Source organism: Oryctolagus cuniculus, chromosome 5 (genome assembly GCF_964237555.1).
Source record: "Oryctolagus cuniculus chromosome 5, mOryCun1.1, whole genome shotgun sequence".
Lineage (NCBI taxonomy): Eukaryota > Metazoa > Chordata > Mammalia > Lagomorpha > Leporidae > Oryctolagus > Oryctolagus cuniculus.
In genome coordinates, this window is record NC_091436.1 from 142,742,038 (window position 1) to 142,886,216 (window position 144,179).

Genomic DNA, 144,179 nt, shown 5'->3' on the forward strand with positions numbered 1-144,179 from the left:
CTGAAGCTAGGAGCCAGGAGCTTCTTCTGGGTCTCCTACATGGGTGCAGGGGCCCAAGGACTTGGGCCATCTTCCACTGCTTTCCCAGGCCACAGCAGAGAGCTGGATTGGAAGTGGAGCAGCCAGAACTTGAACCGACCCATATGGGATGCCGGCGCTGCAGGCAACGGTTTTAACCTGCTGCACCACAGCACCAGCCCTGGAAGGTTCATTTTCATCACCTGTCTAATCCAAGTCTGTGATTCAGAATCACAGAAAATTAGTCACGTGAATTCTGGCAGTGAGGAGAGTTGGAGAGCTGAAGTTTCACTGGTTCTGCTGCTTCCTAATTTCATTCCCCCTCCTCTGCAGAACTCTCTTCTTTAGCACTTTGACCCACCTGAGCTCAGGCTGCTCCTCTTTATTAGGAACACCAGCAAAACTGGCCTCTATTCATACAAGGCACCTATTAGGTAAGAAAATAAAAACAATCGTTTGTCTGGGATATGGTTTGAAATAAATAAAGGATATTTTTGTAATCTTGCTAAGCCATAGCTTTGCTGCTGAGGTACATAATTCTAAATATAAATAAACTGTTGTGTTCTAATGCATTGGATAAAAACAGAAAACTGCCTGCAGCACTGTATTACCAAATTATTAACCAGAATATTGTATTACTAAAGTGATACATTTGACCAAGTTATTATTTTATGTCCAGCTCTGCACAGAAACATAATGGGGCACTTCATAGAATTCTGAGATCCGAGGCAAGCTCCTGCGCTCTCTGTACTCATGGGCTTTTAAATTTGTGACTTTATTACTTAGATCTCCTTGGGTAAACTAAATAATTTCCTTCCATTGTGGCTTTATAAACTACAAAAAGAAAAACTACATTAGACAACCTCTTGTCTCCCCTCTAGATATGACAGTGAACCCAGACAATGGAACAAAATAGTGAGGGTTTGTCTCCCTCCCATGAAGTGGGAATGAGACAAGTTAAACTCCTCTAAGCAGGTGTGAGCAAGTTATACCCCACTTGCATTGCTTTCCCATCTCATGATTTTTCCCCCTACACTAGTAGAGTGTGATTAATAGATCCTTGTTGACAGAGCAATATTCCTTCTGTATGGTCTTGTGACTGCAGAGCTTTTCACAAATATTCTTCAGAATTAGATTCCAGAGCATTACAGGAAGATATCTCATCTTTCTTTTTTAAGATTTTATTTGTTTGAGAAGTAAAGTTACAGAGAGAAGGAGAGACAGAGAGAAAGGTCTTCCATCCACTGGTTCACTCCCCAAATGGCCACAACAGCTGGAGCTTGGCCACTCCAAAGCCAGGAGCCAGGAGCTCCTTCCAGGTCTCCCACATGGATGCAGGGGCCCCAGCACTTGGGCCATCTTCCAGTGCCTTTTCACACCATTAGCAGAGAGCTGGATAGGAAGAGGAGCAGCTGGGATACAAACCGAAACCCATATGGGATCTTGTGAATGACATCCTTTTTGTGAAACAACCAAAAGCATGGATTTAGCCTTTGAGTTATGTAAGTTAAGTTGTTACAGACATTTTCCTGGAATAAATTTTAACTGCTGTAATTAACATTTTCCATAATAACTATGTTCTAGAGGCTGAGGCATGAGCTCATTGGTAACAAATGGAAAAGAAAAGTGATTTTGCTGTTTCTGGTATACTGTTTCTAAATTTTAAGCACAAGCTGTCACATGGCAGGGACTATACTTCTGAACTGTTTCCCTCCCATGAGGTATAGCAAATATTTATACAGAGCATATGGATTTTATAGACTCATTGCTGCTGGGGTTCTTAAACTCATACTCTGTATCTATGAAAACAATTCAGGGAGTCTGAACTTTGGAGAAGAAAAGGTTCCTTTATTTTACTGTTCTTTGGCAAAATTTTCATTTCCTTCAGTGTTGAGTGAATCAATCACAGAACTTTATAATATATGAGTAAATATTGTCACATAGCCTTACAGTTAATGCCACAACTCAAAATATCATTTTAAAAATTTTATTTAAGGTATACAAACTTCATGCATTTCATATACACAAATTTAGGAACAGAGTGGTTCTCCCTACCCTACCCTCCCTCCCACCTGCATTCCCAACCTTCTTCCCCCTCCCTCTCCTATTCCCATCCTTATTTTTACAAATATCTATTTCCAGTACACTCACAGAATTAACCCTACGTTATGTAAAAAGCTCAACAAATATCATAAAGAAAAAAAAGTGCCTCAACAGTCAAGACAAGGGCTGTTCAAAATCATTGCATGTCGAAGTATTAATTTCATTTCTATAGATTAATTTTTAGGCACTCTATTAGTTACAACAGATCAGAGAGAACATATGGTATTTATCTTTTGGAGACTGCCTTATTTCACTTGCATCCACTTTGTTGCAAGCGATAAGACTTAATTATTTTTTATCACTGTGTACTATTCCATAGTGCATACATAACATAAACTCTTTAACAAGGCTTCTCCACTTCCAGGATGCTATGCGTGGTCCAAAGAAGAGGAGGAGGAGGCATAGCCAGTAAGGGACCGCCCTATGGTGGCCTTGAAGGATGCACTAAGGCTCCCACGGTGGGCCAAACACCTTTGGAGGTAGGGAACACTTGTTCCTTGCTCTACGGATAGTCTTAGCTCCAGGCCCATGCTGGCTGAGGAAACTCTGAGAGACAGGCAGCCGACTGGCCTGCCCTGTGGTGTGGGATGCTGGCAAAAATGTGGAGAGGGCATCTAGCCAGTCATCCCCCAAGGCTCAGGCCCTCAGGCCTGCTTGCCCATGACAACTATGCTGACCACCGCGTGGACATTGCCACTGCCACCACCAGCTAGCACCACCCCTGAGTCCAATGACAGCCATGTCCATCCCATGGCAGGTGTGCTCCTTCCACCACCTTACCCCACCAGCCTGCTTGAGCCTGGGGCCAGCACATCCCAGGTACAGCTTCAAGCACTTCCTGCTATGCTTCAGCTGCAGCTTCTCCAGGGCCATGCACCAGCCTGTGGTACCTGGACATGCATGCCCTGCTGCACTTCCGGCTACAACTGTGGGCCCTGCTGTTGGGCCTCCTGCAAGCCAACTTCTGCCTCAGGAAGGAGCTGCTCCTCTACTGCATCCACATGATTGTGCCACTAGTCAGGGCGCTGGGCTGGCACTTCACAGTCTTCGCGGGTGCTTCGCTGACAGGACCCATCTTCTCTGGATGGGGTGGGGCAGCTCAGGGCCGTCTTCTTTATGCTCCCTTCCACTGGCCAGGGCCAAAGCCCACAGCAGCAGTGCTGCCCCAGCTCCTGCAAAGGAGAGAAAAGGCCTGAGATTATCCTGGAACAAAGACACTGTTCCCCACGGGCTGTCTGTGGTCACCCTGCCTGTGTGCCTGTTCTGGTGTGGTGGCCCCTGCCTGTGGTTGCTACTCACCCTGTTTCAGGGGCCCTGTGCTGTGCATGCCTGTCCAGTCAGAACTTCCAGAACCTCTGTGAGACCTCCCCCTGCACATTAACACCTGAAGACACTTGGCGGTGGAAGCGTGTGTGGCCCAGGAGCCTCAGGGTCACACCACGCTGCCACACAGCTCACCCCACCCTGCCTGCCTGAGCCTTTCTTTAGCTTCCAGACCTCCTCTATCACCTTGAGAGGCCACTTGGGTCCCAAGTCCCAGCCAGGCTCCAGGGTCACCTCGGTTTGCTTAGATATGGTCCAGTTTGCAGCCACAGATGCCTGCAGCAGAGGCCAGCCTGCTGGAGCGTGGAAGCCCAGCGCACCTGCTGCAGGGCAGTCTGGAGAGGACTGAATAGGTGTTCAAAGTCCTCAGTGTGGGTTTTGGGGAGGCAACTCAATTCCTTTGTGGTTTGGGGGGGATGTGAGTGGCTTTAGTCTTTGGTGTACAACCAGAGTTGACTCTTTCATGTTTTGAGCATTTTAAACATACAGCAAAGTGCCCCTGGAGGATGTGAAGAGACCATTTAGAATGTCAGTGCATGCCTAGGTTGAGTCTCTGCAAGCCACAGGCTCCCTGCTCCTCTGTCCCTGTCCCAGTCACTATTAAACCATTTAGGGAGTAAGAAGCAAAATTACAGGGCAGATATGTGGGCACGGATGATACTCACAGAGAAGGGAACCCCAGACTCTTAGGTCTTGCCTCTCTGCCATGCAGATATGGTGGTCACTGTGGTGTTGTGACAGCCGGTTAAGGACAGCGTGGCCATGTGGGCCATGGTGGGAAGTGAGATGACTACTGTGCCCAAGCATCCTGCAGAGATACAGGGCCCCAATTCTGAGGGTGGCAAGTAGGCCAACACTGCTTCACCTCACACTGTCACTCTCATGCCAGGGTGGGGAGGAACACTTGGCCTCTGTGAAACTGCCCTGCCAGGTAAATCAGTGGCCTGTGGAGTTGTGAGTATGCCACAGGTAGACACAACAGAGCCAAACTGGACAGAGAAAGTAGCACCTGCCATGCTGTGTGCTGAGCTCTTTGATTCATTGGTGGCTTCTGCTCCTGATCCCCCATGGGACTGGGTGCCAGGGTTGGTATAGGAAGTCTGTCTGAGAACCCCGTGGCCAGGCAAGGGCTTCCTTGACTGACCCTACTTGCTGCACAAAATTTTTGCACTAAATTATGCTGTTTTCTTAAAGCTTTATTTTACATTTATTGGTTTACTGGAGAAGCAGGATGGCAGGAAGGGTCTGGCTGTGCAGTCTGGAATGTGACCATGGAATTGTGAGGAGTGACAATAACTGGTGGTTCCCTGTTACATGGTGACACAGCTGCTCAGTCTCAAGTGCCTGTTAAATTATGAGTTGTCACAGAGTCAAAAGCACTTTGGATGAATAAAGTATGTATCTGTCTAGAGCTGATACTGGTATAATATTTTCATTTTTTGATGTAGTCTAATTTATATTTTTTTTATTTTATTTTATATTATTATTATTATTATTTTTTAAAATATTTATTTATTTATTTGAAAGCCAGAGTTACGCAGAGGGAGGAGAGGCAGAGGCAGAGAGAGAGAGGGCTTCCACCCTCTGGTTCACTCCCCAACTGGCTGAAACAGCCGGAGCTGTGCTGATCCAAAGCCAGGAGCCAGAAGCTTCCTGCAGGTCTTCCCACATGGATACAGGGACTCAAACACTTGGGCCATCTTCTACTGATTTCCCAGGCCATAGCAGAGAGCTGGATCAGAAGCAGACAATCCTGATTAGAACCCGCACTGAAGGTGGCAGCTTTACTCGCTACACCACAGGGCTGGCTCCTAGTCAAATTTATATTAATCTTTCCTTCTGTCCAGTACATCCATATAGCTTCACTTAATTTTGACTTAATTTAAATAGCTAAACATAATTTTTATCTTTTTCTTTGAGGCAGCCTTGGAAAGATGACCCTCACATTAATATAATCAGGACTCTAGTTTTAGTGATTTTGATATTTTGATACTCCTGGATTCTACATTGCTTCTCTTTCCTACTGAATCTTCATCAATAAAGACCCAGGAGGACCCAGCACTGTGGTTCAGTCTGTTAGGCCGTGGCCTGAGGTCCTGGCATTCCTTATGGGCGCTGGTTCATGTCCCAGCTGCTCCACTTCTGATCCTGCTCCTTGCCAATGCGCCTGTGAAAGGTGCTGAGGATGGCCCAAGTTCTTTGATCCCTGCACCCATGTGCAAGACTGGAAAGAAACTCCTGGCTCCTGGCTCTGGCCAGTCTGGGCCTCGGGCATTCTGGAAGCTCTTGGAGTGAACTAGCAGATGGAAGACATCTCTCTCTCTCTCTCTCTCTCTCTCTCTCTGTAACTCTGCCTTTCAAATAAGTCTTAATAAAATTAATAAAGACCCAGGATTTGCTGAGGTCTGAATTTCTAGTCACTTCTTTATGCTCCCCATTCCCCTCTTTTTTAACTAGAATTTCTATAAGTTTGCCAAGCATTTGCTGCCATTTTGTGTGGGTGTGGTGGGAGCAGTAAATATGATGTTGGTTTCACAGATATAAAGATGGAGAAGGATGAAGGCAAGGAACTATACTCCTATCAGTTCATCAAAGAAACCTCATTCAACCTATACCCCACCCCGCCCCAGGGGCTCATGTCTCTGCCATTTTCAAAATTAACCGCGTCTCTCAAAAGGTCCCCATGCAATTACAGCATCCATCCAAGGGCTCAGTCTTTCCAGTCCCTGTGGATACCATCAAAGGATTTAGATTGTAAAATTAAATGTTAATTCCTCATAATGTTTTTTTAAAAATCTTTAAGTCTTCAGAGAGGCATATGTTTTACAATGAATAGAAGGGTTTGGTTTACTATTTACCCCAACCTGTCTAGATTAGAGGATAAAGTTGTCCTCTGCCTTTTAATTCAAAAGATGTATATTGAAATGAATTGTTTTGTATTAGTGTCTTACTATACATGTTATATATATATATATATATATATATATATGCTTTTGATATCACATATATACATACATTACACACATATATATCTGAGGATACTTCAAAAAATTGTGAGAAAATAGAATTGAATTCTGGCACAGGCCTTGTGGCACAGCAAGCTGGACACTACTAGAGACACCTGTATCCAATACTGGAGTGCTGGCTGAAGTCCTGGCTACTCTTTTTCTTTCTTTTTTTAAAAGATTTATTTATTATTTGAAAGGCAGAGCTACAGAGAGGCAGAGGCAGAGAGAGAGAGAGAGGTCTTCCATCCAATGGTTCACTCCCCCAATGGCCACAATGGATGGAGCTGCACCAATCCGAAGCCAGGAGCCAGAAGCTTCCTCCAGGTCTTCCCACACCAGTGCAGGAGCCCAAGGACTTGGGCTATCTTACACTGCTTTGCCAGGCTACAGCAGAGAACTGGATCAGAACTAAAGCAGCCAGGTCTCAAACTGGCACCCATATGGGATGACAGCAGTGCAGGTGGTGGCTTTACCTGCTACACCACAGCACCAGCCCCCTGGCTACTCTATTTCTGATTCAGTTCCTTGTTAATGAATCCTGGGAGACAGCAGATGATGCCAAATACTTGTGCATCTTTTGCCCATATGGGAGACCAAGATCATCTTCCTGGCTCCTAGCCTTGACTGGGACCAGCCCTGAGTGTAGCAAACATTTAGGAAGTGAACCATAGAATAGAAGATCTGTTTCATCCTCTCTTCTCTTTCTCTCTCTCCTTTTCAAGTAGCTGAAAATAAACACAACTTCTTAAAAAGATAAGTTTATGCAAAATAAATTTGAAATTCATTCATAGTTTGTTCATTATATGCATTTCCATGAACTTTGAAGTTGACTATAGATATAGATATAGATATAGATATAGATATAGATATAGATATAGATAGATGATATAGATGGATGATATAGATAGACAATATGGATTGTCACATTATTGGCAGGAGTGATAGATCCAAACAAGGCCAACCAAAATCTTTCCCTAGAACAGTGACACAGAGGCTGAGAAATTAAGACTCCTTCCCACACTGTCATGCAGGAAAGGCTTTCCATAAACTTGTAGATCTTAAAAATACAAATTAAAATAGAATTGTGTGGGGCCAGCACTGTGGCTTAATAGGCTAAGCCTCTGCCTGCGGTGCCAGCATCCAATATGGGTGCTGGTTCTTGCCCCAGTTGCTTCACTTCTGATCCAGCTCCTTGCTAATGCACTTGGGAAAGCAGCGGAGGATGGCCAAGTGCTTCAGCCCCTGCATCTACAAAGGAGACCTGAAAGAATCTCCTGGCTCCTGGCTTTGGATCAGCACAGTTCCAGCCACTGCACCATTTGGGGGGTGAACCAGTAGATAGAAGAAATCCTATATTTTTTCTTTGTCTCTCCCTCTCTATAATTCTACCTCTCAAATAAATAAAACTTTTTTATCTTTTATTGAATGAATATAAATTTCCAAAGTACGGCTTATGGATTACAATGGCTTCCCCCACATACCGTCCCTCCCACCCACAACCCTCCCCTTTCCCACTCCCTCTCCCCTTCCATTCACATCAAGATTCATTTTCGATTCTCTTAATATACAGAAGATCAGCTTAGTATACATTAAGTAAGGATTTCAACAGTTTGTTCCCACACAGAAACATAAAGTGAAAAATAATAGATGATTTTTTTAAATGATGATGAAATCAGATCTGACCTATTGTCATGTTTAATCCCAGTGAGAGTCAAGTTGGGAATTGATAATTTCTTTTTTTCTTTTTTTTTTTTTTTTTTTTTTTACAGAAGATCAGTTTAGTATACATTAAGTAAAGATTTCAACAGTTTGCACCCCCATAGAAACACAAAGTGAAATATACTGTTTGAGGACTCGTTATAGCATTAAGCCTCAATGTAGAGCACATTAAGGACAGAGATCCTACATGAGGAGTAAGTGCACCGTGACTCCTGTTGTTGACTTTACAAAGTGACACTCCTGTTTATGGCATCAGTAATCTCCCTATGCACCAGTCATGAGTTTCCAAGGCTATGGAAACCCCTTGAGTTCTCCGACTCTTATCTTGTTTAGACAAGGTCATAGTCAAAGTGGAGGTTCTCTCCTCCCTTCCGAGAAAGGTACCTCCTTCTTTGAAGACCTGTTCTTTCCACTGGGATCTCACTCACAGAGATCTTTCATTTAGGTTTTTTTTTTTTCTTTTTCTTTTTCTTTTTTTTTTTTTTGCCAGAGTGTCTTGGCTTTCCATGCCTGAAATACTCTCATGGGCTTTTCAGCCAGATCGGAATGCCTTTAGGGCTGATTCTGAGGCCAGAGTGCTGTTTAGGACATCCGCCATTCTATGAGTCTGCTGAGTATCTCGCTTCCCATGTTGGATCACTCTCCCCTTTATTTATTCTATCAGTTAGTATTAGCAGGTACTAGACTTGTTTATGTGCTCCCTTTGACTCTTAGTCCTTTCATTATGATCCATTGTGAACTGAAATTGATCCCATTAAACATAAGTGTGGGAATAAGAGAGGGAAGAGATGTGCAATTTGGGACATGCTCAAGCTGACTTGCCCCAAATGGTAGAGTTAGAAACATACCAGGGGACTCCAATTTAATCCCATCAAGGTGGCATGTACCAATGCCATCTAACTAGTCCAAGTGATCAATTTCAGTTCACAATGGATCATAATGAAAGGTTCTATTTTATATAAATTTGGAGCTTTTTTCTATCTCTGTGAAAAATGCCACTTGAATTAGAAAGAAATTGAGTAATGCAGGAATTTTGAAAATTTAATTCTTCTAATCCATGAACACTATCTGTCTTCCTATTTGCTAATATCTATTTCATTAATGCTTATAATTTTCAGAACATAGGTCTTTAATCTCTTTTTTGTTTATTCCTATATATTTATTCATTTGAGCACTGCTATGAGTGAAATGTTTTCTTAATTTCATATTATAGTATTTTGCTGCATATACTGATTTTTGCATGTTAATTGTACAATAAGATCATCTCTTGTGCAAAGAGATGTAATTTTATTTCTTAAGAATTTTGTGTCTTTGATTTCTTTATTGTGAAATTCTTGTAGCAGTTCTTTCAATACTATTTTTTATTTAAGTTCTGAGATTAAGCACCCTTACCTTGAGCCAGAACTTACAGGAAAAAGTTTCGGTTTCTCTTTATTGATATCCACCCTAGCTTTTGCTCATCATATGTTACCTTTTTGCATTGAGGTATGTTCCTTCCGTAAGTAATTTGTTGAAATTTTTTTGAATCATAAAATGATGTTGAATTTTGTCAAACCCTTCTTCTACATCTTTTGATAAGATTACATTGTTTTTGCCTTTATTATGTTAATGTAGTACATCACAATCCATAGTTTTCTGTATGTTCACAGATCTTTTGGATAAATCCAACTTGATCATGATGAATAATTCTGGTAATTTGCTATTGAAATTGTGAATATTTTGGTGAGAATGTGTGCATCTATATTCATTAGGAATATTGGCCTATTTTCTTGACATGCCTTTATGTGGCTTGCATTTCAAACTGATACTAGCCAAATTCAGGCTTTCATAACAATAATCTCATGGGAACTAATTTGAAAGGGCACACCCCCAGGACCCAAGTACCTCCCATTAAAATCCGTCATGTAAATGTTTAACCACCACTGAATAGCATCCTGCTGCAGACCAAATATTTAACACCAGGACCTTTGAGGGATATTCAGCCTCCAAAACATAGAACAAAGTCACATATCTCCTGGAGACTGGGGTGCTAACATGTCTGTATCAGTAGTGACTATGTCTGAAGCATGGTCATAGATGGTATAGTTCAGTAATCTGGGTCCAGAGTATGGGTACATGTGGAACATTAGTGACTTTAGGGTCTGGTTTCAATGTGGTTCACTGTGGAGGTGGTTTACATACCTAAGGCACAGGTGCTCATGTGGTAGCAGAATTGAGGTCCATGACACAGACGCCTGCAGAGTGACCATGACTCTGAGACCCAGAGTAGGAAAGAAGCTGTAACAATGCTTGCGGCACTTTTACCCATGTTTATAGCTTCAGGGACATAGAGTAGAATACATGTGAGATTGGGAGAATGGCTACCCCAATCAAGGGTGGCACAAAAGGGGCTCCTTCTTGGTGTTGGGCATAGCAGCAGCTCCATCTCCTGAAAGATTTTGGCAGCAATGGCTATTCATTTTCAGTGAGCTCAGTGATAAAGTTTCCAGTGTCCTTTGCAAAGCTTAACACCAGAGGTGATGGTGGAAGTCACCATATGGCTGATATTAGCATCTTTGCCCTTCTTTGTTTCTTGAAATCTCCAGATGTCTCAGATATGTTGAACTATCCATTGATCTTTTCTTTGTTACTTATACTCATTGTTTCTCCACCTTGATGCTACAGATTCTTAAATAAATACCTGGGCACACTCAAGGCTGTTTTAATAATGAAAGGCTTTCTTGACTGATTGCTGCCTTCTTTTTTTTCTTTTTGGATGAGTGAAAAAGCTTGGGCATCTACTTTGTCATCCGTTTGATGTCACTGTTAATTGTAACTTATTTATGGACATTACTTGTCCCAGCTAGTTTGGGTGGCTATAACAAAATATCATAAACTAGGTGGCTTAGATACTAAATATTTCTTTCTTACTTTTCTGGAAAGTGGGAACTATAAGACAAGGTGCCAGCAGATCTAGTATTTGGTAGGTCTTTGTTTTGGTTTGAAGATAGTATTCTCTCTGTATCCATGCAGGGACATTTTCCCTGTATTCTGATAAGGATACAAGTCCTATTTAGTGCTCTATCCTCATGATATAATCAGTAAAGGCCTCATATCCTAATAAAATTATATTGGATGATAATATTTTTCAATATACAAATTTTGGGGGCAGAACAATATTCGGTTCATAACATTACTAATTTTGAAAAGAAACAAGGAAATAAGGAATGGAGAAAGTGTGGAACGTGTGAAGAAGGAAAGAGGAAGGAAAGGGAAAGGATTCAAAAATTTCATTCAAATAATTACAATTCAAGATCATAATATTCATTTAAAAATGAATGACTTCCACCAGGCAGGCTCCTGCCCCGTGCCCGAATTAGTGAGGGGGCACAACGCTTGGGGTGAGGGAAGGGGGGAACCCTGTGTGGAAGAAGGGAACCGGGGCCTGCTCCCGACCCGCCTGCCCGCCTATGCAGTGGAGAAGGGGGCTGGGACAGGGGAGGGGGGCCCAGGAGCATGCAGCGCCCCCCGCGGGGACTGGGGAGTGACAGAGAGTAGCTCCTGACCAAGGTGTCTGTGACAGGACATGGGGGTGGGGGGAGTGTGACGGCCCCCCTGGTTAGGGTTTGGGGCACGGTTACTGCAGGGCCTCCGCCTAGGGGCCTCTCGCCCTCGTGCCTGGCCGGCTGGAAGCCCTGCTCCACGCCCTTCACCTCCGGCTCTGTCTTACCCCAGTCGCTGATGCAGGTGGTGTAGGGTCGCCCTCGGGTGAGCAGCTTCAGCTTGGGCATCCAGCGCTGGCGCACAACCGGGCGCACGTTGGGGCACATGCCAGCCGTGATGGTGTTCCTCTCGCTCTCCTTGAAGTTCCGGCAGTGGTTCTTAAGGGCGCGGAGGGCGCGGCTATCCAGTGGTTTGCCGGTACCACAGCTGGGGGCCAGTGCGTTCCGGTCAAAGGAGGAGGCGAGGAGCGGCCACCGCAAGACTTGGTGCCTGGTTCCTGAGCTGCGCCCTCGTGATGCACACCTTGGCACCTGCCACCAGCTCCGGCTTCTCAGAGGGGCCGCCTTCGTCGTGGAGCTTGGGTTGACAACGGGTGCTGATCTGGTCCATGAGCTGGGCCGGGAGCGACGCCAATCTCGCCACACCCGGATCCGACTGCTGGTTCCTGGAGGGCATCAACCTTCTTGGCTGTCAGGCCCACATTCATCGCTCTGTGCACGGTGCACCTGTTGCAGATCTGCCGGCACTGCTCATCCAAGCCTTCCTCCCCTGCGTCCTCCTCCTCGTGGTAGGAGACGGGTTGTCGTTGGTGTAGGGGCTCCAGGTTCCTGGGCTCCTGCACTCTGACGGGCTGGGCACGCTTCCCACATCCGCAGCTGCCGCCACTGCCCTGCTGGCCGGCTGCCTGCGCCACCCCCACGGCCAAGGCCACCCTGGCAGGGGCCTGCTGCCAGGGCTGCGGGTTGGCCGCCAGGTTCAACATGGAGAACTTGGCCATCTTGCGGCTACTGCCACTGCCGCTGCCAACCCCGGCCTCCTTGGGGCCACCATCTCACAGCTGCTTGACCCCGGGCGTGCACTGCACCAAGTCCGACTCCTGCTGCTCCGTCCTGACCCGTGGCACGAGGGGCAGTGGCGAGCTGCAGGCCGGCAGCCGGAAGTCTGGGCCACGGGGCTCTGTGGCTCCAGAGGATGGCGCCGCTAGGTGTGCAGGCCCTGCAAGTTGCCGCTCCTGGAGCTCACCTTCAGGAAGAACTCTGCGCCATTCTCCAGGATCTCCTGGATCTGCAGGAAGCCCGCCGTGTCCGTGAGCAGGAACTGGTCCCCCACGTTCATGCTCAGCGGCCCGTGTAGCAGAAGCTCAGGGTCTGCTGGAATGACTGTGGCTGCACGGCCAGGGGCAGCTCCACCACGGCACTGTGGCTGCTGTTGAACAGGTCCCGGAAGTGGGAGCTGCTGGCGGCCAGCACGGCCCTTGACCCCCACCGACACCTCACAGGGCAGCCCTGCAAGTGCTGTTCGCTGAGGCACTCCAAGATGCCATTGCTGAAGTTGGGGTTCTCCATCTGCAGGCTCTGCACCAATGGCTGGGCTGCACGGTGCCACGCTACAGGGGCTCCAGGAAAGGATCCGCAGCAGCAGTTAGGCGCCGGCAAGGGGCCTCGGCCTCCGCCTCTGCAGCCTCCATGGCCTCCACGGCCTCCGCCTCAGCAGCTGTGGCAGCCATGGCAGCCACTCATTGTTAAATTTAATTGTTCTCGAATAGCTAAAGCAATCTTGTACAACAAAAACAAAGCTGGAGGCATCACAATACCAGATTTCAGAACATACTACAGGGCAGTTGTAATCAAAACAGCATGGTACTGGTACAGAAACAGATGGATAGACCAATGGAACAGAATTGAAACACCAGAAATCAATCCAAACAGCTACAGCCAACTCATATTTGATCAAGGGTCCAAAACAATCCCTGGAGTAAGGACACTCCATTTAATAAATGGTGCTGGGAAAATCGGATTTCCACGTGCAGAATCATGAAGCAAGACCCCTACCTTTCACCTTACACAAAAATTCACTCAACATGGATTAAAGACTTAAATCTACGACCTGACACCATCAAATTATTAGAGAGCATGGGAAAAACCCTGCAAGATATAGGTACCGGCAATGACTTCTTGGAAAATACCCCAGAAGCACAGGCAGTCAAAGCCAAAATTAACATTTGGGATTGTATCAAATTGAGAAGTTTCTGTACTGCAAAAGAAACAGTCAGGAAAGTGAAGAGGCAACCAACAGAATGGGAAAATATATTTGCAAACTACACAACAGATAAAGGGTTGATAACCAGAATCTACAAAGAGATCAAGAAGCTCCACAAAAACAAAGCAAACAACCCACTTAAGAGATGGGCCAAGGACCTCAATAGACATTTTTCAAAAGAGGAAATCAAAAGGCCAACAGGCACATGAAAAAATGTTCAAGATCACTAGCAATCAGGGAAATGCAAATCAAAACCACAATGAGGTTTCACCTCACCCCGGTGAGAATGGCTCACATTCAGAAATCTACCAACAATAGATGCTGGAGAGGATGTGGGAAAAAAGGGACACTAACCCACTGTTGGTGGGAATGCAAAGTGGTTAAGCCACTATGGAAGTCAGTCTGGAGATTCCTCAGAAACCTGAAAATAACCCTACCGTTCGACCCAGCCATCCCACTCCTTGGAATTTACCCTAAGGAAATGAAATTGGCAAACAAACAAGCTGTCTGCACCTTAATGTTTACTGCAGCTCAATTCACAATAGCTATGACCTGGAACCAACCCAAATACCCATCAACAGTAGACTGGATAAAGAAATTATGGGACATGTACTCTATTGAATACTATACAGCAGTCAAAAAAAAACGAAATCCAGTCATTTGCAACAAGATGGAGGAATTTGATAAACATCATGCTGAGTGAATTAAGCCAGTCCCAAAGGGATAAATAGCATATGTTCTCCCTGATCAGCGGCAACTAACTGAGCACCAAAGGGGAAACTTGTTGAAGTGAAATGGACACTATGAGAAACAATGACTTGATCAGCTCTTGTCCTGACAGTTGATGTACAATGTAATACTTTATCCATTTTAGTATTTTTTTTGTTCTAGTACCATTGGTTGAACTCTGTAATTAACACACAATTATTCTTAGGTGTTTAAATTTTAACTGAAAAGTGATCCCTGTTAGGAATTTGGAAAACATTATGCTGAGTGAAATAAGCCAATCCCAAAGGGACAAATACCACTTGTTCTCCTTGATAGGTGACAACTAACTGAGCACCAAAAAGGAAACCTGTTAAAGTGAAATGAACACTATGAGAAACGGTGACTTGATCAGCCCTCACCCTGACTGTTGATGAGCAACTTGATATGTTATCCCTCTTAGTATTTTTTTTGTTTGTTCTACTTAATACTTTTGGTTGAATACTGTAATCAATACACAATTCTTATTAAGTGCTGAAACTTAACTGAAAAGTGATCACTGTTAAATATAAGAGTGGGACTAAGAGAGGGAAGAGATATGCAATTTGGGACATGCTCAAGCTGACTTACCTCAAACGGTAGAGTTAGAAACATACCAGGGGATTCCAATTCAATCCCATCAAGGTGGCATGTACCAATGCCATCTCACTAGTCCCAGTGATCAATTTCTGTTCACAATTGATCATAATGATAGGACTAAGAACCAAAGGGATCACATAAGCAAGAACAGTGTCTGCAAATACTAGCTGATAGAATAAAAAAGGGAGAAAACAATCCATCATGGGAAGTGAGATACACAGCAGACCCATAGAATGCCAGATGTCCTAAACAGCACTCTGGCCTCAGAATCAGCCCTTAAGGCATGCGGATCCAGCTGAAAAGCCCATGAGAGTATTTCAGGCATGGAAAGCCAAGACACTCTGGCAAAAAAAAAAAAAAAAAACCTAAATGAAAGATCTCTGCGAGGGAGATCCCAGTGGAAAGAACGGGTCATCAAAGAAGGAGGTACCTTTCTCTGAAGGGAGGAGAGAACTTCCACTTTGACCATGGCCTTGTCTAAATATGATCAGAGTCAGTGAACTCAGGGGGCTTCCATAGCCTTGGCAGCTCATGACAAGAGCCTAGGGTGATTGCTGATGCCATAAACAGGAGTGTCAATTTGTTAAGTCAACAACAGGAGTCACTGTGCACTTACTCCTCATGTAGGATCTCTGTCCTTAGTGTGCTGTACATTGTGATTTAATGCTATAACTAGTACTCAAACAGTATTTTTCACTTTTTGTTTCTGTGTGGGAGGAAACTATCGACATCTTTACTTAATGTATGCTAAACTGATCTTCTGTATATAAAGAGAATCAAAAATGAATCTTGATGTGAATGAAGGGGAGAGGGAGTGGGAAAGGGCAGGTTTGCCGGTGGGAGGGACATTATGGAGGGGAAGCCATTGTAATCCATAAGTTGTATTTTGGAAATTCATATTCATTAAATAAAAGTTTAAAAAAATTTAATTGTTTTCAAAAATGATGTATAAATTACTAAATTATGTGCTAATACAGGACTAGAAAATATTTGAATTATTGGTCCAAATATGACACCAATATGATATGGTTCCAAATATGTATCTATAATACATTATAGAAAATTATACTGTATCTTATATGATAGTTTCCACCCTAATTCTGGGTATCTTTTGGACAGAAATCAATGTCTTGATGGATCTAACTTAAGAAAGCCAAAAATCTACAATCCTGGCCAAGAGTTTAAGACTACATCACACAGTCTGGCACTGAAGATCTCCAACACTTGCTTAACGAGAGATACTGGGCTTCTACTGATGATGCAATTAGTGGTTAAGAAGAGATCATCATCACAGGAAGCTCAGCAAGTTAGAGATGCTGGGGATGGATCCCAACTGTGTGAACCCAGTGCTAAGAGGACAGTGTGGCAGATGGAGCTCTCAAAGCCAATCACACAGTTCAAAAGTCAGCCAGCCAACCAATCATGCTCATCTCACGGAGATTTCAGTAGGGAGAAAACAGAAAAGGTCAGGGCAGGATGAAAGGACTTTAAGCAGGACTCAGTCACAGGCAGATGGTGGAATATCTGAAGCTGAGGAAGCCAAAGGTCAGACAGCTGAACTGGATACTAAAGGGTTCATTTACACTCTTCTATAGTCCCGAAGTACAGCCTGATACTTTTTAAACCAGTGTATTAATTATGTCACTTTCATCTTATCAAATACAAAGGAAAAATGGGACAGTAAATTTCTGAATCTGATTCAAATATGTACAACACATATTAGTGAAAGACTTCTAGCAAAGAATTATTCAAATATTCCATTATTCCAATATTCAATATAGAACAGTATATACTTTTATATAATTTTAAAAGTACGATTTTGGCCAGTGCCATGGCTAACTTGCTAGTCCTCTGCCTGCAGCACCGGCACACCCCGGGTTCTAGTCTGGTTAGGGCGCCAGGTACTAGTCCCGGTTGTTCCTCTTCTAGTACAGCTCTCTGCTGTGGCCAGGGAGTGCAGTGGGGGATGGCCCAAGTGCTTGGGCCCTGCACCTGCAAGGGAGACCAGGAGGAAGCACCTGGCTCCTGGCTTTGGATTGGCACAGCACGCTGGCTGTAGCAGCCATTTGGGGGGTGAACCAACAAAAGGAAGATCTTCCTCTCTGTCTCTCTCTCTCTCTCACTAACTCTGCCTGGCAAAAAATAAAAATAAAAAAAGTACGATTTTAAAAATACTATCCAAATAGAAGAAGGAATATCTAATTATAATTAATGGAAATATGAGAAGTGTAAATTAAGTATATCTGCATCAGACTGTAAAATGTGGCATCAGATATGGGTAAGCTACAATGTTAGGAGTGCAGGTGCCATGATTAACAGGATAAACATTGATGTTATCTATAATTACCTCATTTTTACTTAAAACACAGGTAATGAGGGAACTCAGAGTCTCTGAAAGTAAAGCGAGTTAGGACCTATCCTCAAAGCTGCTTACCTTCAAGCAGACAGCAAAGACTTTAACCACAAAGGAGTAGGGCAGGAAAGTGAGATCAGTGACAGTCCCACTACAGTGGCACCAGATAGACAGCAAGGCTCCTATAACCAGACCTGCATGTGCAGACAGAGACAAACCTGCCCTAACACCAGGTGAAGAGCTGCACCCAGGTAGGAACAGACAACTCTTTCAGCCTGCATCACCTTCAGCCTCTTTTGGGCTTGGCACACAACTACAAGGTAATGCCAACTTACTCTCAAAATGCACAGCCAAGAGATCTCCCCCATCCCTTGTTCCCCGACCACAGGCAAGCAAGGAACACGGTCCAGCCACTAGGGAGTAGGGCAATAAAGTGAGCACAGAACTGCATCACAGATCTGGTAAAACCATTGCTTGGCAGGTACTAACAGTCCCAAGGTCAGTGCTTGTAGACAGAGGACCAGCCCTTGTCCCAAGTAGAGACCACAGCCCCAGTGAATTAGACTTATATCCAGGCCAGCATCACACGTGGTTGGTTGTAGTGGTCTCAGACAGCGAGTCCTTGTCAACTGTTGGCAGATCATGACAAATTGGCACTTGACCACACCGAATTCTGCAGGCTTTTTTTGCAGGCTGAAGGGCTTAGGTTTGATCTAGTATTGTAGCATAGGTGGCCACAAAACTGCTCATTCCAATCCTCCCTTAACCCCCAACTCCAGGCAATACAACACAGAGAGAGTAACTGGGGTTAAAATAAAAGGCATATGAGTATGCAGGCATTGTATGGAAGCATGGGGCTAGCACCCCAGGAACTCCTGAATCCTTGATGGACTTAGTGCTTCTGTGACAGAAAACACATCCCTGCCTATGTGAGCACCTGAGCAACCATGTCAGACCTCAGGGCAGCATTCCTGCACCTCAGGCACAGTGGACTGAGGATGGCACCCTTGTGGCCCTGGGCCGCCATATGAGCTGCTGCCAAGAACCATGCATTCCTCCTAGGACTGAGCAGAGAACCCCATGTCCCAAATGCCACTGTCATCCATTGCTATGAAAGAAGACACTGGGAGACTTCGCAGCGTCTAAATGAAAATAAAGCCAAAATTCTTACCAGATACCCAAATACACATTTTAGGAAAAAGTCTTTTACACAAAATCAACTGTTTAAAAGTGAAAGAAGGGGCCAGTAGTCTAAGCCTCCACCTGCAGTGCTGACACCCCAGATGGCTGCTGGTTTGTGTCCCAGCTGCTCCTCTTCCGATCCAGCTTTCTGCTATGGCCTGGAAAAGCAGGAGAAGATGGCCCAAGTACTTGGGCCCCTGCTCCTGAATGGGGAGACCTGGAAGAAGCCCCTGGTTCCTAGCTCTGGATCAGCCCACCTCTGGTCACTGTGGCCATTTGGGGGAGTGACCACTGGATGGAATATCTTTCTGTCTCTTCCTCTTTCTCTGTAACTTCGCCTCAAATAAACAAATCAATCTTGTGAAAGAAACAGCTATTCTGCCAGATGACAAATATCCATGTAGGAACACTGAAGTATGAAAAATCAAGGCAGTATGACACCTCCAAAGGAACAAAGTAATGTTTGAGTAACAAATTCCAAGGAAAGGACACTTAAAATGCCAAATATTCAAAGTAATGATTACTAGGATGCTCAAAGAGTTACAAGAGAAAACACACTTTGAGATGAAAACAGCTTGAAAACAATTCAGGGCTTTAATGAGAAATTCAGCAAAGATACAGAGATCTTGAAAAAGAGTCAAACAGAAATCTTGAAAATGGAGAATTCAGTGTTGAATAAAAAGAACAGCTGAAAGTCTCAACAATAGACCAGACCAAGCAGAAGAAAAAATATTAGCTGAAATTCAAGACATCCCTTGGAATAAACCAGACCCACCCCTCCAAAAAAATGATATAAAATAGAGATAGCCTCTGAACTATGCAGGCCAATATTAAGAGAAATATGCAAATTCTGGGGATTCCTAAGGATGAATATAAAATAGTAAGTCCCTACATTAAAAAAAAATGATCAGTGCCTGGTGTTGTGCCACATGGGGTTAAGTTGCCACTCATGACATGGATGTTCCATATCTGGGCATCTGTTTGAGTCCTGCCTGTTCTGCATATGATCTGGCTCCCTGCTAATGTGCCTATGAAAGCAGCAGGAGACAGCCCAAGTATTTGGGTCCCTGCAACTCACATGGGAGACTCACATGCAGTCCCAGACTCCAGGCTTCAGCCTGACCAAGCCCAGGCAGTTGCATTCATTTGGGGAATGAACCAGCAGATGGAACATCTCTTTTTCTCTCTGTCCCTCTTTTTCTGTCATTCTGCCTTTCAATCAAAAAAAAAAAATAAGGAAGAGCAAGAAAAAAAAGTTATAAAACATACAACCTAACAATGTATATCAAGGACCTAGAAAAACAAAAATAAACCAAACCAAATGTTAGTACAATGGAAGAACTGATAAAGATCTGGGTTTGGTATTGTGATCCAGTTGGCTAAGCTATAGCTTTGGAAGCCTGCACCACATATTGGACTGCAAGTTCCAGTCTTAGCTAATCCATTCTTTTAAAGATTCATTTATTTATTTGAGAGGTAGAGTTACAGAGAGGGGGGAGATGGAGAGAAAGATCTTTCATCAGCTGGTTCACTCCCCAAATGGCCACAATGGCCAGTGCTAGGCTGTTCTGAAGTCACGAGCCAGGAGTTTCTTCTGGGTCTCCCACACACATACATGGGCCCAAGCACTTAGGCCATCTTCCACTGCTTTCTCAGGCCATAGCAGAAAGCTGGATTGGAAGAAGAGCAGCCTGGATACAAATGAGCAACCATATGAGATGCCAGTGCCACAGGCAGAGGATTAGCCTACTATGCTACAGCACTAGCCCCAGTTATTCCACATTTAATCTAGCTCCACGCTAATGCACCTTGGAAGAAGCAGATGATGACTCAAGTACTTGAGCCTCTGCCACCCATGTGTAAAACCAGGATGGAGTTCTTGGCTCCTAGCTTCGGCCTGACCCAGACCTGGATGTTTGTGGCCATTTGTGAAGCCAGCAGGTGAAAGCTCTCTCTCCCTCCCTCCCCCCTTCTGTCACTCTGCCTTTCAAATAAATCAATCACTTTTTAATTGTTTTTTTTTTTATTTGTTTTATTTATTTGAATAGCAGAGTTATACAGAGAGGAGGAAGAGACAGAAAGAGATATCTTTCAACTGCTGGTTCACTTCCGAACCGAACATAAAGGACTAGGGTTGGGCCAGACTGAAGTCAGGAGTCAGGATCTTCTTCTGGGTCTTCCACATGGATTCTGGGGTCCAAGCACTTTGGACTTCTTCCATTGCTCTCCCAGGTGCATTAGCAGGGAGTTAAATTGGAAGTGGGGCAGCCAGGGCTTGAACTGGTGCCTATACAGGATGCTGGCATTGCAGGTAGTCATTTTACCAGCTATGCCACAACACCAGCCTCTCAAATAAACCAATCTTAAAAAAAGATCAGAGACAAAACAAATGAAAAGAAATTTTTCTTTCTTTTCTTTTCTTTTCTTTTGACAGCAGAGTTAGACAGTGAGAGAGAGAGAGAGAGAGAGAGAGAGAGAGAGAGAGAAAGGTCTTCCTTCTGTTGGTTCACTCCCCAAATGGCCACCACAGCTGATGCACTGTGCCAATCCGAAGCCAGGAGCTAGGTGCTTCCTCCTGGTCTCCCATGAGGGTGCAGGGCCCAAGCACTTGGGCCGTCCTCCACTGCCTTCCAGGGCCACAGCAGAAAGCTGGACTGGAAGAGGAGCAACCGGGACAGAACCAGTGCCCCAACCGGGACTAGAACCTGGTGTGCCAGTGCCGTAAGAAGATTAACCTGGAGAGCCGTGGTGCTGACCAAAAAGAAATTTCAAAAAATATATACAAAATTCAATGAAATGTAACTTGGATTGTGAAGACAAGTTCCATGCAGGAGACTGGGAAGAAGCTCCTGGCTTTGGGCTGGCCTAGGGCCAACTGGGGAGTGAACCAGTGGATAGATCTCATTCGCTCTCCCTCCCCCTGTAACTCTTTCACAAAATAACTAATTAAAAATGTTTTAGAAATAAAGTTATACATGACAACAGCATTTGATCTAAGATCTGGAATCAGACAAGGATGTTCACTCTTGACCATTCATATTCAATATAGTATAAAAAGTTTTAGCCAGTACCATTATCCAATAGAACAAAATAAAAGACACAAAAGTAAGAAAGGAAGAAGTCGGCCAGTGCCACAGCTCAATAGGCTAATCCTCCACCTGCAGCGCTGGCACCCCGGGTTCTAGACCCCATCAGGGTGCTGGCTTCTGTCCCTGTTGCTCCTCTTCCAGTCCAGCTTTCTGCTGTGGCCCGGGAAGGCAGTGGAGGACATCCCAGGTGCTTGGGCCCTGCACCCATATGGGATACCAGGAGGAAGCACCTGGCTCCTGGCTTCGGATTGGCACAGTGCACCAGCTGTGGTGGCCATTTGGGGAGTAAACCAACGGAAGGAAGACCTTTCTCTCTGTCTCTCTCTCTCACTGTCTAACTCTGCCTGTCAAAAAAAAGAAAGGAAGGAAGAAGTTGAAGTATCCCCATTTGCAGATGATGTAAATCTTTATACAGAGTAATGTAGACTCCACCAAGAAACTATCAGTATCAGAACTGAAAATGAATTCAGTAAAGCTGCAGGAAACAAAATTGAGAACTAAAAATCAACAGTATTTTTATCATCAATAATGAGCTCATTAAGAAAGAAATTAAGAGCAATCCTATTTGCAATAGTTATAGAAAAATGAAATATCTTTGTTGGGAGGGCCTTTATTACTGTTTCAATTTCTGTCTCAGTTTTGGGTCTTAGGTTTTCTATGTCTTCCTGGTTCAATTTAGGTAGGTTGCATGTGACATGTACTCTATCGAATACTATTACAGCAGTCAAAAACAACGAAACCAGGTCATTTGCAACAGATGGAGGAATTTGGAAAACATCATGCTGAGTGAATTAAGCCAGTCCCAAAGGGATAAATAGCATATGTTCTCCCTGATCAGCGGCAACTAACTGAGCACCAAAGGGGAAACTTGTTGAAGTGAAATGGACACTATGAGAAACAATGACTTGATCAGCTCTTGTCCTGACAGTTGATGTACAATGTAATACTTTATCCATTTTAGTATTTTTTTTGTTCTAGTACCATTGGTTGAACTCTGTAATTAACACACAATTATTCTTAGGTGTTTAAATTTTAACTGAAAAGTGATCCCTGTTAGGAATTTGGAAAACATTATGCTGAGTGAAATAAGCCAATCCCAAAGGGACAAATACCACTTGTTCTCCTTGATAGGTGACAACTAACTGAGCACCAAAAAGGAAACCTGTTAAAGTGAAATGAACACTATGAGAAACGGTGACTTGATCAGCCCTCACCCTGACTGTTGATGAGCAACTTGATATGTTATCCCTCTTAGTATTTTTTTTGTTTGTTCTACTTAACACTTTTGGTTGAATACTGTAATCAATACACAATTCTTCTTAAGTGCTGAAACTTAACTGAAAAGTGATCACTGTTAAATATAAGAGTGGGACTAAGAGAGGGAAGAGATATGCAATTTGGGACATGCTCAAGCTGACTTACCTCAAACGGTAGAGTTAGAAACATACCAGGGGATTCCAATTCAATCCCATCAAGGTGGCATGTACCAATGCCATCTCACTAGTCCCAGTGATCAATTTCTGTTCACAATTGATCATAATGATAGGACTAAGAACCAAAGGGATCACATAAGCAAGAACAGTGTCTGCAAATACTAGCTGATAGAATAAAAAAGGGAGAAAACAATCCATCATGGGAAGTGAGATACACAGCAGACCCATAGAATGCCAGATGTCCTAAACAGCACTCTGGCCTCAGAATCAGCCCTTAAGGCATGCGGATCCAGCTGAAAAGCCCATGAGACTATTTCAGGCATGGAAAGCCAAGACACCCTGGGGGAAAAAAAACCTAAATGAAAGATCTCCACGAGTGAGATCCCAGTGGAAAGAATGGGTCATCAAAGAAGGAGGTACCTTTCTCTGAAGGGAGGAGAGAACTTCCACTTTGACCATGGCCTTGTCTAAATATGATCAGAGTCAGTGAACTCAGGGGGCTCCCATAGCCTTGGCAGCTCATGACAAGAGCCTAGGGTGATTGCTGATGCCATAAACAAGAGTGTCAATTTGTTAAGTGAACAACAGGAGTCACTGTGCACTTACTCCTCATGTAGGATCTTTGTCCTTAGTGTGCTGTACATTGAGATTTAATGCTATAACTAGTACTCAAACAGTATTTTTCACTTTATGTTTCTGTGTGGAAGCAAACTGTTGAAATCTTTACTTAATGTATGCTAAACTGATCTTCTGTATATAAAGAGAAATGAAAATGAATCTTGATGTGAATGGAAGGGGAGAGGGAGTGGGAAAGGGGAGGTTTGCCAGTGGGAGGGACGTTATGGGGGGGAAGCCATTGTAATCCATAAGCTGTACTTTGGAAGTTTATATTCATTAAAGAAACGTTAAAAAAAGAAAAATGAAATATCTTGAAATAAGCTTTAATTTTTAAAAATTTATTTGAGAGAGAGACACAGACAGAGACAGGCAGCTCCCATTTGCTGGTTCAATCTCTAAATGTCCACAACAGAAAGTGTTAGGTCAGGCCTAAAAACCAAGAACTCAACCCGGGTCCCAGAAATGGAAGGCAAATTACTTGAGTCATTACCATTGCTTCTGAGGGCCTGGATTAGCAGGAAGCTGGATTAAGTAGTGAAATCGGGTATTGAACCCAGGCACTCTGAATGGGACACGAGAGTCTTAACAGTTTAACTGTGAGGGCAAGATCTGCCCTCCCATCACCCAGAATAAATTTAACCAAAGACGTCAAAGACATCTACAACAAAAATTGCAAAGCACTGATGTAAGAATGTGAAGAAGACAAAAGAAAATACAAAGTTCTTCTCTGTACGCAGATTAGAAAAATTAATACTAGTAGAAGTCCATGATACCTGAAGCAATTCACAGCTTCAATGTAATTACCTCCAAAATAATAAAGACAGTATTCACAGAACTAGAAAAACCAATCCTAAAACTTATATAGAAGCACTTTAATGAACAACAAAGTTGGAGGCATTTTTGGAAACATAGCATAATAAAAGGAAAGTTTAAAAATGTGCACCTTCAGTTTATTTCATAGGTCACTGTTATACCATCTAATAAGATAACTAAAAACATGCAAGCAGCTGGTCCTGCAGCTAGACAGATTAATGTAATAGTCTGCAGTGATATGTGCTGGCAAGGGCTCGTCTCTTTTGGCAAGGAGAAGGTCAGTTGCCCTTGGGAAGAAGGGGGGAGGATGGAGAAACAACATTCCTTCCACCATGTGGCCATGTGGGCTCCAGTCCCTAAATTAAACATCCACTGTAGCACACACAGGAAACTCTCTCTTCCTTCACATCTAGCAGTTTTCTCTCACATGTAACTTGACAAAAACATGTAACATTGGTCTGTAAAACCTGTAAGATGTATTTCATAAAACTAATAATATATTCACAACACATCATTGCAAATGAGTTGGAAGCCAAATAATTAAATTTAAACCAACACTTCCAAAGCAAGATGTGGCCTAAAACCATTCAGGCATTATATAACTCCATACAAGTGTCTCAGGAGTTAAACCCAGTTGTTTTCTACCTCTCTGAATCAATGAAGAAAACCACAAAGAAATACAAATCATAGTAAAACCTCATAGGCCACAAAAATAAATCTGTGAGTATTTGACATATGAAGCTATAGTTAGGGTCCATGGATTTTAAATTTCATGATTTATTTGTTATAGTTCTTGATATCACCTCTAACCTTACACTAATAGTACCATGTTCCTTTTTTACCAAGTACATAAATTTGCTATATAAAGAAAATTTGAAATAATACATCAGAGATTTAGAGTTTTAATAAAAGCCCCAGGTTAAGCTAATTCTTAGCTGTCTTTCAGGTGATAAATCTAGTTCCCTATCAGTCATACTGCTTGTCTTTTCTTGCTGGCATCTCTAGCCTAGTCCACTATAAAAATTTCCTACAATATCAAATTGTTAATGATGATGACAACGATGATGATGATGGAACAAACTGTAACATAAAAGCAATTAATCATAATTTAGCATTTACCAAGTGCACATTATCCCATAAACCCCCTGTCAACTCTATTTTATTATCCCCACTTCAAAAATGAGGAAATAGAGGCAAAGACTGTCCAAAGTCTTCAAAGTATTTTAAGCAACACATTATGTTTAGATATTATTTTCAAACAATGACAAGCTATTCATCCTTAAAACCAGCAATATAATGCTACATTATAAAAATAATGAAAAAAAAAACAGTGATTCCCATAAAACAAAACAAGACAGAATTCAAAAATTAGTAAAACTTCAACATATGCTTCAAAAGGGTGCATGTGTTGGAGGGTGAACACCAAGGCATAAAGCTTTCTGCTTGCATGGGGTTAGCACAAAAAAATACAAAATATGATGGCTTTGCATTTAGATTTTCAAGAGCCTTTATTTTACTTATTTTACCCCAGTATTTAAAAAAGTTGTGGGAGGGAAGCAGATCACACAATATAATGCTCTTTTTACAGATGAGAAACTAAAGCAAATCTTTACCCTGGACATAAGCTCTAGTGTGTCAGTGGTAGGCCTAAGGCCTGAACTGTCTGATTATGAAGAAAGGTTAGGATTTCTGAGTCAGTTTAAATAGTTGTTACACAAAAGGACTTCCAAACATTGGAAAATTTATGTTTTTTTCTAATATCTTGTTACTAGTTAGTTTGAAAAAGCTATAACAGCAACCGAAAAATAATTTTCATTTTCTAAAGCAAATTTTACTAATAATTCTGTTGCTATCTTAATGTGACACTTCTACATTTTTCTAGGTTTTGACTGTTAACAATATTAAGAGAATATAAACCAGCACTGTGCTTATAGGAATTCTACATTTAACCCAATGTCAAATTCACAATTAAGCTCATTACATTATAAGAGCTACTGCCTACTTGATAGAAAAATATTAATTTCACACCTTAAACACTATAATACTATTTAATAGCAGTGTTGGCCTGCCAACTGTTGAAAGCCTGCTTTTACATAGTATACTGTATTATCTGAACTTTTTATCTTGCCTTTTTATTACAACAAATTAATATGCTAACATTATAACAATGACAAGCATTGATTAAAAATATTTAGTGAACAATAACAGTATTTATTGTGTAAAGTTGCCTTAGGAATTTTTCAAAACATAATTCAGTAATACTAATTTATTTTAATATTCAAATATTCAAGGAAAAAATAAGCTAAAAATAACATTATATCTTCACAATACACCATTTCTCTTTATATTATGTCTGTTATTTATTATAATTCAACTACAAATGAAACTGCAAGATGGAATTCACCAGCAAAATTTATACACCTATGAAGACATTTTTCTGCCTCTGCAATCCATGCTCTTCCTCCATTTTGACTTGGTGATTTTTATTATAATATTTACCCTTCCTGAACAAGGTCGCCCACCACGCGGAAGCCGAGCCATGGGACCGAGCTGCGCAAGCCGAGCCGCGGGACCGAGCCACTGGAACGCGAGAGGAAACCCTTCTGGATTGAGTGGTCGTGAATCGGAGGACCTACTGGGAGAACAAGGTCGCCCACCCTGCGGAAGCCGAGCCGCGGGACCAAGCCGCTGGAACGCGAGGTGAGCTGAACCTCAATAGCCCGAGACACTGGCAGGCAAGCGGAGAGAGGAGACTAGAGGGAACGACCCCTGGCGGGGGGGGGACTTCACCAAGCTAACTGGAAGAGAGAGAGAGGTGACTGGTACGGACACGGGTTTCTCTCTCTCCGCTCACCTCTCAAGGGCGAACAAGACAAAGAGCAGGCGCCATCTTGGACATATGTCATAAGCAGAGCAACCTCAGGTCTGCACCGGCCCTGAGCCTAGCAGAAAAACCTGACTCTGGGCGGGGCAAATTAACAGGAGATTAGGACCTAGTAAATTCGTGGTGCTACTGAACTGAGACTGTGAAAAAAGAGACGGTGGGGGAGAGAACTCACGGAATTCATGTGAGCACTCTCCAGAGACGCTACAATTCCGTAACTTTGGCAACCCAGTGGGAGACTGAAGGAGAATTTGAGCCCACTCTGAGGGCCGAACAGATTCCCTGTGTGGTCCTTGGGAAAGAGCTTCTGATCTCTGGTTCCTGTGGGTATATCATTTGCCTGCTAACTACCTCCAACTTCGTTCAGCTGTGCAGAATAACTTCCCTTTTGAATCAAAAAAAAAAAAAGAAAGAGAGAGAGAGAGAGAGAGAGATTTACCACGCCTAACCTGGGAGTGTCACCTTTGGCACACCAAACAGAACTCTCAGGCCACACCCATCTCAAGCCCTAAGGCTCCATCAAAAACAGATAGTCCACTTAATCTAGAGTCATAGTATAACAAGAAAAAGCACCACAGTGAAGAAACCAAATATCTCCAATATGCCAAATAACAAACGCAAAAACCAAGGTAATAAAAACAAGGAAGTCACCATGAAGCCCCCAAATGAAAAAGACACCCCAATTCAAGATTATGAAGATGATGACATAGAAGAAATGCAAGAAGCAGATCTCAAAAAATTGATAAGAACATTAAGAAGTTCTCAAAAACAAATTCTTGAACTACAGAAATCCTTAATGGACAAGATAGAAAATCTCTCTCGTGAAAATGAAATATTAAGGAGGAATCAAAATGAAACGAAACAACTAGTACAACAGGAAACTGAGATAGTGACTGAAGTGAAGAATTCAATAGATCAAATGAAAAACACAACAGAGAGCCTTACAAACAGAATGGGTGAAGCAGAAGAGAGAATATCAGACTTAGAAGACAGAGAACAGGAAAGGATACAGTCAGACCAAAGAAAAGAAGAGGAAATTAGGAATCTAAAACATATTGTCGGGAATCTGAAGGATACTATTAAAAAACCCAACATTCGGGTTCTAGGAGTTCCTGAAGCCATGGAGAGGGAGAAAGGATTAGAAGGCCTTTTTAGTGAGATATTAGCAGAAAATTTCCCAGGTTTGGAGGACAGAGAAATCCTAGCACAGGAAGCTCACAGAACCCCTAATAAACACGACCAAAAGAGATCCTCACCACGACACGTTGTAATTAAACTCTCCACAGTGAAACATAAAGAAAAGATCCTAAAATGTGCAAGAGAGAAACGTCAGATTACTCTCAGAGGATCTCCAATCAGACTCACAGCTGACTCCTCATCAGAAACCCTACAAGCTAGGAGGGAATGGCGAGATATAGCCCAGGTACTAAGAGAGAACAACTGCCAGCCCAGAATATTATATCCTGCAAAGCTCTCATTTGTGAATGAAGGTGAAATAAAGACCTTTCATAGAAAACAGAAATTGAAAGAATTTGTTGCCACTCGTCCAGCCCTGCAAAAGATGCTTAAAGATGTGTTACACACAGAAACAAAGAAACACGGTCATCAATATGAAAGAAGGTAAAGGAAGAAAACCAAGGAAGGAAAGCTCACAGCAAAAGATCACAGGGAATTCAAAGCATATATTAGAACTTATCTTTGGCAAATGGCAGGGCAAAGTTACCACTTATCATTAGTCACATTGAACGTGAATGGCCTGAACTGTCCAGTTAAAAGACACCGATTGGCTGATTGGGTTAAGGAACAAAACCCATCTATTTGCTGCTTACAAGAAACTCATCTTTCCAACAAAGATCCATACAGACTGAAAGTGAAAGGCTGGAAAAAGATATACCATGCCAACAGAAATGAAAAAAGAGCAGGCGTAGCCATCTTAATTTCAGACACCATAAACTTTACCACAAAAACCGTTAAGAGAGACAAAGAGGGACACTATATAATGATTAAGGGATCAATTCAACAGGAAGCTATAACAATTATCAATGTATATGCACCTAACTACAGGGCACCGGTTTATCTAAAAGATTTGTTAACGGACTTAAAGGGAGACTTAGACCCCAATACAATAGTACTGGGGGACTTCAATACTCCACTCTCAGAAATAGACAGATCAACAGGACAGAAGATCAACAAGGATACAGTAGATTTAAACGACACTATAGCCCAAATGGATCTAACAGATATATACAGAACTTTCAATCCTACAGCTAAAGACTTTACATTCTCCTCAGCAGTACATGGAACCTTCTCTAGGATTGACCACATACTAGGCCATAAAGCGAGTCTCAGCAAATTCAAAAGAATTAGAATCATACCATGCAGCTTCTCAGACCATAAAGGAATGAAGTTGGAAATTAGCAACTCAGGAATCCCTAGAGCATATGCAAACACATGGAGGTTGAACAACATGCTCCTGAATGAACAATGGGTCATAGAAGAAATCAAAAGAGAAATCAAAAACTTTCTGGAAGTAAATGAGGATAACAGCACAACATACCAAAACTTATGGGACGCAGCAAAAGCAGTGTTAAGAGGAAAGTTTATATCAATTGCTGCCTACATCAAGAAATTGGAAAGGCACCAAATAGATGAGCTTTCAATTCACCTCAAGGATCTAGAAAACCTACAGCAAACCAGACCCAAATCTAGTAGGAGAAGAGAAATAATGAAAATCAGAGAAGAAATCAACAGGATTGAATCAAGAAAAACATTACAAAAAATCAGCCAAACGAGGAGCTGGTTTTTTGAAAAAATAAACAAAATTGACACTCCATTGGCCCAACTAACTAAAAAAAGAAGAGAAAAGACCCAAATCAATAAAATCAGAGATGAAAAAGGAAACGTAACAACAGACACCACAGAAATAAAAAGAATCATCAGAAATTACTACAAGGACTTGTATGCCAACAAACAGGGAAACCTATCAGAAATGGATAGATTCCTGGACACATGCAACCTACCTAAATTGAACCAGGAAGACATCGAAAACCTAAACAGACCCATAACTGAGACAGAAATTGAAACAGTAATAAAGGCCCTCCCAACAAAGAAAAGTCCAGGACCAGATGGATTCACTGCAGAATTCTACCAGACATTTAAAGAAGAACTAACGCCAATTCAAATCAAACTATTCAGAACAATCGAAGAAGAGGGAATCCTCCCAAATTCTTTCTATGAAGCTAGCATCACCTTAATTCCTAAGCCGGAAAAAGATGCAGCACTGAAAGAGAATTACAGACCAATATCCCTGATGAACATAGATGCAAAAATCCTCAATAAAATTCTCGCCAATAGAATGCTACAACACTCCAGAAAGATCATCCACCCAGACCAAGTGGGATTTATCCCTGGTATGCAGGAATGGTTTAATGTGCGCAAAACAATCAATGTGATACACCACATTAACAGACTGCAGAAGAAAAACCATATGATTATCTCAATAGATGCCGAGAAAGCATTTGATAAAATACAACACCCGTTCATGATGAAAACTCTAAGCAAAGTGGGTTTGGAAGGAACATTCCTCAATACAATCAAAGCAATCTATGAAAAACCCACAGCCAACATCCTATTGAATGGGGAAAAGTTGGAAGCATTTCCACTGAGATCTGGTACCAGACAGGGATGTCCACTCTCACCACTGCTATTCAATATAGTTCTGGAGGTTCTAGCCAGAGCTATTAGGCAAGAAAAAGAAATTAAAGGGATACAAATTGGGAAGGAAGAAGTCAAACTATCCCTCTTTGCAGATGACATGATTCTTTAGGGGACCCAAAGAACTCTACTAAGAGACTATTGGAACTCATAGAAGAGTTTGGCAAAGTAGCAGGGTATAAAATCAATGCACAAAAATCAACAGCCTTTGTATACACAGACAATGCCATGGCTGAGGAAGAACTTCTAAGATCAATCCCATTCACAATAGCTACCAAAACAATCAAATACCTTGGAATAAACTTAACCAAGGACGTTAAAGATCTCTACGATGAAAATTACAAAACCTTAAAGAAAGAAATAGAAGAGGATACCAAGAAATGGAAAAATCTTCCATGCTCATGATTGGAAGAATCAATATCATCAAAATGTCCATTCTCCCAAAAGCAATTTATAAATTCAATGCAATACCAATCAAGATACCAAAGAATTCTTATCAGATCTGGAAAAATTGGTGCTGAAATTTATATGGAGGCACAAGAGACCTCGAATAGCTAAAGCAATCTTGTACAACAAAAACAAAGCTGGAGGCATCACAATACCAGATTTCAGGACATACTACAGGGCAGTTGTAATCAAAACAGCATGGTACTGGTACAGAAACAGATGGATAGACCAATGGAACAGAATTGAAACACCAGAAATCAACCCAAACATCTACAGCCAACTTATATTTGATCAAGGATCTAAAACCAATTCCTGGAGGAAGGACAGTCTATTCAATAAATGATGCTGGGAAAACTGGATTTCCACGTGCAGAAGCATGAAGCAAGACCCCTACCTTACGCCTTACACAAAAATCCACTCAACATGGATTAAAGACCTAAATCTACGACCTGACACCATCAAGTTACTAGAGAACATTGGAGAAACCCTTCAAGATATTGGCACAGGCAAAGAGTTTCTGGAAAAGACCCGGGAGGCACAGGCAGTCAAAGCCAAAATTAACTATTGGGATTGCATCAAATTGAGAAGTTTCTGTACTGCAAAAGAAACAGTCAGGAGAGTGAAGAGACAACCGACAGAATGGGAAAAAATATTTGCAAACTATGCAACAGATAAAGGGTTAATAACCAGAATCTATAAAGAGATCAAGAAACTCCACAAAAACAAAACAAACAACCCACTTAAGAGATGGGCCAAGGACCTCAATAGACATTTTTCAAAAGAGGAAATCCAAATGGCCAACAGGCACATGAAAAAATGTTCAAGGTCATTAGTAATCAGGGAAATGCAAATCAAAACCACAATGAGGTTTCACCTCACCCCGGTTAGAATGGCTCACATTCAGAAATCTACCAACAACAGATGCTGGCGAGGATGTGGGGAAAAAGGGACACTAACCCACTGTTGGTGGGAATGCAAACTGGTCAAGCCACTATGGAAGTCAGTCTGGAGATTCCTCAGAAACCTGAAGATAACCCTACCGTTCGACCCAGCCATCCCACTCCTTGGAATTTACCCAAAGGAATTTAAATTGGCAAACAAAAAAGCGGTCTGCAGCCTAATGTTTATTGCAGCTCAATTCACAATAGCTAAGGCCTGGAACCGACCTAAATGCCCATCAACGGTAGACTGGATAAAGAAATTATGGGATATGTACTCTTTAGAATACTATACCGCAGTAAGAAACAATGAAATCCAGTCATTTGCAACAAAATGGAGGAATCTGGAACACATCATGCTGAGTGAAATAAGCCAATCCCAAAGGGACAAATACCATATGTTCTCCCTGATCGGTGACAACTAACTGAACACCAAAAAGGAAACCTCCTGAAGTGAAACGGACTCTATAGGAAACGGTGACTTGATCAGCATAGCCCTGACTGTTAATGAACAACTTAATACATTATCCCTCTTAGTAGTTTTTTTGTCTGTTCTACTTAATATGACTGGTTTAATTCTGTAATTAATACACAGTTATTCTTAAGTGTTAAAAATTAACTGAAATGTGATCCCTGTTAAACATAAGAGTGGGAATAAGAGAGGGAAGACATGTATAATTTGGGACATGCTCAAGCTGACTTGCCCCAAATGGTAGAGTTAAAAACATACCAGGGGATTCCAATCCAATCCCATCAAGGTGGCATGTACCAATGCCATCTCACTAGTCCAAGTGATCAATTTCAGTTCACAATTGATCATAATGAAAGGACTAAGAGTCAAAGGGAGCACATAAACAAGTCTAGTACCTGCTACTACTAACTGATAGAATAAATAAAGGGGAGAGTGATCCAACATGGGAAGCGAGATACTCAGCAGACTCATTGAATGGCAGATGTCCTAAATAGCACTCTTGCCTCAGAATCAGCCCTAAAGGCATTCGGATCTGGCTGAAAAGCCCATGAGAGTATTTCAGGCTTGGAAAGCCAAGACACTCTGGCAAAAGATCTCTGTGAGTGAGATCCCAGTGGAAAGAACAGGTCTTCAAAGAAGGAGGTACCTTTCTCTGAAGGGAGGAGAGAACCTCCACTTTGACTATGACCTTGTCTAAACAAGATAAGAATCGGAGAACTCAAGGGGCTTCCATAGCCTTGGAAACTCATGACCGGAGCATAGGGAGACTACTGATGCCATAGACAGGAGTGTCAATTTGTTAAGTCAACAACAGGAGTCACTGTGCACTTACTCCTCATGTAGGATCTCTGTCCTTAATGTGCTGTGTATTGAGATTTAATGCTATAACGAGTACTCAAACAATATATTTCACTTTGTGTTTTTATGGGGGTGCAAACTGTTGAAATCTTTACTTAATGCATACTAAACTGATCCTCTGTAAAAAAAAAAAAAAAGAAAGAAAGAAATTATCAACTCCCAACTTGACTCTCACTGGGATTAAACATGACAATAGGTCTGATCTGATTTCATCATCATTTAAAAAAAAATCATCTATTATTTCTCTCTTTATATTTCTGTGTGAGAGCAAACTGTTGAAATCCTTACTTAATGTATACTAAGCTGATCTTCTATATATTAAGATAATCGAAAATGAATCTTGATGTGAATGGAAGGGGAGAGGGAGTGGGAAAGGGGAGGGTAGTGGGTGGGAGGGACGGTATGTGGGGGAAGCCATTGTAATCCATAAATCGTACTTTGGAAATTTATATTCATTAAATAAAAGTTAAAAAAAAATAATATTTACCCTTCCTAATAGTACTGCCATCATATAGTTCACATATATCATATTAACATTCCTCAGTCACATGTTAAATCATTAATTAATTAATTAATTTAACTATCTTTTACATTCATATTTTTGCTTGCTGTGATCGGCTATAATAGGTTCAGATAGGGAATCTCTCTATTATTTAACATGGCAAATTCTAGCTTTATATTACCCTTTAGGACTAAAAGTAGGATTTGGACAACTACAGCTTTTATTTAAGTAAGACGGGCAGGGCACAGCGAAAAACCACAACAGTATAGGTGCTTCACCGCTGTGAGGCTGCCCTTCCAGAATTCCACAGGCACATAAAGCTTTTTAGAGTCTGTGACACTTGAAAGACTGATTAGTTACACTGTCTGAGTGCTAGAAAATAAAGATGTCAAGTGTTTCACTTACCATCTCATTTCTGGAATTCATAAACAAATTGTAAAAATGTTGTCACTTGCCACATTCTGAAGTGCTTCCTGTATACAAGGCATCATTCTACACATAAAGCCCACCTGGGATCTGAGGAAACAAATGACACAGTCCTGGGAAGGGAGATGGAATATGGATACAAATAAGAACACAAACTACCCAAATTCTCCATATTTACTATAGAAAAGTCAACAGTATAATATTCAAATGAGTTTCAAGGTACACAATGCTTCTCACATATATTTTATAGAACTGTGAGACAAGCAGCAGAACTAATGTACCCTAAGCACAATGAACTCAAAGTATTTCTTCAAAAATATATATGGTCCTCTACAATGCTAAAATGTACTAATATTGAATCTACACTTTCTTTTCCTAAAAAAAGTCAAGATCTTATGCAACTTAGTTCAGTATAGAAATTCTCAAAGAATACTGAAAATACTTTATACTTTGTTGTTCCTGGGTTTTCTTGTTATAATAAACATCTACTGTTTATTATATTATGTTATCATAAATGCATCATGTTTTCATAAACATTTACTAAAGAAAAATTCAAATTGTGAAGTGAATGGTAACAAAAATAAATAAAATACACATTTCTTTACTACTGAATCCTTTCAAATAATTACTGTTTGAGCCGTAACTGCCCTGTTTGCTGAAGAGCCCTAAAAGGCCATTAACAAACAGCACTTAATTAATCACATTTGCATTTTAACTTTATTAGGTACCCCGAAAGAAGTCTTTAGTACTGTAAAAGATATATGGGAAAAACAAAAGACAAATTATAATAAAGGTTAATACTACATGTACATTTGTTCTAACCAGTGTACTGTAGGATAGGAGAGCAACAGATATCTGATGTAAGCTCATTTACAAGAATTTGGGATATCACAGTTTCTGTTACTCATTATTTCTGCAGATAATCACATATCACAGTAATATTTAAATATTATCACATTTTAAAAGCACAAGTCATAATTTCTCACTATTCTAAGATTAGAATCCTCTAAGATATTGGATCTTATACATTATTTTGTAATATTCTATATCTCTGTATATACTACCTACCTACAAGAATTCTTTTTTTTTTTTGACTGGCAGAGTGGACAGAGAGAGAGAGAGAGACAGAGAGAAAGGTCTTCCTTTTGCCATTGGTTCACCCTCCAATGGCCACCGTGGTCGGTGCTCTGCGGCCAGTGCACCACACTGATTCAATGGCAGGAGCCAGGTGCTTATCCTGGTCCCCCATGGGGTGCAGGGCCCAAGCACTTGGGCCATCCTCCACTGCACTCCCTGGCCACAGCAGAGAGCTGGCCTGGAAGAGGGGCAACCGGGACAGAATCCAGTGCCCTGACCAGGACTAGAACCCTGTGTGCCGGCGCTGCAAGGCGGAGGATTAGCCTAGTGAGCCGCGGCGCCGCCCTACCTACAAGAATTAAAAGTCTCTTCAGAGTCCAAAGCAGAACTTGGTTTTTCTTCCATTTTTATTACAATCTCCTGGAAAAAATTAAAAAACACACTAAAATAATGGAGATTACAAAGCAACATTTCAGTTAAGAAACAGCTGTGTAACAGTTCTATGCAGTATATTAGCCAAAAATAAAATGTCCCCTTGCCCCTTCCCTAAATTATCTTCTGTACTTCTTTTAGGAAAAATACTCATCTTGAAGCCACAATATAAACCAACAGTACTCCTAATTTGCATAATAATGCTATCAATGTAATTACTAAGAAGAATAAATGAGTATAGTACAGGTTTTTTTCTTACAAATTTATACATTTCAACTTCGTCTGTAGAATAAAAATACTTTTACTAAAGAAACTGAAAATGCTAATCAATGCCAATATAATATATATAACATATATATTAAGTATAAATATAAGTTCTCAGAATATATATTGTAAAGTTTAGTTATGAAACAATAGTTCCTCATGATTAAACAGATCATTCGTTCTCCAAAAAAATTATAAAACTGACAGAAAATCCTAAAATGCATAAACCATTTAGTTACATGCTAGCATTTTCATAAAATGGAGTTTTCTGTTGGTGAGCAAGTCTCCATGCTAACAACTGGGACAGCCAAAGAAAAAACTCAGGAGAGAACAGACCCGGAAGGTTTTCCAGCTCCCATTTCTCCACCTGCTAGAAATTGAGGAGGTAGAGATGAACAGAAAGCAGATTTGGTAGGCGGTGGCCAGAAACAGATTTTAGGGTGGCAGGGGCGGCGCCGGGAGCTGCGTCCACAAGCCAAGGGCAGCTGAGGGGCCGGGCAGGCCCGAGTGCAGAGCCCGCCTGCGCCAGCTCCCTCGCCTCCTGTTCTCTGGTAGCTTCCTGAGCCCGCCGGCATCCTGCGCTGGCGTGGCGCCATTCAGGTACAGGATCCCGTAGTCCTCGGCCACCAGGACTCCAGGCTGCGGAAGATGTAGCTGCGCGGGCCAAGGCGTCGGGGTCAGGGCGGCCGCGCCTGGCCAGGCCCAGGCCTCCCCCGCGGTCCTTGGGGATCCGGGGGTCCCCGCTCGGGCAAGGCGCGGAGCTCGGGGGGCCGCGGGCGCTGGGGAGGGGGGGAGCTCTGGGGAGGGGGCCAGGGGGCTCTGGGGAGGGGCGGGGGGCACTGGGGAGGGGGCCGGGGACTCTGGAGGAGGGGGCCTTGGGGCTCTGGGGAGGGGGCCATGTTGCAGCCCCTCGGGCCCCCGCAGGACCGGTCTGGCTATGGCTCTGGTGACGGTGAGGGTGTTCACGGTATTCGTGGTGATGATAATGTGATGTTGATGGTGTTAGTGATGGATGTGTGTGGTGCTGGTGGCTGCGGAGCCCCGGGGCCCAAGAAAGGCCCAGGCCTTGAGAGTGGGCCAGCAGGGGGAGCCCGGGCAAGCGGTACCTGCCCGGCCCTGCTGGCCCCACCCCGCCTGCCCTGCCCATCCTGGCCCCTCCCCGACCGCTCACTGGAAGTGGTTCTCCAGGACGTAGTGGTAGTCCTGGCAGCTGCTGTCTGGGAGGAAGCTGGCAGCATAGACCATGATGGCGTTGAGGCCCTCGCCTTAGTAGCCTGTGAGGGCGGCCGTCGCTGGGCTCTGAGCCAAGCAGGGGCACGGAAGGTCTTCCGGGCCCAGCAGGGGGTCTGGCGCCCGGGTGACCATGGGTACCTGGGGGGGCTCACCTCCATGTGTGACCACGGATACCCGGGGGGGTGGTCTGACCTCCGTGGGTGACCACAGGTACCTGGGAGGGTCCGACCTCTGTGGGTACCCAGGAGTCTCACCTCTGTGGGTGAGCACTAGTACCCAGGGTGGCTTCACCTCCATGGGTGAGCACGTGGTAACTGGGGGGCCTCACCTCCATGGGTGACCACGGGTACCCGGGGGGTGTCTGACCTCCGTGGGTGACCACATGGTAACTGAGGAGGCCTCACCTCCGTTTGTGAGCACGTGGTAATGGGGTGGCCTCAACTCCGTGGGTGAGCATGGGTACCTGGGAGGGGCCTCACCTCCACGGGTGACCACGGGTACCCGGGGAGCCTCCCCTTCATGGGTGACCAGAAAGCCTTCCGTGATTGCACCTCCGGTATACTTGACTCCTGACACTTCCTGGGTCTCTTCCCCTTCAACTGAAGTGAACAGCCAGAGGCCCAGGGGGTCAAGGTGGGCTGCTCTGTGTCCCCCACCCCTCAGCAGAGCCACATTGCTGACAGCAGCGCAGGAACTGGGGTCCACAGCTGTGCCATGGAAGACACAGTGCTGGGGGCGGAAGTCAGACCCAACTTCCTTCCGGGTCACTCCCCAGGCCCGCAGTTCTGGGGCGGGAGCGCCATTGGGGTCTCCCCGTGCTGGCCGGGAGTACCCAAGCCACCCCTGCAGCCAGAGTCCAGAGCAGAGCTTGGGCTGCAACCCGGGATCTGATGGGGGAGCGGGAGTCCTCCTGGCCTGCCCTGGGGTCCCGCACATAGTGCTCCCCTCTCGGGTTCGACCGCTGAGCTCCGACCTGAGCGCTGGGCGCCGCATCCAGTGGGGACCTCAGGGCCCGTGTTTTGTGCGGGGATTGAGACCAGGGCATCCCGGGTCAGGCTGTGTTCCGGGGCCAGCTCCCTGCGCATGTGCACCTTGGGAGCAGCTGGTGAGGGCTCAAGTGCGGGGGGTAGGGGGGCTGCAGTTCCAGCATCCCATATGGGCACTGATTTGAGTCCTGGCTGCTCCACTTTTGATCTAGCTCCCTGCTAACATGCCTAGGAAAGCAGCACAAGATGGCCCAAGTACCTGAGCTCCTGAAACCACGTGGGAGACTGGGAAGAAGATCCTGGCTCCTGGCTTTGGATCAGCCCAGCTCAGACCATGTGGCCCCTTGGGGAGTGAACCAGAAGGTGGAAACGCTCTCTGTCTCTCCCTCTCTCTCTCTGTCTCTTCCTCTTTCTGTAACTCTGCCTTACAAATAAATAAATACATCTTAAAAAAAAAGAAACAAACTGGGATGGAGGAGCTGGTAGGCTCTAAACACAAAGAAAAGGAAAGAGAAGGCCTAGTTCTATTGCTTGCTCAGTTTATGATGTGTTTGTATTCAAATATTCCACTATACCCAATAATAATATACAAGTGGCATATGGAAGACCTTTCTCTTTCTCTCCCTCTCACGGCCTGTGACTCTACCTCTCAACCAAATAAATAAAAATCTTTAAAAAAAAAAATAGATCAGGCACTCATGTTGAGGTTGTCACTGAAGGCACAAGCCTCCTGCACAGCTGGGTAGCAAATGTCTTTTCAAAGATGTTGTCCTGGATGGCAGAAAACTGGATCCAGGGTTTGTGGGTGTCCAGGTCAAAGCCTGTGGAGAGCCCCTGCAGAGATCCAGGCTAGCAGCATGGGACCAGCTCCCCACTGGGTCCTTGCATGCCAGCCCCCACTCCCAGAAGCCTCCCAGGCTTCTACACAGGGTCCCCCTTCATGTTTCAGATGAGTTAGCAGATGTTGGCAGTGCGGGGTGCAAATGAGACTCTTTGGCTAGAGCCCAGCAGTTCTCCCATCTGGGTTGCTCTGGCGCTCAGAAAGGCATGTGGTCACCACATGGATCTCATTCTCATCTGGGAATAAGAGGGCCCTCCCACAGCCTGTGCTCCTCTCTGGACCCCTCCCTTGCACAGCCCCGTTTTCTGAGGAATAGCGGACATGTCTTTCACTCATGGTCACGGCCCTGATAGCATTCCGGTCTGATTAGTACAATGACTTGCTTGCTTTCTTGAAGTCCTTCCTCTTTCCATACAAAAAACTCTTCAAGAAAGAGAGCACATCTTGTTCCTTTGGGATCCCTGACCCCTAAAAAAAGGTTCAATATACATCAGAAGCTTAGCAAGTATCCACCAAGGAGCAGAGCTGAGGATGGGGTGCAGTGATGTGGACACCTGTGGAGCTCCCCAGTGTAGGCAGCCAACACCGAGCTCTTCCTGCAGCCCACCTGCTCAAAATGCTCACCAGGACACCCTGCAAGGAAGCCACACAGGAGTCTGCCTCTTGCAAAGCAAGGGAAAGGGGGGGCAGCAGCCCTCACTCTGGAGGCTCAAGACTGCCAGTTCTCCCACTAAGTCTTCTCTCTAGGCCCCAGTTACATTGGAGCAAAAGAATTCTCCACTTAGAGGGTGATTGCTGCCCCTATGACTGATGCTTTGTTGAATCAAGAGGATCCTGGCTCAGTGACTCCTGTCCTTCCTCCAGGAAGTCCACCAACACAGCAGCAGGGACCCTGAGAATACCTGTGGTATCCGGCAGTCCAAGTGTCAGGTCCCACCTCCCATGATCTTCATAAGGAGCCCTCCACAGCTGTGCCCCGTCCTGCCAGTGTACCTGGAAGGCATGGGCCAGGTAGGGTGGATGTAGCCTATTGAGAAGGTGGCAAGTACCCAGGAGCTGCTGGACTTTACTGCAGGTCCCATGGGTCATTGGGGTGCTAAGCAGTCACAGAAAAGTAGGATAGCCAGCGCTCTCTATCTTCAGCCTCATCAGGTTCTTGACACTCAGTAGGAAGGACTCCTGAGCAAGAGTGCTCAAGGATCCTGGGGACAGTCAGCTGTTGGATGAGAAGGCACGGATGGGCCAGGGTCCGTGGGATAAGTGTGGTCAGAAGAGTGTTTTGCTTACAATGCCATTGCAGGATCAGCACTAGAGCTGGGACTGGGAGGAGGAAGCCATAACCAAGGTGAAAGGCTTCTGGGAGTGGTCAGGAGGGGAATGAGCCAGTTGCATGTCTCCTGCCAGTACTTCTAGCCCTACAGGCCCTGGGCCTGCCCCTGGGGACAAAGCAAATGGAAGGAGGTCTAGCATGGGGGGATGGAAAGCAAGAAGGAAGCTGTGATTCAGAGGCACCAAGCTGGCCTTCTGGGGACAAGAGGGAAGAAAAGAAAGGGAGGCACATGCTGGCTGACTTAGATAACATACCCCTCAGCTACAATAACCCACATACCTCCTGGGAATCAACTCCTCTTCTTGCCTGTACATCTTATCCCCAGGGTGTTTTCTAACAGAAAGTCTTCCACATTGACCTAATACATTTTCTAGACTACCTATACTGTTTCTTTCTCTTTAATTTTCATATATTTGAGAGGCAGAGAAACAAAGATAAAGAAAGAGGCTGTGGCACATGGGTTAAAGCCCTGGCTTGAAGCGCCGGCATCCCATATGGTGCCAGTTCTAGTCCCTGCTGCTCCTCTTCTGATCCAGCTCTCTGTTATGGCCTGGAAAAGCAGTAGAAGGTGGCCCAATTCCTTGGGCCCCTGCACTCATGTGGGAGACCCAGAAGAAGCTCCTGACTCCTGGCTTCAGATTGGCTCAGTTCTGGCCATTGTGGCCATCTGGAGTGTGAACCAGCAGATGGAAGACCTCTCTCTCTGTCTCTACCTCTCTCTGTAAATCTCTCTTTCAAATAAATAAAATAAATATTTTAAAAAAAGTGGCAAAAAGGTCCTATGTACTTATTCACTCCCTAACAGACTACAACAGCCAAGGCTGGGCCAGGCTGAAGCCAGGAGCCCACAGCCCAATATGGGTTCCTATGTGGGTGGTATCAGTATTTGAGCCATGACCTGCTACCTCCCAGGAAGCTGGAATCTGAACTGGAGGTGGGACTTGAACTCAGGCTCTCTGATAAGGGATGTTTGCATCACAGGTAGTATTGTTAATTGTTGCATCACAATCCTTCTCCCAATTTTACACAAAAATCCACCTCAGATTCCATTAAATTCACCTCAAGTACTATAGGATTAATCAATATTTGAATTATATGCAGCTCCTATATACTAGCCTACATCTTATAAAGCTTCAAACTATTCTACTCTCTATCTCCACTGATTATAGAAGGTGGTGGGAATCACTTCTGTGATTTCTTTAAGTGAAGAAAAACCCATTTATCTTTTTGGCATATGGAAATTAATTTTAATAAACAGAAGGTTATCTGTCCACCTTAAGAATCAAATACAAGAAACTGCACCTGCAACAGTGACGAGTGCAATGCCTTGAAGGTTCATATAAAAAGGGGATTAGGGATGGATGATTGGTGCAGCAGTTGAGAGACCCACATCCTATATCAGTGTGCCTGGTCCAAGTCTCATTTCCATGCCAATCCAGGTTGCTGCTAATGCACACCCTGAGAAGGCAGCAGAAGACAGTGTCACAGGGAAATGGTGGCAGCAAACTTTTGGGGGGAACATTTTCTACCCTCAATTTCCAGACTGCTTATTAACCCATGACTCCTCTCAAAATAGCTCAGAAATCTGGGTCCCTGCCACCCACATGTTAGACTCTGATTGAGTTCTAGCCCCCTGCCCAGCCCTGCTTGTTGTGATCATTTGAAGTGCGGGGGAGGTAGTGAATGAATGAATGGAATTTCTGTCTCTGTCATTCAAATAAAATATAAATAATTAGATACAACTTTTTTTTTGACAGGCAGAGTTAGACAGAGAGAGAGCAAGAAAAAGGTCTTCCTTCCATTAGTTCACCCCCCAAATGGCCGCTATGGCCAGCACACTGTGCCGATCCAAAGCCAGGAGCCAGGTACTTCCTCCTGGTCTCCCATGCAGGTGCAGGGACCCAAGCACTTGGGCCATCCTCCACTACCTTCCCGGGCCACAGCAGAGAGCTGGCCTGGAAGAGGGGCAACCGGGACAGAATCCAGTGCCCCAACTGGGACTAGAACCTGGGGTGCCAGCCCCACAGGCAGAGGATTAGCCAAGTGAGCCACGGTGCCGGCCAATTAGATACAATTTTAAAACTAAATAAAAAGAAGACTGAATCTGTTATGCCTTTTTTTTGGCAGTATTCAGTTACTGAGAAAGTTTAGTTGTAAACAAAATGCTTTGAGCATTCTTAAAATTCCACCTGATGGCAGTTATATGGACTGGTTTAAGTCAAAATCAAAAATGACCTTTAAGAATTTTATTTCGGGGGACCAGCATTGTGTCACAGAGGGTAAAGCTGCTGCTTGCAATGTCAGCATCCCCTATGAGTGCGGGTTAGTGTCCTGGCTGCTCCATTTCGATCTAGCTCCCTGCTAATGGCCTGGGAAAGCAGCAGAAAATGGCCCAGGTACTTGGGCCTCTGCTACCCATGTGGGAGGCCAGATGAAGCTCCTGGCTCCTGACTTCATTGAGGCCATCTGGGGAGAGAGCCAGTGGATGAAAGATTCTCTCTTCTCTCTCTCCCTACATCCTTCCCTCTTCTCTCTCTCTCTTTCCCTCCTTCACTCCCTTCTTCCCTCTTCTCTTCCTCTCTCACTATAACTCTGACATTCAATTAAATAGACTTCGTGGCTGCCTAATAAGCTGTTGTTTCAATTTTAGCCACTCTACACAAACACAACATCTTACACAGAAATAGCTAAAGTGTGTTTCATTGCATGTACACAAGCAGAATAGAGTAAATTTATGTGTGGGAATCTGATGGCCAGAGGAAAAGTGGATGCTTTAGAGAGGTCACTTCAGAAAGAAGGATAAGAGGGCAATGATTTTGCCTAATATTCCTCTTCCTCCCTTTCTGTCTTCCACCACAATCCATGGCCCAACTCAGTGCTCAGGCACATCAAGAAGACCCTACTTTCCACTATCATCTGATGTATGAGCAAGAGAATATGATACCCTCATTTTCATAACACCCAAGTGTCATTTTCTCTAATTGTTGTCTTTTCAGAAGCAGAGACAGAGATAGAAAAGTAAATAGAGTTCCCAACTGCTGGTTTACTCTCCAAATGGTCAGAACTGACCCCTGCTGAAGCTTGTAAGCCTAAAACTCCAGGTATCCCATGTAGGTGTCAGGAACTGAACTATTAATGCCATCGCCGTTGCTTCTTAGGTTCTTCACTAGCAAGATGCAAGAGTCAGAAATCAGCTGATAACTGAATGCCAGTACCATGATATGGGACATGGGGGTCTCAGCTGGCATCTTAACCACTAGGTTAAATGCCCACTCCCTTGTGTTCTTATTTTTTTTAAGGATTTATTTGTTTATCTGAAGGCAGAGAGAGAGAGAGAGAGAGAGAGAGAGAGAGAGGTCTTCCATCCACTAGTTCACTCCCCAAATAGCCACGACAGCCGCAGCTATGCTGATCTGAAGCCAGGAGCCAGGAGCTTCTTCCAGGTCTCACATGTGGGTGCAAGGGCCCAAGGACTTGGGCCATCCTCCACTGCTTTCCCAAGCCATAGCAGAGAGCTGTATCAGAAGTGGAGCAGCTGGGACTCAAACTGGAACCCATATGGCATGCCAGCACTGCAGGTGGTGACTTCATCTGCAATGCCAAAGCACTGGCCCCCTGTGTTCTTATTTTTGATATGATGTTTGCAAAGGGAGTCACACTATCAATAGCATATTTTCTGATGGTCACAGCTAACCAACTAGTATATGTTTTCTTAGAATATGGAGAAGAAAAGATCATTTGAAATAATTCCTCTATCCAATATTATTTGATCTCTTAGTTTCACCTAGTTTCCTAGGTGAATGTTCACACCTTGATGAGCCCAAAGGTACAAGTTTGCTTCCTTCTTTCCACTTTGAGGAATCATTCTTAAGTGGAGGATCAGGTAGGAAGAAGAGGGGAATACGGAGAGGAGAACTCATTGATCACTGCACACTTCATAGTTCTCAACTGGAGGGATGGACAATATTCCAAAATATGTGTGACCAAAGGAAGACTGTAGAACTTTGAAAACTGATTGTACATTCATTGTACCCAGATGTGATATGAATTATGCATGAATGCAGTATTACTTATTTTTTTTTTTCAGAGAGAGACACACATTACCACAATGAGATAGATACCCATGACAAGTTACTTGTGGGGGAATGATGTTTATTTTCCCTTATGGTTTTGTTGGTATATTTTGTAGGTAGCTAATTGCTTCCACAAGGCCCCAGCTCTAGACATCACAATCGGATTATGTTTCCACCCATTTACTGTCATTAACATAAGACTTGGGGAACCAAACCTTTAAAGATGTGCCTTTGGGCCCACACCCTAACTAATATCCAAACCATAGTGAATGAGGTGGGCAGGTTCAGTTAAGTGCCTAGCAGCAAGTTTGAAGGAAAGGAAGCAAATGCGGTAATTTCTGAGGGTTAAAAAAGAATTATCTCAGCAAAATAGCTTTCCAAGTCAGTTCCTCTTTTGGCTAATCTTTCTGTGCACACTTTGCCCCATGGTTATCAGCAAGACGATTTGCTGAAGAGCAAGTGGGCAAGCACACCTAGAGCTGGATTTGGACGAGGTCACTGCCTCACAAAAGTGTCCATCCTGCCCCTGTCTTTTTCCTGCAACTTTATCAGTTGAAAGGCTACTTGGAGGGGCAGCACTGTGGCATAGCGGGAAAAGCCACCACCTGCAGTACCAGCATCCTATATAGGTGCCGTTTCGAGTCCTGACTGCTGCACTTCTGATCCAGCTCTCTGCTGTGGCCTGGGAAAGCAGTACAAGATGCCCAAGCACTTAGGCCCCTGCATCCACATGTGAGACCTGGAAGAAGCTCCTGGCTCCTGGCTTTGGATTGGCACAGCTCCGGCCATTGCAGTCAATTGGGAAGTGAACCAGTGGATGGAAGACCTCTCTATCTGCCTTTCCTTCTCTCTCTGTGTAACTCTGACCTTCATATAAATAAATAAATTTAAAAAAGAAAGGTTACTTGGAGTGGTATGAGTCTGAAGGGTGGGAAGGGAACAAGAGGTATGCCCATCCATGCCAATTGACATCTGATTATCTTTCCAAAAATCACATGTAATGTATGTGGAATTAAATAATAAGGAGTCTCTTTTATCTGGCTTCCTTCATTTGACATGTTTTTGAGGTTCATTCATGTAACCTATATCAGTAGTTAGTCAATATGTTTAAAAAAGAGAATTTTGTTCAGAAACAATTCATATAACAGAACAAAACTTACAGCATATAATTCAATGATTTTGGCATATTCTCAGATATATTCACAATGAATTTTAGAACATTTCATCTCACAAAGAAACCCTGTGCCCTTTATCAATCCCTTATTCTTGCAAAGTGCCCCCATTCAACTCCAATTCGTTTTTTGTTTGTTTGTTTGTTTGTTTGTTTTTTTGACAAGCAGAGTGGACAGTGAGAGAGAGAGACAGAGAGAAAGGTTTTCCTTTTCCGTTGGTTCACCCCTCAATGGCCGCTGCAGCCGGCATGCTGTCGCTTGCGCACCATGCTAATCCAAAGCCAGGAGCCAGGTGCTTCCTCATGGTCTCCCATGGGGGTGCAGGGCCCAAGCACTTGGGCCATCCTCCACTGCCCTCCCAGGCCACAGCAGAGAGCTGGACTGGAAGAGGAGCAACCAGGACAGAATCCGGCTCCCCAACTGGGACTAGAACCCAGGGTGCCGGTGCCACAGGCGGAGGATTAGCCTATTGAGCTGTGGTGCCAGCCTCAACTCAAATTCTAATCTATGATATGCCTCTATAGATTTTTTTCTTTGCATGCTTTGAGCTCTTTAATGTTTTTAAATTTATTTTTTAAGTAATACAAATTTCATAAGTACAACTTCAGGAATATAGTTATTCTTCCACCTCCTCCTCCTCCATCTATAGATTTTCCTATTCTGGACTCTCATATGAATTGAATACTATAATATGGACTTTTGTGACCATTTTAATCACTTGTGTGTGTCTATAACTATGTCAGTGAGTACATTCACATTGTTGCAATTCCATCTTCACTACCATCTCCAGTATGTTTTCATGTGCCCAAGCCCAAACTTTGTACCCATTAGGTGACATTCTATTTTAGGGAAAGAGAAAACTGTATGAAAAGAATTTATGGAAATTGAATATCTGGGTACTGATTTCGATTAAATTATCCTTGCTGTGACTACCTGGGGAAGTGTACTTACATCCCAGTGTGCTGTCATGGATGACTCTCCAACACCGTCTCTAATCTCCTTTACCTTCTCTCCTCACTCGCTTTTGATGACATTGCTTCTCAATAAGCAGAATAAATAAGGGCACCAACCACCACACCTACCCATTAATAGGAGCAGTGGGTACTCTGCCTTCCCTTCCCCTATTAAATATGAACTGTCTGTCCTCTCGTGGCCCATTCCTTGACATGGATCTAGATCTTTTTTTCATTCAACTACTCAAGGACAGTGGACCTACCAGCCATTTACACATTTAACTGAAATTTTTGCCTCTCTCTTAAATCAGCAGCAGCAGCTTATACATCAGGCTACATTATTTGGTAAATCAAAAGCAAAACCTGAGCACCCTTTTCCCATCAGCTACTGCCCCAATTCTCTGTTCCTTTGTACAGAAAAAAATCACCAAAGAATTACCTGCAGTTTCTGTCTCCACTTTCTCTTCTCTCAGTCCCTCTGAACACACTCTAATAAGGCTTTTGATCACATACTCTGCTGCACTGCTCTTTTCAAGGTCACTAATAACCTTCAAGTTAAACTAAATGAATGAAATTAAATGGTAATTCTTTAGACCTTATTTCTCCTACCATTCACCGTTATTTATTACTGTACACCATTTCCCCCACATTTAATAGCTTAAAAGCAAGAAACATGTCATCTTCTCTGGGCGAGAAATCCAGAAATGTTGACATACATAGTTCTGTACCTGGTTTCCACAAGCAGCTGCATCGAGCTCTTGGCTGGGCTGCAGTCATCTGAAGGTATGGCTGAGGCTGGCAGATTCATGTCCAGTACACTCACTCGTGTGCCTAGAAACGCAGTGCTGGTTGTTAGCAGTCGGCCTCAGTTGTGCACCATGTGGATTTCTCTGTGAGGGCTGTCTGAGCGCTCCCAAAGTTGTGATGCTGGCTTATTCTCCAGAACTTATTTAAAAGAGAGCAAAGGAGAAATTTAAATATCTTTTAGGATCTGGCCTCATAAGTCCCACTCCATAGTTTCTGGAATATCTTCTGGATTACGTAGGTGAGTCCTAGTCAGTGTGGGAAATGACTGCACTGGGGCAGGAGCACCAGGACATGAGTCATTGGGAGCCATCCTGGAAACTGACACAGTGGTATGACTCCATTGATTGTTCCCTTCCTCTCCTTCCTCTGTCAGTCCCGTTTGTTTTTGTTCTTGTTCCTGTTTCAGTTCTTCTTCTTCTTCTATGTCCCAATGTTATTTTTAAAAAGGTTTATTTTATTTATTTGCAAAGCAGAGTTTACAGCAGAGAGGGAGAGATGGAGGAAGATAAATAAATATATATGCATATATATGTGTGTGTGTATATGTATATATATATATAGAGAGAGAGAGAGTGAGAGAGAGAGAATATGCCATCCACTAGTTCAGTCCTTAAATGGCCTCCACTTTGGGCTTGGCAAGGCCAAAGCCAGGAGCCTGGGACCCCATCCAGGTCTGCCATGTGGGTGGTAGGGGCCCAATTACTTGGGTCATCCTCTGAAATTTTTCTAGATGTATTTGCAAGGAGCTGAATCAGAAATGGAGCAGCCAGGACTGGAACTGGGACTAATGGAATGCTGGCCTTGTGGGCAGTAGCTTAACATGCTGTGCCACAACATATTAATGATATATGGATACAATTGTAGTTTTTGACATTCAGTGAAAGGAAAGGCCATCACAAAAAACATCTTAAAAATATTAAGAAAATTAATTAGCCAATAGGCACTTTCAAGAAATTAAAACAGAAGCATCTTTACAGAGTTCATAGAACTTACAAAGATGTTAAGAGAGCTTTATGAAATTCTTAGGGGTGAAAATTTGACTACAGACACTAAAATCCACTATATTCTGAAAAACAGTTCCCGAAACACAAATATAACATAGAATTAAAAAACTATACAAACTAAATAAACTGAGCCAATTTTTGAAGAACTTGAAAATGACTTATGGAATATTCCAAACTTTTAAGGAAGGAAAAAAACATTTGTTTCCCACACTTTTCCCAAGTGAAAATAAGTAGAATATTTTTAAATTTCTTTTGGGAAACCACTATTACACAGATGATGAAACTCGGAATATGATACAAATTAAAGTGAAATTAAAGAGCTTCTTGTTCAAAAAGATATGCAAATATTCTTTTTTTAAAGATTTCTTTTATTTATTTGAAAGACAGAGTTACAGAGAGAGGTAGAGACAGAGAGAGAGGTCTTCCATCCACTGGTTCACTGCTCAGATGGCCTCAATGGCTGGAGCTGCGCTGATCTGAAGCCAGGAGCCAGGCACTTCTTCCAGGTCTCCCATGTGGGTGCAGGGGCCCAAGGACTTGGGCCAGCTTCTACTGCTTTCCCAGGCCATAGCAGAGAGCTGGATTGGAAGCAGAGCAGCTGGGACTAGAACCACTGGGACTAGAACTGGTGCCATATGAGAAGCCAGCACTTTAGGCCAGGGCTTTAACCTGATGCGCCACAGTGCTGGCCCCGATATGCAAATATACTAACCAAATATTATATAAATTTGGGCCCCTTGCTGTGGCATAGTGGGTAAAGTCATTGCCTACAGTGCTGGCATCTCATATGGGCACAGGTTCATATCCCGGCTGCTTCACTTCCAATCCAGCTCTCTGCTATGGTCTGGAAAAGCAGTGGAAGATGACCCTAATCCTTAGGCCCTTGTACCTGTGTGGGAGACCTGGAAGACGATCCAGGCTCCTGGCTTTGGATCAGCCCAGCTCCAGCCATTGCAGCCATTTGAGGAGTAAACCAGCAGACGAAGACCTCTCTCTCTCTCTCTCTCTGCCTCTGCCTCTCTGTAACTCTGCCTATCAAATAAATAAATAAATATTTTAAAATATTATATAAACCACATATGAAAAACTAATAGATCAATGACAAGCAAGATACACTAAAAAGTGCAAGAGTATTTAACATTCTCAAAAAAACCATGTAAATCATCCAGGTAGGTGAAGAATACAAGGGATTACATGATCACTTAGATTAAATGTTTAAAAATCATTTAATAAAATTCTGCATCCAGCCATAAAAGTCAAATGTTAGAAAAATATTTAAAAATAATGATTTGCTTAATCAGATCAAGATTATCTAAAATTAGCATGCAATAAATTACTTAAGGAGCACTGAGAGATTTTTCCTTGGACGCCCACCTCTCATAACATTGTACTCGACCTATAGTCAGGGAAACAGACATGTAAGATAAAAGAATCACATTTTTTGCAATACAATTGTTAATATATGTGGATGACATTACATACAAAGATAATTCAATCTAATCCCCAAACAAATGCAACTGATAATTAGCTATAGCAACACTTTTGGGCAGTAAATCCACATATAAAGCCAATTGGATTACTAAGTACCAGCAAGAAACAAAGTGGACAAAAGACAGACTAGGAAACACATATTTACAAAAGAAATGAATCAGAAAAGGATTCAATTATCTAATCTTTATGCACTCTTCAAATCAATTTATAAAACGTAAATGACCATACAGAAAAATGACCCAGGAATGTGAAGAAAGACAAGGGCCCAGGAGTCACAGTCAGCAAATAGAGACTCACCTGCAGCAGGTCATTGCAGGCTCCAGCTCACTGATCCCTGTGGGAACAGAGGTGCAGCCACCTGGGCTGCAGTGGAAGACAGAAAGGGGGAGGAGGCGGCTTCAGACCAGAGCCCAAGCTTCTCCCCCTCACAACCCCCACACTGCGCCACCACAAGTCACCGCCCTCCTCTGATTGCTACACCTTTGTGACCTCGAACTCCAACGCTCCCCCTCCAGCTTTGCAAACAATCCAATCAGGTGCGGTTACACAGTATTAAGTAAACACTCAGGCTCTACGCATCACAGTGGTAGTCAGGCTCTGCCGCCCAGGGGCCCAGGGTATTCAGCCTCTGCCCATCTGTGAAAAGGAAGCCAGACAGCTCAGAAGCTTGGTGTCTGGAGAAGGGGAGGCAGAGTTGGCTGACCTGCTGGAATTGGCTGCAGGGGGCCCTGCACTACCCAGTGGTCAGCTCTGGAATCTGTGGCCATGGCCTTGGGCAAAGTACAGTGAGTGGCGAGCTTGATCATCTTCCCCTTTACCTCCAGGCCAGGGAGGCCAGAGCACAGCCTGCAGGGGAACAATGCTGAGGTGATGTTTCCAGGTCTCTTGATGACATTTTTTGCTAAGAATGCAATTTTTCTTCTCAATCAGCATGGTATGTTAAAGTGAATCTGTTGGGGCCGGTGTTGCGGTGCAGCAGGGTAAGCCATAGCTAGGGGGCATCCCATTTTGGATGGCCAGTTTGAGGCCCAGCTCCTCTGCTTGTGATCCAGTTACCTGCTAGTGTTGACTTTTAGGATATCAATACAATTCATTTGAACTCATTGTTTTTCAAGTATTAAGCTGGCGCCGTGGCTCACTAGGCTAATCCTCCACCTGCGGTGCCAGTACCCTGGGTTCTAGTCCCGGTTGCTCCTCTTCTAGTCCAGCTCTCTGCTGTGGCCCGGGAGGGCAGTGGAGGATGGCCCAAGTGCTTGGGTCCCTGCACCTGCATGGGAGACCAGGAGGAAGCACCTGGCTCCTGGCTTCGGATCGGTGCAGCGCCGGCTGTAGCGGCCATTAAGGGAGTGAACCAACGGAAGGAAGACTTTTCTCTCTGTCTCTCTCTCTCTCACTAACTCTGCCTGTCAAAAAAAAAAAGAAAGGAAAGAAAGGAAAGAAAGGAAAGAAAGGAAGGAAGGAAGGAAGGAAGGAAGGAAGGAAGGAAGGAAGGAAGGAAGAAAGAAAGAAAGACAGACAGACTCACCTAAAAGTGGAACTCCTATCTGGACTAGACAAGGCACAGAGAAGCAAGCATGCACATGATTTGCCCCTGTTTTGTAACACACACTGTAGACTCAGACAGATTTGGGCCCAGATGCTAAACTAGATGCTCTGCTACCTGCATGTATATAGTCATATTTTACACATAGTTCTTTTGATTTCCCTAAAAGCAATGGTGAATTTTTTTCCATAAATAAGATAACAAACCATCATCATGTAGACATCCATGAAAGGATTGAAGTTGTGAGAACTAGGTGTTTGGTGCAGTGGTGATGGTACCATTTGGGATGCCTGTAGCCCATATTCAGATGTGTGGTTTCATGGTTTAACTTTGCTTCCAATTCCATCTTCCTGCTAATGTGCACCGTGGGAAGCAGCAGGTAGTGACTCAAGTAATCTGGTCCCTGCCACACCCATGGGAGACCTGGATTAGGTTCCCAGCTTCTAGCTCTGAACTGGTGCACCCACAGGTCTTTCAGGCATTTGGGTAATGAACCTGTGGATGTGAAACCTGTGTCTGTCAGTTAGGTTATCTGTCTTGCTGTCTCTCTGCTAGTAAAATAAATGGATGTAATAAAGTTAATAGTGGTGGGTCCTGTGGCACAGCCGGATAATTCCCTTGCTTGAAGCACTGGCATCCCATATGGGTGCCAGATTGTGCCCCAGCTGCTCCAACTCTCTGCTATGGCCTGGGAAAGCAGTACTAGATGCTCAAGCACTTAGGCCCCTGCACTCACATGTGAGACTTGGAAGAAGCTCCTGGCTCCTGGCTTCAGATCAGCTCAGCTCCAGCCATTGTGGCCAGCTGGGGAGTGAACCCTCAGATGGAAGACTTCTCTCTCTTTCTGCCTCTCCTCTCTGTGTAACTCTGCCTTTCAAATAAATGAATACATCTTTTAAAAAAAAGTTAATTACTTATCACTGCAAGGAATGCAGAGTTTGGAATTTGACTTTAGCCTATTGACTACATTGTAAAACAAAAATCATTTGAGAAATATAACAGTAATCAATTTCTATAACATAATTTATAATATCCAAGAAGAAATTCAGAATCAACACCCAGGTAAAGAAAAAAAATGTGATTCATAATCAAAAGGAAAAAGAATCACTAGAAAGAAACTTAAGTTAACCCAGATTTTGAAAGTAAAATATAAGATGTTTTATACTATATGTTTATAATATAAAGGATGATATATCAAAAAACAACTGGAAAAACAATGGAAATTCTAGAGCTGTATGATACAGTAATAAAATAAAAAATACATGTGGACTAAATCACAGGTTACAAAAGACAAATAATAACCCATATTTTAGCTTTAAAAATGCCATGGTTTTTTTTTAAATATTTATTTTATTTATTTGAAAGACAGTTACAGAGCAAGGTAGAGCCGGGGGGGGGGTTCTTCCATCTGCTGGTTCATGCCCCAAATGACTGCATGATTATTAGACTGATTAATAATTAATAATAATAATATATTTTATATATAATATAAATTATATATATTTATATATTATATATATATTATATATATTATTATTATATTATTAGACTGAATTTATTCAGAGAAAATAAATCCACAGAGGTGGGTGACCAACTGTAGGCGTGCACATTGGTGGAACACATGGCAGGAGGCCCCAGACACAAGTGCCCAGCCTTTTTTATCTTAGGAGGGCTAGGGGTGGGGGTGGGAGTAGGGGCAGTTGATGAGACTGCCCTTACTCCAGGGGTTGGTTTTAGCTCCTTTGTCAAAGATAAGTTGGTTATAGATGCGTGCATGGATTGATTTCTGGAGTTTCTATTCTGTTCCATTGGTCTACACATTTTTTTTTTTTTTTGGCCAGTACTAGGCTGCTTTGATTTTAACTGACCTGTAATATGTCTTGAAAGTGGTATTGTGTTTCCTCCAGCTTTGTTCAACTCTGATGTTCATCAACTGAAGACTGGATAAAAAATATGATGGTATATATACACTATGGAATACTATTCAATGGTTAAAAAAAATAAACTCCTGTCTTTTTCAACAAAATGGATGCAAGTAGAAACCATTATGCTTAGTGAAATAAGCATAATGTCCCTAAAAGACAGATACCATACATTTCCCTTGACCTGTGGTTACTAATAGAATACCTAAAATGTAATGCATACGGAGTGAAATTGACACTTTAAGATTTGAGGAACATTTACAGCCCTTGTCTCTACTATTGAGAAACCGTGTTTTTTTTCTTCGTACTATTTGTTGAACTCTTTACCTAGTGTAGGATGAATCTTATGAGTATAAAATAAACTGAAAATATATCTTTGTAAAAAAATGAGTGGGAATGGCAGAGGGAAGAGGAAGAAGGATGGGAGTGGGCAGGATGGAGACTAGAGTGGGAAACATCACTATGTTTCTAAATCTATCTATATGAAATACATGAAACTTGTATACTTTAAATAGCTTTTAATGATACCACTTTTAAGTAAATTTTAGACTTCCAATTTTATCATATTATGGAGTTTTCAAAAATTAATGCATGTATATCATTCACTTTTTATTTTTCTTCTATGTCTAGATTTTTACAAATTTTTTATTTATTCTTGGCTTCTTTTTTCTCACTTTTCCTGGCCTAGGCGCAATGACATCTGAAGTCACAGTTTTAATATCGTGTATTGCTGTTACATCATAGCATGGACCTTCTAGCTATCTGCAGGAAAAGTAGACAAAGATGAGAGTGTACTTACTTGTCATGGTTCCTATAATAAATTACCACTTATAGGGTGGTTTAAGTGATAGTACCTTATGACTCATGGCTCTGGAGGTTGGAAGTTCCACATGGAATGATAGCAGGATTTCTTCCTCCTGGGAATTCTCCCCCAGGCTTCCAGGTGGCCACCATCTTGCTGTGTCCTCACATGGCATTTCTTCTATCCACACCGGTGCCTCTCCTTGGAAGAATACCAGCCAGCTTGGATTATGGCCTCTCCCTTTTGATAACGTTTGACTTTAATAACCTCATTAAAATCCCTGTCTCAAAATAGAGTCACACAGGGGCTCAGGGATTTAATGTATAAACCTTGGGGAGAAAAAGTTTAGGCCACCACATTAGTAAGGGGCCCCGGGCTCTGCTGCATAGGCAACCAGCTCCGTAGGGACTCAGTGTTGAAAATGAGAGCAAGGGTTCCTCATAGTAATAATTTCATTCTCACTGCATAATCTGGGAACACACACAGTCACACAAACATTTGTTTACATTTACACAAACTAGAATGGAAATATCTGGTGATCACGTACAGATAAAATTAATACAATCCATATTATGGAATATTCATTAAAACTGATGAGGGGGCTGGTGCTGTGGTTTAATGGGCTAAGCCTCTGCCTGTGGCATCAGCATCCCATAAGGATGCTGGTTCATGTCCCAGCTGCTCCTCTTCTGATTCAGCTCTCAGCTTATGGCCTGGGAAAGCAGTGGAAGATGGCCCAAGTGCTTGGAGCCCTGCACACACATGGGCGACCCAGAAGAAATCCTGGCTTTGGATCAGCCTGGCTCCTGCCTTTGTGACTATCTGGGGAGTGAACCAGCAGATGGCAGACCTTTCTCTCTATTCTCCCTCTCTCTGTCTGAAACTCTACCTCTCAAATAAATAAAACCTTAAAAAAAACTACATGCTTTCTCTTAAAAAAAAACTGATGGAAAGTAGAAAAATGATTAATCACCTATGAGTATTATGATATTCGATGTTCACATTTACTAAAGATAAGCAATGAAGAATGAGAACTAAAAGCTACATAAAAATTTATACCTCTAGTAATACAGACCAGTCAGCATGAGACATGTTTTCCTAAAGGTCTTGCACATTTTAAAATAATGTTCATTGGAGCCAGTAGGTTAATCCTCCACCTGTGGCGCTGCCATCCCATATGGGCGCTGGTTCTAGTCCCAGCTGCCCCTCTTCCAATCTAGCTCTCTGCTATAGCCTGGGAAAGCAGTAAAGCCCCTGCACCCACATGGGAGACCAGGAAGGAGCACCTGGCTCCTGGCTTCGGATCGGTGCAGCTCCAGATGTTGCGGCCATCTGGGGAGTGAACCAACAGAAGGAAGACCTTTCTCTCTGTCTCTCCCTCACACTGTCTGTAACTGTACCTCTCAAGTAAATAAAATAAATCTTTAATAAAACAAAAAAACCCTAATTTTAGTTAAAATTAATTCTTAAGATGTGACACATAGGAAAATACTATCCCATAAATCACAAATCTATTCCCACAGAAAAAAAAATTGATGAAGGCTTTTTGATCTTTTTATCATTTTCTGCTAAATTAATTTCACAGTGATCATTGTGGATTTTTCAGTTCTTTGGCAGCCTTTCATGACACCTAATATTTTTTCAACACTTGCACTAGTTTGGCTATTGAATTAACAGGTGATGACCATTATTTAAATTTAGTTAATTTAAAATAAAATTTTACTTAATTTTAGTAATTTATTAAATAATTCTAATCAAACAATTTAATTAATTAAAGTTTAAAAGTATGATTATACACACATCAACTTGTATCTGCAAAGTCTCCAGAGCACATTAGTGACAATGTGGGTGATTCACGGATCGCTTCTCGGCCTTTTGGCTAAGATCAAGTGTTAGTGATAATTACAACTGCTTGAATTTAATTGTTTTGGTCACTAATGCATCCTTACTATGTTGCTATTTCAAATATAATTTGGGGAACTAATTTGCTGGGTGTGGCAAGGCATCCCTAGTTTTTGTTTTTTTTTTCTTTAAAGATTTATTTATTTATTTGAAAGGCAGAGTTACAAAGAGGTGGGGGGGGGAGAGAGAGAAAGAGAGAGAGAGAGAGAGAGAGAAAGAGAGAGGTCTTCCATATGCTGGTTCACTCCCCAAGTGGCTGCAATGGCCTGAGCTGCACTGATCCAAAGCCAGAAGCCAGCAGCTTCCTCTGAGTCTCCCTCATGGGTACGGGTTCAAGTTTCAAGTTCAGCCTACTCCACTTGCATTCCAGCTCCCTGCTCATGCATCTCGGAGAGTAGTAGAAGATCCAAATGCCAGGGCCCCTGCCCCTCAGAAAGAAGACCCAGATGAAGGTTCTGGCTTCTGATTTTGGTCTGGACCAAAGTAAAGCAGTGGATATAAGGTTTCTTCTCTTTGTATATCTCTCTCTTTAACTCTGCCTTTCAATAAGTAATACTTAAAAATGAATTAAGAAGCAAATGTATATTTCCTTTTATCTCCCCTAACACATATTTACCACTTTCATGATCCCGATTCTTGCCTGTACATCCAAATATCTTGTAGCATTTATATCAAATGGAGGAACTTCCTCTATAGTGCGAGTATTCTGATAATTGCTTTAGAAATCTTTTCAGAGAAATGTTTTGTGTTTGCCTCATATTGGAGGATAGTTCCATTGAATATGGAGTCATATCCTGCAGGGTAGCTTCTTTCTACCCTTTGAAGATGCCCTAACATTGTATCTGAGAAGTCAGCAATCATTCACATATGGTTGTACCTGAGTAAGCCATGTAGGGTTGTTTTTCTTACTGTTTTCAATATCTCTTTCTCATGGTGGGCATTTGGCATGGCCCTTGGGATACCCCTTGGGAGACCCACATCCCATGCTGGAGTCTTTGAGTTTGGGTCCTGGCCCTGATTTTGACTCCAGCTTTCTGCTCTTGTGCACAGCCTTGGAGGCAGCATGCCATGGCTTGGGTACTTGGGTTCTTGCCACAGAAGTGGTAAATCAAGAGGCTCCTTGCTTCCACCTGCTCAGCTCTGGATGTTTAGGCATTTGGAGGTAAAGCCAGTAGATGAAAGATAATCTCTCTCTCTCTCTAATCATTGAGCAAAAAATAAAAATGTGAAAGAGTCTCTCTTCATATAAATCTATTTTTTAATTTACAAAACAATGCATTTGTTTTTGATATTTTTGATGCCTCATCTAGTTTTCTTTGTATCAATCCTGATTAGGGAGACTTTGAACATTTAAAATCTATATACTGGGGTCTTTCACAAAATTTGGGAAGCTTTTAGTGATTTATTCAAACATACATTTTTTTCTCTTCCTTCTGAAACTCTAGTTTCATGTATTGAGGGTACTTCAAAAATTTGTAGAAATTAGAAATAAAAAAGCTTATTTTCATGCATTTTTTCAAATCTATGCATATGGAGGGCTTTAAAATATTAATGAAAATGGATATTATACTCATAGCTTTCAGCATTTTTCACGCTGTAATGTAATTAGGTATTAATTCCACTCTCTACAAACTTTCAAAGTGCCTTTGAATATGAGATTGCTTTGTAAATCACTCCATGTGTTTGGACCTCTGCTCATTTTTCTTTTATAAAGACTGGATAACAACTATTGATTTGTTTTCTTAGTATGTTTTGGGTTGCATAAAAATACCACAGAATTAGTAATTTAAAAAGAAAAGAAATTTGTTTCTTATAATCTGATGTCCAGGAAATATGAAGTCAAGAAGCTGCATCTAGAGTAGGTCATCTCACCACATCATAGCGTTGCAGACAAAATTACAAGATGAGGGGCTGGCACTGTGGCACAATAGACTAATCCTTCACCTGCGCTGTTGGCATCCCTTATGGGCACTAGGGCAAGTCCCAGCTGCTCCTCTTCTGATCCAGCTCTGTTCTTTGGCCTGGTAAAGCAGTGGAAGATGGCACAAGTGCTTGTGTCCCTGCACCCACATGGGACCCCTGGAAGAAGTTCCTGGCTTCTGATCATCCCAGCTACAGCCATTGAGGCCATTTGGGGAGAGAACCAACAGGTGGAAGACTTCTTTCTCTCTCTCTCTCTCCCTCTCACTGTCTATAACTCTACCTCTCTAATAAATAAAATCTTTTTAAAAATTGTATGACGAGAGAGAGAGCAAGAAATTAAACTCATTGCCTCAGGACCTTTCAACACTGGTATTAATCCATTCCTAAGGACAGAAACTGTCCCACTAAGGACTATTTTTGCAACACATGATTGCAGGGGGTATGTTAAAACCATAGCATTTTTGGGGCCAGCACTCTGGCGCAGCAGGTTAAAGCTGTGGCCTGCAGCACCAGCATCCCATACGGGTGCCGGTTCAAGTCCTGGCTGCCGCAATTCAAATCCAACTCTCTGCTATGGCCTGGAAAAGCAATAGAAGATGACCCAAGTCCTTGGGCCCCTCCACCCATGTGGAAGACTTGGAAGAAGCTCCTGGCTCCTGGATTAAGATCAGCTCAGATTATTATATTTATTAATAATATTATTAATAAATTATATTATATAATATATTAACAATATTATATAATTATTATATATTATATAATTATATAATATATTAATATATTTTATATTATATATATTTATATAAATATATATTGTATTCTATATATTATATATTACATATATCATATTATATTATATATAATGTATAATATATAATACAATATATTATTATATATTATGTATTATATTATAAATTATATTTATTATGTATAATATTATATATTATATCATATTATATATTATATATTATATCATACATATTATACATTATATTATAATATTGTATATTATATTATATACAATATAATATATAGTATATTATATATTGTATAAAACATATATATAAAATTAATAACATTATATTATATAATTACATATAATATATATAATATAATTATATTATATAATATTAATAATATATTATTATATATAGTAATATATTATATATTAATAATAATATAATAATATATAATTAATATTATATAATCATATAATATATTAATATATTTTTTATATATTTTATATTTACATTTATATAAATATATAAGATAGATATTTTATATATATTATATAATATATAAATTATATATAAATATTTAATATATTATATTTTATATATAACATCATATAATTATCTAATTATATTATAAAATATTAATGTTATTAATATTTTATAATATTGTTATAATTATATTATTATATTATCATATTACATTTTAATACTATAATTATATTATAATTATATTATGTTATTATAATAATAATAATTATTTGTATTTCATAGGAGAGAAAGGCAGTGTATACCTACCAGACACTCTAAGGTTAAAAAAAGTATTGTGCTGGAGTGGATGTTTGGGGTAGGAGGTGTTTTATTAAGATGCTGGGTGGGATGGCCACAGCCCAATCGGAGTGCTGGGGTTGGAGTCCATCCTGTGTTTTAGATTCCATTTCCTGCTGGTCTACTCCCTGGGAGACCGTAGGTGATGGCGGCTCAAGTTGTTGGATCTTTTTTTTTTTTTTAACAGGCAGAGTTGACAGTGAGAGAGAGAGGAGAGACAGAGGTCTTCCTTTTGCCTTTGGTTCATCCTCCAATGGCTGCCATGGCTGGCACATTGAGCTGATCCAAAGGAAGGAGCCAGGTGCTTCTCCTGGTCTCCCATGCAGGTGCAGGGCCCAAGCACTTGGGCCATCCTCCACTGCACTCCCAGGCCATAGCAGAGAGCTGGCCTGGAAGAGGGGCAACCGGGACAGAATCCAGCACCCCGACCGGGACTAGAACCTGGTGTGCTGGTGCCGCAAGGTGGAGGATTAGCCTATTGAGCCACGGCGCCGGCCTGTTGGGTGTTTGTTGCCAGCATGGGCATCCAGATTTGGATTTGGTCTCCTGTCTTCAGCCTGCTCCAGGTTTGGCCATTTCAGGCATTTGCAGGAGTGAACCAATAGATGGAAGAACTCTCTTTGTCTCTCATTTCAAATAAAAAAAAATCTTTGCACATCTCTGTTTACCTACCTAAATATAAGACATCCTATCAGAATGTCATAGATTTGAGGTTCTTGGAAAATTCAGAGTGATGTCTTCTCAAGAAACCTGTTACTTTTTTCCGTGTCCTGGTATTTGAAACTACCTGTGGGTAATGCCCCAAAATGCCCCCAGTGGTCACAGTCCCTAGGAGTGTGGAGTGAATGGCAGCCACTGTGTCTGCTTGGAGAGCAGCAGGAGGAAGGCGGGCTTGCCCTGGGAGTAGCCCCAAGGTTGGGGGTCTCTGCTGTATACCCTCCTTCTATATTCCTAATGCCTTGGGAAATGTTCTACACTTCACTCTAGTTCCCATTCCTTGGAGACGAATTATTAGTTAAATTGGAGGCTGACATTGAAGGGCTAAGACAGAAGGGATTCATGTACTCATGCCTTGTGAAGGGAGAAAACCTTGTGAAGGGAGAAAAGCTTCAGGCCAAAGAAAACCACCCTAGCTAAGTAATGTGATGTGGCATCTGCATGGGAATATGTATTGGCACCAAGCCTTTAACCTTTGAGGCCCATGCTAACTGGAGATGGTATAACAGTTGAATTGGTCGGCAATAATAGGTGTTGGAGAATTGCTTGGTGTTCAGCAAACATTGCACATTTAGTGTTAAATGTGATGTCAAACAAAAACACCCTGGGTTAGAACATTAAACTGATTTTGGATGATTGTTGGGTTGCTGTTCTGAATCAAGCCCATTGATCATTCCACACTGCTGAGAAGGAAAAGTAGAAATGTCAGCTTTCTGAGTTAGATTTTCTGGCTGCTTACGTATGTTTTTCTGATTCTCTAACTAGCATAAGCCTCCCATTTCCACATGGAGAGTGATTGCCAAGGCATGGAAACCTGTGTCAGCTTCTGAATGTGGGTTCCTTTGTGAACTGTGAGTTAAGCTGGCTGCTTCCCAGAGCTGGTTCTTTTATATGCTTTGTAGAAGCTTGCTGTTTTCTAATTACACTTTGCCCCCTTATTTAGGAATTATGTGTCATGGTTTGAGTGTTAGATTTTTACTGTCTTGCTTGGAACCTGCGTTACTCAGTAAGGCTTGAAAAGAGAATTCTTGACAGCCATGGGATCCTTACCCAGGTGAATCAATGGGCCTTGGTGAGCTCAGGTGCGTTCCTGATCTTTTCTGCTTCTCCACTCAGAGATGATGAAGTCCTGATTCTTTTAGATGTTCTTTGTGGCTTATTGTCAATTTCTCCCAAAGTAGAGGCTTCTTCGGTTTTGCCTTCATGAATTTTCCAAGAAGTTGATGTTACCTATTGATACTACACTAATTTTTTTTTGCCTCAGGCATTTACGCTTGTAGCATGGTGCTATCTGAGGCTGTGGATTCACCCCATTCTCTCACTGCTGCTGCTGTTCATGGAACTTGTGCATTCATTTATTTGTTTTAGAGGTTTATTGATTTGAAAGGCAGAGTTACAGAGAGAAGGAAAGAGAACTTCCATCAGCTGGTTCACTCCCCAAATGGCTGCAATGTCCTAGATTGGGCCAGATTAAAGCCAGGAGCTTCATTTAGGTCTTGACATGGGTGGCCAGGGCCCAAGGACCATCTTTTGCTGCTTTCCCAGGCACATTAGCAGGGAGCTGGATCAGAATAGGAGCAGCTGGGAATCAAACTGGTGCCCATATGGGATACCTGCACTGTAGCTGGCGGCTTAACCTGCTGCACCACAGCATCGGCCCCTCAAGTTTATTTTTGATGTTGGTGATAATTTTATTTTTGGTTTTAATTCTGCAAGAGGTAATGCATGATAAATTTTTTTATAAATTGGGAAAATTCCATTGTTTTATAGACTGAAGAATCTGAAATTTAGTAGGAAGTGTTGATACAGTAAGCAAATCATATACTTTTTCATATCTGTGTATTTATTTTACAGTATACCAAAACTTGGAGGAGTGACCTTATTTATTGATTTTTTTTAAATGTGGTATTAACTGGCATCTCTGTGTGATTACACATTTGCTAAATAATAATAACCACTTGTTTGTTATATAACTGTTTTTGTTTACACTGTTTAGCAATGGTGTATCTGTACTTTCTTTGCAATTCTATGAGTTTTGGCCTTATTTAGTGTGATGTTCTATTATATATAAACATTATAATGTTTTTTCAGAGAACTGCCTGCTGTATCATTATGTAACTCTGCATATATTTCTGACCTAAATCCTGATTTGTCTGAAATGGGTATAAGTATTTCAGGTTTCTTTGGACTGGTGTTATAATGATCTATAATATATTTCTTTTCTTTTTTTTTTTTTTTTGACAGGCAGATTTGACAGTGAGAGACAGAGGGAAAGGTCTTCCTTCCGTTGGTTCACCCCCCCCCCCACAAATGGCCACTACTGTCGGCACACTGCACCGATCCAAAGCCAGGAGCCAGGCACTTTCTCCTGGTCTCCCATGTGGGTGAGGGGCTCAAGCACTTGGGCCATCCTCCAAAGCCTTCCTGGGCCACAGCAGAGAGCTGGACTGGAAGAGGAGCAACCGGGACTAGAACCCGGCGCCCATATGAGATGCTGGTGCTGGAGGCAGAGGATTAGCCAAGTGAGCCATGGCTCTGGCCCCCCTATTTTCTGTATATATATAAATTTACATCTCTTTGCTTGTCTTAAAATGCCTATCTGTATATCTTAAGTTGACAGATATGTCTTTACCATATAAAATGAAGTTTGGAACTACTTATACACTGAGGAATAGATAAATTAAGCTAATTAATGATATGCATTTTGTCACATACCTATTTTTAAATATTTTATTTATTTATTTATTTGAAAGACAAAGTTATAGAGGGAGGAGATAAGGCAGAAGAGGCAGAGATTTTTTCTTCTGTTGGTTTACTTTTCAGATGGCCACATGGCAGGACTGGGCTAGGCCAAAACCAGGAACCTGGAACTCCATCCTGGTCTCCCACATGGGTACAGGAGCCTAAGGATTTGGCCATCTTCCACTGTTTTCCCAGGTGAATTAGCAGGGGGCTAGATCAGAAGTGGAGCAAGTGGGCCATGAACCAGCACTCGTGGAATGTTGGTATAGCAGATGGTTGCTTAACCCACTGGGACACAATGCCAGCCCCCACATACTTATTTTTTATGGTAAAATGCTAAAATATAATCTCTTCATTAATGTAAATAGAATACATTGTTATTAATTTTTGTCACTATATTGTACATCAGACCTCTTAAAATTATTCTTCTTATACAGATGAAATTTTTATCCTTTGGCCAGCGTGACCTCAAATCCCCTCCAGTGTGTCATTTTTTTTAAAGAAAAGATCTATTGGGGCCAGCACTGTGGCTCAGTGGGTTAATGCCCTGGCCTGAAGCACTGGCATCCCATTTGGGTGCTGGTTCTAGTCCCCGCTGCTCCTCTTCCAATCCAGCTCTCTGCTGTGGCCTGTCATAGCAGTAGAAGATGGCCCAAGTCCTTGGGCCCCTGCACCTGCTTAGCAGACCTGGAAGAAGCTCCTGGCTCCTGGCTTCAGATTGGCGCAGCTGTGGCCATTGCAGCCATCTGGGGAATGAACCAGCTAATGGAAGACCTCTCTCTCTGTCTCTACCTCTCTCTGTAACCCTGTCTTTCAAATAAATAAAATAAATCTTAAAAAAAAGATTTGTTTATTTAATAGGCAGAGTAACAGAGAGGTAGAGGCAGAGAGAGAGAGAGTGAAGGTCTTCCATCTGCTGGTTCACTCTCCAGATGGCTGCAATGGCTGGAGCTGTGACTATCCAAAGCCAAGAGCCAGGAGCTTCTTCCAGGTCTCCCACATGGGTACAGGGGCCCAAGGACTTGGATCATCTTCTACTGCTTTCCAAGGCCATAGCAGAGAGCTGAATTGGAAGAGGAGCAGCCAGCCGGGACTAGAACCAGCGCCCTTATGGGATGCTGATGCCGCAGGCAGAGGATTAACTTACTGTGCCATGGCGCTGGCCCCAACGGTCTTTTTTTTTTAAGGCTTATTTTTATTTATTTGAAAGGCTGAGTTATTGAGAGAGGGACAGAGCTTCCATCTGCTGGTTCATTCCACAAAGGGCTGCAATGGCTAGAGCTGGGTCAATCCAAAGCCAGGAGCTTCTTTTGGGTATCATGTGCGTGCAGGGGCCCAAGCAGTTGGGCCATCTTCTGCTTTTCCAGGCTCATTTAATGGGGAGCTGGATTAGAAGTGGAGCAGCTGTGATTTGAACCAGTGCCCATATGGGATACTGGCACTGTAGACAGTGGCCTAACCCGCTATGCCACAGTGCCAGCCCCATCTTAACTTTTAATTTTCCTATGTTACTCTCTTTTTTGTATAAACCTTTTTTTATTTGGGTAGCATGTCCCAAAACAGGTCAGTTAGTAAAAATAGATTCAAGAGAATACAGTCTGATGCATAGCCCTCCTTCCCCAAAAATAACCCTGGTGGGTAGAAATCTCCCTATCCACTTGGGCTCCTCCAGTATTAAACAAAAAAAAGTTTTGGTAGCTCAGTATTTATCATCTGTGCCTGGGGCACCATGTCCATGTTCCATATTCCCAAGGTGCAGCAGTGGTAGGTGGCCCCAGCTCTCCAACAGTCCCCCGACACACATCCCGGAAAACATTGCTGCTCTCCACTCTCCCCCAAGGATCTGGGACCAAATTAAAGCAGATTCCCTCTACTGAGGTGCTGGGCAGGGCTCACTACCACATCACTGTGCTTTGAGAAAGAAGTAAGGAAGCTATTTGGCACTTTAGAAATAGAGGAGTGCGCAGAACTGGAGATGCCCTAGAAGGTAACAAAACTGCTGAGGAGAGACCATTTGGCACTAATCCCCTGGGATAAGGGAAGTGGGGAAACTTATATGAGTAGAAGAGCAGGAAAGTAGGAGGAGTCCACTCCAGTGGCAGGTGCTGGAATTGAAATGGGCTAAACCCAATAGGACACTGACTCAGGGCCCATGTTCTTCTCTTATGTTCTACCTCTAGTTTTCCTAGTGTCAGTCTGTCCCTATCCATAGTCCCTGACCAGTCAGTGTCCTCTGATCATCTCTCTAATGACTTAACTGTCCTGTTTCTTCGGCCAGCCTTTGTCTGCCCACTGCCTTCTCATTGGTCGAGATAATTCCAAAGCCTCCATCCCTACCTCTCAGAGAACTCTTTGGTCCTCAGTACCTCCCTTCCCCATCCCTTCTTTCCCCCCACATACATGGGGTGGGAAGGAAGGGAGGGCAGGGACACTTGTTAATCAACCTCCTCTGCCCCTCTGTTGATGTGTCCTAGATTTGAATGAGGAGCAGGTCAGTGAGCAGAGCAAAGCCTGCTAGGAGCAGAATGACCTTGAGGACCCTCTGCTCAGAAGTGGCCACCTCCTGAGGCAAGATTCCCAGTAAGGTGATATAGGGGAAGGTGCCCACTTCCATGCCCTCTAGCACAGACTGGGCCAGCTGGTGCAAGGTTCTGCCAACTCTGCCAGAGCTGCACCCAGCCCAGTGCCTAGAGGTGTCATGCTTGAGAAGAGGATCCCACAGCCAGCGACGACCTTTACTCGCAGGTGGCTCTGCAGCAGCCATAGAGACAGGCTAACAGCCAGGATACCCTTGTGGAGCAGCAAAGCCAGATATAGCTCCATGGCCCGAGCCTGGTCCTGCTGCAGCCCCACTGCTAGCCCCTCGAACACTGAGTGCAGGGCCAGAGAGAAGACCAGTACACAGGCACGCAGGGCTGAGGGGGCTGCCGGGGCTCCACGTGCCTGTGGGATGCCTGGACCATCTTGCCAATGCTGTGGCCCACCATGCACTGTTCCCAGCAGAGCCCTTGTTTCTCCTGTGGTGGTAGCCCCGACTGCTCCTTGTAAGCCAGGGTGATCTGTTCCATCACAAGGACCAGGAAGAATCTCATGGCTAAGATGAACTCTTGTAGGAGAAACTGGAGTGTCATGTGCAGGGCTGCCCAGGGCCTCATCTATCATAGCTACGTAGTCAGGCAGCAGGTCCAGGAGACAGGTGGCCAAAAACACCCTCCCCCAAGCAGCTCACTAGGCTCAGGGCTTTCTGGAGGGAACCTGAGGCTTCGTGGCTGGCTCCAGGCTGCCACAGCATGCAGAGGGGCACCAGGCTTCAGAGGAGGGTGAGCACCAGCAGCAGCACCAGGGCCTCCAGCCCCCGGGGCACTGGGGCTCCAAAGCCACAGCCTCTAAGCACCACACCAGGGGCTCTGGCTCTCCCCAGGGTCCTATGGCAGTTGTGGTTCCAGCAACTCTTTGACCTCACCAGGGTCTCACTACCGTTGCTCTTTTAATTGATATATTTAGATAATATGCATTTAATGTTATTTATATCATTAGATTAATATTTTCCATAATTATAATCATTTTCTGTTGTAGTTCTTGTTTTTCTAAAGTCTTATTTTTCTGTTTAATGGGAAGAGAGAGACAGAGAAAGATCTTCCATCTGCTGGTTCACTCCCCAAATTTCTCAAATAGCCATGGCTAGGCCAGGAAAGTTAGGTGACAGGAACTCTGGGTTTCCAACCTGTGTGGAAGAACCCAAGTATTTGAGCCATCACCTGCTGTCTTACAGGGTGTGCATTAACAGGAACTTGAATCAGAAACTGTGTAACCAGGCTCAGTCCAGTCACTTCAGTATGGGATATGATCGTCACAGTGGGCATCTTAACTACTTATTTTAAACTAACATAACAAACCCCAACCCCAATTCTTGTTTTTAAAATCATTTCTGTCATCTTTTTTATTTTTAAAAAGATTTCTGTTTATTTTATTTGAAGAGTAAGAGAGACACAAAGAGAGAGACAGATCTATGATCTGCAGGTTATTCCCCAAATGCCTGCAATAGTTTGGGCTGGTCCTGGCCAAGCCAGGATTTCAATCTAGATCTCAGATTGAGTTGACAGGGATCAAAGTACTTGAGCCATCTCCTGCTTCCCACAGAGGGTGGGTTAGCAGGAAGCTGGAATTGGGAGTGGAGCCAGGACTCAAACACAAGCACTCCAATATGGGATGAGGGTATTTCAAGTACCCTGTTAATAACTATTCCATGCCTACCCCTCTCTTATTTTAATTGAGCTTCCTATGGGATGCCATTTTGTCTCCTCCATTAAGATATCATGGGTATGGGTTTCCTAAATTTTTGTTTTGATAATTTCCCTTGAGTATACAATACATATTTCTAACTGATTTAAAGTCACCTTCAAATAATAATGTATTATTTCTTGGGCACTAAAGGTAAAATGTTCTCTATTCCTTTGCCCTATCCTTTATATAGTTTATTTTTTTAAAAAAGATTTATTTATTTATTTGAAAGAGAGAGAGCGAGAGAGCGGGAGAGGGAGACACACACACACACACACACACACACACATAGATAGAGAGATCTTCCATCTGCTGATTGACTACCCAAATCGCTGCAATGGCCAGAGCTGGGCAGATCCAAAGCCAGAAACCAGGAACTTCTACTGGGTCTCCCATGTGGGTTCTGGATCCCAAGCACATGGAACATTGTCTGCTAACTTTCCCAGGTGCATTAGCAGGGAGCTTGATCAGAAATGGAGCAGCTGGGACTTGAACACTGCCCATATGGGATGCTGGCTCTGCAGGCAACAGCCTAACCTACTACACCACAGGGCCAGCCCCTAGGTAATTTCTTTTAGCTGTTAAAAGCTGTAATGACCCAGTAAATTGTTGATATTATCATTTTGAATAAAAGTTTATTTATTAGATCTTATGGGAATAAAGTAAATATTTTATAGTACTGTCATTTACTTCTTTCTTTTTTTTACTTTTATTTAATGAATATAAATTTCCAAAGTATGACCTATGGATTACAATGGCTTCCCCCCTATACCATCCCTCCCACCCACAACCCTACCCCCTCCCACTCCCTCTCCCCTTCCATTCACATCAAGATTCATTTTCGATTACCTTAATATACAAAGATCAGCTTAGTATACATTAAGTAAGGATTTCAACAGTTTGCTCCCACACAGAAACATAAAGTGAAAAATAATAGATGATTTTTTTAAATGATGATGAAATCAGATCAGACCTATTGTCATGTTTAATCCCAGTGAGAGTCTAGTTGGGAATTGATAATTTCTTTTTTGTTTTCTTTTTTTGTTTGTTTGTTTACAGAAGATCAGTTTAGTATGCATTAAGTAAAGATTTCAACAGTTTGCACCCCCATAGAAACACAAAGTGAATTATATTGTTTGAGTACTCGTTATAGCATTAAATCTCAATGCACAGCACATTAAGGACAGAGATCCTACATGAGGAGTAAGTGCACAGTGACTCCTGTTGTTGACTTTACCAATTGACACTCCTGTCTATGGCATCAGTAATCTCCCTATGCTCCAGTCATGAGTTTCCAAGGCTATGGAAGCCCCTTGAGTTCTCCGACTCTTATCTTGTTTAGACAAGGTCATAGTCAAAGTGGAGGTTCTCTCCTCCCTTCAGAGAAAGGTACCTCCTTCTTTGAAGACCTGTTCTTTCCACTGGGATCTCACTCACAGAGATCTTTTTGCCAGAGTGTCTTGGCTTTCCATGCCTGAAATACTCTCATGGGCTTTTCAGCCAGATCCGAATGCCTTTAGGGCTGATTCTGAGGCCAGAGTGCTATTTAGGACATCTGCCATTCTATGAGTCTGCTGAGTATCTCGCTTCCCATGTTGGATCACTCTCCCCTTTATTTATTCTATCAGTTAGTAGTAGCAGGTACTAGACTTGTTTATGTGCTTCCTTTGACTCTTAGTCCTTTCATTATGATCAATTGCGAACTGAAATTGATCACTTGGACTGGTGAGATGGCATTGGTACATGCCATCTTGATGGGATTGAATTGGAGTCCCCTGGTATGTTTCTAACTCTACCATTTGGGGCAAGTCAGCTTGAGCATGTCCCAAATTGTACATCTCTTCCCTCTCTTATCCCCACTCTTATGTTTAACAGGGATCACATTTCAGTTAAATTTCAACACTTAAGAATAACTGTGTATTAATTACAGAATTAAACCAGTCATATTAACTAGAACAGACAAAAAAAAAACTACTAAGAGGGATAATGTATTAAGTTGTTCATTAACAGTCAGGGCTATGCTGATCAAGTCACCGTTTCTCATAGTGTCCATTTCACTTCAACAGGTTTCCTTTTTGGTGTTCAGTCAGTTGTCACCGATCAGGGAGAACATATTGTATTTGTCCCTTTGGGACTGGCTTATTTCACTCAGCATGATGTGTTCCAGATTCCTCCATTTTGTTGCAAATGACTGGATTTCATTGTTTCTTACTGCGGTATAGTATTCTAAAGAGTACATATCCCATAATTTCTTTATCCAGTCTACCGTTGATGGGCATTTAGGTTGGTTCCAGGTCTTAGCTATTGTGAATTGAGCTGCAATAAACATTAGGGTGCAGACCGCTTTTTTGTTTGCCAATTTAAATTCCTTTGGGTAAATTCCAAGGAGTGGGATGGGTAGGTCGAATGGTAGGGTTATCTTCAGGTTTCTGAGGAATCTCCAGACTGACTTCCATAGTGGCTTGACCAGTTTGCATTCCCACCAACAGTGGGTTAGTGTCCCTTTTTCCCCACATCCTCGCCAGCATCTGTTGTTGGTAGATTTCTGTATGTGAGCCATTCTAACTGGGGTGAGGTGAAAGCTCATTGTGGTTTTGATTTGCATTTCCCTGATTGCTAGTGATCCTGAGCATTTTTTCATGTGCCTGTTGGCCATTTGGATTTCCTCTTTTGAAAAATGTCTATTGAGGTCCTTGGCCCATCTCTTAAGTGGGTTGTTGGTTTTGTTTTTGTGGAGTTTCTTGATCTCTTTGTAGATTCTGGTTATTAACCCTTTATCTGTTGCATAGTTTGCAAATGTTTTTTCCCATTCTGTCGGTTGTCTCTTCACTCTCCTGACTGTTTCTTTTGCAGTACAGAAACTTCTCAATTTGATGCAATCCCAATAGTTGATTTTGGCTTTGACTGTCTGTGCCTCCCGGGTCTTTTCCAGAAATTCTTTGCCTGTGCCAATATCTTGAAGAGTTTCTCCAATGTTCTCTAATAACTTAATGGTGTCAGGATGTAGATTTAGGTCTTTAATCCACGTTGAGTAGGTTTTTGTGTAAGGTGTAAGGTAGGGGTCTTGCTTCATGCTTCTGCACGTGGAAATCCAGTTTTCCCAGCACCATTTATTGAATAGACTGTCCTTGCTCCAGGAATTGGTTTTAGATCCTTGGTCAAATATAAGTTGGCTGTAGATGTTTGGGTTGATTTCTGGCGTTTCAATTCTGTTCCATTGGTCTATCCATCTGTTTCTGTACCAGTACCATGCTGTTTTGATTACAACTGCCCTGTAGTATGTCCTGAAATCTGGTATTGTGATTCCTCCAGCTTTGTTTTTGTTGTACAAGATTGCTTTAGCTATTCGAGGTCTCTTGTGCCTCCATATGAATTTCAGCATCATTTTTTCTAGATCTGAGAAGAATGTCTTTGGTATCTTGATTGGGATTGCATTGAATCTATAAATTGCTTTTGGGAGAATGGACATTTTGATGATATTGATTCTTCCAATCCATGAGCATGGAAGATTTTTCCATTTCTTGGTATCCTCTTCTATTTCTTTCTTTAAGGTTTTGTATTTTTCATCGTAGAGATATTTAACATCCTTGGTTAAGTTTATTTCAAGGTATTTGATTGTTTTGGTAGCTATTGTGAATGGGATTGATCTTAGAAGTTCTTCCTCAGTCATGGCATTGCTTGTGTATACAAAGGCTGTTGATTTTTGTGCATTGATTTTATACCCTGCTACTTTGCCAAAATCTTCTATGAGTTCCAATAATCCCCTAGTAGTGTTCTGTGGGTCCCCTAAATAAAGAATCATGTCATCTGCAAAGAGGGATAGTTTGAGTTCTTCCTTCCCAATTTGTATCCATTTAATTTCTTTTTCTTGCCTAATAGCTCTGGCTAGAACTTCCAGAACTATATTGAATAGCAGTGGTGAGAAGGGCATCCCTGTCTGGTACCAGATCTCAGTGGGAATGCTCCCAACTTTTCCCCATTCAATAGGATGTTGGCTGTGGGTTTTTCATAGATTGCTTTGATTGTATTGAGGAATGTTCCTTCCAAACCCAGTTTGCTTAGAGTTTTCATCATGAACGGGTGTTGTATTTTATCAAATGCTTTCTCGGCATCTATTGAGATAATCATATGGTTTTTCTTCTGCAGTCTGTTAATGTGGTGTATCACATTGATTGATTTGTGAACATTAAACCATCCCTGCATACCAGGGATAAATCCCACTTGGTCTGGGTGGATGATCTTTCTGATGTGTTGTTGCATTCTATTGGCCAGAATTTTATTGAGGATATTTTGCATCTATGTTCATCAGGGATATTGGTCTGTAATTCTCTTTCAGTGCTGCATCTTTTTCCAGCTTAGGAATTAAGGTGATGCTAGCTTCATAGAAAGAATTTGGGAGGATTCCCTCTTCTTCGATTGTTCTGAATAGTTTGAGAAGAATTGGAGTCAGTTCTTCTTTAAATGTCTGGTAGAATTCAGCAGTGAATCCATCTGGTCCTGGGCTTTTCTTTGTTGGGAGGGCCTTTATTACTGTTTCAATTTCTGTCTCAGTTATGGGTCTGTTTAGGTTTTCGATGTCTTCCTGGTTCAATTTAGGTAGGTTGCATGTGTCCAGGAATCTATCCATTTCTGATAGGTTTCCCTGTTTGCTGGCATACAAGTCCTTTTAGTAGTTTCTGATGATTCTTTTTGTTTCTGTGGTGTCTGTTGTTACATTTCCTTGTTCATCTCTGATTTTATTGATTTGGGTCTTTTCTCTTCTTTTTTTAGTTAGTTGGGCCAATGGGGTGTCAATTTTGTTTATTTTTTCAAAAAACCAGCTCCTAGTTTGGCTGATTTTTTGTAATGTTTTTCTTGATTCAATCCTGTTGATTTCTTCTCTGATTTTCATTATTTCTCTTCTCCTACTAGATTTGGGTCTGGTTTGCTGTAGGTTTTCTAGATCCTTGAGGTGAATTGAAAGCTCATCTATTTGGTGCCTTTCCAATTTCTTGATGTAGGCACCTATTGATATAAACTTTCCTCTTAACACTGCTTTTGCTGCATCCCATAAGTTTTGGTATGTTGTGCTGTTATCCTCATTTACTTCCAGAAAATTTTTGATTTCTCTTTTAATTTCTTCTATGACCCATTGTTCATTCAGGAGCATGTTGTTCAATCTCCATGTGTTTGCATATGCTCTAGGGATTCCTGAGTTGCTAATTTCCAACTTCATTCCTTTATGGTCTGAGAAGCTGCATGGTATGATTCTAATTCTTTTGAATTTGCTGAGACTTGCTTTATGGCCTAGTATGTGGTCAATCCTAGAGAAGGTTCCATGTACTGCTGAGAAGAATGTGAAGTCTGTAGATGTAGGGTTAAAAGTTCTGTAGATATCTGTTAGATCCATTTGGGCTATAGTGCCGTTTAAATCTACTGTATCCTTGTTGATCTTCTGTCCTATTGATCTGTCTATTTCTGAGAGTGGAGTATTGAAGTCCCCCAGTACTATTGTATTAGGGTCTAAGTCTCCCTTTAAGTCTGTAAACAAATCTTTTAGATAAACCGGTGCCCTGTAGTGAAGTGCATATACATTGATAATTGTTATATCTTCTTGTTGTATTGATCCCTTAATCATGATATAGTGTCCCTCTTTGTCTCTCTTAACAGTTTTTGTGGTAAAGTTTATGTTGTCTGATATTAAGATGGCTACGCCCACTCTTTTTTCATTTCTGTTGGCATGGTATATCTTTTTCCAGCCTTTCACTTTCAGTCTGTATGGATCTTTGTTGGAAAGATGAGTTTCTTGTAAGCAGCAAATAGATGGGTTTTGTTCCTTAACCCAATCAGCCAATCGGTGTCTTTTAACTGGACAGTTCAGGCCATTCACGTTCAATGTGACTAATGATAAGTGGTAACTTTGCCCTGCCATTTGCCAAAGATAAGTTCTAATATATGCTTTGAATTCCCTGTGATCTTTTGCTGTGAGCTTTCCTTCCTTTATCTTCTTTCATATTGATGACCGTGTTTCTGTGTTTCTGTGTGTAACACATCTTTAAGCATCTTTTGCAGGGCTGGACGAGTGGCAACAAATTCTTTCAATGTCTGTTTGCTATGAAAAGTCTTTATTTCACCTTCATTCACAAATGATAGTTTTGCAGGATATAATATTCTGGGCTGGCAGTTGTTCTCTCTTAGTACCTGGGCTATATCTCGCTATTCCCTCCTAGCTTTTAGGGTTTCTGATGAGAAGTCAGCTGTGAGTCTGATTGGAGATCCTCTGAGAGTAATCTGACGTTTCTCTCTTGCACATTTTAGGATCTTTTCTTTATGTTTCACTGTGGAGAGTTTAATTACAACGTGTTGTGGTGAGGATCTCTTTTGGTCGTGTTTATTAGGGGTTCTGTGAGCTTCCTGTACTAGGATTTCTCTGTCCTTCTCCAAACCTGGGAAATTTTCTGCTAATATCTCACTAAAAAGGCCTTCTAATCCTTTCTCCCTCTCCATGGCTTCAGGAACTCCTAGAACCCGAATGTTGGGTTTTTTAATATTATCCTTCAGATTCCTGACAATATGTTTTAGATTTCTAATTTCCTCTTCTTTTCTTTGGTCTGACTGTATCCTTTCCTGTTCTCTGTCTTCTAAATCCGATATTCTCTCTTCTGCTTCACTCATTCTGTTCGTATGGCTCGCTATTGTGTTTTTCATTTGATCTATTGAATTCTTCACTTCAGTCACTATCACAGTTTCCTGTTGTACTAGTTGTTTCGTTTCATTTTGATTCCTCTTTAATATTTCATTTTCACGAGAGAGATTTTCTATCTTGTCCATTAAGGATTTCTGTAGTTCAAGAATTTGTTTTTGAGAACTTCTTAATGTTCTTATCAATTTTTTGAGATCTGCTTCTTGCATTTCTTCTATGTCATCATCTTCATAATCTTGAATTGGGGTGTCTTTTTCATTTGGGGGCGTCATGGTGACTTCCTTGTTTTTATTACCTCGGTTTTTGCGTTTGTTATTTGGCATATTGGAGATATTTGGTTTCTTCACTGTGGTGCTTTTTCTTGTTATACTATGACTCTAGATTAAGTGGACTGTCTGTTTTTGATGGAGCCTTAGAGGCTTGAGATGGGTGTGGCCTGAGAGTTCTGTTTGGTGTGCCAAAGGTGACACTCCCAGGTTAGGCATGGTAGATCTCTCTCTCTCTCTCTCTCTCTTTATTTTTTTGATTCAAAAGGGAAGTAATTCCACACAGCTGAACAAAGTTGGAGGTAGTTAGCAGGCAAATGATATACCCACAGGAGCCAGAGATCGGAAGCTCTTTCCCAAGGACCATACAGGGAATCTGTTCGGCCCTCAGGGTGGGCTCAGATTCTCCTTCAGTCTCCCACTGGGTTGCCAAAGTTACGGAATTGTAGCGTCTCTGGAGAGTACTCACGTGAATTCCGTGAGTTCTCTCCCCCACCATGTCTTTTTTCACAGTCTCAGTTCAGTAGCACCACAAATTTACTAGGTCCTAATCTCCTGTTAATTTGCTCTGCCCAGAGTCAGGTTTTTCTGCTAGGCTCAGGGCCGGTGCAGACCTGAGGTCGCTCTGCTTATGACGTATGTCCAAGATGGCGCCTGCTCTTTGTCTTGCTTGCCCTTGAGAGGTGAGCGGAGAGAGAGAAACCCGTGTCCGTACCAGTCACCTGTTTTTTTTTTTCTCTCTCTCTCTCTTCCAGTTAGCCTGGTGAACTTTTCCCCCCCGGGGGTCGTTCCCTCTAGTCTCCTCTCTCCACTTGCCTGCCGGTGTCTCGGGCTATTGAGGTTCGGCTCACCTCACCTTCCAGCGCTGGTGTGTTGAGTCTGCCGCTGGTGTCCCAAACTGTGGGCTCCCATGCTCTCCACGCAGGTCCGCTGTGAATCACGCGTTCCAGAAGAGTTTCTTCTGCTGTTTCCTCCCCTACTCTTCCTTGAACCTGCAGTATCTCCACTTTTATTAAACTGTCTCTCCCCGGACTATCAGTGTGCTCCCTTCCTATTCCGCCATCTTGCCTCCATCAGTATGTAGTTCTTTTTTTTTTATAAGATTTGTTTATTTATTTGAAAGAGTAACAGAGAGAGCTCTTCCACCTGCTGGTTTACATCCTAGATGGCTACAATGGCCAGAGCAGGGCCAGACCAAAGCCAGGATCCAGAAGCTTCATTTGGGTCTCCCATGTGGACTCAAGGGACCAAGGGCTTGGGTCATCTTCTACTGCTTTCCTAGGTCATAGTAGAGAGCTGGATTGGAAATGGAGCAGCTGGGACTTGAACTGGGCCTGCTAAGCCACAGCACCAGTCTCTCATTTAGCTCTTTAAAAACATTACTTTATGTGACCAGACATCTAAAATTATATGTCTCTTTTTATTGAATGAATTCCTTTTTTGGTTATTTGTTTGAGAAACATAGGGACAGACAGAGACCTCCTTTCCACTGATTTACTCCCCAAATGCTCACAGCTTCCATGTCAAGGACAAGACAAAAGCTGGAAGCGGGAAACTCGATACAGGTTTTCCTTGTGGGTTTCATGAGCTGAATCACTTGAGCCATCACTGCTGCTTCCCAGGGTCTACATTAAGAGGAAGCTGGAGTCATGAGCCACATCCATATCCAGGGATTGAACCCATGTACTCCAGTGAAGGACACAGACTTCTGTACTGTTAGGCTACGTCCCACCCCCATTCTGTGTTTTAACTGTGAGACACAGATACAAAATTGAACACCCTGCCTATAATTCGACAGCAGTATTACAATGAATAAAACAGTATAAGGACCCTTCCATGTGGTTTCAAGGTTAGTTTTACATTAGTGGCATTTCATAATACCAGATTGCCTAGTTGTCACTCAGGTAAGGACTGATCAAAAAATTCAAGGGGAGATCTGGCAATCTGGCACAGCAGGTCAAGCCACCACCTGCAATGCCAGTATGACACATGGGCACCATTTCGAGTCCTGGCTGCTCCATTTCTGGTTCAGATACCTGATAATGTGTCTGGGAAAGCAGAAGTTGATGCTCCAAATACGTGGGCCTCTGCACACCTGTGGGAGACCCAGATAAGGTTCTTTGCTTTAGTCTGGCCCAGCCCCTGCTCTTGCAAACATTTGGGGAATGAACCAGTTGATGGACTATCTCTTTCTCTCTGTCTCTCCCTCTCTCTCTTTACCTCTGCCTTTCAAATAAGTAAATAAATCTTTTTAAAGAAACCAGAAAAAAATTTTAAGGTGGGGGGACCTACATTGTGGTACAGCAATTTAAGCCACTGCTGAGACACTGGCATTCCATTTGAGTCCTGCCTGCTCCACTTCCAATCCAGCCGCCTGCTAATGCATCTGGGAAAGTAGTAGAAGATGGCCCAGGTGCTTGAGTCCCTGCCACCCACATGGAAGGACCAGATGAAAATCCAGGTTCCTGTTTTTGGTAGGGCCCTGCCCTGGCCACCTTGAGTTGTTGATAAGAAGACTGTGTATTTGATTAATCCCCTAAAGTGCTGGAGGACACAGGCTCCTGACTGGTTTTTATGTTATTATATCTAGGATTGTTTCGCAATTTCTTTTTTTTAATTTATTTATTTGAACACCAGAGTTACAGAGAAGCAGAGGCAGAGAGAGAGAGAGAGAGACGGAGAGAGAGAGAGAGAGAGACGGAGAGAGAGAGAGAGAGAGAGAGAGAGAGAGGTATCTTCCATCTGTTGGTTCACTTCCCAGATGGCTGCAATGGCCAGAGCTGCACCAATCTGGAGCCAGGAGCCTCCTCTGGGTCTCCCACATGGGTGCAGGAGCCCAAGGACTTGGAACATTTTTGACTGCTTTCCCAGACCATAGCAGAGAGCTGGACAGGAAGTGGAGCAATCAGGTCTCGAACCGGTGCCTTGTATGGGATGCCAGTACTGCAGGCAGTGGCTTTACCTGCTCCACCGCATCACTGCCCCCTCCTACTTTCTGTTTTAGATAGTTAATTGTTATTGTATTGAGATGCTTCTATTTTTTAAAATCTTATTTAAGCAGTTTTTAATTAACATATACTACTTGTACTACTTGTATGCAGTGCAATTATTTTTTAAATTTATTTTATTTATTTGAAAGTCAGATGTAAACAGAAAGAGGGAGAGACAGAGAAATCTGCTATCCACTGGTTCACTCCCTGAAAAGCCACAGTGGCCAGGTTGAAACCAGAAGCTGAGTGTTCCATCTTCGTTTCCCACATATGTAGCAGAGACCAAAGTATTTGGAAATCTGCTGCTGTTTTCCCAGACACATTAGCAGAAAGGTGGCTCAGAAGTGAATCAGTTGGGCTTCAAACTGGCACTCCTAGGCAGTGGCCTGACCCATTGTGCCATAATGCCAGTGACAGTGCAGTATTTGAACAAATAGAGTATAAGCTGATTAAGTCTTTCCATTTTCTTTTCTTTTGTGTTTTGAGCCTGCCAGCTCCTCTCCTCCAGTTCTTTAAATGGCACAAAATATGGGGCTTTACCCACCATGCCACAGTGCCAGCCCCTCCTTTCCTTTTTTTAAATGTCTGAATGATATTCTCTTATCAGTTCTTTTTTTATTTTTTTGACAGGCAGAGTGGACAGTGAGAGAGAGAGAGAGAAAGGTCTTCCTTTTGCCGTTGGTTCACCCTCCAATGGCCACTGTGGCCAGTGTGCTGTGGCTGGTGCAATGCACTGATCCGAAGCCAGGAGCCAGGTGCTTCTCCTGGTCTCTCATGCAGGTGCAGGATCCAAGCACTTGGGCCATCCTCCACTGCACTCCCTCTCCGCACATAGCAGAGAGCTGGCCTGGAAGAGGGGCAACTGGGACAGAATCCAGCGCCCTGACCAGGACTAGAACCCAGTGTGCCAGTGCCACAGGTGGAGGATTAGCCTATTGAGCCATGGCGCCGGCCCTCTTATCAGTTCTTTCACTAATAGACACCTAGATGGATTCTGTGTCATGGCTACTGTGACTTGCATTACAGTGGGAGAAAGACTATGCTCTGATATGCTGATTTCATTTTCTTCTGAAATATTTAGTCAGGAGTAAGATAGCTGTGCCATATGGAGGTAATTTTATTTATTTTAGAGTGACCATTCTTTTCTGCAGATTGCCTATGTTAATTTGCATTTCCATCCACAGTGTATAAAATTCATTTTCATATCCTCAGCATTTAAAACATTTTTGGGGGGGTAAGATGATTTTTTAAAAAGATTTATTTATTTACATTAAAAGGCAGAGTTACAGACATGCAGAGGTCTTTCATTCTTTAGTTTACTCCCCAGATGGCTGCAATGGCTGGAGCTGGGCTGATCCAAAGCTAGGAGCCAGGAGTCCCCCTCCAGTCTACCATGAAGTTGCAGGGGCCAAGGGTGTGGGTCATCCTCTACTGCTTTCCCAGGCCATAGCAGAGAGCTGGATAGGAAGTGGAGCAGCCAGTACTGGAACTGGCACCCCATGGGATGCCAGAACTGCAGGAAGAGGCTTTTTTTCCCCAAGATTTACTTGCTGGGGCCAGTGTTGTGGCACTACCTGCAGCACTGGCATCCCATATGAGTGCTGGTTCGAGTCCCGGCTGCTCCACTTCTGATCCAGCTCTCTGCTATGGCCTGGGAAAGCAGTGGAAGATGGCCCAAGTCTTTGGGCCCCTGCACACATGTGGGAGACCCAGAAGACTCTTTTGGCTTCAGATCAGCTCAGCTCTGGCCGTTATAGCCATTTGGGGAGTGAACCAGCAGAATGGAAGACCTCTGTCTCTGGCTTTACATCTCTCTGTAACTCTGTCTTTCAAATAAATAAAATAAATCTTTAAAAAATATTTATTTATTTGAAAGTCAGAGTTACTCAGAAAAGGAGAGGCAGAGAGAGAGAGAGAGAGAGAGATCTTCCATCCACTGGTTCACTCTAATTGACTGCACCAGCCAGAGCTGGGCCTATCCAAAGCTAGGAGCCAGGAGCTTCTTCCGGGTCTTCTACACAGTTGCAGGGGCCCAAGCATTTGGGCCATCTTCCACTGCTTTTGCAGGCCACAGCAGAGAGTTAGATCATAAACGGAGCAGCCAGGACTCGAACCGGTGCCCATATGGGATTCTGGCACTTCAGGCAGTAGCTTTACCCGCTATACCACAGTGCCAGCCCCACGTGCTGGCTTTACTTGATACTCCACAGTGCTGGCCCTAATATTATGTTTTGATTTGTGTTTATTTAATGGCTAATGACATAGATCATTTTCTCACATGTTCTTACCATTTATATTTATTTTTTCTGGGAAATATCTATGCAGATCCCTGCCCATTTCTTTTCTGCATGAAATTCTGGCCTCAAAGAGTTAGGGAAGACTCTGTGCATTTCAGCTTTTTGGAATAGCCTGAGAGGTATCATGCTATTTCATTTTTAAAATCTGGTAGAGCGCTGGTGCTGCAGCTCACTAGGGTAATCCTCCACCTGTGGTGCTGGCACTCCAGGTTCTAGTCCCAGTTGCTCCTCTTCCAGTCCAGCTCTCTGCTGTGGCCTGGGAAGGCAGTGGACAATGGCCCAAATGCTTGGGCCCTGCACCCACATGGGAGACCAGGAAGAAGCACCTGGTTCCTGGCTTTGGATCAGTGTAGCTCCAGCCATAGTGGCCATTTGGGGGGGGGGTGAACCAACAGAAGGAAGACCTTTCTCTCTGTCTCTCTCTCACTGTCTAACTCTGCCTGTCAAAAAAAAAAAAAAAAAACACCACCTAGTAGAGATTGGTAGTAAAGCCATCTGGTGCTAACCTTTAATATGTTTGGAGACTTTGATTCCTGTTACTCATTATTGACCCATTCATGTGTTCTCTGCCTTTGTGGTTCAGTTTTGATAAGCTATATGTATCCAGAAATTAACCATTTCTTTTAGGTTTTCAGTTTGCTAGTGTAGTAGTTCTTTTCTTTTTAATTTATTTTATTTACTTGAAAGATAGAGTTACACAGAGAGAGGTAGAGACAGAGAGAGAGGTCTTCCATCCACTTATTCACTCCCCATATGGTCATAAAGGCTGGAGTTGTGCTGATATGAAGCCAGGAGCTTTTTCTGGGTCTCCCACATGGGTACAGGAGCCCAAGGACTTGGGTCATCTGCTGCTGATCTCCCAGGCCATAGCAGAGAGCCATATCAGAAGAGGAGCAGCTGGGACTAGAACCAGTGTCCATATGGGATGCTGGGCTTCAGGCCAGGGCATTATCCCACTGCACCACAGTGCTGGCCCAGTGTGGTAGTTTTTAATAGTCTCTAGTGATCTGTTGTATTTGTATGATAATATCTTCTTTTTTTTCTTTTGTTTCTTTGAATCTATTCCTTGTTTTCTTAGTGTAGCTAAAGAATTATTTTGCTTTCTAAAGAAGCAACTGTTGATTTTATTGATTTTTAAAGTTGCTTAAGATTATTTCTTACTTCTGCTCTGATCTTTATTAACTTTTTTCTACTGCCATTTGTTCTGGCTCATTCTTATTTTCTAGGTCCCTGTGATGAGTAGGTCGGTTGCTTATTTGATAATTTTCTGTTTTTGATGTTTGGCCACCTGACACCATACTTTTAGTTTCTTTTTTCTTTTTGCATTCCTTCAACATTTATTCATTTTTAAAAAGAGATAGTGGCTATTAATACCTCTGAGCACCCACTTTGAGACTTTTTATAAACAATTAACCATTTTTCCCACAACTAAATCCTGTACATACTTTTTTACAACTTCCTTGTTTCTTTACTTTTAATATTTTTTTAAAAAATTTATTTAATGTATGTAAATTTCATGTATTTCCTATATGCAGATTTGGGAACATAGTGATACTTCCCATCCCATACTCCCTCCCACCAATGCTCACTCTTCTTCCTTCTCCCTCTCCCATGCACATTCTTAATTTTTACAGAGATCTACTTTCAGTTAATTTATATTGATAAGATTTACCTCAACTGTTGTTCCTCAACAGTTGAAACAAGGGCTGTAAACAATCATCAAACCTCAAAGTGTCAATTTCACTACAATAGATTACCTTATAGGTACTCTATTAGTTACCACAGATCAGGGAAAACATATGGTATTTGTCTTTTTGGGACTGGCTTATATCACGAAGTAAAATGGTTTCCAGATGTATCCATTTGGATTCAAATGACTCTTCTGTGTAGTGTTCCATAGTATATAGTACCATAATTTCTTTATCCAGCCTTCATTGATGGGCATCTGAGTTGATTTCATATCATGAATTGAGTTGCAATGAACATGGGAGTACAGAAAACTCTTTAATATGCTAATTTCATTTCCTTTGGGTAAATTTCCAGGAGCAGATGACTGGGTCTTATGGTAGGTCTATATTAAGATTCCTGAGGTACCTCCAATACTGTCTTCCACAGTGGCTGTACAAGTATACATTCCCACAAAGAGTGGATTAGAGTACCTTTTCACCCACATCCTCACCAGCATTTATTGTCTGTTGGTTTCTTATGACAGCCATGTTAATTAGGGTGTGGTGAAGCCTCATTTTGGTTTTGATTTGCATTTCTGTTGGCCATTTGAATTTCCTCTTTTGAAAAATGCCCTCAGGGCCATTACTGTGACACAGAAGGTAAATCTACAGCCCGTAGTGTGTGCTTCCCATATGGGTGCCAGTTTAAGTCCCAGCTGCTCCACCTCCAATCCATCTCTCTGCTGTGGCCTGGGAATGCAGTAGAAGATGGCCCAAGTCCTTGGGCCCCTGCACCCACATGGGAGACCGGGAAGAAGCTCCTGGGTCCTGGCTTCAGATTGGCATAGCTCTGGCCATTGTGGCCAAATAGGGAGTGAACCAGCAATGGAAGACTCTCTCTCTCTCTCTCTCTACCTCTCCTTCTCTCTGTGTGTAAATATGACTTTCAAATAAATAAATAAATCTTAAAAAGAAAAAAAAGTCTTTTCCCATTTCTTAACTGGATTGTTTTGTTGTTGAGTTTGCGAGCTCCTTATACATTCTGGATATTAATCCTTTATTGGTTTGATAGATTGCAAATATTTTCTTCCATTCTGTTGATTGACTCTTCAGTTTGCTGAGTGTTCCTATTGCAGTGCAGAAGCATCTCAGCTTTACACAATCCCATTTGTTAATTTTGGCTTTGATTGCTTGTGTTTCTGGTGTCTTTTCTAAAGAAGTCTTTGCCTATGGCAATGTCGTGCAGAGTTCCCCAGTGTCCTCTAGCAATTTTATTGTATAAGGTCATAGATTTAGGTCTTTGATTCATTTTGAGTAAATTTTTGTGTAAGGTATAAGGAAGGGGTATTGTTTCATATATCTGCACAGGGAGAACCAATGAGTTCTTTGGCTTTATTTCTTGCAGGACTTATCTTCCTCTTCCCCATGCTTTAAAAATATTTATTTATGTAAATGTTTATGTATTTTTGTTTGTATATTATGTCTATTTATGTATTTATTTGAAATGCAGTGTGGCAGAAGGCAAGATCTTCCGTCCAGTGGTCTGTTTCCCAAATAGGTAGGCCAGAAAGATAGAACTTCATGTGAGTCTCCCACACAGGTGACTGTGCCCTAAGTACTTACTCCTTCTGCCACCTTCCCAGGCACATTGGAAGGGAGCTGGTTTGGAAGCCAAACAATCAGGACTCAAACTATTACTCTGATATTTGATACCAGCATTGCTAGCAGCAGCTTAGCCTGTTATACCACAATGTCTATCTTTCTTCCCCGCTGTTCTTTTTTTTTTTTTTTTTGACAGGCAGAGTGGACAATGGCCTGTCAAAGTGGACAATGGCTGCCGCGGCCGGCGCGCTGTGGCCGGCGTGCTGTGGCCGGCACACCACGCTGGTCTGATGGCAGGAGCCAGGTACCTATCCTCGTCTCCCATGGGGTGCAGGGCCCAAGTATTGGGCCATCCTCCACTGCACTCCCTGGCCACAGCAGAGAGCTGGCCTGGAAGAGGAGCAACCAGGACAGAATCCGGCACCCTGACCGGGACTAGAACCCGGTGTGCCGGTGCTGCAAGGCAGAGGATTAACCTAGTGAGCCACGGCACCAGCCTCTTCCCCGCTGTTCTAATACAACATCGCAAGTATTAAAACTGTAACTTTTTCTTCCTTGATCTTGTAAACAGGAGAGTTTCCTCTAAATAAAATGTGCTGAATTATTGACTCTCTCCTTTACAGGTTTCCTCAATCCAGTGTGGCCTTTTATTTTGGTTGCCTTTCAATTCCTCCTAATGGCTGTGTCTAAGTTTTGTTGAATTTCATGTTTTTTTCCTGTGAAAGTTCATCTTGTGAAATACTTTGTTATCAGCATGATACTTTTCAGACGTTGATAGTATAAAAACTGTCTTCTGTCTTCTACATTTAATCTTGTTTTTTCATTATGTCTGCTCTTAGTTTAAGTCTCCAGTCTTATTTTTTGCTGTGCATATCAAATCTTACATAATAATTTATATAAAGAAGTTGATAAATAGGCCTACAAGTCATATTTTGCTTATTGCTTTTATATATGGAATGTGTGCTCTTTTTTGACTTTATTTTTTGTAAGATTTTAAATGCTTTTGTGGTTCACAATAGCCATCTCTTTTCAAATATTTATTTATGTGTTTGAGAGGCAGAATTTCAGAGAAAGAGAGAGAGAGAGACAAAGATATTGATATCTTCCATCTATTGGATCACTCCCCAAATGGCTTCAATAGCTAAGGCTGGACCAGGCTAAAACCAGGAGCTAAGAACTCCATCTGGGTCTCCTATTTGGGTGGCAGGGCCCCACACTGTGGATTATCCTCTGCTGCCTTCCCTGATGCATTAGCAAGGAGCAGGATTAAAAGTGGAGCAGCCAGCTCCTTGAGTCATCATCTTTTACTTGCAAATCATATTATACCTCTTTATAATATGTGGTTTATGCTGTGTTGACACTGAAGTTTGGGTATCATGAATGTCTAAGATGACTCTAAGGTGCAGTGTTTCCTCAAGAGACTAAAAAATTCAGGAAAGTCTTCATATTCATATCCCCATTTATTACTATAGAGAGATCTACTAAAGTGAGCTGAGAAATGAGCTGGATCTAGATCCACCATATGGGTGGCAGGTGAACAAGCACTTGAACCATTACTTCTGCCTTCTTAGGGTCTGCACCAGTAAAAACTTTTGGTTAGGATTCAGAGCTGGGCCTTGGGCATCCTAACAGCTATGCTGAATGCCCTGCTCCATCTGATGACATTTACGTTATATTCAGATCTTTTAATTTTTGTGATTTACCCTAATAGGAGAACATTTCAGAAGATTCTTTGTATTTTGTAGGTATAAGTTGCATTTTGATCATAATCATTTGCATTTATCTTTGATTTGATTAATAGCTCTCATAGTGCTGAATAATTGTGTTCATGTAGCATCCTTGTGTCCCAGTGTTTCCTCTTGAACTGTGATACTGTTTGGGAGGCTAAGATATATACAGTATATCATGTTAAAAAAATGCACTGAAATCTCTTTTACTGAGGGTGTGTTTTACAAATGGAATATTTGAAAATATATTTTTCAAGGGCTGACACTGTGGCGTAGTGGGTGAAGCTGCTGACTAAAGTGGCAGCATCCCATATGGGTACTGGTTCAAGTCTCACCTGCCCTATTTCTGATCCAGCTTTCCAGCTGTGGCCTAGGAAAGCAGTCAAGGATGGCCTAGGTCCTTGGGCCCCTGCATCCATGTGGGAGACCAGGAAGAGGCTCCTGGCTTCGGATTGGCACAGCTCTGGCTGTTGCAGCCAATTGGGGAGTGGACCAGTGGGTGGAAGACCTCTTTCTCTCTCTGCCTCCCCTCTCTCTGTGCAACTCTGACTTTCAAGTAAAATAAATAAAGCTTAAAAAAAAGAAAATATATTTTTCAAATCTATATGGATGATCAAAGAATGTTTTTTTTTCCCTGTGGAACCAGAAATATGATGAGATATTTAGAGTGAAAATAAAATACAATTCCTTTGGTAGTAAAAATGTTGAAATCATATATGCTCATTAGTAGACTCTTTATAATTAAGCTTTTCTGTATCTCACAAAGAAATTTGACAAATTCATTGTCTGTTATGTCATTCTAGTACTATTTGCTTTTCTGCTCTTTATGTTAGCTTACACTGGAATCATTCATTCTGATGGTGTCAAGCATCAGTGAAATTCTGCTGCTTTCCAAATTTTTATCTGCAGTCTAGATTTCAAACTCTAGGTTATATGTTGGTTGCTATTTGAATGTGTCCACATATTTGACTACAGAAACTTCAAAACAGTTTGTCTAAGTTCAGTGTCATTTCTTTCTATCATATTCTTTGTATTTTCTCCTAATTTCTATTTACAATGCAAGTGTCTACCAGCCCTTCATGCATATAACATGTAATTAAACTCCATGTTTCACCTTTTACACAAGAAATTAACACTGAATTCTGTTCCTGCTTTATTGATTCCTTGTTTGGTTTTTTAAATTTATTTATTTGAAAGATGGAGAGAGAGAGAGAGAGACACTTACATCCATTGGTTCACTCCCCAGATGGATACAATGGCAAGTGCGGGACCAGGCTGAAGTCCAAAGTCCAGAGACAGAGGCTTCACCCAGGTCTTCCAAGTGGGTGACAGGAGCCCAAACATTTGGGCCACCTTTCTCTGCCTTTCTCAGACCATTAGTAGGGAGCTGGATCAGAACTGAAGTAGCCATGACATGAACTGGCACCCATATGGGTTGCTGGCATCAGAGAGAAGTTTTGCCTGCCACACCACAATGTCAGGCCCTCTCTCTTCCTTTTTATAATGAGTTCCTTTTGCTATTTCTTATTGCTCTCTGTTATATGGCTAGTGCTAATGTTTCTCATTTTTCCTGTAATTCTCCATTTAGCTCTTATCGTTCCCTTCCAGGGTGTCATTTTTTTATAAGATTTATTTATTTAAAAAACAGTTACAGATGGAGAGAGACAGAGAGAGAGATGGATACTTTACACTCCCCCCCCCAAAAAAAAAAACCACCACTCTGCAGCAACTAGTTCTGGATCAGGCTGAGCTAGGAGCTTCTTGTTCTCTTACGTGAATGAAGGAGCCCAAGCACTTGGAACATCTTCTCCTGCTTTCCCAGGTGCATTACCAGAGAGCTGGATTGGAAGTGGAGCAGTTGAGAATCAAACCAATGCCCAAATGGGATGCTGGCATTTCTGGTGGGACCTTTACGCACTCTGGACGCCAGGATATGATTTTAAAATGTAAATCTGGTCAAGTAATTGCCCCTTTCCCCAAGTATTTCCTGTGTTTTAGGTAGTGGGTGATCATTTTCATCTGAATAATAACTGTTTTGTTTGTTGGAAGAAATATGGGCAATTTTATAGAACCAACTAGCACATACAAATTTTTATTTTTGTTATTAGATTAAGTATGTAACTAAAGAATCACTCATTTATTAGCTTCCTGAGCACCTTTTAGGAACCCAGATGTGGTTCAGTTTGTAGTGCCATTCACCTGGCCTCTGTTACTTGTGCTTGTCCTGCCTGACTTGTGTTGCATCATAGTCATAAACACATTGTTACAGATATAATCTTTGGTGGTTTATTAAGCTGTAACCTGATAATACAAAAACTGTTTTTTAAAGCAAAATTCATTACCCTGAGGTACACTGAACATGTTTCTCTTAGTTCATCTAACATGCTATTTCAGTATGTGTTCACACTTATGCCTACAGATTACATTGTCAGCTCCTTCCAGAATTATTAGGCAGAAAGTCTTTCCATATACATTAGAAAGTTTCTATTATAGTGATATTAGAATTATAAAACAAGTAGAGTCATTATTTTCACTGTGGTTTTGCTTTCTTGTGCTATATCATATACAAAATAGGCCACATCTTATGTAAGAGGCATATAAGACACATATAGAAGAGTGCATTCTCAGTCTTCTTTTGTGACCCAGAACTGATATGTTGATGAGAGATGTACTGTTTTAGGCATTGGTGTCATTTGAAGACCTGGCTATGAACTTCACCTGGGAGGAGTGGCAGGGCCTGGCAATGCTCAAAGAATCCTCTACAGGGATGTGATGCTGGAGACCTAAAGCTGCCTGCTGTCATTGGGTGAGTGAAACTGTTCAGTCACACAGAGTTGGTATGGTTTATTATGGTTTATTATATTAATGTGTTAAGGGAAAAGCCATATAAAGCTCACAAATAAATATCTTTTATGATTATGTTAAATCATGCCACTGAGACAACAAAGATAACAAGTCCTTCATTTCTTTTACATGAACATTCCAGGAGAAACAGTTAGATGTGATTCATGGAAAGTTTTTTTTTTTTCATTTCAGTAGCCCATAAAAGAGATGACCTGATTGGGACCAACCAGGAAAATGTAAACATAAGTTTGATTACAGATGTAATGACAAATAACATATCAGTTCACAAGAGAGTTAAGAAAAACACCTAGTTTAAGTCCGAGCCATGTTCCAAAACTGATTATCAAAAAGGGAGTTAAACCTGAGGCATTCAGTGCATTCTATGATGTGTATCTGCCTAATGGGCCTAATGAGATGGAAGCTGGAGAGAAATCTGGTGATAGTAACGTACCTGGGAACTCTTTCCAGTGCTGTGAACCTGCTAGTCAACCTCATAAGATTCAGACTGTGCAGCAGGCATTAGAACATGGTGGACAAAAAAAAAAGATTTAAAGTGTAAGAAGGTAGTCTTTACATTTGAGAGGGTTCATATGGAAGACACCTCTGAAAAGTCAGTTGTCTTTGTCGGAAAGATAACTCAGATAGGAAATAAAACTTTTCATAAAAATTCCAACCTCAGTAAGCATCAACAAACCCACACAGCAGAGAAACTCTATGAATCTAGTGAGTATTAAGAAACTATCTGGCACAAATCAGACATTACAATAAACCAGAGAATGTATACAGGAAAGAAACCTTATGTGTGTAAAGCCAATGAAAATCTTTCAGCTGTAAATATTGCTGTACTATCCATTACAAAACTCACATATGAGAAAAGCCCTTTGGGTGCAATGAATGTGGACAGGCCAATTACCAGGAGTTGGACCTCACTAGACTTCAGAGTTAACATGGTGGCAAAACCTTATAAGTGCAATAAATGTGAAAAAGCCTTTGGCTGGAAATCACACCTCACATCATATCAGAGGATTCATACAGAGGAGAAACCTTAGGAATGTAATGTGTGTGGAAAAGCTTTTAGTAATCAGTCACTCCTCTGTATACATCGGAGAATTCATACAGGGGAGAAACCTTACAAATGTAGTGAATGTGGGAAAGCCTTTTGCTGGAAGTCACAATTCCTAACACATCAGAAAATTCACACAGGGAAGAAACCTCATGAACATAATAAGTGTGGAAAAGCCTTTGTCCAGAAGTCATATTTAACTTTGCATCAGAGAATTTATACAAGAAAGAAACCTTATGAATGTAATATGTGTGTGAAAGCCTTTTGGTGCAAGTCAGACCTCGTAAAACATGAGAGAATCGACACAGGGGAGAAGCCTTTTAAATGTAGTGAATGTGGGAAAGCCTATAGCCAGAAGTCCCAACTCATTGTACATCAGTGAGTTCACACAGGGGAGAAACCTTATAAATGTAATGTGTGTGGACAAGCCTTTTGTTGCAAGTTGTTGCTCAGTATACATCAGAGAATTCACACAGGAGAGAAACCTCATATGTGCAATCAGTATGGGAAAGCCTTTTGCAATAAATCAATTCTTAACACATCAGAGAAGTCATATAGGAGAGAAACCTTATGAATATAATAAATGTGGAAAAGCCTTTTGCCAGAAGTCACATATCCTAAGACATCAGAGCATTCACACAGGAGAGAAACCTTATGAGCGTAATATGTGTGGAAAAGCCATTGCCAGAAGTCAAACCTCATAATACACCAGAGAATTCACCCAGGGGAGTACCTCAACAGTGATCAGAGAGCTTTCACAAAGAAAAAGAAAGCCCTGGCATTATAATGAATATGAAAACTCTTTTTGCCAAAAGTCAGTCTTCAACTTAGATCAAGAGACTTCAGAAATAAGAAAGTGTGCATACATAAGAAAACTTTCTACCATTAGTCATTTCTCCCTATCAGTGTACTTGTACATAGGAAAAATCCAGTGACTAATGGAAGTGGAAAAACCATTTCTATACAGCAAATTTGAATAAAGTCACAGATGGCATTGCAAATTTAACTTGGGGCCTGCATTATGACACAGCAGGATAAATCATTGCTTGTAATACCACTGTCTCTTTATTAGCACCAGTTTGAGTACCAGCTGATCCACATCAAACCTAACTCACTGCTAATGTTCCTGGGAAAGCAGTGCAAGATGACCTAATTGCTCGTGACCCTTCATCCATGTGTGAGACTTGGAAGGAGTTGCAGGCTCCTATCTTTGTCCTGGCCCAGACCTGGCCATTCTGCTCATTTGGTGAGTAAAGCAGTGTATAGATCTTCTTCCTTTCTTGGAACTCCAGGTCAAGTAAATAAGTCTTCATCAAATAAAATATAATTTGTATGGAGAAACCCTTTAGTGGAATCACAGCTTGGCAGGTATTATGCAGTTCACATGTGGGAGTAATACTCCTGACAGAGATGAACTAAGAGTTCTTAAATACTACTTTTCTTCTCTTTTGCATAAGAATTCTATGTTTTTTGTTTCCACTTATTGAGTAGGACCAAGAAAATGAGCTGCACCTCCACATATAAATTCTGATAACAAATATTCAGTTTATAACACCTATTTGAAGTACCACCTTCAACAATTATAATTATTTGGTGAAATGATTTTGTTGTCTACCCATGATTCCTTCCTCAAATTAGTACAAACCAGTGGTGTAATCACAGGTATGTCATAGGCCAGTCATAATCCTGTACTCTCATAGCACTGGGTGATGAGAATTTTTTCTAGGGTTAGAATGAGTCTCTGTTGGCCTCTAACTCATGAGAGTGATATATCTGTATATGTCTGGATTTGCCTAACATAGGTCTTTCTGTATATTCAGTTAAGGTGTGACATCACACACAGCACTTATTTATAAAAGGATAACCTTATGTCTTACAAGTTGCAAATTATTTTTCTCTCTGACATTGCTCACACCCTTGAGTGTGTTCTGTCCCTTTAAAAATGTTTCTTTCCTGAGGAACTGATTTTTAAAAATTTAAAGTATACACATTTCATGTACTTCATAGATACAGATTTAGGAACATGGGGATACTTCCTACCCTATCTGTACTCCCACCCAGGCTCCCACCCTTCTTCTCCCTCTCCTATTTCCAGTTTTAATTTTTACAAAGATCTAATTTCAACTTACTTTATACTCATAAGATTAATTCTACACTAATTAAAGCGTTCAACATGTAGTATGAAGAAAAGAACTGTTTCTCAACAGTAGAGACAAGGACTGTATACAGTTGTTGAATCTGAAAATACCAATTTCTTTTACATTACCTTTTAGGTACTCCATTAGTTAACACAGATCAAGGAAAAAAATATGGCATCTGGAAAACAAGAAGTTGTACTGAAATGTAGCCAAAGTGTCCCCATTACAACAGAAAAGCTGAGACATAAATATTACCCCTCTCCACAATGTGACCTGCAGTTTTATTTACATATTGTGTTTATTTCTCTTCCTGATTTACAAGTTCCTTTCTGTGATCTAAGGACATACTCGAGATGGAGTTTTTATCTAGGTTATATGGCCTTTCCTTGCTGATTGTGCTGCAAATGTGACAGATGATCTAGCTGCACTTGTTCATTTTCTGTTTTCCATCAACAGGACAGGGTTGTCATCCCTTCCACCTCCACTGCAACCCATTGGGAACAGCTCATTGATGCTATTCAACTTCTAAGTGCTACTGATAAGATGCCAACTTCAAATACCAAGATAAGATTTAAAGACCACTAAGTGCTTATGTGTACTGTTTTGAAAAAATAACTGAAATAGAGGCAAAATAACCATTGCTAATGTCCATCAAGGGTATTTTTCAGGTAGTCAGGAGGAGGACAAGACTTCAAAGGGGACTAGCAGTGGACAGAACAGAAGATGTGCATTGGGTACAGCAATGGCCATGCTCACAGAGTATGAGGGTACTGCACAGCCTCCTAGGTCCCAGTTGTGCAAATTTCAGGAATGCTCAGTTGGATAAAGAGTATGACTGGAGAGGATATTACTGATTGCACACAGCTTGGGTTACATGTAGGAACCTAGGCTAGTCCTTGTACATTCTGTCCATATTATGTGTCTGGTCTCTGATCTGATGCAGAGCAGTTTCAACTCCCAGATGTCTGGACAGCCAGGTTGTGCTGGGAACGATGGTGTGGGTAGGAGCTCATTTGTGTGTTATATTATGTGTAGCTAACCATGAAAGTGGACTGGCATTCTGACTTGCTTGAACTCCTTACCCTTAATATATATATATATAATATATATGACTTGTGTCTGGAAATCAGAGACATTGTTTCAATGGTGATTTGTTTCCTAAACAAGCTGACCCTAAGGCAGAAAAAAGCTGGAAGCCAGGAACTCAATCCATGTCTTCCACATGGGTAGCAGGGACCCAACTGTTTGCTCCATTACTTGCTTTCTCTCAGGGTGCACATTAGCTGGAAGGTGGATTGGAGCAAACCCTGAATGGAAACCTAGGCATTCTTTTATAGGATTTGGCCATACCAAGTAGCTTCTTAACCACTAGGCCACTCTTTTCTAAGCTGAAATCCATTGTGGTCAGGGAATATATTTGTATGGTTTCTATACTTTTAAATTTTTCAGGCTAATTTTATAACCTAGAAAATTGTTTTCTTTGAAAAAATGCATATACGCTTGAATTCATATTCTCTTGTACAATGTAGTATTTGTCATTTGACGTTTTATTTATTTTTTTTTTATAATGTTCAAGTGGTCTCCATCTATTTCAGTCTTTCATAATTATTTCCACTTTTCAAATTGGGGTTATTGTCATCTGTAAGTACTGCTATTGAACAGTTTGCCCATTCCTTTATGTTTGTCTTTTTCTTTATATAATATTGAGCATTTTTGTTAGATAAATATGTATGTATATAATTCTTATATCCAGATTGTTTGACACTTTAATTATTATATCTTTCCCCTATTTATCTCTACTAACATTTTTCCATGTTAGTTCTATTCTGCCCAATGTTAAGATGACCAGCCAGTATAGCCATGTTTCTGACATTTTGGTGTATCTTTTTCATTCTTTACTTTTCACATTTTGTGTCTTTGAATATAAAGCTTTTTTCTTGCAGTGTATTATATGATCTTATTTGTTATTTTAGTTTATATGAAAATCTTTGACCTAAAAATATTTACTTGAAAGGCAGAGTGACAGAGAAAGAGTTTTGATTCCTGTTTTCACTTTTCAAATGCTCATAATGGCTAGGGCTGGTTCAATCCAGAAGACAGATACTCCAAGTCTTCCATTTGAGTGATACTTATCGAAGTAGTTTGGCCATCATTCACTGCCTCCTGGGTGTATTATCTAGAAGATGATTGGAACTGCAGAGCAGTGGGAGCCCTCACACCATGTACAGCAGCATCAGATGTGGGCATTGCAACCAAAGGCTTAGCTACTTCACGACAATGCCACCTTCAATCTTTGCCTATTACTTTTTATTTACAACTGACAAATAGTGGTATGTATTTGTAAACAAAATTTAACATTTTAATGAATGTACCTTCTATAATTATTAGTCTAATATATTTATCACTTTATGTACTTTAGAAGCCACTCAAGATTTCAATAGGCAAAACATAGTAGTCTCCACTGTATAGTGCAGCATTGAAACGAATTCCTTCTCTCTACTGGAAATCATATATCCTTTGAAAAATGTCTGCCTTTATCCCTATACTCCCACTTCTGCTGCAAACATGTCGGTAACCATACTTGTACTCTTGGTGTACACAAATTTAACTTTTTCAGTGTGCACATATAAGAAATTTGATGCATTGGTGGCCCGTGCCGTGGCTCAATAGGCTAATCCTCCGCCTTGCGGCGCCGGCACACTAGGTTCTAGTCCCGGTTGGGGCACCAGATTCTGTTCCGGTTGCCTCTCTTCCAGGCCAGCTCTCTGCTGTGGCCAGGGAGTGCAGTGGAGGATGGCCCAAGTGCTTGGGCCCTGCACCCCATGTGAGACCAGGATAAGTACCTGGCTCCTGCCATCAGGTCAGCGCGGTGCGCCGGCCGCAGCTTGCTGGCTGCGGTGGCCATTGGAAGGTGAACCAATGGCAAAAGGAAGACCTTTCTCTCTGTCTCTCTCTCACTATCCACTCTGCCTGTCAAAAAAAAAAAAAAAGAAATTTGATGCATTTATCTTATTTATCTTTCTATGGCCAGCTTCTGTTAAGAGTTACCTACCTAGTCCTTAAACACAAATCAGTTAATATGAGTTTTTGGAATTGATAAAATAGTGTGGTTTTCAGTAGGTCTTAGAAAGTTGTGCTTCATCCACGGGTAGTACCAGGAATATATGGAAGATAGGTCCTTAAATAATTCTTTATACGTTTCTCCCAGCTAGTCTATAAATTCAGGTAGAACATCAGACTGTTCAAAATTATATTTTAAGGAAAATTACTCCATTGTTCATTGGCACTTTAAATCACTCTGTTCAATTCTCTAATGATTACCCAATAACATAAATTATAGTCTAATCTGAAGATTATACTTTATTCTTTGTCTTACTTGAATAGTCTGACATTTTATAAATTATATATTTGAGAGGTGAAAGGACAGTGAGGTAGAAAAGAGATATATTTAGATTAACTCCCCAAATGCCCATAGAGGCCATGAGGCAAAGATGTAGTCCAGGCTCCCAAATTCATGAGAGGAGCCCAGTAACTGAGTCATCATCACTGATTTCACTGTGAGTGCTGAATCTTGAGTATGGTGGGAACAGACTGGACATGATGTTGACCATGGGCCATACCTGGTATGCCTTAGCATACCACTGGAACATACTCAGGTGGGAACGTTGGCTCACTGTGTCCTCACAAAGGTCATCAGGCAGCAGCCAGGAAGGACATGAAACATCCTTACCCTGACATTCATGAATGTGAGTGTTGTCATGGTTCTGCCCACTCACACATAGACACCGGTGCCTTCTGCATGTGGCTGTCCTCATAGACTACCAGTGTGACAGGGATCCACACAGCAGTCACAGCACTGATCACAGCCCATCCACTGTAAGGAATGGACCTGTAGGTGCCCTTGAGGAATGTTGAGTGACCAGGAAATCCCAGTATGGGTCCTCAGGAGGAGCCTGTGCTTATCTGCAGTCCCAAAAGTGAGGACTCAAGTACCCCCCCAATGTGAGAGTGGACCTCAGATCTCTGCTCCATTGCCTGTGCACCTAAGACCCAATGCATGTGGGTGGAAAGGTAGAACCTTACATCCCTTTGCATATTTTGGCTTCTAGTGATTAGGGCAAGCCTTGGTTCCCAAGACCCAAAGCTGAGGCTTCAGGGAAACCCACCAAGCATGGAGCCTCCTGCCCAAGTGGCACCTTGCTGAGATGGTATCTCTCAGACACCCCCACCTTGCCTTCAAGCTCCTCAGAGGCTGAAATGATGGTACCAATGGGAGCCTTGAAATTCTGAGTGATTCCAGACTGATGTATACATTTACATAAATAAGCACTGTGTATGTGATATTTACATAAGTGGGATTAACGGTGTAACTGATGGATGAGACCCTTGAACTGCAGGGTGTGGGCACAACCAGGAGGAGAGAGGCTCATTAGGGGATTCACAGGGGGAGAGAAAGGCATAAACAAGCAGAGGAGAATAGGATTATCTGGCTTTAGTTGTGTTTAGAAAATTGTAGCTAGTCCTGCATGTTGGAAAGCTGTTGGACCACCCACAGGAGCCTGAGCTTTCTACTCTGGGTACTGTGTGTTTCTGCATGTTAGGGGCAGTCCTTTGCTGCCCAAGTGATGGAGGAGTCCCTAGCACGGAGTGAATGGCATCAGCTCAGCCATCCCCACAGTGGCTGGGATGCTTGAGCTCCCTGGTGCATTGGCTTCCCATTCTTGCTTTCTGACAGCTTCCCACGCAGAGTTCCACTGTCACATCTGGAGCAAAGCCAGGGTGAAGCCAGGCTGAATGCTGAAGGTGTACCTGGGAGTCCAGTAACCTGGTACCTGACAATGGCAGGCAGATTCAGGACTTCCAGGGGTCTGAGTGACCAAGGATAGGGCTTTCAGGAGCTCATATTTATGAGGGTCCAAGGGGAGTATGGGGAAGTGCTGAAGAGGAGGTAATCCTCCTGGCTCCCCTGGAAACATTTGTGGGCACCATGCGAGGTGCTCATATTTGCTTCTGGGGCCTCCACATCATCACCCTCATAGCATTTGGCATCTGCTTGTTCAGTCAGCTGGATAAGAAAGATGTCCAGGCTTGTAAGAAAATTTTCATGTGGCCCCTGGTTAAAGCCAGACATCAGGAGAGTACAGTCTATAATGGTGGTCACACTTTTGCTCCTGAATTAATCACATACCCTCCCCCCAAGCCTTGTAAGCTCTCAGGTTACCCCCTGGACACTGCAGTAACCCCTGCATCTTTGGGAAGGTGTTAAACTAACTTTTGACTAGTTGGGTCATTGAAGACCCCAAGAGGGTATTCAGCTCTTCCAGAGAAGCATAGAATGGCAAAGGGGATACAACAGGTGACCCACAGAGTGGAAAGTCACTAGGAAGGCTTCCTGGAACAGATGCCTGTAAGCCACGGTGAATCAGGGTCAGACTCCATGGGCTGACTGTTCCTCCACACTCAACACTCACCCTTCAACTGTCCCTTTAGCCTTTCTCCTATGATCTTGGACACATTCACTTGGAAAGCACCAAGATCAGGAGGATTCTAGTAGCTGGGATTTGTGAACATTTACTCTGGCTTCTATGAAACTCACTTTCCCTTCTGAAGAGATGGAAGTCACCTTCCAGGTTGAGTTCAGGTACCTGCTTCCTAGGCTGTCTGGATTCCTGCTACACACATTGATCTCATAAGGGGAGCCATGAGCCAAACCCTCAGTGCTGCTCCAGCCTTCTCTCCACCTTCCAGGTACAAGTGTTGGGCACCTAGAAGCTGGTCTAGCCATGAGGACATCTGGGGACAGTGTCCAGGACAGGTAGAAGCCAAGGAAGGCCCCCTTCAGGGCAATGTGGGGGCATTTATTGAAGAGGGAGGTGCCTGTTGACAGAGGCAGAGCCCCTGCAGCCCACAGGAAGCAGTCTCATCACTGCATTGGGCCAGCTGGGTCTTAGCACTACCCTGATGCCCCACTGCTACAGGGATCCTAGGTGAGTAATGAGGGGACCTAGAAAAATCTATAAAGTTAAATACTGTACACAGAAAGAGCAGTGTTGTAGTTCCTGGAGTGGGATGAAAATATATGTCTAGAATAAGTTTACAGTTGTGATAGACAGCATTAAAACTATATGGTTCTATAATGGTGTGACCACCATTATAGACTGCACTCTCCTGAGGTCTGGCTTTAACCAGGGGCCATATGAAGACTTTCTTACAAGCCTGGACATCTCCTCTATCCAGCTGACTGAACAAGCAGATGCCAACTGCTATGACGGTGATATACTCTAATCAATAGTAGTACATCATATGACACTTCTAAGGAAGCAAATCTTAAGTGCATTTACCTAACATGGTAAATAAAGGCAATTATGTGAGGTGATTAACATGTTAATTCACTTGACTGTAGTAATCATATATATGTATATATAGATGTGAAGGAACACATCATAATGTACATCTTTATAGATGCAATAAAATACAGAAGTTGCAGTCCTATAAGGCCTTCTTCTTCTGATATATTATATGTTTAAGTTTTAGAAATATAGGTGTGCATGAGCATCCTTCTAAGCCTCTTGAGTGAAGTCATTAACAAAACTACTTGAGACAGCATTGTGATGCAGCAGTTTAATTCACCAATTACAATGAAAGCATCCCTTGTTAGAGCTATTGTTTGTGTACTGACTACTCTGCTTCCAATCGAGCTTCCTTCTAACATGCCTGGAAGAGCCATGGTTAATGGCTCTAGTACTTGGGCTCCTACCGCCTATGTGGGAGACCTGCATAGGGTTCCAGGCTCTGGCTTCAGCCTGGCCCTGCCATAGCCATTACAGACATTTAGGGAATGACCCAATAGAAAGAAGGTCTCTCTTTGTCTTTCCCTCCCTTCTTCCTCCCTTCTCACTGTCCCTTTCAAAGAAATGCAGTAAATCTTTTAGATGTATCTATTTATTTGAAAGAGCTCCAGAGAACTCGGGGTGGGGGGAGACACAGAGAGAGACATCTCCCATCCTTTGGTTCACTCCCCATATGCCCACAATGGCCAGGGCTGGGCCAGATGAAAGTCAAGAGAGCTTTCTCCAGGTCTCCCATGTGCATAGCAGGGGCCTAAGCACATGGACCATCCTTTGTTGCTTTCTGGAGGTCATCAGTAAGGGGGGTTGAATCAGAAGTGCATCAACCAGGACACAAACCATCATCCACATGGTTGCTGGCATCGCAGGCAGTGGTCTCACCCTTTGTGCCCACAACGCTGGCACCTAAAGCTTTAAAACATACATCTGGAATGCTATTTGTTTAAATTTTATGAATATAAAGAGTGCAAATTGCAAGTATTTCATAGATACAGTTATAAAAAGATAACCATACTTCCTTCCCTCTCTCCATTAACCCCCTCCTTCTTTTCTTTTTTCCCATTAATTTTTGCAATAATGTACTTTCAATTTACTTTATAATCACAGGCTTAACACACCACTAACCATATGTTGAACATAGTATTATGCTTTAAAAAATACCCACATAGTTCATTGCCAAGTACTTGTCCATCGCATTATCAAGACTTTCTAAATGTATTAAAATATTTTTCCAACTGTTGTTTATTGCTTTTTTGCATCCTATAGTCACTGTTCCCCTAATATTGTATTTTTGTGGTTCTTGTTTTATTATTACACTTTTCCTTACTTATGTGATGTACTTTCTACTCTGATAATAGAAACACAATGTATGTCTAGCAAAGTTTTATTATCATGTATTTATTTTATTTGGGTCATGTTACAGGTTAACATTCATGCAGTCAAATGTATTGGTATTTTGTTTCTCTAACCATTATAACAGGTCTTATAACAAATCATTTAGATATTCTCTAATATTTTTCTCTGGTCCATACATATAGGTCCTTTGGATTTATTGATATCTGAAATAGTCTTATTTTTTATTTTTTTTAAATTTTGTTTATTTTTTTTGACAGGCAGAGTTAGACAGTGAAAGAAAGAGACAAAGATAAAGGTCTTCTTTCTGTTGGTTCACCCCCCAAATAGCTGCTATGCCTGGCACACTGCACTGATCTGAAGCCAGGAGTCAGGTGCCTCCTCCTGGTCTCCCATGTGGGTGTAGTGCCCAAGCACTTGGGTCATCCTCCACTGCCTTCCTGGGCCACAGCAGAGAGCTGGACAGGAAGAGAAGCAACCGGGACAGAATCTGGCACCCCAACTGGGACTAGAACCCAGGGTGCTGGCGCCGCAGGCACTAGTGAGCCACAGCACTGGCCTGAGATAGTCTTATACACGTTGCAAAATGAGTTTCTCACTTGTATCTTGCTCTCATATAATGAGCTTCCCTGGATTTATGTTCTGAATGCCCCATCTTCCTCTCTTTTCAGAAACTTTTCCCTGATTTCAATTTCCTTTTGCTTCTATTCCCCTGTCTTCTACCCTCCACACACTAATGCAGGAAACATTTATGCAGGCTCAAGTGAAATTCATCTAAGAAATCCTGTATTGCACATCTTTTTTCTTTTTTTAAAGATTTTTATTTATTTATCTGACAGGCAGAGTTACAGACAGAGAGAAACGTCTTCCCTCTGTTGATGCATTCTCCAAATAGCTGCCATGGCTGGAACTATGCCAATCCGAGGCCAGGAGCCACGTGCCTCCTCCTGGTCTCCCACATGGATGCAGGGGCCCAAGCACTTGGGCCATCCTCCACTGCCTTCCCAGGCCACAGCAGAGAGCTGGACTGGAAGAGGAGCAACCAGGGCTAGAACCCAGCACCCATATGGGATGTGGGTGCCACAGGTGGAGGATTAACCTAGTGTGCCATGGCAACGGCCCCATGCACATCTTTTTCAATACATCTGTTTCTAGTTTCTATCTTTTTTTTTCCTTTAAAAAACCTTTGAAATATCCAATTTTCCATGTTTTCATTTCTTGCCTCCAGGATATCAACAGCAATATTTTCTCAAGGCATTTCTCAGGCTTAAAATCCACCTCCTCCACTTGAAGTTTCTGTGTAATAAAACTTCTAGGGGAATCCACTATCCCCGCATCCTCCTGCACCTTAGTTCTCGGGCTTCTGTAGCACTGGGACCCTCATGTCTTCCTGCATGTTTCAGACAACTAATTTGCAGTCTGCTTTCCCTTTTCTTCCTCCTTTGGATATTGTCAGAAGTTTGATTTTATAACATTCTAATTTGCACAAATGCTTTTTTCCTCCGTATATACATTTTCCAAATGAATCTACTGACTACAACAATTTCCACTACCAATACTGAGTTAACTTCAAAAATTTGTGAAAAATAGTATTATGCCATGAAACCATTTTAGCTCAAAAATTAAAATCAATGCACTTTTTTTTTACAATGTGAACTTTTGTGGACTTCGTGAACATCCTTTTGGTATGTAGACATCATCTAAATTTTTAACACAAGCTTGGAATAATTTTTAGTTTCAGACCCACTACCAAATTGCATAGTAAGTATTTTAAATCTGACACAGTTGCAACACATAAATAGTACAGCCTTCAAATGTTTTCTTATTCCAGTGGTCCCATACCTTTGACTGACTCCATGCAGTTAGTTATTGAGTTCTGAGATGTTAAATGATAATATCTTCAGCTTCTCTAACCACCCATGAGCCCACATCAATTCCACCCCATATTATTTCTTTCTTTCTTTCTTTCTTTCTTTCTTTCTTTCTTTCTTTCTTTCTTTCTTTCTTTCTTTCTTTCTTTCTTTTTTGTGAGAGAGAGAGAGAAAGGTCTTCCTTCCGTTGGTTCACCCCCAAATGGCTGCTATGGCTGGCACACTGCACTGATCTGAACACAGAAGCCAGGTGCTTCTTCCCAGTCTCCCATGCATGTGCAGGGCCCAAGCAATTGGGCCATCCTCCACTGCCTTCCTGGACCACAGCAGAGAGCTGGACAGTAAGAGGAGCAACCGGGACAGAATCCAGCGCCCTGAACGGGACTAGAACCCCAGGGTGCTGGCGTTGCAGGTGGAGGATTAGCCCAGCGAGCTGTGGCACCGGCCCCATATTATTTCTTACCAAAACCATTGCCTCCTTTAATGTATTTCCCTTATTCCAGTGGGGATCATTATTGAACAAAACATAAACATGCTATAATTTTAACACTCTGTTGGTATTTCATATTTTTTTTGACAGGCAGAGTGGATAATGAGAGAGAGACAGAGAGAAAGGTCTTCCTTTGCCGTTGGTTCACCCTCCAATGGCCACCATGGCTGGCGCACAGCGGCTGGCGCATCACGCTGATCCAAAGCCAGGAGCCAGGTACTTATCCTGGTTTCCCGTGGGGTGCAGGGCCCAAGCACTTGGGCCATCCTCCACTGCACTCCTGGGCCACAGCAGAGAGCTGGCCTGGAAGAGGAAGAACCAGGACAGAATCCGGCGCCCCAACTGGGACTAGAACCCGGTGTGCTGGCGCCTCTAGGCAGAGGATTAGCCTATTGAGCCATGGCGCTGGCCTCTCACATTGTTCTTAAGACAAAGTCCTATGTTTACAGAATGACATACGGGGAATTTGACCAGAATTGTATATTTAAAATGCGTTGCTTGGTGTGTGTGTTTGTGTGTGTGTGTCTCCTAGGCATGAAGTAGCTCTGGCCACCAACACAGTATCAAGCTAGGATGAAAAGGGGGCTGTCCTGCTCTGCCTCTGACTGATAAGAGAGCAACAACCTGAATGAGGTCTCCCTTTGCCCCATGCTGAGGGGTGGGGGTTGTTCATAAAGCAGTCGTTGAACTTGCCCAGCCAGTGAGGTCCCATACAGAAGCCTTCCCATTTGATTCAGAAAATAGGTGGAAGGGGGCAGCACTGTGGCATAATGGGTAAAGCCACAGCATGCAGTGCTGGCATCCCACATGGGTGCCATTTCGAGTCCCAGCTGCTCCACTTCTGATCCAGCTCTCTACTATGGCCTGGGAAAACAGTAGAAGATGGCCCAAGTCCATGGGCCCCTATAGCCTGGCTCCTGGCTTTGGATCGGCGCAGTCCCGGCTGTTGCAGCCAATTGGGGAGTGAACCAGCAGATGGAAGACCTCTCTCTCTCTCTCTCTGCCTCTCCTTTTCTCTCTGTGTGACTCTTTCAAATAAATAAATAAGTCTTTGAAGAAAATAGGTGGAGCAACTGACAGTTGTTATGCTTGTGTAGGAAATACCTTATAATTAACCAAGAAAACTTTACTATAACTTAAAATGCATTATAGGAGGTTCAAGAAACATTAATAAGCTACTATATACTGGCAGTGAGTGAAGTTACCAGACCAGGAATTTATGGAAGCCATGTTTCATAGCCAAAAGTTCGCTATGATACTTAACCAAAAGATCCTCTAGTACTGTACTAGTTATATGCAGTCCTTGGGCCCCTGCAGCCGCATGGGAGACCTGGAGGAAGTCCAGCCTCCCCCACCGCCCTTGCAGTCCCTGTGACCTGCCTGCCTGCCGGGAGCTTCGGCCCTCGGGCAGCTTCCCCCGCCGTGGGCTGTGCGCATTTCCCCGAAGTCCCTGTCTCCATGCGGTACCTGGGCTGGGATTTAATCCTGCTTAGTTCTCACACCCGACGGCGGGGCTGCCAAGACACTCGCTCTCGGACATGGAAGGTAAGACCTTCATAGCAGAGATGAGCGGCCACTTCTCTCACCTAGGAAGCCCAAGGCCATCTTGTGATGAACACGAGTTTCCCTGAGGTCCCAACAGAGAATCCCAGGACACCTCTAGCCGCCCAGCTCACAATAACTGTAACCTAGCAACGCCCTTAAACACAAGTGCGCAAGCACGTCTCTAGAGGGCAGTTGCTGTGCCTGCGCACAGAAGTCTGGAGGCCGAGTGTGCTTAGTGCGCATGTGCATGGTTCCCACCTAGTAAAGCTGAGGGATTAGATTGTTTACAGATGTTGGTGGACTTGACCGAGTGTTGGGGTCATTGTGGGAATGAAACACTCGTGCTGTGGAAGCCCTCTGCACTGACCAGGACTCAGGTGACATGGGATTTCAGGATGCTGAAGGCCTCGTCAGGAGTAGACGCCCTTAAAATCCCTCTCCACATCTCCTGTTCCTCCGTTTATGCTCCCGCCATGTCCCCCTGAGTCCTGAGTGGTTTCAGTGGGAATTTAACAGATGTGAAGACAAAATTATAGAATGCATGGATCAGGAGAAAAAAAGAATAAAAAGCAGAACATCTAATGGAACACAATGAAAAAGCCAGAAACGGGAAAAACAGGAATTTCAAGTAAAACAATGGGGCATCTTAACATACCATCAAATCATGAACTGTTTGTGGGACAAGTGAACATTCATTTTAGAAAGTTTATAAATATTACACCATGTTTCAAAATAATGCATGGATCAGCTAAAAATCCAATTAAGGGAAATAACAGTAAAATCTAAAAGTAAAGAAAATGTAAAAGCTGGGCAAATGCAAGAGGCCTGAAGACATTTTTTTTCTGGAAGGCCTGCTTTGATTTCTTAAGATTGACCTAGATGGCACATGTGCCAGTTTATGAAATCACAGAGGACAATGTTATCTTCAGATCTGTTAAATTCCCACTGAAACCGCTCAGGACTCAAGGGGACATGGTGGGAGCATAAACTGAGGAACAGGAGATGTGGAGAGGGATTTTAAGGGCGTCTACTCCTGACGAGGCCTTCAGCATCCTGAAATCCCATGTCACCTGAGTCCTGGTCAGTGCAGATGGCTTCCACAGGCTCCAGTGTTTCGTTCCCACAATGACCCCAACACTTGGTCAAGTCCACCAACATCTACTACCCTCTGTAGGCGCGAAGCGCACTTGTGTTTAAGGACGTTGCTAGGTTACAGTTATTGTGAGCTGGGCAGCTAGAGGCACCCTGAGATTCTCTGTTGGGACCTCGAAGGAAACCCGTGTTCATCACAGGACGGCCTTAGGCTTCCGAGGTGAGAGAAGTGGCTGCAAAAGCTTTTGGGAATATAATCTATCTAGCGTTTTCATACATATTTATACATAGGTACATACCATTATAAATTTATTTTATTTATATATACATCCATATATATTTTCAATGTTTTGGAGGATATATATATATCCTAAAAGTGTTTAAATAATATTAAATAGTTGTTCATGGAGTAAAAATAGCTAAGTCTTTCTTTTTTTGTAAAAATTGAGTTTATTTATTTGAAAGAGTTACACAGAGGAAGACACAGAGACAGAGAGGTACTCCACGCATTGGCTCATTCCACAGATGGCCACAAATTGACTGGACTAAAGCCAAGAGCCAGGTTCCCCCATGGGTAGCAGAGGCCCAAGCACTTTGGCCGTCTTCTTCTGTTTTACCCAGGGTATTAGCTGGAAGTTGGGTCAGAAGTGCAGCCACTAGGACACAAACTGGCACCCATATGGAATATTAGGATCACTGGCAGCAGCTTTATCTGCCACACCATTAGTTATCACAAAAATTTGTTTTTTCACCCTAAACATGGGCAATAGGAATAATTACATTTATCTAAATTTCTCCAACTGTTAATTAACCTAGTTATGAATATTTTGTTTACCAAACTTAGCATTAAAATAACATGTTAAAAATACAATCTGTCTTCTGGATATAATGAAAATGTAAGAATATGTCTTTTAATGAGTGAATATTTTTAAGGGTTTTTAAGGAAACACTCTAATATTCAAAGACAAACATTGATATAATACCTCTCCTCCCAAGGGTTTCCTATACTTTATATTCACAAGCTTTTTTTCCATTTTTGTTCATAAAGTTTCAGGATAGGCTGGAAGTAAACTAGACTAATTTTACAACAATGATTAGAGTTATGCTGCTCATTTCAGACTTTCATTAGAATCAGTGGCTTAGACATAACTCTTTTACCTTAGAGTTATAACAGCAACAACATGTAAAATCTGCAAGTAGCTTAGTTCTGGATCTCCATTAAACTTCATGGTTCTCCATGCAGTGCAGAGACTTCTGTGGATGAAACCTGCTCACCACTTTTCAGTTAGCGACTTAGCATCCTAGGATCCATTACTGCTTTCCCTTCACACTGTGTTGCTGTAACTCTCTAAGCCCCGTCCTGCTTAGAGGACAGCAGAAAAACCTACAAATATTCCTTTTTTAAGATTTATTTATTTTATTTGAAAGTCAGAGTTATACAGAGAGAAGCAGAGAGAGAGAGAGAGAGAGAGAGAGAGAGAGAAGTCTTCCATCAGCTGGTTCAATTCCCAGATCGCTGCAAGGGCCAGAGCTGAGCCAATCAGAAGACAGGAGCCAGGAGCTTCTTCCAGCTGAGCCAGGAGCTTCTTCCAGGTCTCACATATGGGTGCAGGGGCCCAAGGACTTAGATCATCTTCCACTCTTTTTCCAGGCCATAGCAGAGAGCTGGATCAGAAGTGAAACAGCCAGGTCTTAAACCGGCACCCATATGTGATGCCGACACTGCAGGCGGTAGCTTTACCTGCTAAGCCATAGTGCCAGCTCCTCAAGTATTTCTTAAATACTTATTTATTTGAAAAAGTTACAGGTGGTGTTGGAGGAAGGCAAGTAGATCTTCCATCTGCCGGTTTACTCACCAGAAGGCTGCAAAAGTCAGAGATGGGCCAGACCAAAGTCAAGAGCATCAGCCAAGTCTCCCACATGTGTGGCAATAGCCCAAACACCTGGACCCTATTCTATTGCTTTTCTTAGGTCGTTATTGGGGAGTTGGATTGAAGTGGAGCCTCTGGGACACAAACTCTTGCCCACATGGTATACTGGTGTTGCAGGTGGCAGTTGTATCCACCACACCACTATTCTAGTCCCTATTACCAAGCACTTTTGATAAGAAATTTTCAAACCATAGCACAAGTTTTATAACTGATTTAGTCATTTGCCATTTTGGCTTATGCATTGGAAACATGAGGACATTACAAATGCAAGTGAAACATCCCCCAAGTTTCCAGCAAAATCACCATACAGTGTGTGTGAGATCTGTTACTATGAGGCAGTTGAATTTGTGGGGTTTTGTCATGTCTCATCAGTCAATGAAGCTTCTGGTTCATTCCTGTATGTGGCCTTCCCAGTACCCTTTTTGAGTTTAAAGCAGTTTATCCAAATATATTGTCCAAAGACTGGTGATTCTATGTGGGAGATTAGGGTACTGGATAATGCGTCTGTTTTATTTCTAACAAAATGTTCATGCTGAATGGAGACTTGGGCCCCATGATTCAGGATCCACTCTTCTGCCCAAACGTTCTCCCTGGAGCTTCATAGTAGAGGCAAAGGAGTCCTAGAATGGTAAAGGCCCTAACTTTTCATGGCCCAAGCAATTATTGATCCTCTGGTCCAGAGTGACCAAGATTGAGTGATGCTAACTCACCTCATGTGTAAGCTACGAAGCCTGAGTGATAGTGCAAGTTTTATATAAACTTTGAGAAGGAAGATGTGAGTAGTAGAGAAAGATAGACAAGGGCCTAGGAAATGATACTTATTGGAGGGATCTTGGAGATGTGACTTTCAGTGAAGGGCTAACTTGTCATATCTGAAACATCACTCCCTTACACACTCCCATTGCTTCTTTCTGTCTTTGTTATTCCCAGAATTTGTACTGTTTGAAACCTATCCTCTAAATGCATTTTGTATTTGGAGATAATGCTGAAACCCCCTGTATCCTGATAGTTTTTTCTGGTGGCTCAGGAACTGTCAGGTTCTTTGTACCATATAAGAAAGATTAAACAAAATGTGCTCTAGGACATTGACTGTTGACAAATGTCAAATGATTAATAGATGTCAGATACCATGGCATTTTAAGTAAAAGCATTTACTTTACAGAAATTGGAAACCAATGCTCTTGATGTTCAATCAGTTTAAAGTGGCAGCAGTCTTGCTGACATCTTTGCTGACATAGTTGGCATGAATCATGCCCTTGAAAATGTCTATGTGAAGTTCTCTTGATTGTATTTGGCATATAATCAAATTTTTCCATACTCAGCAAAGTATATCAGCATTTGATGTATTAGAAATTAACAGATGTATTTTGATGTCATTTTATTTGTAATTTTAAAGTATTTATTTTAAAGGCAGAGCATGAGAGAAGGAGAGAGAAAGATGTTCCATCTGCTGGTTAATTCACCCACCAAATGTCCCTAATAGCCAGGGCTATTCCAGGCTGAAGCCAGGAGGCAGGAATACATCTGGGTTTCATAGGAGGGTAGCAGGAATCCAAATATGTATCCATCATCAGATGATGTATTTTAAGTATGTAATAGCAAGGACACAACCCAAGAATTTGCATATGGGATGTAGTTGTCCCAAGCAGTAGTCTAACCTGTATTCAACCATCTCAAGTCTGGTAGTTTGTCCTGATTCTTACCTAGACCTTGTATCTCCAACAGGCAAGTCCAAGATTTCTCCATAATGTCACTATTTAATAAAGTAAATAATTTTACTTTATTTTTTATTTATTTTTATTATTTTATTTAATAATTTTCAAAGTGTGTTGGTATCATATATATTGATATTCCCATTAACCTAAGGATAACTAGATTTAATCACTGCCAATTACTATAATTTTGTGTGCTCTTTCAAAAAGTCTTCTGCCTGTTTTCAATTGTAAAGTGCTAGTTCTCCACAGGGAGGTTGATTTTTATTTTGTTTCTCCAGCTAAGGTGTCGTTCATTCTGCATTTGCATGATCTTCCTTAGCACTGTGGACTCTAGGAGCAAGTCAGGCCAATTCTCTCATGATTCTCTGCATTCAGCTTCTCATCCAGGTAAAACTGTAGAGAACTCTACATATTTCCAAGGCCAAAGAAAATTAATACATCTCCAGTAAGGTGATTGATTATTTCTTATTTTGTTTTATATCACTTTATAGGAGATTTGTGAGGGCTTTTAAATTAAAATGAAAAAAAAAATAAATGTGATAAGGTAAAACTGTCATGGTTATAAGAAATTAGAGCCATCAAAGCTGATTGCATATTGGTCTCCAGGTCTTCTGATGCCACACTAAAGGCATATTTTTTACATAGGATTAAAATCAGAGTTTAGAATTTGCGAAATTCCTATGGGATATGAAGTCTGAAATGGTCTTTATTGGTTGTATAGATGATATGTAGAAGTGGTGAATGCCAGCCTACAAATAAACATGCGACATTCTGCAGTGGTGAGAGTTACCCTCTGCTAATATACAAGTCAATGAAGTTTTTCAAAAATTGCTAAAATAGCTTTTGGGAGATGGTACTGCATTTATGGATCAGACCAGGAATTTGTGGAGAACAGAATCTGCTGCAGGTTCTCAGACAGCTCTGTATACATTTCTTCTAGCCAGTCTCTATGGGTTGTTTGTGTTGCAGACTTTTCCTAAGTTATATTTTCAGGCTGATATTCCGTTCTTCATTCATACTTCAAACAACTCACAGTAGTTTCAATTGAATTATTCAAACATGTGTCAATATCATGTTATATTCTTTAGTTGTCGCTTTGCTTGATTATTGTCATATTAAATATTACATATGTGTGTATTTGTATGTGTATATGTGAGTTAAAGAGACACAAGAGAGACAGGTAGGCCAGGAGAGACAAAAGAGAAAACCTCTTATCCACAGACTTACTCCTCCAAATACCCACAGTAACCACAGCTGTATCAAGGCTGAATCAAAGAGCCAGGAATGTACTCCTGTCCTCCACATATGAGTGACAGAAGCCCAATATCATATCATGAGTTATCACTACTGCCTCCCAACATCTACATTAGCAAAAACCTGTCATTGGAAACAGCTGCGAATCAAACCAAGCACTCTGAAGTGGGATTAGAGTCTTTATAAATTTTATCCATTTATATAAAGGACTAGATTTCCTTTATTTCATATATACATGTTTTTTAAATAATTATTTTATTTATTTATAAGGCTAAGTAGAGGGAGAGAGACAGAGACAAAGAGATATCTTCTATCTGCTGGTTCAATCCCTAAATGGCCACAATGGCTGGGATTGGGCCAGGCTGAAGCTAAGAGGCAGGTGCTTCTTCCAGGTCTCCTGCTTGGATTCAAGGCCCAAGCACTTGGGTCTTCTTCTGCAGCTTTCCTATGTACATTAAAAACAAAAATGACATTTTGATATGCGATGATCTTTAACAGCCCTTCTCTTGACTGTTGAGGAACTGTTTTTTTCGTACTAATTGTTGAACTCTTAATAGTTGGATTAATCTTATGACTATAACGTTAACTATAAATAGATCTTGGTAAAAATAATTGGAATAGGAAAGGAAGGAGGAAGAAGAGTGGGAGAATGGGCAGGAGGAATTGTAGGATGGAAAAATCACTATGTTCGGGTGCAGGCAAGATGGCAGAATAGGAAGGGAGCACACTGATAGTCCGGGAAGAGACAGTTTAATAAAAGTGGAGATACTGCAGGTTCAAGGAAGAGTAGGGGAGGAAACAGCAGAAGAAACTCTTCTGGAACGCGTGATTCACAGTGGACCTGCATGGAGAGCGTGGGAGCCCACAGTTCGGGACACCAGCGGCAGACTCAACACACCAGCGCTGGAACGCGAGGTGAGCCGAACCTCAATAGCCCGAGACACCGGCAGGCAAGTGGAGAGAGGATACTAGAGGGAACGACCCCCCGGGGGGGGTTCACCAGGCTAACTGGAAGAGAGAGAGAGAGAAAAAAAACAGGTGACTGGTACGGACACGGGTTTCTCTCTCTCTGCTCACCTCTCAAGGGTGAGCAAGACGAAGAGCAGGTGCCATCTTGGACATACGTCATAAGCAGAGCGACCTCAGGTCTGCACCGGCCCTGAGCCTAGCAGAAAAACCTGACTCTGGGCAGGGTGAATTAACAGGAGATTAGGACCTAGTAAATTTGTGGTGCTACTGAACTGAGACTGTGAAAAAAAGAGACGGTGGGGGAGAGAACTCACGGAATTCACGTGAGTACTCTCCAGAGACGCTACAATTCCGTAACTTTGGCAACCCAGTGGGAGACTGAAGGAGAATCTGAGCCCACCCTGAGGGCCGAACAGATTCCCTGTGTGGTCCTTGGGAAAGAGCTTCCGATCTCTGGCTCCTGTGGGTATATCATTTGCCTGCTAACTACCTCCAACTTTGTTCAGCTGTGTGGAATTACTTCCCTTTTGAATCAAAAAAATAAAGAGAGAGAGAGAGAGAGAGAGATCTACCATGCCTAACCTGGGAGTGTCACCTTTGGCACACCAAACAGAACTCTCAGGCCACACCCATCTCAAGCCTCTAAGGCTCCATCAAAAACAGACAGTCCACTTAATCTAGAGTCATAGTATAACAAGAAAAAGCACCACAGTGAAGAAACCAAATATCTCCAATATGCCAAATAACAAACGCAAAAACCGAGGTAATAAAAACAAGGAAGTGACCATGACGCCCCCAAATGAAAAAGACCCCAATTCAAGATTATGAAGATGATGACATAGAAGAAATGCAAGAAACAGATCTCAAAAAAATGATAAGAGCATTAAGAAGTTCTCAAAAACAAATTCTTGAACTACAGAAATCCTTAATGGACAAGATAGAAAATCTCTCTCGTGAAAATGAAATATTAAGGAGGAATCAAAATGAAACGAAACAACTAGTACAACAGGAAACTGTGATAGTGACGAGAAATCATAATGAAGTGAAGAATTCAATAGATCAAATGAAAAACACAATAGAGAGCCTAGTCCTAGCCCTCATCTTTACCTTAATGCTAGCCCTTGCTTAAGCCCTAACACTATACCTAACCCTAGCCCTAACCCCAGCCCTGAACATAACCCTAAACTTGACCTAAACCCTAGCACTAAACCTAACCCTAACTCCAAAGACATAACCCTAACACTAAACCTATCCATTACCCTAACCCTAGCTCTAGCCCTAACTCTAATTATAACCTAATCCTAGCCCTAGACCTAGACCCTGCCCTAGACCTAGCCCTCACCTTCACCCTCACCCTAACCCTAATCCTAACCCTAACCCTAACACTAGCCCTAACCAAACCATAGCCCTAGTCCTAAATGTAACATTAACTTTAGCCTTAACACTATCCCTAAGCCTAACTCTAACCCAAACCCTAAACCTAACCATGACCATAACTGTAAAACTACCTCTGAACAAAAACTTAGCCCTAACCCTAGCCCTAACACCAATTTTAACCCTAACACTAGCTATAACCTTATACTTACCACTAGCCTTAAGCATAAATGTAGGCTAACTTTAGCACTAACCCAAGCCCCAACCCTAAACCTAACCATAGCCCTAACCATTACCCAAGAACTAAACTTAGCCCTAATCCTCACCTTAACTTTAGCCCTAAACCTAACCTTAGCCCTAGAACTAACCCTAAACATAATCCTTGCCCTAGCCCTAATCCTAACCTTAAACCTAACACTAGTCCTGACCCTAACACTAGGCTTAAACCTAGCTCTAGTGCCAGCCCTAACCCTAAACATAACCCTAACCTTAGTCTTAACACTAGCCCTAACCATAATTTTAACCCTAACCCTAATCCTAACCATGTCCCTAACCCTAACCCTAACTCTAATCATAAACATAAAAATAACCCTAACCTTAACACTAGACCTAAATCTAACCCTAAAACTAAATCTAAACCTAACCATAAACTTAACCTTACCACAGACCTAACTATAAACCTAATGCTAACGCTAGCCCTAGCCCTAGCTCTAACCCTAACCATAGCCCCAAACCTAAGTCTAGCCCTAGGTCTAACCCTAAACGTAATCCTGACCCTATCCCTAACCCTCACCCTAGCCATACCCTTAACCCTAAACCAATCCCTAACCCTTGAATTAACCTTAGGCCTAGCCCTAACACTAACCCTAACCCTAATGCTAACACCCTAATTCTAACCCTAAACCATAACCCTAAATCCTAAATCCTAGCCCTAACCCTCATCCTAACCCTCACATTAAGATTAGCACTAACCCTAACCCTAGCACTAGCCCTTCTCATAATCATAACCCAAACCTGCAGGAGTCATGTGTCCAAAATGGAAAAAAAAAAAAAAAAAAAAAAAAAGGATATCCAAACTCAGGAATTCTTATTTCACATTCTTAGCCAAAAAAGTAACAGACAAACATTTAAAAATATCAAATTAAACACCTTACAATTAAAAAATGAAATAAAATGTGTCCTGGTCAGGGAAGTTAGGAGGAAAAGAACTGCTTTTTTATCACTTTGTACCAACCAAAATCAGACAATGAGAACTTGCACTAGCATTTCAGATATTTTAAGAAGAAAACCAAATGCAAACTCATTTTCAAAAAGGTTATTAAGCTCTGTACTAAAAAAGGCTTACATTTTCCTAAAATCACGATTTCCTAAAATCGTGCATCAGAAGTGTAGGTGTTCTTTGTAATTTTCAGAGAATAAAATCCCAGAGGTTGGCAGTTTTCTCTATCTTAATTTATATTATATGGAATATGTTTTTGTTGATGAAAGAAAGATAAATAAATAAATTTTAAAAATGAGAATCTGGAAGGGGGCTGTGCATGGACAAAAGAATAAAGCAGACAGTATAAAGCCAAAAAGTAAAGAAATTGAGGAATGCAAATGATGACATGCAGGAGTGTTGAATTTAAAAGAAAAACAGTGAGACATCCAATTTCATGAATTCCTTTTTCAGGTTCTAAGCCAAGAGAGGAACAAACATTTTTAAAAATCTAAAATAGAAGGGAGAAAGAAGAGCACCTTTGGTAACAGGAAGTGGGCGGAGACTCTCTGAAGAGCACTCTTAGGCTAGGGACCATCGTGGAAGTGAAAAGACCTTTCTTTTTATCAACTTCATTTGTCTTCCAAGTATGGAGAATTCTAGAGGCAAGGAGAGAACCGCCACAGGATGGTCGAGGGAAGAAGAAGAGTGGGCCTTAACTCAACCAAGCACATCTTTACCAAGAACATCAGAAAAGGAGGGGAACAAACGAAAAAGATCTATGAAAGATGATAAAGTTGCCTGTCCTAAGGAAAGGGGACAGTGTGATGGCAACCCAAAACCTCGGAAGAAGGTACCAATTCCTCCGTTACCTGTAGATCTGCCACCCATCGACCTGGTTCACAGAGACATTTTGCGGGCCTGCGGTCAACAGCTGAGGTTAAGCACTAAAGGCCCGAAAATAGATCTGTATAAGCGACTATGTGAATATGCTTACCCACACCAGAAGCCTTGTTTACAGGCTATTCCCAGCACAGCAAAGGAGGTCAAGATCAAAACATCCTTACAAATAAAATCAAAGGTGGGCAAAGAGGAAACATCCCGGGAAAGTGCTAAGAAAACAATGTGTTCCGCGGGGACCGACCCCCTGAAGTGGCTCCTCCACTCCAGGAGGGTGTACCTGTGCTCCTGGAGGACATGAATACAGTTGAGGTGACAACTTCTGCCCCAGAGGCTGTGCTAGCCTCTTGGGCCAGAATTGTCGCTGGTGCTGGGAAGAGGAAGGCAGTGGAAACACCCCCAGAGGCCTCCGGTGACAGATGGTGTGTGGTCCATGGGAAAAGTCTCCCTGCAAACACACATGGTTGGGTTCAGCTGCAGTTTCATGCAGGACAAGCCTGGGTTCCTGAGAAGAAAAAAGGAAGAGTGAGTGCACTCTTCTTGCTTCCTGCAAGTAATTTCCCACCCCCATACCTGGAGGACAATATGCTGTGCCCCGAGTGTGTCCACAGGAATAAAATCTTATCAAAAAGCCTTCAATGGGACTAGAATATCAGGATTTAAAGGACATTTACAGCTTCTGCTTCCTTCTTTGACATCATCTAAGTTCTTGAGGAGTAGGGAGCCTGCGGAACCATAGCCATGACTGATGATGTAAATTCAAGGCCCATCCCCTCACAGACCTACCTCATCAAGAACGTCACTACAAGCAACTTTGCAAAGGTACCTCTTGGGCCACCAACACCCTCAACAAGGGCATCTCTGAGTCCATTGTGATGGTTGTGAGCATCAAGCACCCGGAGATCATCCTGCACTTCCTGCTATCATGGGAAGACAAGACTGTCCGTTTGTGTTTGTGTACTCCAAACAGGCCTGTGGGGTCTCCCATCATGTGGTTCTTTTCTCTGTCACCAGCAAAGGAAGTTCATAGCTGAAGCAGTGGTTTCCTGTCCATTCAGCAAATAGTCCACGAGAGCATATAGGCTCTTGAGCTCAACCTGTTGCCTCTTCGTAATTCTGCCTACTGAGATCATGCGTCATATTGTCTGGGTTAGCGTGCAGCATTACTCAACTGCTTTCCATTAGAAAACTAAATTCAGCTTGTAGATTCTGTTTTGTTTCACAGGATTGTTTATCCCCTTCAGACCTTTCACCCTCTCTTTGTGTGAGCAGTAGTGCCTAGAACAGACAGGGGCCAAGTGGTGACAGAAGAGCCGAAAGAACCGAGTCAGGATCAGGACAGAGATCTCTTCCTAGCTTTCACCTGCCAACTTCCTACTATGTGTCAGGTATGATGACAGTAAACAACGGCCACTGTGCATCCTGGCATTCAGAATTATTTCATACATGTTAACATGACTAACGAGTTTCTTTGCTCTCTGAGGGATTATGCATCATTTGGGGAGAAAGCTCGTGTTCTGCTATGTTGTCTGGTTATACCCAAGGTCATTTACTAATGTTCCCTGCTGCTTGATTCTGCTAATGTGATGTGTTCTTTCTCCAGACCCCACTCCTCCTCTCCCTCCTGTGCTCCCAGAATACTTTCAGAAGGAAGAGAGACAAATAATTAAATCTATTTTTTTTAAAAAGGATTTATTTATTATTTGGGGCCAGCACTGTGGCATAGCTGGTAAAGCTACTACTTAACAGCACCAGTGTCGCATATGGGCATTGGTTCGGGTCCTGGCTGCTCCACTTCTGATCCAGCTCCCTGACAATGAACCTGGGAAAACAGTGGATGATGGCTCAAGTACTTGGGCTCCTGCACCCATGTAGGAGACCCAGAAGAAACTCCTGGTTCCTGGCTTCAGGACGCCCCAGCTCTGGCTGTTTTAGCCATCTGGAAAGTGAACCAGAGGATGGAAGGTCTCTCTCCGCAGCCCCCCTCTCCCCGTAACTCTGTCTTCAAATAAATAAATAAAACCAGAAGTTAGGAGCCTCTGTGGGTCTCGTGGTTGCAGCAGCTCAGGCGCTTGGGCTACCTTCTGCTGCTTTTCCAGGCCATTAGCGGGGAGGTGGGACAGGAGTGAAGCATCCGAGACTCTAGCCAGTGCCTATATGGGATGCTGGCGTCACATGCAGCAGCTTCACCTGCTATGCTACAATGCCCACCCCAAATAATTGGATTCGATTATTTTTGCCCCAGATGAATTCCATGGCAGAGGGAGGATAGGGTACAATGATTGAGCTGCTGTGGGGGAGCCCAGAGAAGATCTGCATTCATTCCCCATCTGAATGCTAAAGTCACAACCATGCAGATAGGTCTGGGCCCACAGCTATGTGTGGTGTGAACAACATGTGAAATATAATAGGAACAATAGAAATCTGGAGCCAGAACTTCAAATTTTCCTTGGTTCCAGAAAGGAATGTAAGACTCCATGAGCAGATTCTAAAGTAACTGAGCTGAAGACAGGTTTAGCAAGATATCATTGGTAGAGGCAAAAGGGTCTGTAAAAAAGAAAAACAGCGAACTCCTTGACAGGAATCAACGGTGGATGTGACACATCTCCTGAGGAGGGATAAAGGGACATTTTTAAATTCCAATTTATTACAGTGGCGTTAATTTACCAAAAAATGTTCCATATAAATTTCTGTATGTTAACAAGTTAGAGCTTACAGATTAAAGTTGAAATTTGGCATCTTAATTATGTATACCTAGTACCAGAAGGAACGGTAAACATTGAAATGTGTTTGGCATGATGCAATGGGAAGTCAAACATCACTGGTCATGTGAGTCTAATCACAGGGAAGCAATAGGTCCTGATGACACTACAGTCATTAAGTAACCTTAATACTCAGATGTACTCTTTTCCCCATTTCTAATAAGTGTATCTTTACAAAATAAATTATGCTTCACCATTAAAAAAATCTAAAATAAAATATACCACACAAACATTTTAAAAAGCAATAAATTGTGTCCTGATCTGGGAATTTCAGTTAGTAGCAACAGAACTGGTGTTTTCCAGTCTGTACCAGTGAAACCAGCCAATGAAAAATTTCTCTAGCATTCCTGAATATTTCAAAGCAGAAGGCAAAGGAAGATCCATTTTCAATAAAGAGTAAGGGAGACAGCGCAAAGCCAAAAAAAGAAAGAAAGAAAGAAAGAAAGAAAGAAAGAAAGAAAGAAAGAAAGAAAGAAAGAAAGAAAGAAAGAAAGAAAGAAAGAAAGAAAGAAAGAAAGAAAGAAAGAAAGAAAGAAAGAAAGAAAGAAATTGAGGAATGCAAATGGTGACATGAAGGAATCATGAATTTAAAAAGAAAAAAAAAAGACTGGATATCCAAATTAATGAATTCATATTTCAGGCTCTAAGCCAAGAAATGACAAATATTAAAAGCATATCCAAAATAAATTTACCACACAAAAATTTTAAAAACATGAAAAAATGAAGTGTCCTGGTTAGGGAAGCTTGACTAGTTAGAACAGAACTGTATTTTTTCCAGTTAGTACCACCCAAAATCAGCAAATGAAAAGTTGCTCTAGCATTCCTGATTATTGTAAAAAGCAAACCAGAGGCAAACTTATTTTCAATATAGCTGAGTATCTTCTGTAATAAAAAAAAGGCTTACGTTTTACTCTTCACTAACACATGTATCAGAAGTGTCAGTGTTCATTGCACTTTTTTTGAGTATAAAATCTCCAATGTGGGGTATTTTTTCTATGTTAAGTTATACTATGTGACATATGGTGTTTTTGATGTAAGGAAAATAAAATTAATTCATTTAAAAAATGAAAATCCTTGAGGAAACTGGGCATAGGACAGAAATAAGAGAGACAACGTGAAGCCAAAAAATAAATGCAAATGGCGACATGTGGGAGAAGAGAAAGTAACAGACAAACATTAAAAAAAAAAATAAAAATAAAATAAATTTACCACACAAAACTTAAAAAAAAAAAAAGAAATTAATGTGTCCTGGTTTAGGGAAGCTCTTTTAGTAGGAACACAACTGGTTTTTCCAAGTTTAAACCAGCCAAAACTGGCCAATGAAAAGTTATTCCAGCATACCTGAGTTTTTTAAAAGGAAAACCAGAAGTAAAGCCATTTCCAATAAACATTAATACCTTCTGTACAAAAAAAGGCTTAAATTTTACTTTTCACAAATACATGTATCAGAAGGGTAGATTTTAAGCCGGCGCCGCGGCTCACTAGGCTAATCCTCCGCCTAGCGGCGCCGGCACACCAGGTTCTAGTCCCGGTTGGGGCGCCAGATTCTGTCCCGGTTGCCCCTCTTCCAGGCCAGCCCTCTGCTGTGGCCAGGGAGTGCAGTGGAGGATGGCCCAGGTGCTTGGGCCCTGCACCCCATGGCAGACCAGGAAAAGCACCTGGCTCCTGGCTCCTGCCATTGGATCAGCGCGGTGCACCGGCCGCAGCGCGCTGGCCGCGGCGGCCATTGGAGGGTGAACCAACGGCAAAGGAAGACTTTTCTCTCTGTCTCTCTCTCTCACTGTCCACTCTGCCTGTCAAAAAAAAAAAAAAGAGTAGATTTTATTTCATTTTTTGGAGAATAAAATCTCTAATGTGGGGAGCTTTTCTGTGTTAAGTTATACTATGTGAAATGTGCTTTTCCTGGTCTCCCATGGGGTGCAGGGCCCAAGCACCTGGGCCATCCTCCACTGCACTCCCTGGCCACAGCAGAGAGCTGGCCTGGAAGAGGGGCAACCGGGACAGAATCCGGCGCCCCGACCGGGACTAGAACCCGGTGTGCCGGCGCCACTAGGCGGAGGATTAGCCTAGTGAGCCGCGGCGCCGGCCGAAATGTGCTGTTTTTGATGAAAAAAATACAAATAAAGAAATTTTAAAAACTGAAAAAATCTGTGAGGGGACTGAGCATAGCCAAAAGAATAATGGAGACAGCACAAAGCCAAACAAAACAAAGAAAAAGAGGAAAGCACATTGGGATACACTGGTGCCTTAAATTTAAAAAGAAAAAAAGACCTGAAATCCAAATTCATGCATTCTTATTTCAGGTTCTAAGCCAATAGAGGAACAGACAAGCATTTTTTTAAAAATCCAAAATAAAATATGCCACAAAATAACCAAAAAAAGTAGTGTTTTGTCTTGATCAGGGAAGCTCAGTTAGTTGAAGCAGAACTGATTTTGTGCAGTTTGTACTAGCCAAAACCAGCCAATGAAAAGTTGCTCTAGCATCCTGATTATTTAAAAATTAAAACCAAAGGCAAACCTATTTTCAATATAAGTCAAGTATTCTCTACTAAAAAAGGCTTAAATTTTACTTTTGGACATGTCAGAAGTATGGGTGTTCTTTATATTTTTCAGAGAATAAAGCCTCACCTGTGGGGAGTTTTTTTTCTATCTTAAGTTACTATTTGAAATGTGTTTCTGTTGATAAAACAAACCTGTTCTACTTGAGTTAAGAAACCCATGCCCATTTATCATTGATGGCAATGCATTTATAATGGGATTCACCAACCATATGTTTCTGGCTATGGACACTCTGTTATGGCCATTCACCCTGTGTGGTCACACAAAGACCTGATATCGGCCGAAACCAAACACGGTATTAATTTATTCTATGAAAATACTCTGGGGAATCACTTGATTCTCAATTACCTACATTCCCTTGTTGTGTTTCTAGCCTATAGCATACATTCCATGTATTGGTAGCACAAGAGGAAGAATCAGAACAAATGTTCTGAATGTAGGACTCACTTATTCCTTGAATGTGCTTCTGGCATAACACGTCTTCTACTCCCAATTCAAGAAAGACACGTTCGCAGACTCAGAAAAACACTACCTCCAAAGCAAAAAGTTGTCCTGACCAGAATAAGGTTCTGAGCTAGCAATCAATACTGGACTCTCAACTACTCAATAATTCACCATACTAAACACAATTATTGGGCAAAAAGTAATCAACCTGAAGGCAGTCATGCCACTGCTCTAAGGCAGCTAGTTACTACACTCTTTGGCAGATGTGTACCTTTCAGGTGACACTCAACCTCTCTGCTTAAATGTTTCTATATTGTTTCTGTGGACGACAATTTTGGACACTGACCTATCACAATTTGCAATATAGCAAACATTTTGTACTTGAGATATGCAACCTCTTCTCATGTATGCAATGATGCAATGCAGCAGTAATGGCATTCACCATCCATACGTTTCTGGCTATGGATACATATACACCACTACATAGCACTCCATTACTGACAAACACCATGTGTGGCCACACAGAGACCTGACGTTGGCTGAATCCAAACCCGGTAGCAAATCCACTCCATGACAGTACTCTGGGGAATAACTTATTTAACAACTACCTTTTGTTGTGTGTTTCTGGCATATTCAATACTTTCTGTGTGCTCTTATCATACGAGGATCAGAACAAACGTTCTGGTAGGAGTTACTGTATTCCTTGAATATGCTTCGGGCATTGCACATTTTCATCCCACAGTTCAAGCAAGGCACCTTTGCAGGGTCAGAAACATGCTATTTCCCAAGTGAAAAGGTTATCCAGCCCAGAGTAAGGTTCAGAAATGGCAATTAATACTGGACTGTAGTAACAACTCAACAATTTGCCATAAGAAACAAAGTACCACATTCAGAACATTTGCTCTGATTGTTGGTCATATGATACCAGCACAAAGAACATATCAAATCGCTAGAAATACACAAAAAGAGCAATGTAGATAGTTGTGAAACAAGTGATTTTCCAGAGTACTATTATGGAATGGATGTTTTACCAGGTTTGGATTCAGGTCTATGTGCAGCCAAAATGTCCATTGCTGTGTAGAATTTTAATCAAGCAGAATGTTAGTGTAAGAGAAAGGGTTTAATGCTTTATGCAAGGTTGAGCTGTTTGTGGAAAAGAATTAAAAAGAAACAGGCTCCTTGGTATATACTTCTCACTACAATAAAGATAAATGTTTTAAAGCTTTAATTCAACAAATACTATAATGGTTAGGATGTCAAAACTGTAGAGCAGATCTAGGTGAACATTTAAATAAGTACAATAAAAAATTAAATAATTACAGAAAGAACTACAAAAAGGGGATATATTTTTAAAAGGGCATGCTTTGAATTTGGGGCTTCTAGTAAGGTTAGATTAGTAAGGTACTATTCTAGCTTGTGTAGCCAATTTCTGCATAGTTCTACAGCACTCCAGGCCTTGGCTTGTGTGGGCAGCCTGTTATCTCGCACCTGTCTGTGATTGTAACCCATGCTCTGAATATCCTTGAAAATCAAAGAAATTGTGATTAGAAAAAAATGGACAACAGACTTGTTACTGTGAGAAAAAAGAATCAATATTTGACTTATGATATAAAAGTAAAGTCTGGTGCTCGAGAGCCAGAGCTATGTCATCAGCCTTGCTGTGAGTGTGTTTTTTATTTCTTTGAACACCGATACCTCTCACACCTTGGGGACCCTGAACTGGCTGGAGCTTGTCCCCAGCGAATATTGGACTGTAACTACTCAACAACTCAAAATGTGCAACAAAGTTGTAGGGTGAGAAGTAATTATCCAGAATGGAGTCCATTGCTTTAAAGGCACAGGGTTACTACACTCTTTTGGGGATGCATTGCTTTTGGGTAATGCTCATCTCCTACTTAAACATTTCTGTACTGCTCCATGTAGGACAAATTTGAACAGTGATTTCACAACTTGCAATATAGCAAACTTGTTGACATATGCAAACCCATTACTGTATATTATAGATGGCAAGTCAATTGTAATGTGATTCACCAAAAAATGGTGTTCTGGCTATGGACACTATGCCAGCACTCTGTTGTGGCCATACTCACTGTGTGGGCACAAAGAGACCTGATATCAGCTGAATCCAAACTCAGTAGCTAATCCTTTCCATGACAGTGGTCTGGCAAATATTTTGTTTCAAAATTACCTTCACTGTTCGCTCTGTGTGTTTCTAACATATTCAGTGTGTTCTGAGTACTGGCATCACACACGGAATAATCAGAGCAAAGGTTCTGAATGTAGGATTCACTATATTCCTTGAATGTGCTTCTGGAACAATGTGTCTTCTCCTTACAATTTGGGACAAGTAGGATCTCACAAATAAAATAATACTACATCTGAAATGAAAAAGTTCTCCAGACCAGAATAAGGTTCTGAATAGGCAGTCAATAACTGGACTGTAAGTACTCAACCATCCATCGTGCAAAATGAAGTTTTTTGTAAGAAGTAACTTCCTGAATGGAGCTCACTGCTCTAAAGGCACATGGTTACTACACTTATTTGGTGCTTGGCTCTTTTCAGGTAACACACATTCCCTGCTTAAATATTTTTATATTGCTCCCGTGTAGGGCAAATCAAACACTGAATTTTGAAACTCTCAATATAGCAAATCTGTTGTACTTGAGATATGGAGCCTATTTCCCTTTATCAGAGGTGGCAAGGTGACTGTAATGGGATTCATCAACCATACGTTTCTGGCTATGCATGCCTATGTACCACTATGTGAGCACTCTGCTACGGCCATGAACACTGTGTGGTCGTAGAGAGGTCTGATGTCAGCTGAACACAAAACCAGTAGCTAATTCATTCCATGACATACTCGGGGAAATCACTAATTCACTGTTTCTGAAGTGAAAAGGTTGTCTGGACCAGAATAAGGTTCTGAGCTAGCAAGGAATACTGGACTATAAGTATTCAATAATTCACCATGCAAAACAAAGTTGTTAGGCAAGAAGTAATTAACCCGAATAGAGTCAACTTCTCTAAAAGCACATGGTTATTACACTCTTTTGGGGATGCACTTCTTTCAGGTAATACCTCTCTGCTTAAACGTTTCTGTATTGCTTCTGTAGAGGACAATTTTGGACACTAACCTATCACAACTTGCAATGTAGCAACCATTTTGTACTTGAGATATGCAACCACATCCCATATATCATAGTCAGCAATGCAGCTGTAATGGGATTCATCAACCATAAGTTTCTTGCTATGGACACATATATGCCACTAAGCTAGCACTCTGTTACAGCCATACTCTGTTATGTGGCTGCACAGAGACTTGATGCTGGCTGAATCCAAACCTGGTAGCAAATCCATTCCATGCAGTACTATAGGAAATAATTTGTTTCACAATTACCTACATTGCTCATGTTGCATGTTTCTAGCATATTCACTACATTCCATGTGCCCTTATCATAGAAGGAACAATCAGAGCAAATGTTCTGAAATAGGACTCACTGTATTCCATGAATGAGCATCTGATATAAGACGTCTTCTCCCCACAATTCAAGAAAGGCATGTTCACAGACTCGAAAGTTCACTGATTCTGAAGTGAAAAGGTTGTTCATCTGTAACAAGGTTCTGAGCTAGCAAAGAGATACTGGATTGTAACTACTTGACAGTTCACCATGTGAAACAAAGATGTTGGGTAAGAAGTAATTGTCTGCAATGGAGTCCATTGCTCTAAAGGTATGTGGTTATGTGGTTACTACACGCTTTTGGGAACTGGCTCCTTTTGGGTAACACTCACTTCCCTGCTCTAAAGTTTCTGTACCTTATAGCACAAAGATGAACACTGTCTTTCATGACTGGCAGTATAGCAAACCTGTTGTACTTGAAGTACCCAACCCATTCCCGTATATCCTAGGTGGCAATACAGTTGTAATGGGATTCACCAAAAAAATATATTTCTGGCTATGGACACATATGTACCAGTACACTTGTACTCGGTTATGGCCATGTACTCTGTGTGATCACACAAAAACCTCATGTCAGCTGAATCCAAACACAGTAGCTAATCTATTCCATGAGAGTACTCTGGGGAATCACTTATGTCTCAATTACCTACATTCCTTGTATTGTGTGTTTCTTACATATAGCATATTCTCTGTGTACTGGTAATACAAGAGGAGCAATCAGATCAAAATCCATGAGGGAATTGCATATAGACAAAAGGATAAGGGAGACAGTTCAACACTCAAGCAGAACTCATTTTTTACTGTTTGTACAAATCAAAACTGGCCAATGAAAAGTTGTTCTAGCATTCCTAATTATTTAAAACAAAAACCAGAAGCAAAACCACTTTCTTTTTTTTAAGATTTTATTGATTTATTTGAGAGGTAGAGTTACAGATATTGAGAGGGAGAGACAGAGAGAAAGGTCTTCCAACCAATGGTTCACTCCCAAATGGCCGCAACGGTCAGAGCTATGCCGATCCAAAGCCAGGAGCCAGGAGCTTCTTCCCATTCTCCCACGTGGGTGCAGGGGCCCAAGAACTTGGGCCATCCTCTACTGCTTTTCCAGGCCATAGAGGAAAGCTGGATTGGAAGAGGAGCAGCAGGGACTAGAACTGGCACCCATATGGGATGTCAGCACTGCAGGCAGAGGATTAACCTACTGTGCCAAGGTGATGGCCCCTAAAACCGCTTTCAATAATGCTTCTCCCAAATAAATGTATCAGAAGTGTAGGTGTCCAGTGTGGTTTTTTATGAGAAAAAATCTCAGATGTGGGCTGTTTTTTCCACCTTAGGTTATAGCATGTGAAATGTATTGTTGTTGATGAAACAAAAATGAATAAATTTTTAAAATGGGAATCATTGAGAAGAACTGCACATAGTTAAAATGATAAGGGAGTCAGTGCAAAGCTGAAAAAATTTTAAAAATTAAAAAAATAAATACTGAGGAATAAAAAAGGTGACATGTGGGAGTGATATATTAAAATCAAGAAAGAGATCCTGTTTCCAAATTCATGAATTCCTCAATTGGACTCAAAGACAAGAAAGTAACACATAAAAATTAAGATAATATCAAAATAAAATATACCACATAGAAATTTAAAAAAAGAAAGAAAATATGTCCAGGTCAGGGAAGGTCAGTCGGTAGCAGCAGAACTAATTTTTCTGGGTTTGTACCAACCAAAATTGGCCAATTAAAATTTGCTCCAGCATCCCTGAATATTTTAAAATGAAAACCAGATGCAAACTCATTTTCATTAATGGTGAATTCCTTCTGCACTAAAAAAGTTTACATTTTACTTTTCCCAAATACATGTATCAGAAGTGTAGGTGTTCTTCGTATTTTTCAGAGAATAAAATCTCAGATATAGGGTGTTTTTTCTAACTTAAGTTATACTATGTGAAATGCATTGTTTTTGATGAAAGAAAAACAAATAATAAATTTAAGAAATGGATATCCCTTGGGGGAACTGTGCATAGCCAAGATAAGGGAGATAATGTGAAGACAAAAAAATTTTTTTTAAATCCTGAGGAATGCAAATTGTGAGATGTGGGAGTCATTTGTTTAAAAAGAAAGGAAGTCTAAGGCCGGTGCCGCGGCTCACTAGGCTAATCCTCCGCCTAGCGGCGCCGGCACACCGGGTTCTAGTCCCGGTTGGGGCGCCGGATTCTGTCCCGGTTGCCCCTCTTCCAGGCCAGCTCTCTGCTGTGACCAGGGAGTGCAGTGGAGGATGGCCCAGGTGCTTGGGCCCTGCACCCCATGGGAGACCAGGAAAAGCACCTGGCTCCTGGCTCCTGCCATCGGATCAGCGCGGTGCGCTGGCCGCAGCGCACCGGCCGCGGCGGCCATTGGAGGGTGAACCAACGGCAAAAGGAAGACCTTTCTCTCTGTCTCTCTCTCTCACTGTCCACTCTGCCTGTAAAAAAAAAAAAAAAAAAAAAAAAAAAAGAAAGGAAGTCTGGATATCCAAATTCATGAATTCCTTGATCAGCCTCAAAACCAAGGAAGTAACAGAAAAAATTTACGTAATATTCAAAATAAAATGTACCACATATAAATAAAAAAGACAAAATAAAATGTGACCTGATCAAGGAAACTCAGTTAGCAGCAACAGAACTGGGATTTTCAGCCTACATCAGCCAAAACCAACCAATAAATAGTTGCTCTAACATTTCTGATTATTTTAAAATGAAAACCAGAGCCAAACCCATTTGCAATAATGGTGAATTCCTTCTGTACTAAAAAAGGCTGAAAATTTACTTTTCCCAGCCTGTGCCAAGGCTCAATAGGCTAATTCTCCACCTAGCGGTGCCAGCACTCTGGGTTCTAGTCCCAGTTGGGGCGCCAGAATCTGTCCCAGTTGCCCCTCTTCCAGGCCAGCTCTCTGCTGAGGCCCAGGAGTGAATGGAGGATGGCCCAAGTGCTTGGGACCTGCACCCACATGGGAGACCAGGAGAAGAACCTGGCTTTGGATCAGCGCTGTGCACCAGCCGCAGTGCACCGGCCACAGCGGCCATTGGAGGGTGAACCAACAGCAAAGGAAGACCTTTCTCTCTGTCTCTCTGTCTCTCATTGTACACTCTGCATGTCAAAACATCAAAAAAAAATTTACTTTTCCCAAATACATGTACAGAAGTGTGTGTGTTATTTATATTTTTCAGAGAATAATATTTTTCAATCTTAAGCTACAGTGTGTGAAATGTGTTGTTGGTGGTGAAAAAAATAAATAAATAAATTTTAAAAATAGGAATCCATGAATGGAACTTCTCATAGCCAAATGGATAAGGGAGACAACATGGAGCCATGAAAACAAAGAAACTGAGGAATACAAAAGGTGACATACAGGAGTCATGAATTGAAAAAGAAAAAGAAGATCCTATATCCAAATTCATGAATTCCTTGATCAGACTCAAAGCCAAGAAAGTAACAGACAAAAAATTAAGAAAATATCCAAAATAAGTTATATTGGAAAAAGTTTAAAAAATAAAATGTGTCCTGGTCAGAGAATCTCAGTGAGTAGCATTAGCACAATTCTTTTTCCAGTTTGTACCAGCCAAAACTGCCAATGAAAAGTTGCTATAACATTCCTGATTACTTTTAAAATGAAAACCAGTGGCAAACCCATTTTCAATAACACTGAATTTCTTCTGTAATAAAAAATAATTAAATTTTACTTTTCCCAAGGCATGTATCAGAAGTGTCGGTTTCTGCATTTTTTTTCTGAGAATAAAATCTCAGATATGGTTATATTCAGGTTTCTGAGGAATCTCCAGACTGACTTCCATAGTGGCTTGACCAGTTTGCATTCCCACCAACAGTGGGTTAGTGTCCCTTTTTCCCCACATCCTCGCCAGCATCTGTTGTTGGTAGATTTCTGTATGTGAGCCATTCTAACCGGGGTGAGGTGAAACCTCATTGTGGTTTTGATTTGCATTTCCCTGATTGCTAATGACCTTGAACATTTTTTCATGTGCCTGTTGGCCCTTTGGATTTCTTCTTTTTTTTTAACTTTTATTTAATGAATATAAATTTCCAAAGTACGGCTTATGGATTACAATGGCTTCCCCCCCATATCGTCTCTCCCACCCGTATCCCTCCCCTTTCCCACTCCCTCTCCCCTTCCATTCACATGAGGATTCATTTTCCATTCTCTTTATATAAAGAAGATCAGTTTAGCATACATTAAGTAAAGATTTCAACAGTTTGCTCCCACACAAACATAAAGTGAAAAATAATAGATGATTTTTTTAAATGATGATAAAATCAGATCAGACCTATTGTCATGTTTAATCCCAGTGAGAGTCAAGTTGGGAATTGAAAATTTCTTCTTTATTTTTTTACAGAAGATCAGTTTAGTATACATTAAGTAAAGATTTCAACAGTTTGCACCCCCATAGAAACACAAAGCGAAATATACTGTTTGAGTACTCATTATAGCATTAAGTCTCAATGTACAGCACATTAAGGACAGAGATCCTACATGAGGAGTAAGTGCACCGTGACTCCTGTTGTTGACTTTACAAATTGACACTCCTGTTTATGGCATCAGTAGTCTCCCTATGCACCAGTCATGAGTTTCCAAGGCTATGGAAGCCCCTTGAGTTCACCGACTCTTAGCTTGTTTAGACAAGGTCATATTCAAAGTGGAGGTTCTCTCCTCCCTTCAGAGAAAGGTACCTCCTTCTTTGAAGACCTGTTCTTTCCATTGGGATCTCACTCACAGAGATCTTTCATTTAGGGTTTGTGTGTGTGTGTGTGTGTGTGTGTGTGTGTGTGTGTGGATCAGAGTGTCTTGGCTTTCCATGCCTGAAATACTCTCATGGGCTTTTCAGCCAGATCCGAATGCCTTTAGGGCTGATTCTGAGGCCAGAGTGCTGTTTAGGACATCCACCATTCTATGAGTCTGCTGAGTATCTCGCTTCCCATGTTGGATCACTCTCCCCTTTATTTATTCTATCTGTTAGTATTAGCAGGTACTAGACTTGTTTATGTGCTTCCTTTGACTCTTAGTCCTTTCATTATGATCAATTGTGAACTGAAATTGATCACTTGGACTGGTGAGATGGCATTGGTACATGCCACCTTGATGGGATTAAATTGGAGTCCCCTGGTATGTTTCTAACTCTACCATTTGGGGCAAGTCAGCTTGAGCATGTCCCAAATTGTACATCTCTTCCCTCTCTTATTCCTATTCTTATGTTTAACAGGGATCACATTTCAGTTAAATTTCAAGTGGAACAGACAAAAAAATTACTAAGAGGGATAATGTATTAAGTTGTTCATTAACAGTTAGGGCTATGCTGATCAAGTAACCGTTTGTCATAGTGTCCATTTCACTTCAACAGGTTTCCTTTTTGGTGTTCAGTCAGTTGTCACCGATCAGGGAGAACATATGGTATTTGTCCCTTTGGGACTGGCTTATTTCACTCAGCATGATGTGTTCCAGATTCCTCCATTTTGTTGCAAATGACTGGATTTCATTGTTTCTTACTGCGGTATAGTATTCTAAAGAGTACATATCCCATAATTTCTTTATCCAGTCTACTGTTGATGGGCATTTAGGTTGGTTCCAGGTCTTGGCTATTGTGAATTGAGCTGCAATAAACATTAGGGTGCAGACTGCTTTTTTGTTTGCCAATTTAAATTCCTTTGGGTAAATTCCAAGGAGTGGGATGGCTGGGTCGAACGGTAGGGTTATCTTCAGGTTTCTGAGGAATCTCCAGACTGACTTCCATAGTGGCTTGACCAGTTTGCATTCCCACCAACAGTGGGTTAGTGTCCCTTTTTCCCCACATCCTCGCCAGCATCTGTTGTTGGTAGATTTCTGTATGTGAGCCATTCTAACCGGGGTGAGGTGAAACCTCATTGTGGTTTTGATTTGCATTTCCCTGATTGCTAATGACCTTGAACATTTTTTCATGTGCCTGTTGGCCATTTGGATTTCCTCTTTTTTTTTGGGTTGATTTCTGGTGTTTTAATTGTGTTCCATTGGTCTATCCATCTGTTTCTGTACCAGTACCATGCTGTTTTGATTACAACTGCCCTGTAGTATGTCCTGAAATCTGATATTGTCATGCCTCCGGCTTTGTTTTTGTTGTACAAGATTGCTTTAGCTATTCGAGGTCTCTTGTGCCTCCATATAAATTTCAGCACCAATTTTTCCAGATCTGAGAAGAAGGTCTTCGGTATCTTGATTGGTATTGCATTGAATCTATAAATTGCTTTGGGAGAATGGACATTTTGATGATATTGATTCTTCCAATCCATGAGCATGGAAGATTTTTCCATTTCTTGGTATCCTCTTCTATTTCTTTCTTTAAGGTTTTGTAATTTTCATCGTAGAGATCTTTAACGTCCTTGGTTAAGTTTATTCCAAGGTTTCTGATTGTTTTTGTAGCTATTGTGAATGGGATTGATCTTAGAAGTTCTTCCTCAGCCATGGAATTGTCTGTGTATACAAAGGCTGTTGATTTTTGTGCATTGATTTTATACCCTGCTACTTTGCCAAACTCTTCTATGAGTTCCAATAGTCTCTTAGTAGAGTTCTTTGGGTCCCCTAAATAAAGAATCATGTCATCTGCAAAGAGGGATAATTTAACTTCTTCCTTCTCAATTTGTATCCCTTTAATTTCTTTTTCTTGCCTAATAGCTCTGGCTAGAACTTCCAGAACTATATTGAATAGCAGTGGTGAGAGTGGGCATCCCTGTCTGGTACCAGATCCCAGTGGAAATGCTTCCAACTTTTCCCCATTCAATAGGATGCTGGCCGTGGGTTTTTCATAGATTGCTTTGATTGTATTGAGGAATGTTCCTTCCAAACCCAGTTTGCTTAGAGTTTTCATCATGAACGGCTGTTGTATTTTATCAAATGCTTTCTCGGCATCTATTGAGATAATCATATGGTTTTTCTTCTGCAGTCTGTTAATGTGGTGTATCACATTGATTGATTTGTGAACATTAAACCATCCCTGCATACCAGGGATAAATCCCACTTGGTCTGGGTGGATGATCTTTCTGATGTGTTGTTGCATTCTATTGGTGAGAATTTTATTGAGGATTTTTGCATCTATGTTCATCAGGGATATTGGTCTGTAATTCTCTTTCAGTGCTGCATCTTTTTCCGGCTTAGGAATTAAGGTGATGCTGGCTTCATAGAAAGAATTTGGGAGGATTCCCTCTTCTTTGATTGTTCTGAATAGTTTGAGAAGAATTGGAGTTAGTTCTTCTTTAAATGACTGGTAGAATTCAGCAGTGAATCCATCTGGTCCTGGGCTTTTCTTTGTTGGGAGGGCCTTTATTACTGTTTCAATTTCTGTCTCAGTTATGGGTCTGTTTAGGTTTTCTATGTCTTCCTGGTTCAATTTTTTAGGTTGAATGTGTCCAGGAATCTATCCATTTCTGATAGGTTTCCCTCTTTGCTGGCATACAAGTCCTTGTAGTAATTTCTGATGATTCTTTTTATTTCTGTGGTGTCTGTTGTTATGTTTCCTTTTTCATCTCTGATTTTATTGATTTGGGTCTTTTCTCTTCTTTTTTTAGTTAGTTGGGCCAGTGGGATGTCAATTTTGCTTATTTTTTCAAAAAACCAGCTCCTCGTTTGGCTGATTTTTTGTAATGTTTTTCTTGATTCAATCCTGTTGATTTCTTATCTGATTTTAATTATTTCTCTTCTCCTACTAGATTTGGGTCTGGTTTGCTGTAGGTTTTCTAGATCCTTGAGGTGAATTGAAAGCTCATCTTTTTGGTGCCTTTCCAATTTCTTGATGTAGGCACCTATTGATATAAACTTTCCTCTTAACACTGCTTTTGCTGCGTCCCATAAGTTTTGGTATGTTGTGCTGTTATCCTCATTTACTTCCAGAAAATTTTTGATTTCTCTTTTAATTTCTTCTATGACCCACTGTTCATTCAGGAGCATGTTGTTCAATCTCCATGTGTTTGCATATGCTCTAGGGATTCCTGAATTGCTAATTTCCAACTTCATTCCTTTATGGTCTGAGAAGCTGCATGGTATGATTCTAATTCTTTTGAATTTGCTGAGACTTGCTTTAAGGCCTAGTATGTGGTCAATCTTAGAGAAGGTTCCATGTACTGCTGAGAAGAATGTAAATTCTTTAGCTGTAGGATTGAAAGTTCTGTAGATATCTGTTAGATCCATTTGGGCAATAGTGTCGTTTAAATCTGCTGTTTCCTTGTTGATCTTCTGTCTGGATGATCTGTCTATTTCTGAGAGTGGAGTATTGAAGTCCCCCAGTACTATTGTATTGGAATCTAAGTCTCCCTTTAAGTCCCTTAACAAATATTTTAAATAAACCAGTGCCCTCTAATTAGTTGCATATACATTTATAATAGTTACATCTTCCTGTTGAATTGATCCCTTAATCATTATATAGTGCCCTCTTTGTCTCTCTTCACAGTTTTTGTTTTAAAGTTTATTTTGTCTGATGTTAAGATGGCTACACCCGCTCTTTTTTCATTTCTGTTGGCATGGTATATCTTTTTCCAGCCTTTCACTTTCCGTCTGTGTGCATCTTTGTTGGAAAGATGTGTTTCTTGTAAGCAGCAAATAGATGGATTTTGTTCCTTAACCCAATCAGCCAATCTGTCTCTTTTAACTGGAGAGTTGAGGCCATTAACATTCAATGTGACTAATGATAAGTGGTAACTTTGCCCTGCCATTTGCCAAAGATATTTTCTAATATATGCTTTGAACTTCCTGTGATCTTTTGCTGTGAGGTTTCCTTCCTTTACCTTCTTTCTTATTGATGACTGTGTTTCTGTGTTTCTGTGTGTAACATATCTTTAAGCATCTTTTGCAGGGCTGGACGAGTGGCGACAAATCCTTTTTCAATTTCTTTTTGCTATGAAGGTCTTTATTTCACCTTCATTCACAAATGAGAGCTTTGCAGGATATAATATTCTGGGCTGGCAGTTTTTCTCCCTTAGTACTTGGGCTATGTCTCGCCATTCCCTCCTAGCCTGTAGGGTTTCTGATGAGAAGTCTGCTGTGTGTCTAATTGGAGATCCTCTGAAAGTAATCTGATGTTTTTAGAAATTTTAGAATCATTTCTTTATGTTTCACTGTGGTGAGTTTAATTACTACAGGTCGTGGTGAGGATCTCTTTTGGTCATGTTTACTAGGGGATATATGAGCTTCCTGGACTAGGATGTCTCTGTCCTTCTCCAAACCCGGAAAGTTCTCTGCAAGTATCTCACTAAAAAGGCCTTCTAATCCTTTCTCTCTCTGCATGCCTTCAGGAACTCCTAGAACTCGAATGTTGGTTTTTTTAATAGTATCCTGTAGATTCCCAACAATATTTTTACATTTCTAATTTCCTCTTCTTTTCTTTGGTTTGACTGTACACTTTCCTGTGCTCTGTCTTCTAAGTCCGATATTCTCCCTTCTGCTTCACCTACTCTGTTTTTAAGACTCTCTAATGTGTTTTTCATTTGATCTATTGAGTTCTTCATTTCATTTTGATTTCTCTTCACTATCACACTTTTCTCTTCTACTAGTTTCTGTGTTTCCTTTTGATTCCTCCTTAAGATTTCATTTTCACGAGAGAGATTTTCTATCCTGTACAGTAAGGATTTCTGTAGCTCAAGTATTTGTTTTTGAAAACTTCTAAATGTTCTTAGCATAATTTTTTTGAAATCTGTATCTTGCATTTTTTCCATCTCGTCATCTTCATAATCTTGGCTTGGGGTGTCTTGTTCATTTGGGGGCATAATAATGTCTTCCTCATTCTTGTTTCCTCAGTTTCTGCGTTTGTTTTGCATTGTGGAGATATTCTTTGGATTCTTCTTTCCTCACTGTGGTATTTTTCTTGTTATAGTATGACTGTATTAAGTGGACTGTCTGCTTTTGATGGAGCCTTAGAGGCTTGAGATGAGTGTGGCCAGAATGCTCTGGTTCCTCAGGGTAAAGGGTGTGCCAAAGGTGATACTCCCAGATTAGGCGTGGTAAATCTCTCTCTTCTTTTTCTTTTCTTTTTTTATTCAGAAGGGAAATAATTCCACACAGCTGAGTGGAATTGAAGGTAGTCAGCTTCCGATCTCTGGCTCCTGTGGGTAAAACATTTGCCTGCTCTTTCCCAAGACCACACAGGGAATATGTGCTGCCCTCAGTGTGGGCTCAAATTCTCCTGCAGTCTCTCACTGGGTTACCAAGTCTACCGAATTGTGGAGTCTCTGGAGAGTACTCACGTGAACTCCTTGAGTTCTCTCACCCACTGTCTCTTTTTTCACAGTCTCAGTTCATTAGCACCACACATTCACTAGGTCCTAATCTCCTGTTATTTCACCCGCCCAGAGTCATGTTTTTCTGCTTGGCTGAGGACAGGTGCAGCCCTGAGGTCACACAGCTTTTACTTATGTCCAAAATGGTGCCTGCTCTTTGTCTTGCTCGCCTTTTAGAGGTGAGCGGAGAGAAAGAAACTCGTGTCCATACTGGTTCCTTTTTTTTTCCTCTCTCCTCTAGTTAGCCTGGTGAACTTTTCCCCATGGGGCTTCAAGCCTCACTCCCTCTAGGCTCCTCCTTCTGCTTTCCTGCTGATGTCTCAGGCTACTTTGTTTTGGCTCACCTCACATTCCAGTGCTGGTGCGTAGATTCTGCAGCTGGTGTCCCGAGTTGTGGGCTCCCACGCCCTCCACGCAGGTCCACTGTGAATCAATAGTTCCAGAAGAGTTTCCTCTGCTGTTTCTTCCCCAACTCTTCCTTGAACCTGCAGTATATCCATTTTTATTAAACTGTCTCTTCCCGGACTATCAGTGTGCTACCTTCCTATTCCACCATCTTGCTGCTTCCCCAGTTTCAGGTTTCATCACAGAGGAAGCGTCCTGGGCCTAGCCAGTTCCTGTGTCTTGTAAGAAGCCTGTCATGGCGTGGCTCTGGCCTCTCACACTAATTGCTGAGCTCCATGTCTTAAAGAATGGTTAACTAGTTAACTATATGGTTATTAAGTATACTGAAAATAGATCATGGTAAATTCTAAAAAAAAAGTTACACTGCATCTGTCCATCTTTTAACAGAGAATGTCCCAGATAAGCAAATTCCTTCTACAAACCACTGTATGCCACACATATCTGCTTGGAGTCCAGGGACCAGCCCCCAGCCTAACCTATTGTGACCGGGCATTAAACCTTACCAAACCTAGCCAACAGTCTCTTTCACTTTCTTACCTTAGGAGAGACTGTTTCTGAGCCCCATGCAAGGCAGGACAAAACCTACAATAGCTAAACCACAGAAAATGTGATACGTTTTCTCATTGTATAACTTCAATTCAGGAGTATGTATATAATAGCAAGTTTTTAAACATTGCCTTTATGATGCATGTGGGAAAATCAACAGTGGTGGGGGACAGGTGAAATAGTTTTTATGGACAGAATACTGGGCCCCCCTTCTTGTCTCTGCTCATACCCAGACCTAGAAGGGGTCAGATGCACTTGGTATCTTAACAAGCCATCTTAGATGCCAATGAAAAACTGCTGTGTATAGACATATCCATGCCTCTGTTGCCAGTGTTAAAGTGAGCCCAATTAATGTGTCCCATGATCCTAATTACCCAGCACTCACCAACAGGTTATCTAGGGAGGAAGCATGGTTTTGAGGGGAATTAGAAAGACAGTGAAGGACTTTTTAATGAATCCTCAACTTTTAAATCATGTGAATGTCATAAGAGGAATAGTACCTAGTTGAAGGAAGCTTGTTCTTTGTCCTGTCTCCTGCCTCACCTGGGGGCCATAGTGAAGAGACAACACTAGACAGGTTAACAGAGGGTTGGAGACAGGTATACAGGAGTGCTACCTTCTAACTTTCCATTGCTTCCTAAAATGCACCTCTTGGTCTAGCCAACCTCTGATCTGTGAGGTTTTCTGTAACATCATCCACTCAACAAACCGTGGTTGGAACACTAGTTAGCCTAGGAGCTCTACCAGATGATAAGGACACAGCTGTGGCACTAATGTTGTCTGCAGTTGTTATTATATGGCACTCATGGTGACTGTTTTACTGAGGATTCACTCGGGCCAGGCAGGGTTCTAAGCATGGTACACACATGACTTCCCCATTTTACAGATGAGGGCATAAGGCCCCAGAAGGTACAGGCAAACCTGGCAAGAGCTTCCAGTCAGAGGTGATTTGCATTTTAAATGTGAGGGTGGGGCCAGCTCTGTGGCCTAGGGAATAAAGCTACCACCTGCAGTGCCGGCATCCCATATGGGCACTTGTTTGAGTCCCTGCTGCTCTACTTCCTATTCAACTCTCTGCTATGGCCTGGGAAAGCAGTAGAAGATGGCCCAAGTCCTTTGGCCCCTGCATCCACATGGGAGACCCAGAAGAAGCTCCTGGCTCCTGGCTTTGGATCAGTGTAGCTCCAGCAGTTGCGTTCAATTAGGGAGTGAACCAATGGATGAAAGACCTCTCTCTCTCTCTCTTTCTCTCTCTCTTTCTGCCTCTCCTTCTCTCTCTATGTAACTCTGACTTTAAAATAAATAAGAAAATCTTCAAAAATGCTTATTCCAGAGCACCCAGCCCCAAGAAACAGTACCAATGCCATATGCGAGAACAGTTTTTCAGGAGTTGGCTAGTCTTCTCAAGGGGCTGTAAACATTTCACTAGAAGCATAGGTCCAAGTGATGGAGCCAGCAAGCCAGGGTGGAGTAGAACCATCTCTGTGATATGTGCACACAGACGTCCACTATTCTGGAGGAAGACTGCAGTAAAACATTCTGGTAGGTGGCTGGGAAAGGGGTTGTGAAGAAGCAGTGGGCAGATTAGCATAAGGCCCATGGTTCCTTGTGAAAGGACAGACATAGTGATCTTAGCCTCTCATCTTTTTAAGTCATACAACACAAAAAAATCTCAATTGTCAAGGTGGATTCACTTGGGGGACCCAAGGGGAAAGGCTTGTATGAGTCTCCAGGGTCCACGGCATGGCCTAAATTCTATCAGGGAAAGATGACTTTCAACACAGTGAAGGTTCCAGTGTGTGTGTGTGTGTGTGTGTGTGTGTACAGAGACCTGGACCCCCAAAGATGATATACAGGGTGGCAAAGACATGATTAGCATGGAACAACCAACAGCTACTACAACTCTGTAGTCACAAAGCAGGTGAGCCCTTGACTCCAGATAAGAGAAAGCAGCCAGTAAGACAGTATGAGCTCTTTAATTCATTGTGGGATAAGGACCCCTAAGCAGGGAAGAAAGCCATCCTATGTCAGGTGAATGACAAGCTGGCTTGAAAGGGAATTTTACTTCCCAGGTATGTGAGCAGGATATGCTGACATCCTGGAGTTTAACTGTGAGGAGCATGGCTCCCTGCCCCCTTGCTTATACACTGCTGTAGGGTACATTCAAGGAAACATGGGTTACACTGATTATTTTCTGTTTTTATAATACCTGATCTACCCCCCAGAGAACCATAAAACATCCTGTCAATCTTTTAATATAGACAATCATCATGAAATGTTTGTAATAGTATATTACATTTTCACTATTGCAGCGCTAAATCAAATCCTGTCTGGGAACCTGTCCCTCAGGACAAATGGAGTGCAGCCAAAGATAAGACCCAGCTTTCCAGTGGGCCCCCCTTTCCCTCCTTGCTGTCATTTCTTTATGTTCTTTTTGCACCTGAGGCAAGTGCATTTTATCCAAACCTGATGATGTGTTTTCAGTTGGAAGAGACAGACTGCATCAGCTCCCTCTTTCACATCCATCACTAAATTTAACCTTTGATGTTAAGTCTCAGGTTCTTGGCCCTAAAAATAGCTAGTGGCTAAAATGGAATGGAAGTGAGAATTAGTGTCCGGCGTGGTTTCAGGTATCAGAAATCCACTGACAGCAAACACCAGTGAGCTCCCCTTGCTTGACCCTGATTCGGCTTCACATCCACCCTGTGGAGTTGGGGCCACATTCATTGCTGCTCTTAATCATCAGCATTAACCCACATGCAAGAGCACTAGACTGCAAAACCTCAGTGGATCTCTACATACATGGATCTCTACATACAGAGGATCTATACATAGCATTTTTTTGAATATTGGTCAAGTTTCCTTTGGAAATTTGACCTTATGCAAATTTACAGAAAATTATTTGGGGAAAATAAAATATTAAGCATAGGCTTCCTGTCAATAAACCCAATACAATGAAGTATTTAGTAGAAATGTAGAATTACTAGAGTTCATGCTAAATATATTCTGTTGAAATGAAATCTTACATTCTAACCATTAAATTAGCACATCTAAGTCTTTTCTAAAATTATGCACAGCACTGACATGCACACTCACATTAACATACACAAATTATGTAAAGAAAGAAGTGAGTTGCAATACATAAAATTCCATACAATGGTATTAGGCGGTCTTATAATTTAGACTTAATGGAGTCATGGAGGTTATATTTTCAAAAATTTGGTTTAATTGCTACCTATTGATATTTTAATTCTATATCTTCTATTTTTAACTTTTATTTATTAAATATAAATTTCCAAAGTACAACTTTTGGATTATAGTGGCTTTTCCCCCCCATAATCTCCCTCCCACCCGCAACCATCCCATCTCCTCTCCCTCTCCCTTTCCATTCACATCAAGATTCATTTTCAATTATCTTTATATACAGAAGATCAACTTAATATATACTAAGTAAAGATTTCAATAGTTTGCATCCACACAGAAACACAAAGTATAAAGTACTGTTTGAGTACTAGTTATACCGTTAATTCACATTAAGGACAGAGATCCTACGTGAGGAGTAAGTGCACAGTGACTCCTGTTGTTGATTTAACAATTGACACTCTTGTTTATGGAATCAGTAATTACCCGAGGCTCTTGTCATGAGTTGCCAAGGCTATGGAAGCCTTTTGAGTTTGCCAACTCCAATCTTATTTAGACAAGGTCATAGCCAAAGTGGAGGTTCTCTCCTCCCTTCAGAGAAAGGTATCTCCTCCTTTGATGGCCCGTTCTTTCCACTGGGATCTCACTCACAGAGATCTTTCATTTAGGTCTCTTTTTTTTTTTTTGCCCAAGTGTCTTGGCTTTCCATGCCTAAAATACTCTCATGGGCTTTTTAGCTGGATTGGAATGCCTTAAGGGCTGATTCTGAGGCCAGAGTGCTGTTTAGGACATCTGCCATTCTATGAGTCTGCTGTGTATCTCGCTTCCCATGTTGGATCATTCTCTCCTTTTTAATTCTATCAGTTAGTATTAGCAGACACTAGTCTTGTTTGTGTGATCCCTTTGACTCTTAGACCTATCAGTATGATCAATTATGAACTGAAACCGATCACTTTGACTAGTGAGATGTATTGCAACTCACTTCTCTCTTTAAATAATGTGTATGTTAATATGAGTGTACATGTCAGTGCTGTGCATAATTTTAGAAAAGACCTAGATGTGCTAATTTAATGGTTAGAATGTAAGATTTCATTTCAATAGAATATATTTAGCATGAACTCAAGTAATTCTACATTTCTACTAAATACTTCATTGTATTGGGTTTATTGACAGGAAGCCTATGTTTAATATTTTGCCCAGAACTAAAATTATTGTTTCCAAATGGTATATGAAGGACACAGTTCTTTTTTTAAGATTTATTTATTTATTTGAAAGAAAGAGTTATATAGAGACAGGAGAGAGAGAGAAAGAGAGAGAGAGAGAGAGAGAATTTCCATCTGCTGATTCACTCTTTAGATGGCTGCAATGGCCAGGGCTGGGCCAGGTTGAAGCCAGGAGCCAGAACCTTCATCTAGGTCTCCCATATGGTTGGCAGGGGGCCAAATACTTGAGCCACGCTGTGCTTTTCTTAGGCCACTAGCAGGGAGCTGGATCAGAAGTGGAGCTACCGGGGCTTGAACTGGTGCCTATATGAATGCTGGTGTTGTAGGAAGTGGCTTAGCCTGCTACACTACAATGCCAGCCCCTGGGGCACAGTTTTTAGTGCTGAACTTCAGCTTGTGCATCCATTTGACCAGAATAAATGACTGTGGGGCTGGGCTGGCGCTGTGGCGCAGCGGGTTAATGCCCTGGTCTGAAGCGCCGGCACCCCTTATGGATTCCGGTTCGAGACCCAAGGTCAGGATGCTCCACTTCCAATCCAGCTCTCTACTATGGCCTGGGAAAGCAGTACAAAATGGCCCAAGTCCTTGTGGCCCTGCACCTACATTGGAGACCCAGAGGAAGCTCCTGGCTCCTGGCTTTGGATCAGCACAGCTCCAGCCGTTGCAGTCAATTGGGGAGTGAACCATCGGATGGAAGACCTCTCTCTCTCTCTCTCTCTCTCTCTCTCTCTCTCTCTTCCTCTCCTCTCTCTGTGGAACTCTGACTTTCAAATAAATAAATAAAATCTTTTAAAAAATGACTGTAGGGAACTCCACTATTAGCAATCAACTAGTCATTGAAGAGCATACAACCTTAACTAAGTCTCTATGCTACAAGACATTGATCCCATGGCACATTTGCAGTCTCAACCTGGAAGTTGGTGTGTGAGACTTCTCAGTAGCATTATTATGCCATGGAGAGATTAACTAACGCAATTAGCCCATTTCACAGATGAGAACATTGTTCAAGCCTGTAGTGCACATAGATGCCAACCATCCAAAACAGCCCTTCATTTTTATCTTATTTTCAGTGTTTGCTGATAAGGAAAAGTGCGGTGCAGCAAGATTAGCATCAGAAGTTGGATATTTTTAATTTCTCAATCTGCAAAGGTGTTGTAAATTTAGACTTAATTTTCTTTCTTTTTCTGTTTTTTTAGACTTATTTATTTACTTGAAAGGCAGAGATACAGAGAGAGAGATTAGAGAGAGGGAGAGAGGGAGAGAGAGAGAGAACCTTCCATCCACTAGTTCACTCTTCAAATGGCAGCAACAACCAAGCGAGCCAGGCTGAAGCCAGGAGCCTCTTCGAGGTCTGCCATCTGGATTCAGAGGCTCAAGAACTTGGGCCATCTGCTGCTGCTTTCCCAGGCACGTTAGCACACAGCTGGATCAGAAGTGCAGCAGCTGGGACTTGAACCAACACCCATATGGAATTCTGGCACTGCAAGCTGTGGCTTGAATCCACTGCACCACAGCACTGGCCCCTATGGATTTAATTTTCAAGAGCCATCTTGATTTTCTGACTGTTCTTAATTTCATGATTAGCCAGATAGGGGATTTAAGATCAAAATATCAATAGACTGGATGAAGTTCAAGGCTCCTCCTTCAGCCTGGCTTAGCCCTGGTCATTGCAGCCATTTGAAGACTGCACCAGCACATGGACTCTCTCTCTCTCTCTGCCTTTCAAAAAAATAAAACAAATCTTTAAAAATGACATCAGGCTATATCCCTTACTTTCTATAATTATGCTAAGTTAATAGGGAAATAGGATCAGTTAGCTGAGGGAGACCGGCATGCAGTTTCAGGTGTTTTGTTCATTTTACACAGTAAGGTTGGTTTGTGCATTCCTTCCTCAGCACTCACGGTGCTAACACTTGTTGCAAGTGCAGAGGCCAGTCCAGGTAGAGCTCCACCTTTATCTTCCCTAAACAAGGCTCGGGCCTATGCCCACAGCACTGTCCGCTTGTGTTTCCACTTCTGCTTTTCTCTCTGTTTTTCGGTTCTCTGGAAATGACAGGGAGAAAAGACAGGCTGAGGAAGAGAGAAAGGTCAATTTCCCTTGTCTTGGCATGGAGTGGAGATCCCTGAGGGCTGCCTCCTTCTGCTAGTTGAAGCTGCAGTGACCAAGGTGCTCTTTGCTGGCCCACAGCCCTCTGAACAGCTACCCAGGACCCTCTCTGCCCTAGGAAACTGTAAGGTATTCTTGCATTTGTTTATGAGCTCTGGGTAAACCCCTGTTTATCTGCATCCCACAGAGGCATGCAATTGGAGCCAGTGAGTAAATCAGTCAGACTAAATAAAGACACTTGAACAGACATGATAAAAGCCACTGGGCCTCATGAAGAGTTTAAGCAAATTACATGCCTGTGAGATGAAATCTTGGCTGCATGATGGAACTCCCTAAGCTGAAGCGCTCAGAATAAATTCAATCAATGGAATCACAGGGTATAAATCATACATGATAGTGCCTAATCTATGAAGAAGCTTCTGGTAGTGTCTAGAAACCCAAGAAGCACTCCAACTCCTCAAAACATCACAGCTTTAAACCATGATTGCATTGCAAAGCCTCTTCTATGAAAGTCTATTTAACCCCTAATGTTGCTGAGTGGGCCTGGGCGTGGGGTGTTGGAAGTTTCAGGTCAAATGGGGTACAAAATAAATCCACTCTCAAGTTGCCTCAGATTATAACTACCCCTGTAGCTCAACTGCCTCTGAGCTTCAGGGGGCAGGGGGCTGGCAAAGCAAGCCTCTACTGGTTTATCTGGCAATACAGCAGTGTGGTACAAAGCAAGTGCCTGATTATGTCACTTGCTCAGACTGGACCCTCCATCTCATGCCTTGTGGCAATGTTCTTACTAGTTGATATTGATTAATGTCATCCATTCACATTTCTTTGGGTAGTCCACCACCCATTAACTTTCTCTGGGTCAGAGAACTCATTTGAAGGAATCATCCTCTCATCTTGGATATATACCAGAGGGATTTTGAATCACTCTCATTCTTTCTCTAGCCAGGGGTCAGACCAAGGTAAGCTCATGGCTATTGACCTGCTCAAACATAGTGAATTAAGACTGGGAATGCAAGGTGAATCATCCTTTCTAGTGGGGATACCCAGACAAAATATTGCTGCTGGAAATGGCTACAGTTGCTGGGTCAGCACTGTGTGAATCTGCCCTTCTCTCCCTCCATCCCTTTGTGCCTTGCATCTTTCCAAAAAAAATCCCTTTGTGCCTAAGCTAGCCAGAGCTGGCTCCTGCTGCTTGACACAAAGAACCCTTTCTGGCACAGTTCTCCATGCCTTCTCTTGCCCTACCGGTCCTATGAACTCTGAAATGAATCTAAAAGGATGCTATGCCTCTCATTCCTCACCATCATTGCTACAGGAACAAGCTGCAAATGCTGGGATGCAAAATTTTCTTGATGAATAGATCACACATCAACATTCAATAATGATAATATTTACTGAGCATGTACTATGCGCCAGGTGCTACATGCATTTTTATGTAATTTATTTCATCTAGTCTTTATAATAGCCCTTTGAGTAATATCAGTTCTGTTTTGTAGCCAAGGAACCAGAGAGATTACAAAACTGGCTCAAGTTCAAAAAGATACTGTAGAACGAGGTGAGAAGTCGAGGGGCAGAGCCAAGATGGCGGAATAGTGAGGGCGCGCACCGATAGTCCGGGAAAATTTAGTTTAATAAAAGTGGAGTTACGGTAGCCTCAGAAAAAAAGGATCAGGAAAAAAAAATTGCAGAGGAAACTCTTCCGGATCTAGTGGCTGTGACTCAGAGGACCTACTAGGAGAGCAGGGTCGGGTCGCCCACCGCGCGGAAGCCGAACCATGGGAGCTGCAGAGTCTGCGCGCCAGTGTGGGAAGGGGATTCGACGTGACACCGACACCAGCAGGGAGAGGAGGGACGCCCAGGGCTCTGAGTCCACACATCGGCGCTGGAAGGGGAGGTGAGTTCAGTAACCGGAGACATTGGCGGGAAAACGGCGGACAGAATTTTAGAGGGAAGCGGGCTTTGAAGCGGGAAAGTACACCAGACAGACTACAGGAGAGAAGGAAAAAAAAAAAGTGGGAGGGGTACTAGTACAGACAAGTTTCTCTCTCCGCCAACCTTGCAAAGGCAAGCAAGAGACAAAGAGCAAGCCCCGCTTGGGATATACATAATAAAAGGGGAAAGTTAAGGCTACAATTCAGTAGCCTAGGCAACCCAGTGGGAGTCCGCAGGAGAAACTAAGCTGGCACAGAATCTTTGGGTAGAAGCCAGAGATCAGAAGCTAAATACCATCAATTCTGCTCAGCCTTGCAGTATTACTTACCTCCTGAATAAAAAATAAAATAAATAAATGAATAAATAAATAAATAAAAGAGAGAGATTTACCACGCATAACCTGATGGTGCCACCTTTGCACACCCGTAACCCTGAAGAACCAAGCAGCGCTTCAGACCACACCCATCTCAAGCCTCCAAGGCTCCTCCAACAGCAGAAAGTCCACTTAACACAGACATAGTATAAAAAAAAAAAACACCTCACAGTGAGAGAAAAAGAATTAACCGTGCCAAGCAATAAACACAAAAATCGAGGGAACAAGATCAACGATGACACTATGATGCCTCCAAATAAACAAAACACCCCAAGCCAGGACTATGAAGATGATGAGATAGAAGAAATGCAAGATACGGATTTCAAAAAAATTATGATAAGAGCATTTAGAAGTTTTCAAAAGCAAATCTTTGAACTACAGAAATCCTTCTTGGACAGGATTGAAAATCTCTCTCGTGAAAATGAAATTTTAAGGAAGAATCAAAATGAAACGCAGAAACTAGTAGAACAAGAAAGTGTGATAGTGAAGAGAAATCAAAATGAAATGAAGAACTCAATAGATCAAATGACAAACACATTAGAGAGCCTTAAAAACAGAATGGATGAAGCAGAAGAGAGAATATCGGATTTAGAAGACAGAGAACAGGAAAAAATACAGTCAAACCAAAGAAAAGAAGAGGAAATTAGAAATCTAAAAAATATTGTTTGGAATCTACAAGATACTATTAAAAAAACCAACATTCGAGTTCAAGGAGTTCCTGAAGGCATGCAGAGAGAGAAAGGATTAGAAGGCCTTTTTAGTGAGATATTAGCAGAGAACATTCCAGGTTTGGAGAAGGACAGAGACATCCTAGTCCAGGAAGCTCATAGAACCCCCAGTAAACATGACCAAAAGAGATCCTCACCACGACACGTTGTAATTAAACTCACCACAGTGAAACATAAAGAAAAGATCCTAAAATGTGCAAGAGAGAAACGTCAGATTACTCTCAGAGGATCTCCAATTAGACACACAGCAGACTTCTCATCAGAAACACTACAGTCTAGGAGGGAATGGCGAGACTTAGCACAGGTGCTAAGAGAGAAAAATTGCCAGCCCAGAATATTATATCCTGCTAAGCTCTCATTTGTGAATGAAGGGGAAATAAGACCTTTCATAGCAAACAGAAATTGAAAGACTTTGCTGCCACTTGTCTGGCCCTGCAAAAGATACTTAAAGATGTGCTACACTCAAAAACACAGAAACACGGCCATCAATATGAAAGAAGGGAAAGGAAGAACACCTACCAGTAAAAGAGCATGGGAAGCTCAAAGCATATACTAGAAAACATCTCTGGGAAAATGGCAGGGCAAAGTCACTATGTATCAATAGTCACATTAAACGTTAATGGCCTTAACTCTTCAGTTAAAAGACACCGATTGGCTGATTGGCTTAAGGAACACAACCCAACTATTTGTTGCCTACAAGAAACACACCACTCTAACAAAGATGCATGCAGACTGAAAGTGAAAGGTTGGTAAAAGATATTCCATGCCAACAGAAACCAAAAAAAGCAGGTGTAGCCATATTAATATCAGACAAAATACACTTTAATACAAAAACTGTTAAGAGAGACAAAGAGGGGCACTTTATAATGA

At 42.0% G+C, this 144,179-nt stretch overlaps 1 protein-coding gene, 2 long non-coding RNA genes and 2 pseudogenes across 4 annotated transcripts; 1 reads left to right on the forward strand and 4 right to left on the reverse strand.

Annotated features, from left to right (window-relative positions):
* Positions 1-3,155: 3,155 nt before the first annotated feature.
* LOC127488844 (uncharacterized) lies at positions 3,156-53,121 on the reverse strand. Of its 2 annotated transcripts, XR_011389040.1 has the most exons (4): positions 50,947-53,121; positions 48,076-48,292; positions 34,966-35,099; positions 3,156-3,293 (listed from the first exon to the last, which is right to left on the reverse strand). It is a non-coding gene; the product is annotated as an uncharacterized lncRNA (long non-coding RNA). The 2 variants fall into 2 exon arrangements; XR_007916702.2 differs by lacking the exon at positions 3,156-3,293 and having other exon boundaries at positions 34,535-35,099; positions 50,947-51,296.
* Positions 8,181-13,360, reverse strand: LOC100339038 (nucleus accumbens-associated protein 1 pseudogene; annotated as a pseudogene).
* Positions 53,122-53,787: 666 nt separating the features above from the next.
* On the reverse strand, positions 53,788-103,367 carry LOC138843265 (uncharacterized). Its single transcript, XR_011389041.1, has 3 exons — positions 102,845-103,367; positions 54,969-55,117; positions 53,788-54,876 (listed from the first exon to the last, which is right to left on the reverse strand). It is a non-coding gene; the product is annotated as an uncharacterized lncRNA (long non-coding RNA).
* On the reverse strand, positions 64,626-67,622 carry LOC138849762 (zinc transporter ZIP1 pseudogene; annotated as a pseudogene).
* On the forward strand, positions 100,946-117,969 carry LOC100342841 (developmental pluripotency-associated protein 4). Its single transcript, XM_070074841.1, is given in 4 exon segments — positions 100,946-104,234; positions 107,939-108,047; positions 112,930-113,572; positions 113,575-117,969. Coding segments are annotated over 2 exon segments (897 nt in total). The 5' UTR covers positions 100,946-104,234; positions 107,939-108,047; positions 112,930-113,104; the 3' UTR covers positions 114,004-117,969.
* The last annotated feature ends 26,210 nt before the right edge of the window (positions 117,970-144,179 follow it).